The sequence below is a fragment of the Neodiprion pinetum genome, chromosome 1, assembly GCF_021155775.2.
Source record: "Neodiprion pinetum isolate iyNeoPine1 chromosome 1, iyNeoPine1.2, whole genome shotgun sequence".
Taxonomy (NCBI): domain Eukaryota; kingdom Metazoa; phylum Arthropoda; class Insecta; order Hymenoptera; family Diprionidae; genus Neodiprion; species Neodiprion pinetum.
This window is the reverse complement of record NC_060232.1, coordinates 12,084,528-12,228,706: the sequence shown is the minus strand read 5'-3', so window position 1 is coordinate 12,228,706 and position 144,179 is coordinate 12,084,528. Positions and strand designations below refer to the sequence as shown.

The following is a 144,179-nucleotide window of genomic DNA, read 5'->3' as shown; positions in this document are numbered from 1 at the left end:
CTCACCAGAGCGCAAAATAAACTCACCAGAGCGCAAAATAAACTCACCAGCGCGCAAAATAAACTCACCAGCGCGCAAAATAAACTCACCAGCGCGCAAAATGTTACCACCGGTATGCACAATACTTTGTGCACTGGTGTCATTGCGAGTATACAGAGTTGTAGAGGTTAGATCAGCCGTTGCGAATAAGTTACGAGTGAGTTCGACAGATCTCGGATTGTGCATTACATTCATAAAGATAAATCGAATGTTCTCTCTTGTATCTTCCACTGACGTAAGTGAGGTTTTCTCTGTTATTTTGTGAAGCCCGAAGTCATTTGCTTTGCGTCCTACCTATATCGTTCACCTATTTTCTCTCTTATCTTTTCTCGTGGCTTGCGCTGCATGGGCTGCATGGGCTGCATGGGCTGCATGGGCTGCATGGGCTGCATGGGCTACACGGGCTCGTGCTTTATCATATCTCTCATCTAATACCGCAAATAACTTCGCGGCTAGTTAAGCTTACTCACTTGATTTGCAGTGACTATTGCTTCCTTATTCAATTTCGCTTTGCTCATCCAATATCGCTGAATTGCAGCTTTTTGCTATCGCCTGGCTTCTGATTCCATAGAAATTATCCAATTACCAGTTTTATTTGAATAGCTGACTATTGTTCTTTGTGGTGACTGGAAAATTAATTAGCTTGTATATGTATTGTGGCGTGGTATTTCGTACCCTGTTACATGATATAATTATTGCACTCCCCTACGTACGAATATCGCTAAAAATAACGAAATCACGTCTGAGGCCAATACTCCAAAACGAACGACTGGTTATCTTCAAGTGAAACTCTCTTTATTAAGCTAATTCTATTCTATTTTCTAATTTTGTAACGCTCTACGAGAACCATCTACGTGACTTCCGTTTCAAGATACCAGGACACTGCCTGACAGGGGTCACGTACCAGCTCAACACCGATCAACACCGACTACAGACGAACGAATACCGCTGAAACCACTCCCGATGGATGCCTATCTAAGTTGTGAACAGGGCCGTGCGTGATGCACAAACAGTACCTCCAACTATTTAAGACTTATCGGCCAGGAGCCGAACGACGAATCAATGCTTCTACCGCTCGGATGCATCGCCAGACGGCGTACAGGGCTGTGCGTCAAAAACACAACAAAGCCTCCCGTCAACGATACTTATCAGCCTGGAGCTGAACCGACCACGACATCTACTAAGTCGTTGTCTATCAAATAGAGGACGGTTTTCTCTTAATGAACCGTCCTATCGAAGGGCTGTGGCGTGGAATAGGCTAGACTATGCTAACCACGTGGATCTGGTGGATATAGTATGTGGATCTGGTGGATATAGTATGTGGATCTGGTGGATATAGTATGTGGATCTGGTGGATATAGTATGTGGATCTGGTGGATATAGTATGTGGATCTGGTGGATATAGTATGTGGATCTGGTGGATATAGTATGTGGATCTGGTGGATATAGTATGTGGATCTGGTGGATATAGTATGTGGATCTGGTGGATATAGTATGTGGATCTGGTGGATATAGTATGTGGATCTGGTGGATATAGTATGTGGATCTGGTGGATATAGTATGTGGATCTGGTGGATATAGTATGGGGATCTGGTGGATATAGTATGGGGATCCGGGTCGAGGGCCGTCACCACCAGATCGTTCCGGCATGAGGGCTCCGATGAGCGAGGGCCGGGATGCAGCGCCAACGAAATAGCCCCAACGGGGAGTACCAGTAAAGCAAGGAGTGAAGTACGATCGGTAGCAAGTCCAAGGGATCGGTGACGCAATATTATCGCACACCTCAGTATCGCAACACATGAGCGGTACGACCTCGCCTCTCACCAACGATGCAGCACAGCTGAGGGTGAACATCTCCGACCACCTTCCGACGTCCAGATACCTCGATAACTGTCGTCGAGGAAGAAGAAAAACAAGCGGCGAGGGATTATCGCCGCCTACCTGTAGACCAGACCTACACGACCTGCTGGCCCAATTAGAATAACGCAAATTTAAGGAAGAATCACGTGACAGCAGCACGACGAATCTCAAGATCATCGCTCGTCTCGACACTCTACGTTCAGTTTTCCATTAATCAAGACGTGCTTTCGTAGTATCCAGAATTATTATCGCTATCCATAGATTCAGTTCTCGCTGTATTACCGTCCCTCCCCCCCTCACTCTCTCCCTCCCCCCTCCCTCTCTCACCCTCTCACCCTCTCACCCTCTCACCCTCTCACCCTCTCACCCGCTCGCCCCCTCACCCGCTCGCCCCCTCACCCCCTCGGCCCATCACCCCCTCGGCCCATCACCCCCTCGGCCCATCACCCCCTCGGCCCATCACCCCCTCGGCCCATCACCCCCTCGGCCCATCACCCCCTCGGCCACTCACCCCCTCGGCCACTCACCCCCTCGGCCCTTCGCCCCCTCACCCCCTCACTCCCTCACCCCCACCCTCACCCTCTCACCCTCTCACCCTCTCACCCTCTCACCCTCTCACCCTCTTCCAGTTGGTCTGCGTGAGCCACCTGGGCTCGTACCTTATCCTCTACTATTCCTTATCTTATCACTTTCTGTTTCTTATTGCAAGTAACTTCGTGACTGGTTGACTCTTACTTACGCATTGTTAGTGACTTGTGCTTTATTTTACTATCTCTCTCTTCTAAAATACCTAAATATCTGATATCGCTGTATAGCAGCGTGTTCTGGTAATTGTCAATTCTTATCTTAGCTATTGAGCATTACTATTTCGTTACACTTTCTCTGATTAATTCATAACTGTTTCTTTACCTATTATCTTTGATTAATTTATCTTAGTGAGTGTAGCGCGTGAGCGATCTTACATCGCCGCGCAGTCTCACTCATCGTTCTTATGACTTTGGAGTATTGCGCCGTATCGAATAACATCTTTTTCATTATTTTCTTCGCTAATACCGCTGATCGTAGTTGTCCGTAGTCTCTTTGGTTTGCCGTATGTTGCGCATTAATTCTCTTGAGTATTATTTGTCTTAATCCCGAAATTATCCTTTACCGTACCGAATATTATCTCTCTTTCTTCTCGCACTTACCGCAAACTAGAGACTACGTATTATTTGTAAGTTTCTATATTTTATAATAATTCTCTACTAGACCTGTTTCCTTGAATTTACCTTGTTAACTAATAATTCCCTGCCTCTGTTATATCTCTGATAATTCTGGTAATGTGATAACTACTACAATTTTTGTATTTCGCATGATTCTTATAATCGCTTCTCATATTTTATGGCTTGCTTGATCAATGCTTAATTTAAGTACCGTATATCTTTTTCTGTTCGGCCTATTCACTATAAAACCGTGTTAATTATTACCTCGAATCATAGTATCGCGAGCCTACGCATATCTCTCGTTTATTCTGAAAACGTTCTGTTATTTGTTAAATCTCTCGCTTAACTTTTCTCTGGCTGTAAATTAACAATCTCACCTATCGTAATTGTATCTCAATCTCTTCAGCTGCTTGCTTGTTATTAAGATTTATCGCTTCTTAGCCAATATATTCGATACTATTTCTGATTCACCTGTTTCTTATTTCATCTATTGGATTCAACCCCTCCCCTCTACCATTATCTTGTCTATACTGAGCAAACTGTGCAAAACCGTTGTAGAACCTGATTTTGTCTTCATCTATATCTTTTTCTCTAATTATCTATTTTCTGACGCATGTGTGTCTGGCGCCCAACAATCATATCTTTCTCTTTTATTATCTCTCGATATCTAATTATTCAGGTTAGTAACTGCGCCGTAGGGTAACCAATCTCACCTCACTAATTCTTTAACCCTTACACACAAAAATAAGATTGGTCAATGACGAAATCACGACGAGCACATTACGTCACATCTAGCGGTAATCTTCGAAAACGCATGACCACGCCGTAACCAATATTCGCCACAGGGGGATGGCCTATTTGCGGTGGGGGTCAACCAACCAATCATAGGGCAAAGAATCACCTCACGACAACCGCGAGATCGGCGAGCCGAACTCCGACCTCTTTCTATTCTACGCTTGACCTGCTGGGTGACAGCATCGAATTCCTTCATCCTCCCGATTGAAGCTATCAATATTTCGCCTTTTACCGCTACCGTTTCTCTATCGTTTCTATCGTTGATCATGCCGCTACCGTTTTATCACTACTATCGTTCGTTCTATCGTTAGACTTCTCCTGTAAATCCGTTTCATCCTTCCTTTCTTCCGTTCCGTTTTGCGAATTCTAAGTTATAATTAAAAATAAATTCAGTGTTGTGTGCCTGAAGTCACCGACTAAGGTAAGGTAAGGCTTCTGCCTCTGTATTGTATCGTTACGAAGTTGCTCATAATTTTTATTCTTTCTTATGGTATTTATCGACTTTGTGTCAATCATGGTCCACGGCTTAGAGTTGCAGTAAGCCGCCGTGTGTCTGCGTGATTTCGGTCATTAATATTGTATTCATCGTTTCTTGGTTGCATCGTGCGATGCCAGTTTTGTGTGAATCATGGTCCACAAATTAGAGTTGCAGTAAGCCGCCATGCGACTGCATGATTTCAGTAATTAATTATTTTCGTGTCTGAGCGACCTCGTAACTGCCGAAAAATCCTTTTCTTTTGTATTTATGACTTTTCTGATTATTTATGACTTTTCTGATTATTTATGACTTTTCTGATTATTTATGACTTTTCTGATTATTTATGACTTTTCTGATTATTTATGACTTTTCTGATTATTTATGACTTTTCTGATTATTTATGACTTTTCTGATTATTTATGACTTTTCTGATTATTTATGACTTTTCTGATTATTTATGACTTTTCTGATTATTTATGACTTTTCTGATTATTTATGACTTTTCTGATTATTTATGACTTTTCTGATTATTTATGACTTTTCTGATTATTTATGACTTTTCTGATTATTTATGACTTTTCTGATTATTTATGACTTTTCTGATTATTTATGACTTTTCTGATTATTTGTGAATTTCTATTAGCCTGCTTCTGTATTTTCTATCGTATTTTGAGCCCTATTGGCTTTACGTTTCATTGCATACTTTTTTGTAATAGTAGTGTGCCTTATATTTTATTTCTGTTATTGCTTATTATATTTTCATTTATTTTCGTGCCTATTGTATCGTATATCGAGTTCCTTGGAGTACAACCGAGCGTAGAATCAGCCTCTAAATATTACTGCACCTTTTTTTGTATTGCTATTGGCAATTTTACATTATTTTTGCCTGTTATTCTTTTCTCTGTATCTTGTGAAGTTAAGTTCTGCGAATTATCCTTGATTCTTTTGTACTGCGGTGTATTTAGTGTATTTCTTTATTTTGTGAACTCTCCGAAATTCTCACTTTCTCATAATAATGTATTTCGTATTCTCTCAAAAGTTATGTTCAGGAATTCATTGTTTAATTCTTTAGGTCCGTAATCATTATAAATTATTGATTCTATCGTATATGAATAATTCTACCAAAAGTTATCTAGTCGATCGTTTACGCTACCGATTTTGTAAATTGTTAATGAATATCAATCTCTCGTACTGGTTATAGTCTATGGTAAATTCGTCGTATTATCTACCGAGCTATCGTTACCTTGTTTTCTACCGATTGCAGTAAAGTTCTCTCGTTTCTAATTGACAGAATAATAATTTTCGTAGCGTCATTTGCACGTGGGGTAAGATCACGTCGCCCAGTGACGTGTAGTTTCAAGTCAATTCTTGCATTATACCGCAACTCCCGACCTACGTTCATTTTTTTTTCTGTTAACTGCCATCTCTCGTTTCAAAGCTACCGTTTAATTCTATTCTACCGAAATTATTGTGAACAACGATTGCTATTTTATTAACTACCGCTGTCGATACCATTTCATTCGCCTGTCTCAACCATGTAACCTTCTCGACAATATATGATCGATTGTCCTATTCATTTTCCTTCTGACTTGAGATTACGCTTTATTTCGTTATTTTCTATAATTCTGTAATTATTGTTAGCTGCCTTGAATACCGCCACTCTACCAGTTCGTACATGGAAGTACCTGAGCCTAGCCAGCCATACAACGGGTTCTCTATTTATTTTTCGCACGGTTTCGTGTTATTTTTAATTATTCGTATTATTGTTTGAAAATCGACGCTAACGCGTCTGGCGCCCAACATGATTTATTTTGTTATAGTTTAATATTTTGAACAAGTGGAGAATCGCGCCAAGGTGTCAACGGTAAGTCCTCCGAGGGTAACAGAATTTAGCCCTACGACATATATACGAAACCTAATTTACTTTGCATTTATTTAGTCGCTTGTATTATTGTGTAAGTCACGCGATGGGAATGCTACACGGTGACTATTTACTCTTTTTTTCAAGTACCGACAGGGCCGGTAACCGTCCCGCGTATACGATCCGCTGGACCGATTGTAATCACGTGGCTAGGTAAATTTTACGGCGGGAATCTCTTCGACGGTTACTGACGATCATCATATATTCCGTGAAATCAATACTCATTCCACCATGTGTATCGTAGTTTTGTAAATGCGCTCCAACCCCGTACACAATACCGATATTAACCGCGTGCCAACCTGCAGAATGACCTTCTGCAACTTCCGGGCTGGTGCAATGGAATATATACCTGACCGGCGTCGCTGGAGTTGCGAGAGACGCGCGCCCCTAGCGGGCGCGTGCGGTACTTGGAGAGTACTCGAGACGCGGCGCGCGGCGACAAGATAGCGGCAGCCGATTTCTGACCCTAAGACGTGAAGTGTTTCGGAGTGAGTTCCGAGTCGCTTCGACCATTCTCTCGATAGTTCCGGTATAATCAAACGCAGCTCAGGCCGCAGAAACATATTTCAATTATTATTTCAAACACCTACTTCGAATTTTCGGCTCTCAGACGTGAGATGCTGCCGTGTCGGTGTGAGATGCTGGTGTTACGGAGTGAGTTCCGAGTCGCTCTGACCTTTCTCTCGATAATTTCGATCTAATTGAACACAGTTTCGGTCAGAAATATATGTGAATATTCATTTCAAATACCTACTTCGAATTTTCAGCTCTCAGACGTGAGATGCTTACGTTTCGGAGTGAGTTTTGGGTTGCTTCGACCTTTCTCTTGATATTCCCGATCAATTTGCTCATAGTTGTGGTCAGAGACATTTTCAAATAATCAATCGATACAGTTACCCCAAATAAACGGCTCGCAGAATCGAGTTGTTGACGTTCCGGAGTGAGCTGGCGGCGCGGCGTACATATCGAAGTCCCGAGATTCACAGATACTTGACATGATAGTTCGGTTTATTCGGAAATGATTTCGGACCTGGTATTCAATCGGACGACATTAGCGAAGTGAAAACTAATATTATTTTTTTAATCCTTTGACCTGCAGTACTATTGATACAATGCCCTCTGGCCGTAGAACTCTCCATGTATGGGGCATTCCATGTCAACTCAACCTACCATCGAAATTGACATTTTTAATTTGGTCCTAATTTTTTATCTTTTTGTACTCTATGAAAAAGAGTTCCACGATTGAAAGTCTTAATACTTTCTTATAAATATATGTACTAATTGTACTTTAAAAAATATTTAAGATCTAATTTTTCAGTTAATTTATGAGATACAAGTTTACTATCCGCTAAGTTTTTAATAAAATGCCAGTTACGAGGGCTTAGATGCATAAATAAAGTTGAAAGTAGTTAGTTACATACATCATTTTTATTTTAAATACCCAAAACAAACATTTTTTTGGGCTCAAATATTAGTAGCTTAAAGAGTGAGATTAATTATGAACGGATTTTTAAAAATTTGTTCATCATTATATTACTTCTTATGATGAATATTATCTGCATAAATTTTATTATTGCAACAATATCTTATATCACCGTTCTCATATATTTAAATAAATATTTTGATGAAAAAATTTAATCAAGATTTTTTAAATGTTTCTTCAAAATTGTTGTTTGAATGTCGATTATTCGTCAGTCTGAATTAAATGGTCATAAAATGAATGATAATCCTTGTGGATTAATGATTTTAACGACTGAAGATCTTTAAATTTTTGAGATGTGATAGGTATCGAACCTTGGTACAAAGGTTTTACTCGAACGTCGTTGTATTTATTAGTTAATCTTTGAGGTAGATCCTTCCATTTATCATCAAATGATCTGTAAAACAGTTGGAAATCTATATTTGTTACCTGGTTTGATAGATCTGCAAGTTTTTACTTCTGAATAATTATAAAAAAAACGTATGGTCAACATACTTCACTTTATAAGAATTTTTCAATCCTGCTTCTTGAATAATTTGCACGAAATTAGCGGGCACATGCGACTCGCGATTTTTTTACGTGCTGCTATTGTTGAATGTACGGAGTCGCACGCCATTTGCGTGTGTCCTTTGACTAGATACTTTTGATATATTGTTATATTATTTTCATTTGCAAATTGGTATAAAGCATTTGCTAAAGTTATGTTGCGGTTTTGCGCGTTACAACCATCGCCACTAAGACTGATTTCATTTTTCAAAAAATTAATTATGCATAATGCGAAAACATTACCATCCAAACCGCCCTCACCTTCGTGCTAAATATAGCAAACAGTATCACCATTGGCAATATTATATACAGTAAATTGATGGCATTTCAACTTCTGTTTAAAATACAATGAACCAGCTGGCAAATGTGGAATCATTTGAACCGCTTGCACATCTACTGTAAAAGCTTTATTGTTCCAACAATGACACTTAGGTTATCATTTTCTTTTTCTTTTCGGCCTCGATTTTTTTCCGCTAAATGGTGAGAATACACATCTTCAGAAATGTTTTTATTTTCAAAAGAAAAACATGTGTCGGAAAAATCTTTCCGGGGTAAATAAATATCAATGTTTATCGATTCCATTTTCTTGCGTAAGAATTCATAACTTGCCACCTCATTTTCAGAAACTTTTAGATCCTTCATGTACTTCGCGAAATCTCGATAAACATCCTGAGTTGATTATTAAATATTTTCCAAGTACAGTTTTGAACTATCATTTCTACAATAATGCGATTCAGGTTTTGATAAATCAGTCAAATATTTCTGTACGTGTTTTTTTTAATTGATCTATTTTAAAATTTTTCCACGTACTTGTATGTTTTGACTTTTTTTATAACCCCAGTATCGTTACTCTTCTTTACCCAATTTAATACTTGCCACTCACCAATGCCAATAGTACTGAAAAACATTTTTTTGCATGCCGGTAACCTTCGATTATCTATTAATAAATCATATTTCAAACTAAAGCTTCGCCGAGATTCATAATTACCATCAAATCGAGAAATTGTTTCCCTATTCACTATTGAAACAACACACTATCGCCTTGATCCCAGGTCAGATCATTCCAAACAGAATTGAATATTCTTCACCTCGTATTTTCTACCGAGAGAATATCTTAAAAGTTCGCACTCGGTCACCGCCGATTCGACACTACTCAAGTTTTTCATCTTTTTCTCGCAGGCTGGCCATTCCATCTTTAATTTTAAACTGTCAAAGGCCGTAACATGATAGCATCGACGACGATGACGATTATGTTTTCATTTCACTTATGGGGCATTCCCTGTCAAAGCTTAAACATAAAGACCGTCAGAAAATCTATATACCTACTAGTATAATTAACCGATTAAACGAACTTACCCGAAGTGAAGTTCGATCGAAATTACATAAAGGTCTCGTCCGAAACGATTACACAACGTGAACATTCAGGGAATAGAATAAATGAAACGTTATTTTATTATTTTCCAGATAATCATACAGTGTAATACTACAGTCGGGTCGCATTTTCTATCATATCTGTACTTTACTGAGCGACTCTTATCATGCATCAAACATCTCTAAAAAATCTATTCAATAATAAGCTTGACGAGAAATTATTGTTGGCGATAAGTGATACAGCTGCTCTCGTTGAATTCAACGAACCATAAGAGGCTCCCGCTTCGAACTTCTCGGCCAGAAATTGTAATAAGTCGGTTTCCACAAAGATATACCGATCTTTGTTTTTCGATGCACGGGATTGTACCGGAATATTGTTTAATTGCTGCTTCAAATAACGAGGCCACCGTCACGTCGGTTGTAGGGAGCGAAAGGTTCTCGAAGCGAAGGCTGACCTGATAATCTACCAACAATTAGTGACAGCTTGTCGGCTAAGGGATGAAGGAGTTGTATTGCCTAGCATTTATTGAAGTTAATTTGCAGTACTATTTTTATTTGTCTGTCATGAAAATTATGAATATTTTTCTGTCTTATTTTCATTCTCTCGTTTATACCAGTAGCTAACAGCATGTCAAATATACATTCATCCCTGCGTTCATTCATTCACTCATTCTATACGTAAATTATTAACAACAGGTGTACATGGGATTAAAATTGTAAACTTAAATCGTATTTTCCCATCAGCGTCATTATACAGGGTGAGTTTTCTCCGGCTCCGAATGAGGGAGGGGCTTATCACTGCCGATGACACGCCTCTTGTTTCATCACACTGTTATGGATATCTAGCTCTTACGTTAAACCGTCGATACGTAGCCTAGTCGAGTGAGGTATTGTTGGAATCAACATGTTGTCATCATCTGAATAACCCTACTCTCGTAGCCCGAACCGAATCATTCGCGCTCTAGGTACGCCCCGAAACGTCAACATATCAGTCGTTAAATTTTGAGAATGATAACATTGTATCAATTTTGGTTCTCATTCTCACTCATATTCTTAATGGCTGAGTCAATGTAGATGAGTATGTTGACATGCTGCTCATTTACGGCGAATGTCGCTCAAATGCAACGGCAGCCGTGCAGCGTTATGCAATTAGATGTCCCGATAGGTCGGTTTCACTCGAATTGACAGTCATTATTATTGCTGAAAAAAAAACATATTACTTTAGAAGCCCGCTAATACTCACTCTGCGATTTCGATGTTTTTATTATAATAATTTAGAACAGAAAACAATATTCTTCAGATACGATAATAATCGATGTAAAACCAACCATTTCACTTCAACTCATCCGTGGTTATTCTTTGTTTAATTACGAATTGAGCTTTGTTTCAGAGTAATTTCCGCGAATCAGGTTTTCAAACAATGCGAAAGAATCGTAGGTAATGCCCCGTTACGTGCAGCGTTAACGAAGAAGTTGTTTCGGCTGCGGCAATCGCTAATTCTCAAATCAGTACCAGAGAAATCAGTGCCAGTATCGTTCCGATGAGTCCAACTTCGGTTATGAAAATATTGAACGAAAATAAACTTCATCTGTACCACATGCAACTGGTGCAAGAATTACATGACAACGATGCTATGCAAAGATTAATCTTTTGTCACTGGATGTGGGGAAAAATTCAGGAAGATATTAACTTTTTATCTTACTTCATGTTTTCGGACGAATCACGTTTTACCAATACGGGTATAGTAGTATTAGACAAAATTTTGATCAGTTTTTGAACAGTCCAGATTATTCCAACAACGCCCACCCGTCGATAAAAACAGGTGTTTCCGTGTATGAAAATTCAGAAAAGCTGTCGCGAAGGTAATTTGAAAGAAAGTAAGACTCGTTTAACAGTAAAGATGTTACTCTATTCGTGTTCGCTGTCATTGGTTTAGCACACTGCCGGAAATTTATAAAAGAATTTCATCTCCTCTCCTAAATTTTGATGCAGACGGTACACCACCCGTAACCTTTCGAATACTTTTGGTAATCTATAATTTCAGCAGGAACAGGTTTCTCAGTTGCAAGATAAAGATAGAACTGAAATTTATTTATCAAATCGTTGTATTTCTTCTGGATTTCTCAGAAATAGAACCGGTGAACCGCCGCAGTCGTAATCGGTAAACCTGTATTCGGTATGTTCCTCAATATTTATTTTCATAAACCCCCCTCTACGACTCATCTCCCATTACGCTGAAAAGTCGTTTAAAGTAACCGTAGCACCTTTTAACGAAAATCATGGGTAGATAAAAAGTTTCTTTTGGCACAAGATCGATGTTTTACGTTGCCTAAGTCCAGTCATCCTTACTGCTGCTGGATACTTTTACTTAAGTTTGTCTTCGCCTGGAAAATACAGTCCTCATAAAGATCCACCAAGGACATCTACAGTCTTGATCCAACAAGTCCCATCCAACATCTGGTATAAAAAATTATACCTTCAATATACAGTGAAAGATAATTCGTTGCAGAGATAATTCATCGGCTTGGTGATGAACAAATACACATGCGAAGCACGAAGAGTGAGGAGGAGTGGATTTGATCGAAGAAGACTTTAAGAAAGCGCTTCGTTGTTCTTCGTGTTAGGACTTAGAATTGTGTCTCAAATGTAATAAATTTGACGGAACACGAAAGACGTGGCTTGTAGATGTTAAGAGTATAGCAGAATAGGCACGAAGCCGAATGCTTGTCGGAAAACAGAAAGGAGAGCGTTAGATCATTGTAAGGTATACGAAATGTTGATGGTGACTACGATAAAGTTGCAGGCTATAAATGAAGTTGGGGAAAGATTTGACGTTTGAGATGTTGGGCAATCAACTGATATCTAAGAGACGTCCTACAATCCGGAAAGACTTCTTTCAGTTCTCTCTGAGAGACGCTTAATGACGAGATATGCCGAGAAGATGTTGAAAAGATGGCGCATGTATCACTTTCCAACGTCATTCAACTGTCAAAGGAACAGACATTCTGAAAACATACTCAATTCCCTGGACGGCTTATCGACGTCTCAAAGATGTCATTTGGTCAGTAATTTCTTGGCCCAGATGGATACAATGTGATACCATGGCTCAATTTCGTTCAATGCCAGGTCAAATGTTGTGTGCAATAGCATTTATCCGTGTCGCTCGGAGCTAGAAAATCGACATATTAAGAAATTAGATTACTCACAATTCATATGATTATCCGAAATCACGTAAATTGATAGAGGCTAGATATGCAGTAGTGGATTACGACTCTGCTCAACAAAACTTCTCAATCAGACTTGCTTATTTCCTCTTTGAATGATTCGTGGATCAACTCGTGATATCTCTATATTGTACAGGTGTGTGTGTGTCGTGTGGAGACACACGAAACACCCAGATTCAAGTACAGTATAACCTCGACTTTCAAAGATATTCTGGACCCCCTCTAGCTCGGGTAGTAAAAAAATTCGGATGGTATAAATTGCAGAAGTGAACGCACACTTTTGAGTCATCGAGAATGCTGGTTACATGTTCTTCCGTGAAGAACTCGGGTGCCAGTGGGAATTCATTGTGAATCAGATAAAACAGCATTACGTAATTGCAAAACGAGCGTCAAATGCGAATTCTAATGAACCAGACTTGGAAGATGGATGCTTCACTCGACTCCAGACATAAGTTGGGACGCGTGCGGTGATGTAAACTTCAGGCTAGTTGGGACGATTCGATCACGCTAAAAAAAAATGCCGCATCATTAGTAAGTCTGTTGAAGCACTCTCCTTGTTTTTCTTATTCGATGAATAAAATGCTTAAATCAAATGAGACTAAATTTAGATTTCTTTTTTCCAATACCAAGTTGTTACTGGCCAAGGATTATTCAAATATCAGAATCAAGGTGTTGGGAATTTCCGAAATATTTACTTGATTCATGTTTCGTGGGGCGTGTCCTGTTTAATAAAAACGAGGCAGCGTATTTTTTAATTTGGTCACGATTTCCAACTCTAGAAAACAAGGATCTACGGGATAGGAATAAATGAAATAAACACACATTTTGAGACATCAGTTCTACGTATTATTATAACTCAGGGAGGAAAATCTTTGAGGTATAAACCTCGGAGAAAAAAACCCCTCGCAAATGTTGAATTTACAATGTGTATAGGATATTTATCATATCAAATATATTTCGCACAATGAATTATTTCGGAGGTGAAATCTACGATTAGGAGACATTGTATATATGTGGTTGTATTGATTGCTGGTTTCGTTTGAAACATCCGCGCTCTCTTTTTTTTTATAAGCTCTGAATATTCGTGTGACACTAACGTGAAGTAGACGGTACTACGATGTAATCTCGAAAACGAGACTCGTAATATAATTGCGCTTGGCGTCTTGACTGTCTCGTACGGTGTAATCGTGGTAAATAAAGTCGCTCGCGACTTCGTATAAGCATTCCGCTTGTGCTCAGGTATCACCGCTTGATTCGGTGTACCTGAAGGATTACCTTGTGTGAATCCAAGTATGTACAAGTAAATCACAAGGCTCTTACATATACATATACAATGAGTTGGATATGTACACGTAATTTTTTATTTAAATTTGTCAACTTTATTATATTGCATTCTTTTGACGTAGTGAATCTAGCCTCCATAACCACACGCACGGAAATTGGCGCGTGATCCTCTTTAGCTTCTCCGCTAAACAAAGCTCCGGTAAGCGGGAGCTTTGTTCGATCTCGACGAGGATCGAGATCATTCGGAGCCATTTTTCAAAAATTTTCATTATTCACTGTGCTCATCATTGATATCATTTTGGCGATAATTTTCTGAGGAGAATATCATTTCCTACCATGGTACATCTCTAACAAAAAAAATCACCATGTTTCGTATTCACCGTACTAATTTTCCATATTATTTCATTGAAGTCTGGTATGTCGGTATCAAACTTCGATATAAAGATACGGACAATCTATTTTTTCACCCCATTTTTCGTACCATCTCACAAAACATACTAAATTTTGATACACTTTTACCATTTATTAGCACAAAAGGTTTCTGAGTGTGGAAAAAAATTATGATCCCAAGCGTGAACCTGTGCTCATTGGAATATCATGGGATTTTGGCATATTCTAGTCTGTAATAATTGTTTTTCAATTTCCAGAGACATTAAAAAAATCTGACAATCATCACAATCTAATCTATATTAGTGACAGGGGTGAGAAAAATTTTGCTTGGCTCCTCGTGAGATATTTTATATGATTCGAAACGCATGCGTAAAACTGAAAAAAAATCGGCCAAAAACAGGATATGTCTGAATTAGGGGGGTGGGGTTATTATACAGGTGAAGGTTTCCACCGATTCGATGTTATTCTCCTCAACTCCTTCACTATTTGAGTATTTCTGAAGTTGCGCGGGCTGCGAAGAGAAGGCGGGGCTTGCGAGCGGAGCGGGCAGAGAATTTGAAATTGATGATGTTAATTAGAATTTAATAATAATGATTTATATTCAAATAATTATTACACAGTACATGATCAACTTTCGGTAAAATAAATAAATCACTTCAACTAAACTAAAACTAAACGATTATGCTAGAACAGATGAAATTCCAGAAGAAAGAAATAAACAACTCATTAGACAATATTGCTTAATTGATTAAACGAACAAACATACATGGATGTATTACATGCAATAACGTGGAGCTCGTTCATACATCTGCTCTATCTGAGATATAAGGTCATTACGAAGTTCCAGAATTAATCTTTACATACATTGACTTGATTATATGATGACTGGACTTGTTTCTCTCTGTCTTATCTGAGATCCCGAATTACAAACTACACTCAGAGAAAATTATGGTTGTCTTTACCATAAAAAATAGTGTGCTCAGGGGACAATACGAATTTATAGTTAATAGAACTTATTGCATTATGTTGTTCCGAACTATGAATTTATGGTTACATCTGACAAGAGTTTTATGGTTAGCGGTACAATAATGAAGACGTGACCATGTTTAAACATTAGTGCGATAAACGTGATAAACTTATCGTTACTCTATTTATAATTTGGAAATTCAATACAGAAATTGTAGATTGCAGTTTGTTAACTTTTACCATACGAGTTGAGTAGCTTCATCGTAAATGTATAGTAAAACTGGAATGAAAAAAAATAGATGAGGAACTCGTAGATAACTCATCTCAATGATTTCTCGTGAGCGCAGACACCGTTTTGACAACTTATCAGTCACTACAACCGTTGAAAACGCATTTCGGAATCGATTAAAACCTAGCGCATTATCCTTTTCCTAACCGGGGCTCGGACCCCTTTCGCTCGCAATGTTCGGATTATAAGTCGGGCACCCTACCTACTACGCCAAACTACTTTATGAGAATCTACGACTTTATTTAATTGATAATACAATGTACGGTCCATACGGACGTGACGGGTACAGTCACTGAAAACGGATCGATAAGATTATTCCATTTATCAAGTGAATTCAGCAAAATTTTTAGTAAATTCCAAGTACCGTAAATGAAATTTCCAAATATACTTGATACATTTACTGCACAATGAAGTAAATTCAAAAACCCTTTTGCGTATTTCCAACCAAGTTAAGCAAAATGACAAAATTATAATGCACATTTATTGAGAATGCTTAGTAATTCACTTTATAACACGAAATTTGTAATTCAACTACACTTTTGTGTTGTAATTTTTAGATCCCCGTCCGAATATTTGTCATTATGATCGATGAAGAATTTCCAACGATCGCTCTTTACCAATTTTTGATACCATTTAATTACGGTACGTTGAAACAAAGCGTAGAGTCCCTAACGTTCGAGTGACCAACCCATGTTGTCGGCGCTAAAATTCGGTAGAAGATACCTGTCTTTTTTTTCTTACCGCTGGGGATTTTTTTGGGTAAAAATAATTCAACAACTTGAGTGTCCGATTTTTGCAGCTGGATAAACAAAAATTCTTAGGAATGTCTGAACGTGAGTCTCTTGTCAAAATATCTATCAACTTTTCAGATTCTTGCAGAATTTTTTTGTACAAGTTGAGCAACGTATCGAAAAAGTAACCGCTCTCCTAATAAACCTATCTTTCTACACCAAGCACTACAAACTACGAAGTGTAAGAAGTTTATTTAGGTTGACAGATTGTCATCGTAATTTGAACAAACTTTTTCAACATCTCGATCTGAAGTATTCCAGAAGCTGTTTTGTAGGTATTTTCTCATTCTTAACAAGACTCATCCAAATCATTTTCCCTGGACTTCGGTTGCTGTCGTATTTTCATTCGCAATCTGTATAGTTTCGTTTTTTCACACCACTTTCTCTCGTTAATCTTCAGTCTTTAATCTTCAATCTTCATCGATGGATTTGCAGATGTAGTTCTGGCAGTTCAGACATCTATTTGGCTCTGTTCCGTGAGCTGTTTAGATGGGCACGTATCTATTGAAAAAGAAACGAATCATCACATGTATCACACCCGTGAAGCATTCCGATAATGACTAGCGATAAAACTTGAAACATAGAAAGGAAGAATGCCAAATTATGAATAATGATATGAGTGCGTGATTTATAACGTTCGATACATCTGTGATTCGATTATAGTGAAATCAAATTGAGAACAAATCAATCTATCGTGACGATTTTTTATACATACCCGCATTCTATGTGTTCTACAACATTCACATTATAGAACACCCACTTCTTTGAGACCAGTCGCTTCACTAGAATTTTTCTAGTTACATTTGCGGTTTGTACAACGAGAGATCCAGACTGACGATCAATTGGAAAGCACCGTTTGACAAAGATCGACGATGGCATAAACCTTGCCGGCGGTGACAGTTTAATCAGCGTATCGCGTGGCTGTAGAAGATCGTACTCCATCATTTTCTTATATTTTAATCTAGCGGCCTTCTTTTCTTCTTGACTCTCTAGAAATTGTGAAAGATAGCCATTTAAAGTAATGGGATCAAAGACAGAACATGCTGTATTATTTTTTACAGATTAGAAAACAAAAGACATGTTATTGATAAGTATAATATGTCCGGTTGGAAGCTAATGGTGTATTTGACATTAATACTGCATGAGGGAAAGAGTCAGGGGAGAGGGTAACATCACTGTAGAAAAATAAAAGAAATTATGACTCTAGTTTCAAGTCAAGAAGACTATTAACAAACGTTTCTATTGGCTGAATGTCGCAGAGAGCCTAGTATGTGCCAAACCGTGCCACACATTTACGTACCATATCAATAAATCGTCTTCTTTACGATATGTTTTGCTAAATTGACTTGTCTGCGATGAACAGTGTTTTGTATGTATTTATCAAAGGGTTCTGGGTACTTACCGATCGGAGTAAATGAACTAGCGTTCTGTGTAGCATTCAAAATCTCGCATTGGTCGATGCAACCCGGCATGACTAAAACGGTCGTTAGTAAACAAAGACCCAAGAGGAACTGCATGGCTCTAGTTTTGAATTGGAATTATCAATTAACATTCACCGGTAAGCGATGTGACCAGACCAATCACGAGTTACAAACTGATGTTTCTCCGTCGATAAGTATATTTATATACCCGGCGGTTTCCTCGTAGAAGGAAAATCTCGCACGAAATTATTAACGACAACCCGGTTTTAGTCAATTGAACATATAATATTTGCGCAATAATTTCGCGACGTGTAAGCGCTAGTGTAGTTGTACGCAAACGAGTGAACTATTCCCTCGGGTCTGAAACTGTCCTCCGTTGAAATAAATGATTCATTAAGCGATAGTGGAACAGCAGACAGTGGTTCACACAACCAGAAAGTTTTATGCGGGACCTGTTGCGTTTTCAAGTTTTCATTTCACCGGATATTGTCTTCATTCACAGTGGAAATGCAGTCTAATTGAGGAACCCGAAGTTTTCCAGGAAATGGTTTGGTGACGGTGCTTTGTAAGACAGATAATTGGTTTGTTCCGTTGTTAAGCTGAAGACACACGCGTCACGCACAGTGGTGTTCCAAGTTCTGTCAGAGGTTCAAGCGGCAGGCTCAGTGTGGAGTCTGAAGTTCTGCGTCCTGATGGATGTCGTAAAGTCATGTGAGTCCCAAGAATAAAAACTTGGGTACAGAAAAAGCAGGATAAATCTACGAGTACAGTCGAAATGCGCGGACTCATCCGACGACCCGTGCTTACGATCAGCCAAATTTGCGGTACAAAGCTAGAGGTGGAACGCCTGACACTCACTTACAGGCCATTCGTTTGCTCACATCCGTGTTTCCACCGATTGCATGTATGCTTGAGTTAACGGCAGCATCTTGTAGGTGCATTCATTTCCAACACAAGTCGTTTCTCCTGTGCCAGGCATAAGAAACCTTGCTACATGGGCACTGATCTCTACAGGATCGATTATAATGTATTTAACTCTGCGCTGGTCATGATTTTGTTTGTTTTCTATTTTTTCCCCGAGACTACACCACCGGCCACGTATCACGACATCGTTCTTGGCCATTTTAACCCACTTGGAGTGTCAAAAATTGGAAAATAATTCAGGGCATTAGTTTGACATTTCCGCCTGCGGATCCGATAGTTTGCATGGCAACGTTTTTAGTTGTTAAACAGCTGGAAGTTTACAAATCTTGGAAAACTCCCGAGGGATTGAGAAACCCGAAAGTCAGACGTAACGAAGTCGTTACGGTTGGCCGGCGCAGGGTTAACAATGGCCATGGGCGATATGTTGTTACCAAGTTTCATCGTGGAATAGACTGTGAGCCAGTGCCAGGATTGGTCGACGTATCGAGATGTTATCGGCACAAAAGACATTAATTCAAATGTGGAATTCCCCGGCCACGCAACCGTCGCGTCTCGTTACTGTAGAGAATAAATCAGCCCAAAGACTTGAATTATTGCACGAATCATCGTACTGCGTTATAATACAAAATGATTGACACGTGTTCTTTTATTTCGATATGGTATGCAAAATTTCAGATTTATGAATTTTTGAAATTTTAAAGTCGGAAGAATCAAACTTTGTTTAAATGCTTCGTAAATAATTTCGCAGGAAAAAACGAAATTTGCATAGAAAGTCCAGAATTGCTCAAACCTTGCAGGCAGCAATAAATGAAAAAATTGCTTCGTTTATTTATGCATTGAATCTGCGATTCTTTAAAATAAATAGTATTTACAAAAAAATGGACCTCTCTAAGCTTGTTTTTTCCAGGGTTAAAATACTCATAACAGTCCGCAAAATATCTCGTCAATATTTCAGAGCGAAGCGTCGAATACTATTCACGATACGATTAATTATAATACGGCTCGAATACGTTTCTACGGATATTTCCGTGTTTTTCGATTCTCCTCACCTAATATTTAGCCATCAGCTCAGTGTGAGTCGTTCAGTGATTTCCATCGTTTTCAAAAATGTCGTTATCAGTCAAATTCAAGGATCGTTGTTGCAGCCGTTTCAACGAAAAATCACAGCGTTCAAAAGTGCATGAAATAAATTTACGTCGTATGCCGATTTCGATTTGCAAGAAATTCAAATCCCTAAAACAAATCGATTCTTGAGTGCTATTTGTGAAAACCAAGGCAAGACTCAACAAAAGAAAATGCAGGTATTAACGATTTTAGGAACAAAATGGAGTGGCAATATGACAGCAAAAATGATGAACACTTTGCGTTACTTGATTCTGAAAGTCTCAGAATTTTTTTTCGTAAATCATTGACATCATTGTGACATCGTAGGTAGAGCCGTTGCTGCGGAAGCAGAAATCAAGATCAAAGAGTTTTACGAAAATAACGACGTCAGTTCTCTTATGTACGTACAGCGATATTTCGAAAATAGATTAGATTCGTAGATTAATAGAGAATCAATAGACCAAAAAGAATTAGGATTGAGATTTCATAATTAGCTGGCAGATAAATACATAAATATAAAATCACATTCAATGTAAAAGTAAATGGAGGATTTAATTATATCGTCTTTTGTTTCACAAATTATGCATAAATATTTAAATTATTTGAATATTGAATATCCCATAATTCTGTAATTACATCTGCGTTACTTTGATTAAATAACCGGGGATTATATAGAAACTCCAAACTCCATTAAAATTATTTCTGGCATTTCATGTTGATGAATAATAAATTTGAATTAGGCCAAAAAACTAATTCTAAACCGCCTGACATTTTTCTCTACTTTTCGATTGAAATATACATTGCTTTTCGCGATTGGTGCCTAACCATAAAGGAAAAATAACCAAAAATACCGAAGAGTCAAAAAATTGACTTTTCAAATGTCAGATTTGCGTCTTTTTCGCAAAATTCACGAATCCGAATTAATCAATAACGACTGACCAAAGATTGAAATACCGAAACCCTCTAAGATGGAATGGTCAGAATGCGGAAAGTCTGCCAATACGTCAGAAACACATTTATTCTTTCCAACGTCATAAATTGCAGCTAATAGATCGCGTAACGCATGTGAGGTGCATTAATAATAAGGCGCGTACGTGAATATGGAACTCGATTTATATCCTGAATAAATCGAACGTACGGGAAAGAAAGTTTCGTCGTTTGAATGTTATTAGAAACATGTTTCCCGTTCCTTTGCGCTTTTCTTTTTTTTTTTTCATTGATGACACAGACGATTGTCTAATACAATGAGATAATATTTATAAATCTAGCATCGAGTTGACGAATTTCACATTTCGGTATTTCGTCCTTTGAAGATTCTGGTCCTTCTGCATTTTACCGATCGAAATTTTGCTCCTTCTAAACTCTAATTTTCGGCACATAACTTTTTTCGGTACACTGATCACTCACTGTTTTAAAAATTGTATCCCGGAAATTTCAGTTTTCCGACCACTCGACTTTTTAATCTTTCCGAATTTTGATCCCCAACCTTAAAATAGAAGCTAACTCATAAATTCGATTATTCCATCATCGACAAAAATACCACGCAAAACAATACTGTGCAATCGTGCCTTATGCGAAAAGGAAATGAGCTTTTTCGTTAAAACTAGCTTGCTTGAAGTAAGAGTTATTATCACTCAAATAAATTTTATTTCATACAAGAAAAATCGTATTAATATATGAACCTAATAGACTATCGCAACGTTATTTATTTATTTGAATCCTACTATCGACGGTAAATAATTGTTTATTAGCAGGAAATCGTAATATCAATTAAATATCTTATTCACGGTGAATGAATTTTTTTTAATGAACATAATATTGTATTCAAATCGCTTAAATGTAACGTTGAGTAGTTCTGATCAAAAATAAAATTGAGAACTTCAGCATAATTGTTGCGGTAATTTGAATTTGTTTGATATTTGTCTTACCTGCTTGTTGACACGTGAACTACTTATTATTGATCGAAAACTGGTAAAAACACAATTTTAGTTCATTGAAAAATACCTGCCTGATTACGATTTTTTCTCGTTTATTTCGCGAGTCGTAATTATCTCAATGATAAGAAGCCAGTGCATGAAGATGTTGACAGTTTTTGTAAAAAAATGCACGTATGTTGATATATTATCAGAATTACAACTATATGAAAGCAGTAAAATGAAATAGTTCAATCAACAAAGGTTCACTTCCAGTTAAAAAAAATGCTATCCATTTTTTTAATTTGTTTCCAAAATTCAGTGCATGAGTTTCCAACTAGAATGTTCGATTTATCCATTTTGTGCGTTCATATATCCATCACGAATTGATATTTGTTTGAAACACGTATTTGCGACTAATTCATTTGAATGTTATAAATACTCCTAGTTGTCAGGAATAAATATTTATTCCCTGCGTCAAAATATGTTATTTCAATCAAACAAACGTGTCTGAAACGAGTGTCTTCCGTCAAAAGTGGTGAATCATTATTTGAATGTAATGAATAAATTAACAAGTTCAAGGAGCATCCGCGAATGAAACTTCAACATATTAGTACGTAATTCTCACCACAAATTTTGTAATATAAACCCCAATAAAATTCCATCTTTATAATTACTGCTGCGTACGTAAATTCGATAGGTTTTTTCCGTGTATGATTCACTCGGAATCTCTGATTCACCACAATCACGTTCTTCGTGGCAACCCGCTGAAGTTTCCGATGACTTAGATCCATCGCATCATTTTATAACGTTCTTCGTTATTGCATCAAGCGTGGAAGAATTAGAGTAGGGTATTTTGATGGAGGAGAAATGTATGCGTTTCCCAACTTCCCGATGTAATACGAAAAAGCGTTTGGTGAAAGATTTGTCAAACGAAAGATTCAGAAACCAATCGGCAACATTCAGAGTAATTTATTGAATAATATCTCCATCAAGATTCGCGATAGCGATCATTTGGACCATCATCGAATGTTTTGTTCCACGTTCATGTTCTCGTACCTTCTTTTTCGCAAAATTATTTACTAAGGTGAGTGCGCCAGTAAATGAACGGTGCAATGAAAATAGAATGTTCGTATTGTCTTTCTTTTCGCAATTTGTTATAGCGGAATATATGTTTCGCCGTGTGACATGACACAGACTAAGAATAGTAAGCATGGCTGCTTCCCCCTTTGATGTTTAGTATATATACTAAATAAATAAAACATGTTGACCATCTTAACGCCGCTATTTTTTATTTGGAACCAAAATAAATTTTTTTTTTTTGCTTGCACGTCCCCCTTCGAATCCGACAAGTTTCATTATATTCAATACTCGATCGGAGTCGTACTTTCCGAGATGAATGAGGTGTAAGATTAAAATGGCACACCCGGTATGCTGCTTAGTGTGTATTGTAATGTGCTGCTGCCTTCGTTTTGTACAATTTTTGGGATACATAACCTCGGAATACGCCCAAAGTGACAGTGTTCGCATACTGATTCTGGCAATTACCATATTTCCAATGAATGAACGACGTGGAACGGTGGCGTTCATTCGAGGATTCCCGAATTTAAGTTATTGACCGAGGCTAAATTTGATTGAGAGATCTTGTTATTTGAATATACGTGAATCTGATGTTATAAATATCTATTAAAATTTAACTGTTTTTGGTTCTAAGTATTCGAGATATCTAGCAAATATTTTATCATTTTTTATCACAAAGTAGGTACAAAGTGCGAAGGCATAAAGTATGGGTGCCAATATTTATTTGGCATAATTTTGCTGTATCAATTATAAAAATTCATTCGTATATTCATTCATTTATTCATTAATTCATTCATCCCTGTCTTATTGTACTTAGTTCTCAAAAATCTGTGTGGTCTCATGGATTCGTAGACATAAACAAATTCGTAATTCTTCGTTAAAATGATCCTTCATACTTTTCGAATTAAGAACTATGCGTAGTATAAAATTCCATACTATTCGTATATAATTATAGAAAACTGGTCTTCCCTGTTCACTAAATCAATAATTATAGTTCCTAATTGATCTTGTCACTTTTTTACACGTACAATCATTTTACATGTAAAATTTTGTCAAATAAATGTCTATTTTGTATTATTCATCCACTGGATCTTGATGTTCATTTGCTAATTAGACCTGTTCAATTACTGGGGAAGAGTCTATTCTCTATAATAATATTATTACTTCAACTAATAATCCGATTTGAAAATTATAACTGCGAAAAATGTCGGTTTCTCGCAGGTTTAGTTGACGGTATTTTTTATTTTTCTATTCGGCGCCTTTTTTTCATCCCGCTTTCTGTCTGTAGACAATTTTTTAACCGAATTTCGCGCGGAGAAGCCCGTTTATTATCGGCGTGCTCGATGAATGAAGAACTCGTTTTTTCAAGTTCACAAGTTGTTCAATCCGTTTCCTTGTGACGCTGTAAGACGTGACATTTGATATTGAAAAACGGCAAATGAGATTCAAAATGGTGAGGGTCATGGCCAGGCTGGATTCGGCTGGAATATCTTATATATGCAAGTACTTGATGGTTGACCGCTACTTTCTGAACCGGACGGCGCCGTGATACGATTTAAGTGTAGACAGTGATGAAAAAATTTACGAGTACATTAGGTAATCAGTCGGCTCACTCTTTATGTAACCGTGAAATTTGTTTTCGGCGTCGTTGATTCGGTACATTAACAATTTCAAGTACAAAATCAAACTAATCTTAATCTCAAACACTTTTGACTCGGGTCAAATTCCCGAAAGACCAAACAGTCGACTGGTCGAAAAGCCGAAATTTTCGAGATACGAATCTTAAAATAACGAATGATCAGTGTACAGAAATTAGGATTTTTGATGAATCACCCAGTAGAATAACTTTTTTCCCGAAAGTTCATCGTCCGAACGTTATTTCAGCAAAAAAAGCATGCCGAATGACCAGAGCACAAAATGAGGAGGTACAGAAAAATGAAAGTTTCGAAATTAAAAATTGAGTGCGGCTAATACTTTGAACAGCCGAAAAACCGAAAAAAATTGACTGTCGAAATGAAAGTTCGGGGTCAAAATTTCGATGCGCAAAATGCAGAATCCTGAAAGGACGAGATATCGAATCTTCTGAAAATTCGGTATTTGTGAAATTCGTCAACTTGATGCTAGTTTTAACCAGATTATCTCTTTGTATTGCAGTGAAACTTTCCAATAGCAGACACCTTCGAAACTGAAAATAATAATCGTTATGGAGGAGTGTCCGTTATTCGGAACAACATTAACATGTAAATTGTGCTGCTGAAGGTTTTTAGACTGTCCGTTGTCAACAGAATCCGTTATTGGAAGGTGTTCGTCAAGAGAAGTTTCACTTATTCGAGTCATTTCACAAGCGTAATGCTATCTATTAGACATTGGAAAGAATAAATGTGTTTCTAACGGCTTGGCAGACTTTTCTGTATTTTGTCCATTCCGTTTTACTGTTAAGAGGTTTCGGAATTTTGACCGTCCAAGCCTTTGGTCAGTTGATGTTGATGAATTTAGATTCGTGAATTTTCGAAAAAGACAAGAATCAGGCATTTGAAAAATCGAATTTTCGAATGTTCGGTCTTTTCGAAATTCAATATTTTGCCCTTCGTAATCCAGCCCATTCTCTACAAACAATTTCGGTATGAATTTATTTACATACGTTTGTGTTCTCAATTCTTATTTTTCTACAAGACAGCTTTTTGTATTTATAATCTTTCTACGTTTTCGATTGTTGGTAATTTCACTTTTGGGATTTTACCCAGGGGAATTCTTGGTCTTTTGCATTTTTGTACTCTACGTATTTCAAAATATCACTCGTAGATACAAGACAGAATCTTTGCTTGAATATAATATTCAAATGTGATGGAGATTTTAGCCGATACCTGTATTTTTCAAGGTAAAAATGATCAGATTCATGCCCTAATCTTCGTTTTATGCAAGTTTGTAGATGTTGGATCGTAAAACCGGTATTCCTAAATTTTTGATTTCGATAAGTTAGCACTTCGCATACTCGTTGTACAGGTATTTGAGTTAGCTTTGTCAAATGCTCTTGATAACACCGATAAATCGTGAAATATATGTTTCCTAAACATACTGTACGAAAGAAATTATTGTCGTATCTTTTATACACCGCCTTAGAGCTTCCATTATCATAAGAAAACTCCGTGCTCTCAGACTCGTCACGGGCTCAGGTTTAAGGGCTCAAGAAATAAAATAGTTTAGTACAAAGTCAAATATCCGATAAAAATATTGCCCTCCGACGGCCAAGAGAACTTGTTACTGGTTAACTTTTAGTTTAAGAGACTTTTAGTATGAGACATTTTTTACTTTGAATAGTTTTAAAGGGTTTCATTTATGATAATACAGTCCGATCTCTCGATAAGAACGCAACTCTCTCTCTCTCTCTCTCTCTCTCTTCCGCGCATACTGCAGAACTAATCATCGCAGGCGCTCCCTGTCTTACCGCCGACTCTGCTCCCGCTGTAGTCAAGGAGGTTGTGTCTACTATTGGACTTGACTTGGCGGACGATGACATTGTTTCTGCTCGTTTTCTGATTCCCCGAGCACGAGCCCGTATGGATCGTCCAATTCCTCTGCTCGTAGCTCTGCGATCCAATGACATACGCTCTCGGATAATCGGAGCGAAGAAGACTCGTGGGCGACTCTCGACTGCTGATTTGAGTGTACCCCCCCCCCTGGGCCTCTGACTAACATCTACATTAACGAGGCTCTCCCTCCGGATCTATACAAGCTTCTCATTGAGGTCAAATCTTTTGCGAGGTATGCTGGTGTGAAGTATGTCTGGCACAAGGATGGTGTCATCTTTCTGAGAAAACAGGATGGTGCCGGGATACAGCGTATCCGAACAATCGATGATCTCAACGCCTTCAAATCGCCCTGACGTTCTGCCTTAGCATCTAGTTCTCAGACTTCGCCGCAGTCTTCTCGTCTCACTTGCCCCCTGACCTCTCGACTGTCTTTCCTGGACATGTGCCACTTTAATGCCAACTCGCTGTGCGGGCACATTCATTATGTTCGCTTCTATTTCGCTGCATATTCTTACCAGATCATTGCTGTGACTGACACGTGGCTCCATTCGACTATATCTGACTCGTCTGTTGCTCTCCCGGGCCTCTCGCTTTTTCGCAATGATCGTGCTGGAAAAATTGGAGGTGGTGTTGCTATCTATGTGCGTGATACCTTTCGAGTTAACATCCTCGGTACCTCACCCTCGCAGTACTCTGCGAGTCCAGAATATCTAATTGCTGAGATCAAGCCTCCACGATCCCCAGTGTTTCTTTTGTCAGTTGTAGTTTGTCAGTACCGTCGACCAAAGACGGCCAACTTTTGGCATCCTTCGAGATTGATTTTAACCGCTTCAGTAGCAATTTCAGTCTTTCCTTGGTCCTTGGTGACTTCAATGCCAACCAGCTTGGGAACACGTATGATACAAGTAACGTTTGCTCGTTCTGTGTCTCGCACGGCTTGTTTTTGCTTCCCTTTGCGGCCACTTATCACACACACAACTCGGACACTCTACTGGATCTGTGTCTAACTAGCGACAGGGATGCTGTTATCAGCTTCGGGCAGACTGATGTACTCTTCATTGCGGGGCATGACTTAATCTATGCTTGCATCAATTTGGACTCTCCAATGGATACCGGAAAGAGGATTACTGCTCGCTCCTACAAAGGTTTCTCGCTTGACACCTTTTTACGACACCTTGAAAGTGGTAATTGGCATACTTTCCATCAGTTCGCCACTCCAACTCCAGACGAATTGCTTCGCAGTCTGCAATCTAATCTCGACTGTGCTTTGGATGCGACTGCTCCCTACAGAACTTTTACTGTGAAACGGGGACTGGACCCGTGGATTTCGCCTGACCTTCGCTCTCCGGTTCATCGTAGGGATGCCCTCTACAGATCTCACAAGCGATCCCGTTGCTTCTCTGCTCTTTTGCGCTATCGTGAGGATAGGGATAATCTTCATAAGCGCATATCTGATGCCCACTCTGCCTTTTTTGCGAACCGCCTGGGTAATTGTCATGATTCACGTGCCCTTTGGAATCAACTGTGAATTCTCGGACTTGCGCCCTCTCGCCCCAATGATTGTGGTGGTCTTGCTCCTGATAAGCTGAATGCTCATTTCGCGGCTATTTCCCAGCAACCAGAGTCTGACCAAGCTGTTAGAGCCTTCTTCTCTGGTCTTCCTTCACCGGCATATAACGACGACTTGTTTTACTTCCAGGACATTTCTCCCACCACACTTGCTAGTGCTATTTCTAAATTCTCGTCGCAATCGCGAGGCATTGATGATCTCGTGTCACGTAATATCAAAGACGCTCTGCCAATTATTTTGCCCTTCCTGCTGGCTTTTCTTAACCAGTTCCTCAGTTCAGCAATATTTCCAGCTGAGTGGAAGAAAGCGCGGGTTGTTCCGTTACCCAAAGTCAAACCTCCATCTTCGCCGCAGCAGTTTCGACCAATTGCCAACCTGTGTTTCGTCTCCAAAGTGCTGGAACGCATTGTTCTAGCACAGCTTACCGCCTATCTGGAGGATCATGCCCTCCTCGATCCGCGTTAATCCGGTTTTCGAGCTGGCCATAACACTCAAACAGCTTTGCTCAAGCTCACAGAAGACGTTCGTCGAGGTGTTGATCAGCGTAAAGTTACCGTATTGGTACTGTTCGACTTCACCAAAGCGTTTGATTCCATTCCGCATGCGAGATTACTTGCTAAGCTGCTCTCCATTGGGCTCTCCCATCATGTTTTAATGTGGATCTCTAGCTACCTAATCGGTAGATCTCAGGCTGCGGTTGCCCCCTCTGGGGAGTTATCCTCGTGGTTAGGGCTAGATCTAGGTGTGCTTCAGGGCTCTGTTCTAGGCCCTCTTGTCTTTTCTCTCTTTGTGAATGACCTCTCCGGAGCTCTTAAGCACACTGAGCACCTGATCTACGCGGATGGCCTTCAGGTCTATATTCAATGTCCCTGGGAAGAGTTAGATTTGGCGGTGGAAAAACTGAACCTGGACATTGCTGCGGTTTTTGCCTGGGCCATCACCTCTTCATCTCAATGCCTCGAAGACCCACGCCATGATCCTTGGTAGTGCTCCCTTTGTCAATCATTTGATCTCTTTGGACCTCCCGAGAAGACTGTTAGATGGGGCCTCTTTGCCGTTGTCTACAGTCGTCCGTAACCTAGGACTTCTCCTGGACAACAAGCTTGTGTGGGTAAATCAGGTAGATGCTATCTCTAGTCGCGTCCATTGCATTCTCAGGCAGCTCTCCATCTCTCGCCGTATGCTCTCCGCCCCTTTGCGCATGCTGCTCGTCACGTCATTGGTCTTTCCCATCTTCGACTATGTGTGCATAGTTTACGACCTCTCGGTCGTGTTGAACATCAGGCTGCAACGCCTACTCAACACCTGTGTGCGCTTCGTCTGCGGTGTTGCCAGGGACGAAAGGATCACCCGCCATCGTCAAGAGTTGGGATGGTTGGCGGTTAGGGACCGCAGGCAATATTTCATCGGGCGTCGGCTCTTTACCGTCTTCCTTTCTGGAACCCCCTCCTACCTCAGCGATCTTTTCCTCAAACATGACCCTGCCGCTTCAGGCTCCGATAGGTTGATGAGGGGGGATTATCTCATTGCTCGTTTTGTGACGGAGACCTACAAGAAATCCTTTTCGGTGGCCGGATTGTATTTTTGACACACGTTTCCTTCCAGCTTGAAAGTGATCTCCGCTTATCCGAGCTTTAAAGCTGCCTTGCGCTTGCACCTTCTTGAGACGAAGCTGGATCGTGGTCGACTTGCTGCACTATAGGCTAGGTCTTTCACCTACCTTAACTTACTCTGCGTTTTCTCGTTTTGCTCCTGTTCGGTCGTTCTCTAATCTCTCTCCTATCTTACGTTGAGCACCTTCTTCTTTGTCTTTGTCCTCTCCTTTAGTTTTTTCCTTTCTCTGTTAGTTAGTGTATAAGTAGCCTTAAGTATACTCTGTAACTCTCTTGTATTTGTCCAACATTGTCATGGACATAATAAATTACTATTCTATTCTATTCTATTCTCCCTTCCTCCTTCCCTCCCTCCCTCCCTCTCTGCCTCTCTCCCTCTCTCCCTCTCTTGTTATATTATCATACATCAATGTTATTGTGTTTTATTTTTATTTTGTATTGATTGATTAATTTTTTTTTTTTCGTATTTATTAATTTTTGTGTTTTCGTTCTTGATTATCCATATGCCGCCTGAGGGGACTTGTCCCAGGGCGAATAAATAAACGCTTCTCTCTCTCTCTCCTTCTCTCTCTCTCTCTTTCCCTCTCTCTCTCTCTCTCTCTCTCTCTCTCTCTCTCTCTCTCTCTCCCTCTCCCTCTCCCTCTCCCTCTCCCTCTCCCTCTCCCTCTCCCTCTCCCTCTCCCTCTCCCTCTCCCTCTCCCTCTCCCTCTCCCTCTCCCTCTCCCTCTCCCTCTCCCTCTCCCTCTCCCTCTCCCTCTCCCTCTCCCTCTCCCTCTCCCTCTCCCTCTCCCTCTCCCTCTCCCTCTCCCTCTCCCTCTCCCTCTCCCTCTCCCTCTCCCTCTCCCTCTCCCTCTCCCTCTCCCTCTCCCTCTCCCTCTCCCTCTCCCTCTCCCTCTCCCTCTCCCTCTCCCTCTCCCTCTCCCTCTCCCTCTCCCTCTCCCTCTCCCTCTCCCTCTCCCTCTCCCTCTCCCTCTCCCTCTCCCTCTCCCTCTCCCTCTCCCTCTCCCTCTCCCTCTCCCTCTCCCTCTCCCTCTCCCTCTCCCTCTCCCTCTCTCTCTCTCTCTCTCTCTCTCTCTCTCTCTCTCTCTCTCTCCTCTCTCTGAAGAGAGTAGTATCGATCGAAAATTGGACATAATTTTGGACGGCGTAAGGGAAATAGGGGAAAATGGTTAGCTAAAAGTACAAATAAAATCGGTAGTAACAGAGATAGTTCATAAAGAGATGACGAGAATGGAAGAGCAGATAAGTAAGAACTTAAACGAGGAGCTTATGGAAATTCAAAAAACTATGCATGAATTAAAAGAAATTATTATAAAAAATAGTAATTCGGTAAACAAAAATGGAAATACGGAGAACATCGAGAATGGAAGAGACAAAGGGGAAAGATTATCGTATGCAGCGACGGTGAGAAATAATAGAGAGGAGAAAGATGAGGTTGTCATTGTACAACCAATTCGAGAGCAAAGTAGCGAGACGGCAAGACGTACTTTTAAGGGGAAGGTTGATATAGTAAAAGCAGCAATTGAAGTAAATCGAATAGCAATGGGACAGAAAGGCAAGCTTATAATAGGATGTAAGCAAAAAGAAGATCGGGATGAACTAAAAGAACTGATGACAAACGAACTAGGTAATGACTATAAAATAAATGCGCCGAAGAGCAGAAAACCGAAGGCGAAAATAACCGGCATTGATATCGACGAAAGTAACTTGACTGATGACGAACTTATTGGCAAAATCTGTGCCCGAAATTGTATAGACCAAGATGAAGAAACATACGTTAAGATGATAAAAAAATGGACATACGAGAAATACCAAAATATGACAATTATACTGGAGCTGGACATGAAAACGTGGGAGAGGCTTATCGCGAAAAATAAAATAAAAGTTGGATGGAAAATGTGTAGGATAGTTGAATATGTGAATGTGGCACAATGTTTTAACTGCTGGGGCTACTACCGCATGGCAAAGGTGTGTAAAAGAGAGACTCGATGTGGAAAATGCACGGGAAACCACCGCACGAGAGAATGTGATGCAGTGGAGAGAAAGTGCGCCAGCTGTTCAACGAATAAGCAAAGACTAAATCTAACAGAGACGCAAGTTGAACACGTTAATTTTACAGTATTTTTAAAAGAACTGATGGATGAGTTATACTCGGATAAAAATTGTGTATGTGTAGGTGATTTTAATATAGATGTTAACAGATAAACATTTTATTCTGAATAGCTCATAAATGTATTCCTATAAGGAGGAATAAAACTATGTAAAAAATAAAACGAGAGTGGAACAAGGTACTCAGACAATAATTGATTTAGTTTTTAGCTACATAAAGAAAGATGCAGTTGTACATGAAACGCCTAAAATAACAGATCATGCAATATTAGAGATACAGCTGAAAGGAAACGTTAAAGAAGTGAACAATGTACAGAGAATACGAAGAGACTTTAAGAACTTCAATGAAATAGGATTTTTAAGCGAATTATTAAACAAAAATAGAGGCAAAAGTAATGATAATTTGAACCAAATGAATAAATTAGACTATAACATAAACGTAAATAAAGTAATAGGAGATATACTGGAGGCACTTGACAAAGTGACGCCGTTTGTAGCATTCAAGGAAAGAAGCGGGATAGAGATAAAGATGTAGTTTAATGACGCGATAAAAAAGTTAATGAAGGAGCGGGATAGGTTGTATAAGGTAGCAAAGCACAGTCAAAATGAAGGAAACTGGGAAAATTATCGGCGGAAGAGAACTAAGAGCGTTGCAAAGCTGAGGCAAGCAAGAAAAGACCACTATAATGAAAAAATTGATGGAAATAAGAAAAACAGTGCGAAGATGTGGAAAACGATCAAGGAACTAATAAAGGGAAAGCAACAAGGAATAGATTTTAAGAGTGGTGTCAAATTTAATAATGTAATAATTGAAGATGAAAGGGAAATTGCAAATAAATTTGATAAATATTATGTTGATCAAAACTTCCAAACAAAAAGGGAACAACTGAGGGCTTATCAACCAGTGTGTTAAAAATAGCATTTGAAGCTTTGAATAGTGAACTGACCAGGATAATAAACGACTCCTTAAAATATGGGTATTTTCGTGAGAAGTGGAAGCAGTCAGAAATTATACCGATTCCGAAAGTAGCTAAAACAAGAAATGCGGATGAATTTCGCCTTATAAATATGCTGCCACGGCACGAAAAAATTCTTGAAATCACAGTGAAAAATCAATTGCTAGCATGTCTCGAAAAAAACAAAATACTAACGGAAAAACAATATGGTTTTAGAGAAGGGAAGTCATGCGAAAAAGCAATACAAGAGGCATTAACAAAATGGGAAAAAAGAAATCAGCGATGGCAAAATAATTGGAGCGATATTTATAGATTTGAAGCAGGCGCTCGAAACAATCGATCGAGATATATTGAAGATTAAGCTGCTAAGATATAGAGTGAGTGGAAATGTACTAAAACGGATAGAATCGTACTTGGAAAACAGATCCCAAATACTCATCATAGGAAATACAACGTCAGAAGCAATAAGCACTAAATATGGAGTCCCACAAGGGTCAGTGCTAGGACCGCTATTATTTATAGTTTATATAAATGACATAACAGAAGAATTTTCGAATGATTTCAACATTGTCTTATTCGCTGATGACATGATTATTTATACGGTAGGGGGCAGTTCTGCTGAGATCGAAAGGAAACTAAATGAAAAACGATGTAACAGGATAATCGTATCCAACTCAACGTCAGAGTCGAAATCCCTAATTATAAGGTTATCTATGATTAATAAATAGCTAACCGAATCACTTGAAATCATTTAAATATTACGCGCCGTTACGCCGTATTAACTCGAGACGAATAGGGTACAGACATTCAAATTCAGGCTAGCGCGCAGGCGTCAAATTGTCGAGCGAATTATCGACCCAAGTCACGTACGGCAGGAGCCGGCACAACCACTCTTGTGTCAACCCTCGTACGTAGTACATAGTTTTGTAGTTTGCCTCTTGTGTCAACCCCCGTACGTAGTACATAATTTTGTAGTTTGCCTCTTGTGTCAACCCGCGTACGTAGTACGTAGTTTTGTAGTTTGCCTCTTGTGTCAACCCCCGTACGTAGTACATAATTTTGTAGTTTGCCTCTTGTGTCAACCCGCGTACGTAGTACGTAGTTTTGTAGTTTGCCTCTTGTGTCAACCCTCGTACGTAGTACGTAGTTTTGTAGTTTGACTCTTGTGTCAACCCTCGTACGTAGTACGTAGTTTTGTAGTTTGCCTCTTGTGTCAACCCGCGTACGTAGTACGTAGTTTTGTAGTTTGCCTCTTGTGTCAACCCCCGTACGTAGTACATAATTTTGTAGTTTGCCTCTTGTGTCAACCCGCGTACGTAGTACGTAGTTTTGTAGTTTGCCTCTTGTGTCAACCCTCGTACGTAGTACGTAGTTTTGTAGTTTGACTCTTGTGTCAACCCTCGTACGTAGTACGTAGTTTTGTAGTTTGCCTCTTGTGTCAACCCTCGTACGTAGTACATAGTTTTGTAGTTTGCCTCTTGTGTCAACCCTCGTACGTAGTACATAGTTTTGTAGTTTGCCTCTTGTGTCAACCCTCGTACGTAGTACATAGTTTTGTAGTTTGCCTCTTGTGTCAACCCTCTTACGTAGTACATAGTTTTGTAGTTTGCCTCTTGTGTCAACCCTCGTATAAACAAATAAACTTGTTTATTCTATCCAATTCTTTATTTCTATACTCTTGGAAATTTAGATTCTACCTTCCTTGGGTCCCCAAATGAACTCCCTTGCGAGTAGAGTCTATAAATGAAATATGGCTGTGTAAAAAAAAGTTAAAAATGAACGCGAAGAAGACCAAATTTATGATAATAAACTGACCAAAACAAACCAAAGGTGACAGCGTACATGTAATAAGTCGAGAGGGGGAAGAAATCGAAAACGTGACAAAAATAAACTATCTGGGTGTAATGATTGATTCGAGATTGAATTTTAAAGCGCACAAAGAATTTATTGTAAAAAAAGTTAGAAAAAAGATAAGTTTTTTAAATAGGTTAGGCGAATTCCTATCCCCTATGGCGAGATGTACGGTATATAAAACGATAGTAGCCCCCCATTTAGAATATTGTAGTACGTTAATGATAAATATGAACAAGACTGATATGGATGCGATACAACGAATGCAAAACAGAGGAATGAGAGTTATATTACAGTGCAATAAGGAAACAAGAATAGATGACATGCTGAAAGCATTATCTTTTACGAATGTGAGAGAAAAATTACATTGCAATGTGTTGTTATTTATTTATGAACTGTGAAAGGAGGATAATGAGAAGGATGTACGTGATAGAAAATTTATGAGTGTAGGAGATGTAACGGAAGGAGAACGCGCCAATCAAATAATATAAGAATTGAATTTCGGAGAAGAGAGATCGGGCAAAAAGATATGTATTACCGCGGATTTGCAGTTGTACAATGAAATGCGAATGGAGATTAGACAATGTGGAACGTTGAAAGAGTTTAAGAAAAAAACAGTGGAATGGGTAAAGCTGGAGAGAAGGTGGTGAAAGTGAAATGTGAAAACAAAGAAGAGAGCATTATAGAGGCTTAGTCAAATAGGAATAAGAATAGTAAATAAGAAATGAGGAGAGCGTAAGATAGAGGTATAGTGAATAATGTACGTTAAGTTAAGAACGTCATATTAAATAAGATAAGCGGAAATGTATGCCGTTGTACGTATTTGTAAAATGAATATTGTTGTTAGGAAATCAATGTATGCGCGGAGCGTAACTTGAAAATAGCGGTGAACGCTAAATAATAAAGATATTCATTCGTTCTCTCTCTCCTATCTTATAATAGGCTGGGCGTTCTTATTCAGAGGTTTGCACGCGAATAATTGGAGCTTTGAAGTTGAGTCAGAGTGGGGGAAGTGCGCGAGCGAGAAACTGAGGAATCATTCTCATTGCGGAGATGGTTTTATTGAGTGGGAGAATCGTCCAATACGACCTCAATTCGTATTCAAAAGGATGTGCCAGTCAAATCTACGTAACGTGCAGAAAAAAGTTTTGTAATCACTAGCAAAAATAGGTTAGGCTGACAAAATTCTTTTATAACTATTCAAACGACTGAATTTATCTTTGTTATACGTGCCAAATAATTTTGTCCAATTCAACCTGGAGCCTGCATCACGGCTATCCGCACGATACTTGTTCCTTACAAAGCTTGCATCTGCAGCGGAGGTCACGTACAGACCTGAATATAACATTGCTGTTTCTAAAGCAGACATTCCTAACCGACTTGATTTTGTCTGCTCTTTTTTTAAGACCGAAAGTCTGTTTCCGAAATCTATAGGTATAAAGTCGAATCCTCTTGTACGTTCGTTTAGTTGATAAGTGTAAATAAGTTTGCTGTATGCACAAGATGCAAAATTGTATTTGACGTATCATACTGAAATGTTCTATCACGGACATCATATGGTACATGAGGCGCAGCATTTTTTAGTCTACAGTTACTGCGTAAAGAATTGGAATTATCGTAAGTTTTATCGTCAAGTTTCGCGCCGTAGTGTCGCCAACCCAATTTTAAACAAAATAAATGTATGTTTGAGATAGCGTCTTTTTTGTCGCAATTTCAGATGGCGTCTCTTTCACTAGCATTTTAAGATAGTATAATTTTATGCTACTGATACGGCAAGTTATTTTAAGTCTTAGCTGAACTCTTGAGGCGCATCGAGGCTCGTCGGTTTTACTCCCTCAGCCCTTTTAATATCCCAGTTCTCCAGTATAATGTGTCTGAAAATAATTAATCTAAAAGAATAAATGAGTAGTTTAGGCAGCTCCTCTTTCCCCTTGAAACTAAAGTGGACAAAAGCGGCAAATATGTTGGTGATATTTTCAATTTAATAAACACAAATCCTGGAGTAATCGATGAATTAAGCCAAAAGGCCAGGACCTAATTCTGGGAAAAGGTAAGTCCGGATTTCGTTTGTTTTTCTTCGTCATTAAAAGATGGTATTGGAGAAACAAATTGAACTCAAGGAGCAGTTTATCATTGCTATTACAAATGATGGAAGCAAAGAATACCGTGTCAAATATGCTAATCTAAAACAGCACTGAAAAGAATTTAAAAAATTAGGAATCAACTCGTATGTTGAAAAATACCACATTTTTCATCAATTGAGAGAAGCATACGTGGCTAGCGCACGCGCTTTTTCAAACAGTAAGTCGAAATATAATAATAATAATGCTAATGAGGCATGCGCAAGTGTCACCGATAAAAATAATGTCAAACATTGCCTTAGCGTGTCGTTGGACATTACCATGGCATCGTGTAGTGAGAAGAAGAGAGATAGAGGTTCTCTGGCCTCCTGTTTTGATCCAACTGTAACGATAATTCTAAAAACAAACCTCGACGTCATTTCCATAACAGAAAATGTATAAACGAGGAGGACGATACCAACTTTCAGTAACAGTTACCACCTCTATATGACCCACAGTGCCCTAGCGTGGGGGGAGGGGGCAAAATTTCACAGCAGATAATAATAATATCTTGTAATCTCTGATGCAGCAACAATTTCTGTAAATTTTGTAGCCCTTATGATTTAAATGCCGGAATAAGGGAGGGGCGAATTTGGCCTTCGCCCCGGGCAGCTGAAACCCACGGCCACTACTTCAGAATCAACCTCACGCAGGTCTTTTATGTTGCGGACACCACATTTGCACATGTACAAAATCAAGTTTATAGGATATTTTTCGAATGTCTTGCGATGAAATATTTCCTCGTCCCAGCACCGATGTGGGTGAAACAGCGGCAACGAATCAAGGCGCAACGTAATCTCAGCGAGGCATTATTTAAAATTTATTATAGGGGACGAGCGAGTCAAAATTTGTCCCAACTTCAAATAAGGACCATGTACTGGGGATACGCCAGGAAAAAAAAATAATAATAATAGAAAGCGTCATTACTCTACCTCAAAATGGTGTGGAAATGAGTTTTTCACCAAGGCAAGTGATGCGGTTAAATTTACGGCGCTTTTTTTTTAGAACGCGAAAACTCCTTGTTTGACAATAAAGTAAATCATACACAAATTGTTACCAATTTTATGGGGAACACTTTTGAACGAAAGTGTTTTTGTCGAAAAATCAACTCGTGAGGAGATATTAGGGAAAGATAGTTGTTCGACCCATTTTTCAAAAAATGGTACCATTTCCCATGCCAATTTAAGGTGGCAAAGTACAAATTCGGAAAAAGCGCCTTAAAATTTATAAGGTTAACAATGTTCACAACTTCCGCTAAACTTTCCTAGACCTCTTCTAGAGCACCAAATGACTGGACTTTTCATGCGAATTTTTACAAGGCATTGCTGAAAACATTGCAAATTTGCAACTGGATCAAGACCAACATGCTTAAACGGATTTCTATTGACGATTATCTGAGAATTACTTTTGGCAAAAGAATTACTTAACGACTACGAAATATCTAAATTATCTACAAAACGATTGAATCAGGACGTGCTTGAAAATTTATTCACCGTCATCAGACAGCAACACGTCAGTAACGTTGATCCCTTACCCAAAAGATTCCAAGCTGGTATGAAGCATGTATACATCACACGTTTAAAAGATGTAAAAAATTTCTGATTGTGAACCCGATGGAAATCAGACTTTTACTAAACTGAGTAAAATAAATTTGACATCACCTCCAGAATGATTCTGGAATATGACCGCCCAAAAATCGATTGCTGACTAACTAGATGAAATTGTACTATGTGACACGAAAGACTTTAATGAAAAGAACAGGATTCATTATGCATATCGGTATCTGTATAAAAAGTATCTCTCGCATTATTCAAGTGAAAAGTGTCTATTATAGGGTGCACGCTAGCTGCACGCTAGAGAGGACGTTTTAAAAACACTGAGGAATTGATAAACTCAATTCAAACTAGTCATCAATTTCGTTATCCACGTTCGAAACGTCACCATCGTCTTATCAACCGTTATCAAACGGATGTGCCCTGTAAACGACCTTTGCTCCGCAGAAGCAACAGTTTCTTTTTTGAACTCATTTTTGCGAATAAGATGCCATTGGCATAGTGGATTTGCCATAGGAGACACACAAGACGCGGCAAAGAACACACCAAAAATTCTAAACCTAAAAGATATCCTGGAATATCGACCGTAGAAGCCTAAATTGTCATGGCTGTTGTGGCGGACACCCGCCACCAGCAAGCCGGCGAGGATCCCTTGAAATGTTTCCTTTTCTCCATGTCTATCTTCTTCTATAGTTCTTTACGACTAGCGTTCGAGCGTCCAGGCCTCGCCTTGACCGCGCCGGAAATTTCCCTACATGTGGCATTTATGGCGCGACGCGACCCTTAGCCTCGACTCGGGGGCAAGCCTGCACTTTTTTCTCATCTGTAATCAGTCTTCGCCACGCTCTTGGCACATAAGTACCTGTCAACTCGTTTCGCTTTTTTCCCCTGCCTTCCGCATTTTCTACCACGCCATCTGAACTGTGTAACCCGATTTTTATGGCAATAAAAAACTTGTAAACCATATTTTCTGGCGTCATACAGTAACTAACCTCCCGACAGCACCACAGCTGTTATAACTTGCACAGAAAAAAATTTGTATCTAGAATGAAAAACTCTGATGATGCATACGTAGGCTATGTATCACTCACAGATTACACCATGTGAAAGCGGAGAAATCCTTATGATTAATCACAATATAAAAAATTATTCTATTACCATCAATCGTTGTTTAATTCGTCATTCATTCAGTCAACGCTCTTTTCTGACTTGTGACTTTCCGTATTCTAAACGCTGGATTTGAAACTGGCACCAACAGCCGCAAAACGCAGGCTTTGAAATCGGCGCTGAAAGACTCAAAACGACGAGCGGGGGTCGTTAGCTTGAGCTTTCACGCGACAGAGGAGCTCAGCGCTGTGTACGCGAATGGCTATTTTCGTACCGAGGGTGTAAAGTATTGCGCCTATGATGTGAACAATATTTTTCGTCCTCCGTAGACATAAAAGGAATTTATCGGTTTGCTTCGCGGGCGTAAAATCCCACTTTACGCCTACCAGGACGAAAAATACATTACGCCCCATGCACAGCAGTGCTCTCTCTTTATCTATCGCGGCGTCTCTGAGTCGCATGTCCGATAATTGTGAGAAGGGTAATAATAGTCGACTCAACAGTACGTATAGGCAAATAGAAACATCACTATTTGACCAAGATAAGGAACAAAATTATAACCGCAGTAAAAAATAAGCGGCAAAGACAAAGGTCAGTGGCGAAGCGTGATGAAAATAAAAAAACAGGTCAGGGGGTCGGTCTCGTCGGCGACAACATACACGTTGTCAAAAATGACCAACCAACAATAAATTATCAAGAGACTCGTTGTCAATAGAGTATCGCGCCAAGTAGGTACATTGAAAAGAAAAAATAAATAGAAAATTTACTTGTGAGTCGATTCATTCGCCTCAACGCGAAGGATCACGTGTTTCTCCCCTTTCATGATTGATTACGACATTTGACAATTTTATTCTCAATTTTACAAATGTTGTAACAAGTAACAGGCCTTCTTGTACACTGATGCTTCCACATTTGAGGTGATCAGACCTAAGTTGTGAGAATAATCGTGGTTATCAAACGTGCGTGCGAAAAGTGTTATCAGATCCAACCTGCATCCGAGAAAATTTGCTTACTTGATAGGTTTCAAAGCTTTGTTTCTCCAGTAAGTTGAGCCGCTTGGGATGTATTTTCATTTGTCAATCACTGTTTATTATGCAATGAGACGTGATGGGACGTGAAATTGAAAGTAGCAAAATATGAATTGTTCACCTTTCAATGCGCGCATAGAGACAGTAGAGACCCCAGGTCTTTTATTTTGTTCCTAGTTGTTAAAAAAAAAGAAAAAAAAAAAAAAAATTCCGGCGCTGCGATTATCATTTTGCAGTACCTCTCAGGAACCTTCGAATTGAACTATTGCCTCTGGTGACGCGCTATTTCCGCCACTCATTTCGCAGTCATGAGTCATTAAACTTCGTTGGTTTCTCCACGAGCCCGGGAACAAGTATCATCCGTGGTATACAGAACTGAACACAAGATCATTTCTTTGTTTATGTAAACTGAAAGTATATCGAAAGTTGAAGGTGATATCAATGATACGAAGCTGGGAATTTGCAAGTATTTACATAGATCGATTCGGATCATAGAACTACAGTGAGAGCGTATGAATCTCTCTTAAGATAATTGCACGTCAGTAAGTTATGGCGCAGAGAGAATACCACCGTGATTATCGTCCGAGTCGCAATACACCATTTGAGTACAAACATGGCAAAACCAATCGAATCGATATTCCACCTCACCACCAGACCTCACGTTCGTTAAACTCCGTCTTCCCACTCCATAGTTACTTTACACCTTGCATTCTCTTCTCATAATCGCCTCGCTGCCTCGGTTCTTATACCAGTTCAACAGACTCCTTCCTCTACTGCTAAGGTGCAAACGGCACCTACCAAACTGCAACTAATCATTGCATGGATGAAAGGATGAAGGAGATCCTTACTCACATATATTCTCAATTTCAAGTCAGCTTTTACTTGGCCAACATCCAAGTTCGCTTTTCGTTCCGAAACCGAACCGAACTCTTGCCTCTTTCCCCTTTCCTCCGACAAACTATTTCTCCTTATCGTAATCTTCGACCCTTTCACAATAAATCAATTATCTCACTCACACGGAACAAGTTTCTTTCATCTCCCCTCATCCTGCGTACAAGCGGATAGTTGACCTCTTAAAAACTCGAATTAATTAGCTGTGATATCGTGACATGCTGGGTGCGGATTTGGTCACAGACAGCAGCTCGTCGTCATCACAGTCACTACCACGAAACAGCGTTATCTGTTACATGTACACGAGGAGTTAGTTATTACGCAGAAATTCAGATTGCGACATGGCGCAAGTCGCGTTTTGATTATCTTCTTTACTGCCAAAACATAGAGATCTAATACAGGGTGTTATACAGGGTGATGACTGATTTTAATAAAATATGTGATTCACGTTCAATCAGTTTTTCTGACTCATACCGTTACGTGATTCGCTACCTACTTTGACAGAAATCTTAATCGTTATAATAAATAATATCAAGACACTTCCTAGGCTGTCTAAAAGAACATAGACTACAAAGCGGCGAGACAAGTCAGACAATTATATTTGATGGAAAAATAATATGCATTTGTTCAGGAAGTAAACAGGATAGTCGGATCTACGTGTAATTGTAAGAGTTATGGTGTTGGGTGTCAGTGACGTACCTAGCATACAAAAATTTCATCTCTTTTTCAAACGAATTGATTGAGGTACCTACGTTCAATCAAATTTTTATTCATTTCAATCGCACATTTTGCTGACACAAAATTTACATTATTGCAAGAAACCTTACACCCTGTTATCTCAAATAAATTGATAGTCAGCACGATTCATTCGAAGGCTTGATTCAATTCTGTATTAAGCTGTATTTCCTTCGTGCAGTGGTGAGCTTTCGCGAACGAGCGAGAGGGAATATTTGCTGCGACGACGACATATTGTAATTATATGTTTCAATAGATGCATTAAATATGTCCTGAGGATGACTCCAATCAGAGTCGAAACGTTGACGGCAAAAACTTGGGGTTAAATAATGACCTACATTTCCAAGATCCACAACAACACTCTATTCGTGAGGTACTGTTTCGCATACATCACAAGAAGAAATCGTATATTTAAATATGAAATTATTCAATGAAACTAAAATATAGCTATCTAGCAAAATATGATATATTGTGATTATTAAGAACTTTTAATCTCTTATATCTTATTCTAATCTTTAGTGCGATCTGCGTTAGAGTGAAATTTCAGTCAGTCATCTTTCTTCCGGCAGTTCTTTCTCGATATCTCTGAATTCTACCGTAGTATTCGACACACTCTTGTCGATCGTTGTCGATTTTTCCGCCATAAATTCAGCGGTTACGACGGCTTTGTACGTTTTGGTGACGAGAATAATGACTAGCATTCAATAAATGTCTTCGAAATCCGTGATGTATGGAAGTAACATATGTGTAGATTTTATCTCACACGGTGTCATCATCATGTGCAAAAAAGGTCATCGTTTCACTTGAGCAATCTTCTGTTTCCGTTGGCAGTTGAGATCCCTGGAGTATTTTCAGTTGCCGGTACTTGAATATCGTACATTTGCGACGTGAATTTCGTGTACAGAACAGCCGATGGCACGAATGTATGGCAAGAAATATTTCTTGCGTGAAAGTACGTTAGTATCATCAAGATCGCGTCGAGCGTCTTGAAGTTCATCTTATTTCGAGACTTCGATCTCGTGGCATTCATCACGGAAAATACTCCACCTATTACCGCATTATCCAGTGGCAGCGATAAAATTTTCAATACGAACGCCGCCAGTTTCTCGAATGTCCGAGAACCAACGGCATTTTTAACGTGGTAGAACTTTTTATAATTTCGTCTGAAAAATGTAGCGACCAATCGATGAAGGGAAGTTTTCGCAATTGATTCTCTTATCGGTAAGATCAGTCTTAATGTCGAGCAGAGCTATTGGCCAGTCACCGATGGACACTTTTCTTACTGTGCTCCAAACTGATTTCGGGCATAGTTTCGTCGGTGTTTTTAATATCGACAACTCGTCAGGTTTAAAATCATCCGCCGTGGCTGCATTCTTAAACTCGACGCCGAAATCGGCATAAGCTAACTCGTCATCGGAATGGAATTGAATTTTGCCACGGTCTCATTCGCACTTGCCACGAAGAGGGGTTTAATAACGCGAGTAGCTACCGACATTAAGAACGCCGACAAGGTTTCGTACACCTTTTTTTGTTACCTCTTGCTGCGTACTTTGCAATAAAACATTTGCTTCGTTAACCTCAAGCTAAATCGATTTCAAGAATGTTAAACACAAGTGATTTGCTGGGTCTTTGGACATACTGCACAAAGTTCTCGCGGTATAGCATTTCTCTTTTTCTGTGTGTTTCGAATCATTTCCTTCAGACGTGTGAATAGAGAGTGATTTTTTCCACACAAGCTACTGGCACCATCGGTCCCTATACCAATTAAATATTTTACGAGTAAGTTGACTTTCTTTGGTCCTTTTACCGCAATACTTATATGTACTAATAGTTAAGGAGCTGGCTGCCAAAATTTCTATATGATTTGTTTGTCTGGCAGACATTATTGATATCAAATTTTGTACCGTAAGAAACATTAAGGACCGCGTCTGCCACCATGACAGGCCTGCCAATTGACATCGCTTAAAAGATTAAAAAAAAAAAGGTGTGCTAAATCATTTGTTCGTGTCTGCCTCTTGGACTGATGCTCAGAATCGTCCTCAAAACGTTGAAAATCCAGAGGCAGACATCCAGACCCTTGATTTTCCAAAGGTAGACCATTTGAATATAATTTTTTTTTTTTAACTCTACGCTCGCGCCAGGCCACAAGTAAAAAATTCTGCGCCTACAAAATGTTAATGAAAATAATTAATGTTACATACAAGCAATCGATAGGAACAATTTTAAAAACATATTTCAAATGTTCGGGTTCTAAATCTGTTACCTGCCGTCCCGCAGGTATAAAATGAACTGCATAGTTTGTCTTTCTTTCTTACAATTAGAGAGAAGAAAGTGAGAACGTTATAACTCCGTATAGAGTTGGCGCATACCTATACATAGATATATATGTAGGTATATACCTATACATGTATAATAAATTGTCAAATAATTATTTGTTTAAACAATTTGTTAATAACTCTTGGCCAATATTATTATTGATGATTGTTGTTCATAGCATGCGGAATGTTGTTGAATTTTTTCAGGTTTTTATCAAGTAACAAAGTACGAACAGTCTGATCGTATACAATTTTTGGCTGGGACGATCCATGACATACGTACATCCTTAAATTTGTTTGCGTCTTCCGACATTGTAATAAACTGTTTTTTCTCTTTTTTTTATTGGATACAATAAAAAACACTAAACAATATAATAATACTAAAACTATTAATACAAACAATAAATAGCCGTAATACCCACTTTCCCTTGATTCTGCGTAAACTTCAAAAAATGGTACACCTCAAAATCAGTGACCAAAATGTCTGCCAACTTTTTTTTGTATTCGGGTAGTCCTATTGAATCGAATGGACGCGACTAGAACGACGAACAAATGATTTAGTAGAGCTTTTTTTTTTACATTTTTACAACTACGTCCCGTGATAATGCAGGGCCCTGCATGTCTGCCTCTGGATTTTCAACGTTTTGAGGACGATTCCGAGCATCAGTCCAAGAGGCAGACACGAACACATGATTTAGTACCCTTTTTTTACATTTTTGAAGCGCTGTAACTCAAAAACGCAGGGACGTAGGACCTTAATTAATTGGACCAAATCGATTTGTATTGATCTGAACTTTCATCCCTATCGATATGAAAGACGAACAAATCATTTACCAAAATGGCAGCCAGGTCCTTAACTATAAGATGTCGAATTGCTTGTGAGACGACAACGAAGGAAGCTCGGCGCTGCCAGCCATGGTCCGGCATAGACAGTATAGCGCTGTTTTCCCCGTGCTCTGAATTGCGTGTCCTATGGCGGAACATGTTGTTTCAGTATTGGGATTGTCACTTTGCAATGCGTCATGTGGTGGCAAAAAACTAACTAATTCAACCAGGCTGACAGCTGATCGTTGACCGTCTTTTTTCGCGTGTGGATACTAGAACAGGTATATGACTGATTACGTTTCATCAATTTATGTTACATGAGCAATTTGAAACCCCAAGAACTACGATTTTACCCTATAACAAACAAAAACTTAGATGATGTGGTGATTGAATGGCGTCGACAATAAGGGTGTGACGTCACGAGAACATTTTCCAATAATTGAAGAGCTGACGTGAATATTTTCACGTAGTGACAGCTGACTTGAATTTGTTTTATTCGTCCATCTTCTGGTGATAATGTTAATTTGTCGGAATTGCAGGGCATCGCTGGTGAACTTTCGTGTAATTTATTGTATCAGCTGCGGTATAATACCGTTGCGGATTGTAACGGTAAGATGCTGCTTCTACAGGGTATCTCATTTTTATCAATCCAGTCAAATGTCTCGAAAAGCAAAAGTGTGAGTGAAAAATGCTTTAGACAAAAGTTGTAAGACTTGAAGGTGCAAACAGATGAAAGTGTCAGATTTTCCGTATGTAGACCCGCCAAGGTCAGATGAAGGTCGACTTGTTTTTTTTAAACGGAACACTATATTTTTCTCATCGGCATCTGAGTATCAAATTCTTCACCGAAAATTACATACTTACCACTTAAACTCGACTGACGATGAGGTACGAGTCGCTCAAGTCTGACAGGGGCCGGGACATAAAGGCATCCGCTGTGCCCCAATTTACCTTATTTTCTAAATATTTACAATTTTAAAAAAAATCCCTATCTTTATTTTTCACTCACGCTTTTGGTTTTCGAGATATTTGACTGGATTAATTGAAATCATACACTCTGTGTAACGAAATTACATTTTTACATTTCAGCATCATGTAATAATAACTTTACACCTGAATGTTGCTGTCATTTGAAAAAATATTCCGTTGTTCATAAAACACAGCATATTTATGTTGCTAATGCAGCGTTAAATAAAGAGCGGCAAGAACATCTGTGGTACAGCAATATTAGTCGCTGGCCGAGGTCCAAATATGCTTTATTGTTGAAGGTCCAGTTTTTTCCGAGTAAGAAGTCTGATGTCACGCTTAAAATCAGCCGCCAAACTCATCTCAAGCATCAATTCTCCTCACGGTTTTCATTTTCTGTTGCTCTTTCGGCTGATTGTGAGCGCAGGGTACTAAATCAGCCGGGATCATTGCGAAATCAAAACAAGTGACACAATCTGACAGTCATATCTATCCATTTACAAAACTTTCAAGCAAATGACTAATCAAACATAACGCAATGATAAAATATCGTCATTCTGATTTCCACACAGGACCGAATGGAAAAACTACTCTCGACAGACTCGGGTCGAATAATAAACGAAGTTTTGAAAAGTAGGTAACACTGAAAAAATAAAGCTGGTATTATGTGTTTTGTAAAGATGCTGAATTTGATAGAAAATACGAGGATATTGAACGGTATAAAGAGATACTCAATTTTGAAGATAACGGTTATGTTGCGTAATTTGTGCATTATTCAAAAGTATCAGGCAATTCAATAATTTTAGAATGAGTTTCATGAGAGAAATCATCCAATTGACGAGCACTAATGGAGCGCTAACTACGGAAGAGGCGCTACATACAATTAAGATCGAACTTCACTTGCAGGTAAGTTCGTTTGATCCTATAATTTTATGCCCCTAGAAAACTTATCTTCGCCAAATCGAAGAACTCGCAAGAACTGACCCGAGGTTCCAGGAAACGGATATGGCGTCCGATACATTTAAAACAAGTGACGTCAGAACACATGTCTTAAAAAAACGTTAGTGCCACAAGAATATGAGCGACGAATAAATAAAATAATCAATACTTCGAGCGACGTGATGAAACACTTGGAGGACAAACGTGTGCTCACTGAAAATGCATCTGATATATAATTATGGGTACCGTCAAACATAAATTAATATTATCTGGCTCATAAAAATCAAATCGACATCATTGACCGAGGGGTTTATCACTCCTCTAACTAGGTATACGCTTTTATGCGAATCTTGTGAAACCGTGGGAATCATTTCAGACCTTCTAAAATATATTTCAATTTTACGAATCCTTGAATTCTTTGCAATTTTGTGAAATCATACAATCAGGTGTATGCCCAAATTCATAAACGATTAGGAGGAAGTCCCGCAAAGCAGGACGGCACCTAGTACCGGACACACATACTATATCTCAAAGTCAAAACAGTACCTACTACAGTTTTCTTGCACGATTCGAAGGTGCAGTACAATGGACGTAGCGATCGGAGTATACAGCAAGCAGCAATGAGCATTCGTGCGTTATCGAGAGTCTGTATAAATTTGCGTAGCACCTAATTTTCACATGCATATATTTTGCAAAATATTTTTTTTTTCGTCTGGGATGTCTGTTGCCTGTTGGTACGTATTCTTTCAAACAGTGTTCAACGAAATTTAATATATTGCGAACGAGGACGTATTTTATCATTCACGGGTTTCCGATACCGGGCACTTCATTTCTCCCCCAGTACCGGACATCTATTAAAAATTTTTTTTTTTTTTTCATATTTTTGGTATTTATACAAACCTTGCTCCTATTTATTTTAGTCAATTTGTACCATAACTACTCAATCGAAAATACTCGAGAAAGAAAAATGGTCCGAAGATAACTTCGAGAAGCCGCGCTGAAGTATACAGTACCAAAAAGTACCGTCCAGTGCTGAAATTTCAAAGAACTGGTGCACGAGGTGTGCACAGATATTCCTGAGTTCTCTGACCAATATATGTGTGTGACCATTGCAAGATTTATTAATCATTTCTTTCCAATCGTTTTTTTTATTCAAGTAACGTATTGAATCTTAAGTGAGAGAGATTATTCAGTATTTTTTTTTATTCATATTTTTACAACATTTTACATTTTTATGTGATCCTACCTAATGAATTTTCCTAAGTTTTTTATATATTTACATTATTTTATTGTTTTTTTTTTTTTATTTTTACGTTTTTTGTTGTTTCATGTGCGCATATTTATTTTTAAGATTATTAATTATATATATCCCGCGCCTCTTCCGCACCGCTGCAATGCCTGGCTAGCATAGAAAAGGCGCTGCCGCACCGTGTCGTGGCTGATCTGTGACTTTTTGAATTCCTAATATCTTTCGAATGGAATATACGATTTGAAAAATTCAAAAAGTAATCTACAGGTATCGAAACAATTTTGAATAAAAAATAAGTTATTTGGATAAGGATTAATAAAAAGGTACGAATAACATGCACAACGCGACAGTGTTTATTTTTTATATTTCTACGACTTATTAAATTCGTAATAACAATTCAAATAGTAATCTGTACGAATTGAAACAGTCTTGAAAACAATATGATTCATTTGGATAAGGATTTAAACAGAAATATGAATGGTGCGGTCTAATTTTGGTCGGTATTTCTATCAACTTTTAAAATGTAAAAAGTGGTTATTGTGACACAACGATAATAGTTGGACATATGGTATCGCGAAGTTTTTCGTACATATTGATATGTTCTTTAAAATTGTAGAACCTACTTTTGTTCTATCATCAATAGTTTCCGCAGCGCGTGCGACGAAAGACGTTTTAGGGCACTTTTTTCACACCTCGGGTTACGTTACTTAAGTTTTAGTAAGGATCCCTAATCTTTTCTAGCAATAAACATAGCCCGTGTCACTCAGGGTGAACGTAGCTTTCCAACGGTGAAAGAATTTTTGAAATCGGCAGAGTAGTTTTTCAGTTTATTCATTACAAACATACACACACGCAAAAATACAAAAATACACGTCTTTCCTCTTCGTAATATCAGCATAGGTAACCTCATGCGTCCGGCACTTGGTGACGCTATCGCTATCCTTGTCGCCCTACTCGGCAGCACCCCCACCACTCCAATTCCCGGTCCATTCCGTTTGGTCCAGGGATACGCCGAGTCTCGTAACGCGTAGCGATAATGTTGGGAGGGGCCGCGGACGCCGGCTTCCTGGTTTGCGAGTGACATTCCCACCCATGAATTATGGTTCATAGACGGTGAATTTACGCTCGCCACTCCACCAGTCGCGATACAACTGGTGGGGGTCGTTGGATGCTTGACATATTAGGACGCCGCTCTAGGCACCGGAATTCAGTCGCTGCTGTACCTTTGGTTCGGTTGAACGTCGCCGGAGGAAACGGAAGTTTAAGTCACGCGATAAATAAATCATGAAGTTCTTATTGATATTTTCTGCATTTTTCACGGTATTACATGCGCAGAATTATACTTGCGGACGGGAAAAAATCAATGTTACAGATGGGTATATCTCTGAAAATAACTTGAGTGAGTACATTTGAAACACTTTTTTTTACTATCGCAAAATGCATTTATTATTATGCCGAAATTTTGACGTACAAATAATCAGAATAGTGTAAAATTTTTAGAACAAAAGTCATATAATATACACTAGATCGCACGTATTAAGTTTTTTAAACTGTGTACCTGTACGTGTAGAATTTATGATCCTCCAATTCTCATCCGGCAATTAGAAATTCGTTCTTTAGCTTTCCGTTTTCCTCTTTCCTCACAACAAAGGTTGAATTTTTACTAGATCTTCCCGTTTTGTAGCGTAGAAAAACACCTCCAATCATTCTCAGATGGACGCATGTGTGTGTGTATGAATGCATATGTATTTATTATGTATGCGTTTACTTATCTATGCGATTAATTTATTTTTCCGACGATATTGCGAGAACGAGTTACCGGATTTTTGTGATTTTGGTATCCATCGACGCGGATTTTTCAAATTTATAACTGATGAGATTTTGGCTTCGATCGATTTAATATTTTTCAAATTATTTGAATAACACAAATCTGATATAAAATGAAAATGTGCAGATATCTTGAGAATGGATAAACAGTAGGGTGATTCAAAAAAGAAAATAAAAATTTTTTTTTCTTCCAAACAGGCTCAAAAGTTTTGTTTGGATGTAAAAAAAATTACTGTGAAAAAATGAGCCCTTAATATTAATATTAAGATAGTCCTCATCGCATTTATTTAATTCCCATAAGAATAACATGGGAAAAATTATTTTCGCTTCTTCTGATTTTTATACCTTTTAAAAACGACCAATCGACTAAAAAAGCGCTATTCTGATCTTTGTAGAGAATTGAACGTTCTACAGAAAAGGTCTGAAATATTTTTTGTTAAGTCCAATCGTTCAAAAGTGATTCAAGATTATAGTTGAAATTTTCAAAAATTTTATCGATTTTTGTATGTTACACCAAAACTCTTGGTTTTATTGTCGAAATGAGGATCAAATTTTTTGTCAAACATGAATTGGACTTCTGATAAATGTTGACCAACGATTTTTTTTTTTTTGTTAATTCAAATAAATATAATGCTTTTAAAGAATTTCTTCGCAGAATTTGGCTTAAAAAATTTATATTACCATTAAAAAATCATATCGATTCTAATTTAAAGACACAGCTGTTCTTAATTTTAGTCTTAAACTTTTTCTTGTTCTGGGCAAAATATAAAGCAAAAAATAAAAAATTTTATTGTAATAATCTGATCACTTTGATTGATAAGTTTTGTCGACAAAATTGCTCATCTGTTTACATCAAATATTTATTAACGAAGAGATTTTTTGTAACAATTGGGAAAACGTTTTCGATGGCTGCGAACAACCTGTAATAAATACTGCAACTGTTGTAACTAAAGAGTTAGGCAGCAGTTATATACTTCATGTGCATTCCTTGTGCATTATGTCATGTTTTCAACGACGATATCGTTTCTGCGGTATATGATTATTAATAATAAGTGATGGAAGTGTTAATTGTTTCTATTTTCATTACAGGATACACTTAAAATAGTACTTAACTTGTGCCTTCTTTTTTTGACACCTGATATACAGGTCTGTGATTCTAGTGCGAATGCTAATTCATATCTACAATAATTTTATTGCAAACTACTTATAAAAAAAAAAAAATAGATAATTTTTTTATAGACTACTGGTGCAGAGACATTCTATTGGATCTCACTCTTACTGTGGATTTTCAATGGTAAATTGTTTAGCTGTTATGACAATAATGTACAAATAATGTATTCGCGTTCAGCAACGTCCTTGGTAACTTTCAAATTTTTGAAAAAGTGAACTTTGATCTTGAATCACTTTTCATCGAGTGGACTGATCAAAAAATGTTTTCAGACGTTTTTTGTAGAACGTTCAATTCTCTGCAATGATCAGAATAGCGCTTTTTTAGTCGATTGGTCGTTTAAAAGGTATAAAAATCAGAAGAAGCTAAAATAATTTTTTCCATGTTATTCTTATGGGAATTAAAAAAATGCGATGAGGACTATCTTAATATTAATATTAAGGGCTCATTTTTTCACAGTAATTTTTTTTACACCCAAACAAAACTTTTGAGCCTGTTTGGAAGAAAAAAAAAATTTTTTTTTTTTCGAAACACCCTAATAAACAGATTCGAATAAAAGTTGGTATCACGTAATCTTTAGGTTCACTGATCACGGATATAAAGTCAAAGTTGGGAATTCATTATTAGTATGAATAATTTTACAATTAGTATGATTTCGGCGCGAAACGAGTTTGAAAACGGGTAGTATAAAGGATGATTCGTGCTCCGCTGAAACTCGCTTCTTCTATCATTAAGACATTCCGTTTAACCAAGATCGGCAGTCATTGACGCCTCCAAGTTCTTAAAAAAAAAAACAATCCGTATTACCTGACTCGCAGTGAACTCCAACTGGTTCCTGAGCTCGTTACGTAAAAATATTTATTCACCATTTTTAATGACTCGAAAGTGCGCGTTAACTTCTGTAGACTTCACAATTCTAATTATTTGACTATTCGAGCTAAAGAGGGTCCATGATATAGTGAATAGTCGAGGTTAGACTGTATTTGAATCGTAGTTTTGTGTGTTTCTACAAGGCACATAGGTATTATACGTATATGATAGCACGCCGCAGCACCTGATGAATAATAGAAAAAAAAAGTAGACTCCTTTCAGATTCCACTTGAAAAATTTACTAGTAATACAGAATTTAATAAGCAACCCGAAACTATTTTTTTTATAATTCAAAAACTTGTCATTAATGAGGTAAAAATCGTCGAACATTTGAATTGTTTATAAAAATTGGGATTTTCAATAATTTTCAACATTGCATTTTTTTTATGAAAGCTTATTCGTTCATCTTCCGAATGCACTGTAAATGATGTCTTTACGTGGAATAGAACCGGATATATGCGCGCTCCTTTTGCATCAAAATTGAACGATTGTCTTGTAACTTTCGAAAACAAACATAATTCGGACGAACACCAAAATGCGTGTCGATTCTTTTTACCTTTATTTCATGTGAAAAAAAGTATGAATCGATTGAAAAAATACGAGTTCATTTTTTGATTGACGTGACGTAGTATTCCTCATACGTATGTTGATATAGATATACATTCTTAATATTTCAACGAAATTTATATTCACCGGCGTCCGTATTTCTACGCAATGGGATCACGTGACTGGTAATAGTCTAATAGCCGGTATTCATAGTCAGGTTCGATTTGCAGGACTGTCTTGAGTTAGGTCAAAGCATAGCTTGATTGGCTGAGAGCTGTTCCTGATACAGTCTCGAAAATAATACGTAACTATTTACGAATACCGGCCAGACGTCGTCACAGGTAATTTTAAATTGAAAATTGCAACGAATAGCTGTTAGCAAATTCATGATATAGCAACGAAAATATCATCAATCTCCCAGGTCTCACCACGTGGAGGTCGCTATCAAACAGAGACCCACCTAACCCGTCCGTACCTCGCAACCATGATCGGGTTTGCACCAAACAAATTCAAAATGATAAAAAATAATATAAAATGGTGAAAGTAAAATTAAACTCGTTTAAACTTGATAAACATAATCACAAAATCTGTATGAAAAGGATCTCGTATCATCATATCATATCAATCAGATATATAATTATAACAATATGACTAGCAAATTTTTGGCATAGTAATACACATAACTAACTAAACATAAATCACAGAAATATTGCACGTAAGCTACATACAAAGCTATTATCTTTGGGTTCGCGGATTGAGAGTTGTCGGGCGCGTCTAGAATCTACGATCTCGGGTAACAAACAAAAGTGAAAGAAATCTGCTGATTTATTCTCCATTTTTTCGGTCCAGAATTTATCGTCACGTTTCATTTTATCAAAAATCAATCCCTTTGGCGTCCAAACTATAAAATAGCACCACTCCCTATTCGTAATGTGTAGAAGACCTTGGACCTGATACATGTAATTATGAGAAAGCTCTAACTTGGCTTGTTTTGCCGAATTTCGAAAAAAAATTCACTGTCCGCCGTGTCTCACTTCAAAGATAACGTACTTTCAAGTACGTTTTTCACAAATCTGGAAGCGAAATCGAAAATTCGGCAAAACGAGCGACACAGATCTATTCTTTATCTTCAAAATGACCCCCTAAGAACCTGATTATCTTTAAAAATGAGGAAATGAGAAGGAAAATCGTGAGTCTCTGTTCGCGCGCACTCTTCGAGGCATAGGCAACGCCCTTAATATTATCTTGACAAGCAAGAATTAAGATCTTTGAAACATTGTTATGAATGTTGTGCATTTCGTTACTCACTATTGTACTTCTCACGACTGTACCGCGATTGTCCCTAAAGTGCTATATTTTATTGTACTTTTTGGTGGGCGGAAAAGCAAATGGTGCAATAAAATTTCTTTCAGTGTAGCTGTTACCAGAAAGTCTAGTATCCGTTACTATTCTTTCTCATTACGATCGCTGTTACTATATTTTCATGTAACTGTTGCGAAAATTTAAAGCTTGTGCAACAATAAATTGACGTTAAAGCCTTATTTAACTAAAAAAGTGCAGCAAGCCGAACAAACTGATTTTGCGTTGCAATTACCTGTTTACCGAATTTTTCTAGTTACTATAACAAATGAAATTTTTTCTTTCTCTTTTAATTTACGTGATTTCAGATATTTTTACGTATTGAGAGTTGACTCATTTCTCGTTACATCGACTTTATAGCTCTGATATCACGTTGCGTCGATCTGTGTTAAGCACTTGCTGATTGAATGACACCTTGGAGGCGTTGATAAGCTGTCCAGTAAACTAAGGACGTCTTCAAAATGTCTTTTCCTTGAGAGCTGAAAGACGTTGGAAAATGTTGCATTCGCCACGTTTTCGACATATTTTAGGTAGAACCGACGAAGCGTTTCGTTAAAATCTTCTTCGATCAAATCGACTCCCTCTCGCTCTTCGTATTTATTTCGCTATTGTATGTTTTCATCATCAAACCGATGAATCGTCCCTGCAATTAGTCACCTTTCATCGTATCATGTGGGTGTAATTTTTAATTCCTAATGCTGGATGGGAATTGGTGGATCAAGATTGTAAATATTTTTGTGGGATCTTTACGAAGACGATATTTTCCAGGCCAACACGATCTTATTATAAATAATAGAGGGCAAATGAAATTGGCCTACCCTCAGCCACGTGAAAGGCTCATAGATCTTGTGCCATTATCAAAGTTTGACCCACCCGTGATTTCCGTCAAAAGGTGCTACGGGTACTGTCCGTCACGTCTCAACTATAAACCGTCAAAAATCACCAAGAAGCAAATTATCGTTAAACATCGATACAGGGATGCGAAAAATGAGACACACTCGGAGTACATCTCAATAGATGTCGAGGAACATGTCGAATGCAGGTATGAATGAATTTCCGGAATCGAATAATCTCTGATTTTGTCCATCGATTATGTGTGTATCAAGCGTACAGTCCTAACGCGAAAATATGAAAACAAGAAAGAAATAGACAAATTTTCATTTGAAAATTTGGAAGTTGAAACTCACGACAAGAAAATTTAACGTCAGATAGTGTTAGACCGACAAAATATTATACTGCCGTGCTTAGGAAAAAGGCAGTAAAATACAAAAAGTGAAATTGGAGAAAAATGGAATTTAAATTTCAGATATTTTAAAACTAAATTAATGATATTATTCTTCTATAATTACAATTAAATTACTAATAATATACTACATGAATCTATAAAAAGTTAATTAAGTATACATACAGGAAATATGTAATCAAGGTGCCCAAAATAAGTGACGTACTGCCTTTAATTGCTGTAAACGAAAAGGCAGTAATGTAGAATAAAAATTCGCAATGCTTACAAACACAACATGTCATAATGATAAAATGAATAATAATTGTTAAGACTGTGAAAAAACACAATTTTTTTCAAAAACGCACTTAACTTCAATAGTTGTTAATCAGAACAACGTCAAGGAAATGCACGCTGCTATAACACTGTCTTAGTCTGAAATGTCACGAATCCGACAGAAGAAGGCAGTAAAATGACTATTATTGTTTTTTTCCACAGTAAATACAGATGAAAAAATATAACCATAACGCGTATTAACCCTTCGTACCCGGTGTCTTTCGTATGACAGTCGTGATCCTTGTGATGAGAGAAAATCTCACGCTATCGCGCAAGCGCTAAGAGCGAAATTTTGAATTTGATTTTGATAAAAAGCGAAAACAACTTAATAAATCATGTTTTTATAGTCCTATAATTGCAGTATTTAATATTTTTTGTACAATAAAATATTTAAAAATTCTTATTATTCATAAAAAATCATAAACATATCTTTGTAGGTTACATATAGTAACATGTTTACAAAATAATTCATTTAGATGAAAAAATAAATTTAAAAATTTACTTACTTATTTGATACTTAAAGAAGATATTGTCACTCAAAATCAATTTATAACAATACTTAGTTATCACATTTTTTTAATTTTAAAATAATAAAACAATAACTACAACAGCATAGAAAACACGGAGTGACATGGAATATTTATATATCTATATATAATTTCAAATATAGCGACTAGAAACTACGGAAATAACCGGAGTATTACGAAGCCATCCGAATTGAGGTTTTTCTTATCAACGACTTGACTGAAGTGATGAGAGAAATTCTCACAGCTGTCAATAAATATTTTTTTTTGCTTCATACTTTTGAGTTTTTCGAAAAGTTTTATTGACTATCATGTAAAGCATAAAATTCAGTGAAGGTGAAAAAATTTTCAAATGGTCATTCCATTTGAAATTATAAAGAAAAAAAAGTTTGAAAATGAGCGTGAGAGATTCTCTCTACGCTACGGGTACGAAGAGTTAAAAGAATAAAAAGGCAATACTTATATATCTCTTTCAAATGATAAAAGCAGTACAATTTGAATATTACTGCTTTCTTACTTTGAGAAATAGACTTACTGCTTTTATACTTGGGAAATGTAATTGATTCAAAATATTTGTCCCACTTAAAAAAATTACTATCATATTGAAATAACGTTTTTAATGGAATATTTTATCACTCATACATAGGAAATCGTTAAAAAAACAGATTAGCACTGGAATTTAAAAAAGGTAGTAGGTGAACTTTACTGCCTTTTTGCTAAGTACGGCAGTATAGCCTATAGAAATCTATATCGCAATTTTCTTAAAGTGTAAAGAAAAACCGTTCAAGGTTCTATTCAGTAAAATTTTTATTATTGATGAGCATATGAACATTTTTTTAAATTCAATTAGGATGAAAATAAGTCTTGTATATGGAAATAGGACGAACGATCGTACGGTATTAGTATTTTAGAATGGAAAATCGACATTGTGACATTTTTAAAGTTGTTTTACAAAATCATTATCCGCATAACAAAATCAATCATCGAGCATGTCAATATTGATAAGTATTAACATAAAGAACAAGAATATAAATATTCAACGTCGTGTTTACAACAAGGTAGTTATAGCATTCCGGCTTATGGTATGTAAGGATTATTAAAAATCAGGATTAAATAAATCAAGCAGGACAGAGATGGTAATGGTAAATGTCGTAACAATTATCCCGACGTTCACAGTTCGGCCTTTCCTGATAAAAGTCCGTCTCGGACGATATAGAAATTCCTCTTTTCCATAACACACGGATACATAATTTTTTTTTTTTTTTGTTTGTACAATAGTATTCGTCAGCATACAGAAGTATTTTACAGCTTTTACAATTCGGGTGTAATTTTTACGGAAATCTTTTGATAATACAACGTCGCCTGCTAAAAAATTTGTTACATTAGTTCCTTTGAAATTTTCTATTTCTTTTTCTTCCTTTAACGTTACAAATTCGTCTACGTTAGGGCGTAGCAGGTCGAGCGGCGTTCGCATTTCGCGATTGAACAATAATTTCGCTGGCGATTCTCCGGCAGTGGTAGGTATGCTTTGAGCTACGGTACACGAATAGGAATTTTTCAATTGCAGCTTGAATATTTACATAATCCTGATTTACCATGGCTTTAATTTTTCATTTGAAAGTTTTTACAAAGTTTTCGGCGGCGCCGTTGGTTGCTGGATGGTAAAAAAAACTAAAAAAAATACACGATTTTTTGCATAAAATTGTTAATAAAAACGTTACAAATAATAAAGTCGAGTGAAAAACATCTCATTATATCATATGGAACTATCTTACAAACAATGGCGCAGCTGGTTTTCTTCTAACACTTTTTACATGAAAAAATCTCTGTAGCTTGGCCTGAATACCTATGTATCGTAACTGCTTTGCTCGAATTGTCTACGATATACTGCACGCTTGTTATAGATTCGGGCAAATCAGTTATGATGCATAGGTATTTGAGCGAGTCGGCAAGCTCGACGTAATTAAATATGGCCCCTCGCTGGAAAAATGCTACATGCAGCTGGTGCGTCAAACCTGATGGAGGTATTAAAAAGAACTCTCCTCATTCCGATATACGTGTCTGCGAAAATTACTGTATCGACCGCGTATGCCAGTAGTAACACCTCTGGCACGTGATAAATTTAGTCTCCTCTTATATTCTTTCCCATCGGGAACCTTCCAGGATCTGCCATCATACAGATCGGACAGTAGCGGCGAGAGCATTTTCCCTTGCAAGAGACTGCATTTGACTGAATATCAAATGCCTAATGTCAAGATTCGAATGTAAAGAGCTGGATGGCTAAGAGGCAGATCGATCTGCCAAGGTGAAGCTTGTACTTTGAAGCAAACAGCACGTTCAGCCGAAATAGAAAATCAATCTGGTCGAGGATTGGTCCTCGGATTGATACTGTTGTAATGTCAGTGCCCTTCATTGTCGATTCATTGTCGACAATTTGCGATCAACTACAAATAAGTTGAGCGTACCATTTTCTGAATAATCACTCCGCACTGGCTGTTTCTATGTGCGGATCGAGTCACTCAATTTAGTAAAAATTCTAGCAATATTTACGGGAATATTCGATGAGAAAAAAATAAAAATAAAAAAACGTTGACGACGGCGAACATCGTTCAATTTAGAGTAAAAATTTCCTAAAAAGTGTTGCTTCTCATGGTTCTGAATGTAATATTTGGTTGCCAGCAGAGCAGGAATCTCATATTCAGTGGCAAATTTCGTTAAAAAAAAAGGCTTTCGTTGAATTGCGCTTTGATTACGTAATACGGAATTATCGATTACGTTGTCGTACGAATGTAAGGATTGGATGAAAGAATTCCGGTCGGGTCTCTATCTTGAACCAGAGAAACCTGCTATTCTTTCGAGAATGTACGGGTGGCGTAACATCTGCATGAAAATTTAAAAGACGAGAAGCAACCGTTTGAGAAATCTCCGGCAATGTTCCAAGCCGACAATACTGATCACGAATGAAGCCTTATTGCCAAACGGGTCTAATTTTATTGCTAAACGGGACCCCAGGGCGTACATATTAATGTTTTTCGGTATCGTAAGTCAGAGAACTTTGAAAACTCGTTTACGTTTCGACACTTTGAGGGGGGCCCTCCTCAGAAGCTAGGCATACATGAAACTTGAATCGAAGAAATACAGCCTTAGAACCAAATGATGTCCTGGAAGAATATTCATCGTCATTGATGAATTGGTCTCCTAATAGTAACTAACAGAACCTATTACTCTTACTATCTCGACTATGAAATTTGTGTGCAGTATATAGGCATTGTAAAATTAGGAAGTGGTATCAAAAAGTACGATTCGTTGCCAGGCATGACGCAGTTCGTGGTTGGATCGTCGTAACATTAAGCACAAGATTTTTATTTTCTTTCAAAGCGTAACAGGTCGGATTTATGCCAATTCAACAATTCAAGTTAAGTTAAAAAATGGCTCCGCAAATCTTGACCTCGGATCTGAAAGTACTTAATTTTTTCAATAACATGTCTCATGTCGTGATGCAAATCCGCGGTTTTACTTGCGATACAAATTTAAAGGACTGGGAAAGTTCCAAGTACTTTATTTGAAACTTGAATGGGATACCTTTGCCAGCGACCACGGTTTCGCTGACTTTGACTCTGATACTTATCACTACACTACGCTCTTTCTCTTCGTCAAATATAATCGCATATTGATATAAGAACGATGTATATAATCACAGCTTCTTTCTATCCACAGCCGTTGTATATGCCTGATACCGGAAGACGACTGCGTGAAAGACAATAAACGCTTGAATTCTTCTATATGTGCCTGTGTGTAACAGAAATTTTGGATGGAGCGGTAAATGAAGCAAGTGGGTACCAGGTTTTTGGAGTCATTCGTTCATTTCACACTTGTCAGCTATGAATGAAAATTATATACTTAGCGAGTTAGTACCGACAATGAATTTTTTGATGACTGAAATTTTTCCTTTTCTTTTCAGTATACGTTATGTTCCGGAAGTCACAGATCAAAAAAGTCGACGGTTGGCAGCCATTTGGTGAGGTGAACTTGATTTTGGGAACATTCCACGTATTGTCGAGCCACGATTGAAAAAAAATTGCCCAACCAACTTGACGTTGATATTTGAAATGGTTAAAAAGGTACTAACAATAGGATAACTACTACGAAGGTTAGGGATTAGGTTTCAAAAGGGCGCAACCAGCGATTTTTCGACTAAAGACAATCCTGCTAACGTGTCTCAATAGTTTTAACATTCGGGTGGCATACTATAAAAATGCAAAAGTATTCTGACCGAAAGTGAAACATTTTTGGCGTAAAATGTGAAAATTTGTAAACACTTCTTGCCAGAAGGCACCCAGCGAAAAAAATTAAAATAGTAGGTGATCTCGCAGAGAATCAGTGCAGTTCAATTTCAGATCTGTTTCCTACCCTAGCCTACGATTCTTCCTTTTTCTGAAAACTTTTATTCCCTACACACAACATGTACTATGATGAACAGTTAATTTGAGGACGTAATATTTATTACAAGGAATTACCAATTTTTTACTGTTAACCTAAGATATTAAGTATTACTAACCAAGCTATTACAATAAAAACATTATTACTGCGATTCAATTCCCACTTGTAAAATCACGTATAATATAATTGAGCAAGTTATTAAAGTACTGCTTACACAAGTAGGTATATTATCCAGTAACTTTTGTCCAAATAAAATGTAGGTCATATTTTTTGTTCCGTAAGTGTTGAAATCGATAAATTCACTTTTTTTTTACGCATGAAGCTTATTCGTGTTATATAAGACATGTTTCAGCACTTGCGACAAATGTCTCTTGATGAATGTACATTTTTGCTCAATTAAAACCAGTTACGCGTTCTTATTACATTGCATCAGCGTGCAGCTCAAGTGTTTGGTTCAACAGCGAATACTGCGACGTATTTTGCTCCACAGATGCGTATTTGTATTGCATCAAAACTATTGTTCCTTTACATCGTACCAGGTTTAAGTTGAGTACCAGTTTAATTACACAGCAATAATTATCATAGAATTTTATTCTCGAATAATATGTTATGAGTTTTTCGGAGCCCCCTAAGCCAGAGAACTGAGTTGATGTTAGTTTCCCATGTCAATATTTCGACTACGTTTCAGACTCACAAAAATATATTTTCTCTACCCAATTCTTCTAAGAAATCCAATGTTCAAACAATCCGTACCTACTTCAACCCCTAAGATTTGTACTTCTTCACCCCTTGTTCTTAAGCTTGCCCAATGGTAATATTTTTAAGAAACCACAACAACAATTAAATATTATATTAATTATATTGATTAAATAATAACATGGCATAATAATTATTATTGTTAACAATTTTTTACCACTACTCAAAATCCCTTCACAATCTCATCGTCACCAATAACCAAAACTCTCAGCAATTTTTAATACAGTCGTGCAAATAAGCATCATCTCAATTTTTTAATTTAAACATTTAATCTTACCCAAGTACTTTTCGTAACATCAAGATTTTGAAAATTAAAAATACTAATTTTTTGCATCTATTTCAATACATCCATCCGCCAACAATACTATCGTTAATCCGTAAAAATGTTATTCAATATTTAATAATTTCTTAATATATTTACTACTCTGGCACTATCGTGAACCGTCGATACTTCAGAACTTCCGCCCAACTTGGTTAACGATGGAGTGGATGACGTAATGATCTGCACCAGGAGTCCAGGGCTGTTACTCAAATACTCAGCCAATCGTATTCACGATCAATCCACCATTGAGTTACCCAGAGATACCATTGTGTTTTTTGTAGGCTCAAAAGGTAAACAGAGTCGAGTTATCGTTGGAAATTTTCAGCTGTAAAATGCTGTGTTCATTCGAAAACGAATACGTCACTGGTATGTTTGGTCGATAATGGTAGATCCGCTGTCTCTTTTTAACCTATGAACTCGAGGAGAGCAGAATATCGATAGTCGGTATGTTTGTCAGCTCTGCCATTAAAATAGATCGCGTACTGATCTGTTATTGATAATTGGCCTGACTCAGTAGGTAATGATAATGCCGATACCAGTAAGGCCAGCCGGTCAGTATGGATTCTGCAGTGCAGATATGGAATATTTTAGTCTTCTCTTATCTCGTGCAACTCGTGCTTATGATGGATAAAATAGTAAATTTGGATTTACCTCGGACTAAAACCTTGCTATATCTCCTTTAATCAACCGTCACTGCCGAGACCTAATCTCATGCAGCGAACCCCTCACCCACTCTCCAAGTTGCCTGGCTTGTACAAAATATTACTTCAAGCTAGTGTTGATGTTCGAACTATAAACGCATTCGTGTATATTTCACTCACTGAAATGAAGAGAATGGATGCCACATAGCGAGTTATGTTTTAACCAGTTCATGACATATATACCAGTCCAAGACACCAAATTCATTGAATGTCGATAGAATTTAATACATATTAATATTTTGTATCCTGCTTGAAGTGGGATGTATGTAACAGCAATCGTCTAAACCGATTCCAAAACGTTTTGTTCGTATCACTTTTACTTGCTTTAGTCAACGAAAATCAATGGTTATCTAAAAGAATATCTCAACACGTATGAACACGTGTAACTGTTAATAATAAAAAATACTCAAACAAGTTTTGGTCAATCTCCCTATTTTTCCGATCCACTAACAGCAATTACACAGGTCTGCGTTTCTTTTTATATTCTGAAAATTCTTTGACTGGAATGTTAATATTCGTGAAACTAGTTCTGAACCTAATATGAAAACGATATTCATATGATATACATCAGGTAACATTCAACAGATTTAGATGTAACTGTCTTTAAACGGAAAATGGGTGCAAACTTACACGTTGAATGAAATAAAACTACTTAGAACTAAAGTTTTGATAACATCGGTCAACAGTGGTTTTTTTTTGCCCTTGATATTTGAATAGTTTTAGTAAGATTTGATGACAACGACTGTTTGGTGACTGACGTTTGGATATCGCGCCATAGTAGTTTCTCAAGATCGCCGCGTTCTATCGGCTCATGGCAGCACTGACGCCTGATTTTCGCGGACAAGTGCGCAGGCGCGCGAGCGAATTTGTAGCAGTCGTCAGACCGACGCGTTTCGGAAAACACGTTCTCGACAAGGCCTAAGGCCGATACACATCCAACGTAACGAGCTTGACGAAAACAGTTCTTGTCATAGAGATCGAGAGAACGGCGACGGCTCGAGATTCTCCGATGCTTTGAGAATGAACTTCTGACCGAGGGGACGAAAAGAGCTTGAAATCCCCCGGTACAGATACACGAAAATAAAGCGAAAAACAACGTATCATATACGCGAGATTGCGATGGTGTGAGTCAGACGAGCGATGTACGTTTACATCAGGTCGATTTGATATCCGTTCGCGCGGTTGGCGAGAGAGGGTTTGAATCTGCAGGGTTGGAGGAAAAGCGCGGGGTGGTAGATAACTAATTCCACCTTCGGTATTTTCGTAAAAGGAATAACACTTTTGTTCGCAAAGACTGATCTCTATCACAACGTGTGTTGAGTCCGCAAGCGATACGCGTATCGTCGCATAGCCAGACGAATCGTAGCTATCCGGTGTGTGAACGAGGCGAACCGTACGCACAGAGAGTCGAAACCGAACTCTTCTATCGAATGGGTGATCGGTTAATCACCCATGAGTAGACTAGTGTAAGTGTGCGACGTTGCAAAATATCGGCGCACGGCCCGAACAATATCATGTAATGATAGGATGTACACGTAACGATAATATGTTTAAATAAGATCATTAGCACGTCATGGGTTTTTATGCCTCAGGCTTTTCCCATATGAACGAATAAATGAGTTCTCATTCACAATAGACCTAGAACTCCCATCCTTGATCATTGAAACCAATACGAAAATCCGAAGTAACTTTAAATTGAAGAAGCTTCCACCATACAACGACCCTAATACAAGAGTAAGCGTAGTTTTTTGAAATCGGCTTTGGTTATTTTTTTCATCGAAATTTTCATACATGATTTAAGAAAGCAATATTAAATGAAAAATTCCTTTTTTTTATTACCTAAGATTTATCAAAACAATACTACATGGCTCAGCAAAATTTTTGTTTTTCTCGTTGCCCGGAATTTTTTCTCGAATATTGGTATTTGAGAACGTAGAATTTCGGAATATCATCAGGATCATATTAGAAACTATCCCCCCCCCCCCTTCAATACAACGATTATATGAAAACTAGCGCCAATCTAATGTAAAGTGAACTTTCAGACTTATAATACAGCCCAAGTTTTTATAGTTGCTCAACATTTCTTGGACAATATGTTTATAATTATGATCTTTTACGTTGCCTAACGATTTAGAAACAACAGTTTCGAACGAATTCCAGGCATCCTTTTCAGAGTTAGCTATGACATTCTCAAAGTCTGAATCTTCATATCAACGAAGTAGACATGGATTTACTATATATTAATCCTTTGAACGTGACAAAAATATTTATTTTAATAGAGTTATTCTGAGAAGCGTATCTCTCCGTGTATACATATATGAATAACAAAAAATCATGATGTGATACGTGAGAACGGAATTGACATTCTGAAACAGCGGACCAAAATCTATATATACATGCGATTTACAAGTATTCAGAAAACCTAGTCATCGCTGATCTGTGTTACAGTTGTAGTGTTCTAGCCAAATTTTAAGAGAAACGAAAAATTGTTGATGTACTTCGTAGGCAACAACTTTTACTAGTAAAAAAAACTATAATTTTTCTTCACCGCAGATAACATAACTGAACCTAAATGTTCAAGGCTGCTATTATCGCATTGACCATTACATTAAAACTCTGTTATTGTTAAGAAGAGTGACTACCCGTAAGGAATAAATATAACTTGAATTGATCGATAGAAGTTAAATACATTCAAATATTTGAAATTCGTGCTATGTCTTTCAATGCTACAGCGAGACTGTTTCCACGATGTTACTGGTTGACGCAGCAAACGAACAATTTATTCGTTAATCGTAGACATTCCCTTCAAAAAACTACTAAACACCATCTCAAGTATGTAGAATAAGGGGGAACCATAGTTACAGTACTATAAATCAACATGGCAGTAAAATAGTAACCCTAAAATATCAAACATTTCGTATTCTCGTGAATAGATCACTCTACAATCCCGTAAATCAGACGATCATTTAACTGATATTTCTTCATCTTTGTATTTTAGCAGCCGCATAGTTTACGGGGAAATGTATAAACGCATGTCGGACCATCGGATAAATTCAATCGCTCCGTAGAAGTGTACCTATATATGTCGAAGCTAGCATAAATTTAAGAATTTTTCAATATTGCACAGGTCCGTACAAGCCTATTGAGCGAATATTCTCCAACGAAAATTCCGTATATACTTAGGAAAAGTAAATTTATTTTTATTTATCACCGTAAAAGTAGTTACAGATACTTTCTAATAGAACGCTGGTTGTATAATGTATCGAATGAAAGGGCGAAAAGACGAATGCACAAAGATTTTAAAATATGAACAGCTTTTTCAATTAAGGCTGTGATAGCTGATAAGTAATGAAAAATGCACAACCGTTTTTCTAGAAAGAATATAAGCGACTCAAAAGCGAGTGGACGGCGCAAACTTTTTTTTTTCTACATTTTACTTACCGTGAAAGCTTGCAGGGGTGAATTTCAAATTGATTCAGAGATTTAACCTGAAGTGACGAAAGTGGAACAATTTTAATGGGAAATCGGTAAGAACAGTGAAGGTTAATTGGGGAAAGTACGCAATGCGTTGTTGATTCGTGCCTAACGTTAGAGATGCGATGAAAAATACTGTCTTCCACAGGATATTTATTTATACCTATAATTTTTTTGTTTTTTTTACATAAGCTCCGTCTATTAATTTATCTACAATACCAAAACTGGTATCACAATAATTAAAACGATCAATGAATCTGAATACATACGATAAGATAAGAGTAAGTGGATAGTTCGGATAATTTATTTTATTCGCCACATTAGTTCTAATTGAAATCAGATGTTCACAAATTCGTTAAGGGAGATATTCTGTAATATTTTCAAGATCGAGCAGCCAGACGATCGTAATCCTCGAAAGCATTTGAATAATATCATGAAATCAATATCGATTGATAACAGTAAAAAATGATTTTCAATTTTGCATCTATTGAGGTTTTAACATGATGTAATCACTAAAATTGATCTCAAATAAAATAACCTGGAACAAAAACGCAATATATTTTATCATACAACTGCTAATCTTTCAAATATACTTGATAATATTGATAATTTTATATAAATTAAACTTTGAGCTCGAATAACTTTTGAACCAGTAGACTTCGAAAAAAATCGTAAGAGACCTTTTTTATAGAGCGTCGAATTTTCAACAAAAATATCTACTTCTTGTTATTGCAGCTAAAGTGCGTGCAGCAAATGTCTTATACAGCCTCTCTTCTACTATATATACTTATATAATGTTATACGTAGCAATGTCTTTGATGCCAGTGCTAACATTTACGATATACGAAGCGTATAACTTGCTGGCACTCCAGGGTTCAAATATTGCCTCCTGATATAGTGGACAAGCACATGTGAAGTGGGAAAAATACTTTTTTCTGTTTCGTATGAAAACCATCAAGGTTGATAAAAATTGTCATCTTACCTTTCTACCTGCCGAGACTCACCCTTCTGTTGCACATTGTTTGATCTTTGATCTCTTATTGTGTACACACTTGAATTCAAAGACTGAATAGTTGTGAAGAGACACGAAAACTTTCGCAAATTCTATGTGTGAGCAATTTCCATAAAGCCGGATGGATCTTGAAGTTTCTGGACCTGATATTTTTTTTAATCAAATCTAAATACCGAAAATCAAAGAAACAAATCTTTCGCATTCGTAAAACTGTTTTTACTCGTCATATTCGCGACTGTTTATTTCATTTGTGACGTCCGACCGTTAATCAAAGTAGCTTGAAAAGTTGAGTTTTTTCGTATCGAATGTATCATAACGTTTTGAAAGTGTGATTGTGTTCCATTTTTGCAATTAAAATATACATGTAAAATTAAAATATAATCGAAAAAATGCTCAAGTGTGTGGAACTCCCTGATTGACATTGGGAAAGTGAAGTTGAACGTATGATTTTATTTCGTAAAATGTTTACAGTTCCAAGAGGAGCATTTGATGGTGATACTACAAATTTCTTTTCAATTTATATGCAAACTTGAAATTTGCAATATCTTAAAATATGATTTTGTTTCAAAATTTCGTTTGTTGAGAAGATCGCTTTAACTCTGCCAATAGGCTTTAAAATACCTGACGCAACAAACTTTAGAATTTTTTCAGTAACGAATCTCAACCTTATTACCGCATAAGCCTCAATCAAATCCATAGAATCTATTTGATAGTGATTTCACGTGTCCAACAACTGAATAATAATTTATATTATGATTCAAATCACTGCTCACAAATCAAATCTGCTCTAATTAACCTGCAATAATTTTGGGAGATTTGTACACCGCTTTTGACGCAATTACGTAACGCAATCTCCCGTAATTTTGCGAATGGATCAGTATTGAGACACTAGCAAGATCCTATTATAAATGCGTTCTCGATAGCCTTCGGCGATCCAAGTCAGGGCTGGTACATCAAATCTGCGCATTGGTGTCTGATGGATACAACTGTTACCCAGGCAAACACAGGATGTACCTCGAAATTAGAACCCCTCAAAGGGAAATCAATTACATTATGGCGTATTTGATTGCGGATGTAAATTGTGTAATAATACGATGTGCAAAATGCATATGTGCTGAAATTGCTTGCCACAATTAGAACATATATATATAAAAAAAAAAAAGAAAAATCAAATCTACTGGTGTCCATGTGTTTAGTCACACGATAAATAGCAGAGAAATATTTTGCGATTCAACGTTTTTAATCGGCTATAAAAGTACGAAGTCCTGAGGCCAAAGGAAATTTTAAATATTTACACCGCTGCCTGACTCACATGTATGTGAATTTCGTATTTGTGGAATATTAATAATCCACGCTCTTTAATGTCGTCCCTAATTTTTCACGCTCGTTTTATTTGTCCAAGTTTAAAATCCCGTGAAGACGCCAACGACTTGAAGCCACGCAACTGATTCGAAAGTAAATACGTGTACCGTATCGAACCATCGTGCACTCAGGCTACGTAAGGCATAAGATAAGGATCAGAGAACGTGAAAATGGCTAACATCGCCGACGACGAAGACCAGTGTCAGTGAACAGGGCGATTCGGCTAAGTTAGAGAGCAGCGCATAATTGGACGATCCTTTGAAATCAGTGGACTCAGTCGGAGCAGCGAGTTGGCACAAACGAGGTAACTGCGAGTGGGAAACTTACCTATTTGCGTCCAAACTAGACGAGACTGGTACGCATAAGGACAGAGGCCAGAGGGGTAAAGCCCTGTAGCGTATTCTGAAAGATATGTGTTTGAATTAACCCGGGATCTATGAACGTAGGTACTCTGGTATTTTTTTTTTTTGTCCTTATTATCCAGTTGGTGTAATTTCACGCTTTCAAGCAACGTTGGTCTCAATTGATAGACAATGTTTCTGTTCCACTTAATGAATTAATTAAAGCTTTACACATCTGTTTCAAGGCCGCTATTTTGAAATTTAACGACGTTAATTATGCTCAAACTTTTGGTCTACCTATGGTCTCACCGCTCTCTCCAATCTTGTCTGATTTGGTCATGGATGATTCAGAACAACATTGTTTGAACAGACTTGAGTTTGCGCTTTCATTCTATTTCAGATATGTCGATGAAATAATCACTGCTGTAACTTCACTTTATCGGTAAAACTCTGAGACCATTAACCAGCGAGTTTCGACTACATAGAGATAAACCCGCCAATATGACAATTTCCAAAAAAATTGAGGCCTGCCATCCTTATTCACATGGTGAAAAATGTGTCCAGATACATCCATGTATCATGCGACACTCTTCACAGGTGAAAACATAAAAACGGAACAATCCTTTTCTCTGCAAACATTCGATATTATACGAACAATACCGATGCAACTACGAACTGCGCACATCAAGATAGGGAACTGATGCACCAATTTCAATGCTGCCTTTAACGATACCTGAACACTCTAAAGGTGACGGTTTAAGCTTGTCTCAAACCCGAGCAATCTAATTTCTAAACTGACCAACAAAATTTGGTTGTTGACTCAAATAGCTCCAAGAATATGCCTCAAATAATTGTCAGGGCTGTACTATCGAATCGAAATTTTTATTGCTGATTTATCCAACTGGCTTTCAAATCTTCGTGGTATAATGTTTTAGGTACTTGACATGTTAATTTTATTGAAATGAATTCTTTCACGAAGGAACAACCAGTTTGGACTTGGGCGTAAGTCCTTCTTCTCCATTTCGTAATATAAAAAATGTTAATCGCCAATTTGATTTACAAAATACTGCGTTCAGAGATCAGAATTGAAAATTCCAATATAAATTTCAGAACTATAAAATTCGGGAGTTACATTCGCGAGACGAAATTCTGTTCAAGAATTGGATAAAAAAAGTTTGTTCTTCACTTCTCTCTAAGATTTTGGCCATGTAACAAATAATGATATTAAGCTCATCTCTGATATATTCCACTTCGTATAAAGATTACGTCATCACGAGCCATGGGGCTTGAAAAATGAGTTGTAAAGTGAATTGTGGAGTGAAATTTGATTATACGCACATCTATCACGCGAGGCGCTAAGCGAAAAATAGAGCTAGATCTACATGTATTGTACGTCGCTCTCTTTCGGATTAACTTCCCCTGTTATAACCGGAAAGCAACAAGAGAGTGAAATGAAATTCCGGATAACGTTTCCTTCTCACTCAGTGATAAGAGTCATATGATTTCGACGTAGCTTCATCGTATGAAAATGTGAGCAATCAAGCCGGTTTCAATATCGGTTGTGGTAACGCGTTTTATTCGTCGCTAATGTTCCTCTGTTTCAGAGTGCGGAACGAAGTGCGATAAGCTTCTTCCTGTAATACGCAAATATTCCTCATAATTTATCAGGAAGACATCGCAGTCTAGCCTTGGGACTGGATATTAAGTTTACCTCCGATTTAAGTATAGGAACATTATACCCGACGGAGTAATCGATCCAGCAGTTTTTAGAATTGGAACCCCGAGCAGTTTCACTCGAATTCCGCGTATGTGCAACAACGACGTGGGATTGATTGACTCGGAAGGCAACACCATCTTTCATTACGTTCTTGTAATGTTCTTAGAATTTTGACGAGCAAACTCAATGTATCCAATCGTCATTCATTGGATCGTATGAATTACGGATGGAAGACTTGCGCATAGTATGCTAGAAAATTGAATGCGCGCACAAAGTTCTTCAACATCTCAAAGCTCTCGGTGTAAGCGTCAGTTTCGACGGATTTAACTTTATCAGACATGAACCATATGACCATATACGTTGTGATACACATTCGAGTGTTATTCGGATTTCACGGAGAATTAGGCAGCCATGGAGATGCATCAAGTATTCCGCTCACGATCAGTATCAACATCGTTTCTCTGGATCCACCTCCCTACTATGGGTCCAATTTGTGAATCCAGCCAACAAAATTCAACTGCGTTATCGCGAGAGCCGGAAATACTTTAGTCTTCGGAGGATAGTAGTGTTGGTGTGGAATATCTGCTGGATTACATGCATTGATTGGATATTATTTATTACAATCATTCACCCGAAAATTTTACTGTGTTATGGAGTGAACAAGGACTGATATATTTCAAATTTGACTATGAGGCGGTGGTGAAATCCGAATGAATGATAAGTGAACTCGAAACTACGGGACGAGAGATAGATGAACTTCGAAAGATGTTGAAACCGAGAGAAATGCGGATAATGGCTTCGGTCTCCAGCAACAGCTTAATGCAAGCTTCCATGAATTTTCTTTCAATTTACCAATAATTTGTAATAATATTTTGAATACCGATCCTCATGGGTATATTTGTTTTCTTGTGAAATCTTCGATGAAGATGTTTCGATCCGTTTATGCATGCTTTCCGGATAATAATGCGATTGCTTACGTTGAATTGAATCGCTCAAAAAGTTGCGTCAATGTATCTCAACCGGAAATGCATGCGTTCTGCAACGCAACTACGAGTGCAATGTTGCAACTCCACAAAGTTCTTCCATATGTTTCCATCCCGTTGGAAATGGTTGTTAGAAAACATTATCGTACCCGAAATTTCTTATTATCACCCGTACCGATAAGTATACATGGTATACCGCAGGATCCAGCCTATTTTCAACCCCATCTCCAACATTCCGGGACCACCGTTACAAGGATGATTGGTGGAGCACTTCAAACGGAAAAACTTTTCCGTATTTGTTGGGCGAACCTTCTGCCTCTCTTCGTGGTAATATGTATGGTAAGTATTCGAATTCCCACCAAATATATTGGCCTCGTGGAGGCACAGTTGGAAAATGTTTTACGCGGCCTCAAGAGTCCCATTTTCGAGCATTTGAGGAACGACATATATAAGTCCAATGCTATGTGTTGTAATCTTTCTCACGTGGGAAAAAATAAATGTAGAAATTTTATGCGATGCTTATAATTTTCATACGCTTTATATATGTATAGTGTATATTAGAGTGTTTCAAAAAAATCGCCTATTTTTTTTTTTTCGAAGAAGATTGAAAAATCTTCCGAGTGTCCCTCAAAAATGACCTCGGTAAAATATGAGCTCTTAATATTGATATTTAGAGGTGGCGATTCTCAATTTTCTATTTCCCATTTAAATGACATGGGAAAATTATTTTAAAAAATTTAGAACTTTATTGCTCGAAAACGAATCAGTGTGATGATATAAACAAAACATATTCTTGTAGGAAATTTTACGCTCTACAAAAAAGATATGAATAAAGATTTGCGTAAGGTAAGTCGTTTCGGAGTTATCAGGCCTCAAACATCGAACCGTTTGAAATAATGATGTTATTAATTTATAAATGCTACAAAACTGACTCATGACACGTAATGTACCAGATATATTTTCGTACACATTCAACAATCAGATACAAAATTAACAATACTTTGCAGATAAAGCAGATATTCGTGATTTCACGCTCGTTCAATCCATATTTCAAGCATAAATACACGTAGCATGTTTTGCTCATTATCACGATAAGCGTCGTATAAATTGTGCAAAAATTATATGTGTGGGTTGCTTTCATCTAAAATAGATTTTCAAATTCATGTCTGCTTTATACGGTTAATCAAGTTGATACCATAATTCATTACCAACATCTTATACGTCCCAATTAAACGTTGCTGTTGGTAGGCAATGCGGTGGGTAGTCAATAGAGATATTCGCCATTTTTAAGTTGAATTCAAATTATTTTTAATGATTGAGGAAGATTCGCAAGCAACCAACAATCATATGATAAAAAAGATGCATTTTGTTTTCACGAGTTGCAATTTGAAAGATGATCGGCAGTTATTTGACGACTTGATTTTCGGAATACGTTTTTCAACACTTTTTGCAAGACAGCTTCGAAACCGTTCTTGAGATTTAAATGAAATATTATATACGCTCTATTCTGGTACGTAAGTTTCGTATTACTCAGTTGACTTATTATTTGATTTCACTTGAAGGATAAGTTCATTTTACCCAATATGCATACATAAGTGATGCAATAAGATATTTTAGGAAATGTCCGGAGGGTTATTCAATTGATTCGCGATCGTAATTCTAGCCGTGAAAAAATGTTGTAAACTTGGAAATGTTGCTACATGTACAGGACTCTTCAAGTTCTTAGATTTACGAATACCAAAACACTGAAAAGAGATCAAAAAGATCGTAGGACAAACAGTAAACGAATTAAGAAAGAAATTTTTCGTTTTCCGGCTGTAATTCGTGATACGTTGCTCGCTTCTATTAGGACTGCATCCAATCATTTCTTCTCCCAAAATTACGTTGATATTGTGTATCAATTAATTATTTAAACAATTTTTGAAAATCGTACAAATTTAGATCGAAAAAATCCAAAACGGTTAGCCGTGCATTTTTGCGATTTTCATAGCTTTGTACCTGGCGGTTTTCTAGTTAAGTTTTCATTAATCAGTTTAGGTAACAGTTACAATATAATAATCATTCTATATTCATGATCGATAAAATCTGTTTCTAACCAAACACCATTGCAATTTATTGATATATCACCCACTGCTATGTTTTTAAGATCGAGTTCCGGACGTAAAAGTGGGTCCAAATTGATTGCAGAATTTTAACAGGGAGAAAAAATAGTTGCCAAAGTCAATTGCACGAAAGACATTTATCTCTCGAACCATAACTTTAGTTCCCACATACATGATTTCGACCACGTACAATATAACTGTAATCTTTCAATTACAATTTAGCTTCAATGCCGTCAACTTCTTTCACGGTGCTTTTGTTCGCGCTATGGTAACTGTGGATTCGTCAATCAATTTTTAATCAATCATTATAATGATTGAATGCCGTTGTCATTAACGGGGGCTGCTTCTGCGAGACGTTCGGTGAAAGGCTGTAGAGAATTCGTGTAATCAAATATGTTGCAAGCAAAAGCTCTTCGTGACCTATACTCATCCGCAAGTGGGCTTGCAGACAATAGCGTAGATAATACATTTACTCTCCTCTTAATAAGTATAAAGCACGCCAACAAATATACAATACAAATGAGGGTAAATTTATTCGAAATTCCGCGGTTAGTTTTTCGGGCCGGAACATGATATCCTTCATATGTTGTTGGTCAAAGCTTAAGTTGAACCAGATCAAATAGGAGGCGTCAGGATCGTATGACGTCATCGTCATGAACATGTATTTGAAAAAGAGTGCATTGTAATGAAGAGAAAAAAAATTGACACTTTTATGTACAGATGCAGCTAACTTTCTTAGCATTTTTAACGCGCAGTTATAATACCAGACACTCCGCATGTTTGAATTTTCCACCCTTGTGATATATCATCGAACCACTCGACGCACCTTAGGCGAGTGTATGTGGAATGTGTTGTTTATTTTACTAGCACATTGTTCAGAGAATATCAATATTTCTACATTTTCATCGATAGTAATTAAAGTAAACGGAGTTTTAGTTGATACAAGTTTTTTTCGTAAATACAATATAAACACCAGTGACATCTTCACTAACCTTATAGTTCGCATGCAAACAAAAACTGTGACTGAAAGTTGTGCAATTGTAATTCAGATCCTCAAGACTGTAGATAAAGTTATCAAAATACGTATGACGATATCTTTTATCGTTATTTTGGCATCAACTTTGGTTCTGAAAAAACTCGAATTATTTTTGTTACGAGGTTTACCGCGATTGAGTTGAGTTGCGCCTACAATTTTTTTTTTTTTTTTTCAAACGATGTTTTTGTAAACTGTATACGATCTCAAACTGTTTCGTTTCCTGTAAGAAAATTAAAATCTCTATTCACGGTGCTCGTGGAGATTATTTAATTTCAGATTATTTCTTGTTATTAAACCTTCGTATATGGGATATTCCACGCCACATCGACCAGGGTCTGACCGTTTGATTTGGTCCGCAGTTTTTTGTATTGAAAAGCACCGCAATTTTTTTCCAAATATTTTTGAGTATATTACTTATGATTTTTGAAAACCATCAAATCTTTGGATTTACTTTAAAAATCTGAATATAATTTCAAATATTTTGTTTCAGATGTGAAAATTTTTAAGCTCAGACCCAGAGACCGGTCTTCGCTTCTACTCTTTTTACAACTTTTTAAAGAAAAAAATTGGGAAAAATTCTAATCGACAGTCTTTTGTGAGTTTCTGCTTAAACTTTTTATACGTCAAATATGGCAAATAATTATTATACTTTACTTTTGTGTTCACAATTTTTTGTCGACTTACCTCTTTTCACATATATATGAAATTCTAGCCACGATGTGCTGATATTAATTGTTGGCAGAAATTTTGTTCCGAAATAATACCGTTCAATTCATCCATTATCGCAAATCAGTGGTATAGAAACATTTCGAGCAGATATGCAAATCGACGTATTCAACAGTGAATGCATAAACTTAATATTGTACTTATGGGAGTATTTCAAAATATAATCAGGGGATCAATAGTATAAATTACTTAAACATTTATTGAGCGAGATTCATAAATACATATCATGTCAACGTAAACAAAGAAGCAAGACTTCGCATATCGTTCATACATCAATTTTTACTTCTCTTAAGACGTACTGCCTAGTATTTTATTTAATTTTTTTCGAAAGTGAATCACAAGCGACGTCCGTTAAGAATAACTTAAATAGTAGTTGAGCATATTTTTCTTGAATCGAAATTCTCGTATTTAAAAATTTTCCATTCCACAAGCAATACTTACAAATCGTCCCGCATAGTCTTCACGAGAACCGTCTTTCGAACGAATTAAACAAGATTTTCCTAGTTTGTAGATCAAGTAGTGCTACTTAAAGTTACCACAGTCGACTCAGGTCGATTTGTTGTTAAAAATTTGACGGTAATTTTCTGACCTTTGTGAGCTCGTAGAACTGAAACAGCAGTTCATAGAATCGATTCGTAACAATAGTGAGCGACTCTTCGCCAGTACGACATGATCTACAAATTCGAAAAATTTGCGAAAATTTAACCGAAAGCCACGATCCGTGAGGATTGTGCGAGGCCCTCGACAGGATCGATTATCACACATTTTAGGTATATTCTTGGCGTCTGATTGTTTGGAGCAATGGTTTGTTCACACTGCAATTCAACGTAGCATGACAAATATGTATAATGCATGCTACATTGAACAGTGTTTACAACGTCGTATCTTCTGGATTAAAATGTTTATGAAGCATGATCGTGACCTATGATTAGAGTCCGGTAAGAAAGTGGCACCAATAACGTAACCACGTAGGTACGTATTTTATTTCTCGCACGTTTCTGTTATCGTATTGTTTATGCATTTCATGGGATTTGAAGGGAATAACACAAACTCCACAGTCTGAAATCATGACAAAACGACTATTTGCATACGGTTATTCCGAATGAGATGGCCATCTCATACCTATCCTTCTCCATTCAGAAGAGAAGCAAACCTAGAAATGATGTTGATACCGTGCCTCAAGGTCAAATCTAAGGACGCCATTGAATTCCTTGTTGAAAATTGAATCTTGGTAATTTTTTTGACATCACTCTTACCTAACTATTTAAGTGTTTCCATACTTTTTCGTCATCCTGTATATTTGTGCTCGGGAATATTTTGACAAGTCGGTGAATCAAATTTTCTCCTCACATTTTGCGTGAACCAAGTTTTTTGCGAGTATTCGTATACGCTATATATTTACAGGTCCAATTTTTGTTACTTTTGGATATCTATGAAAATAATCAGCCATCTTGATAGTGAAAATTCACTCGTCATATTATTTTAACGCACTATCGAAGAGAGAAATTATCAGAAATGGTAAATGAAATTTTTACGTCGGATGGCAATCAATGCTAAGGAACTACTTAGCTACTAGCTTATTTAATTTGAACACTTTATCAACACCGCAATGCAGCTCTTCGTTAACCCTCCTCGGTAAGCAATCCCATTGCTATGTGCGTACAAAATGCCTCCATTACACTTCAATAAAGTTGCTTACTGTAATTTTACTTTCAACATTTCATAAACTTCATCAAAGAATCAGCAATATTGAAAACGACAATTTTTCTGTACGTTCTCATTTCATCAATTACATATACAATTTAGGTAAATAATCTTACAAATAACAATGCCATCAATATTCTTCTGTTTGAGATATAATTAGCTTTACTGTATTTTGAGTCAGTTATCTTTATAGCAAAATTAGTATAACCATTTCTGAGGGATTTGCAAAAATATTTAATCAAAATCTTTCTATCCAATAATTTCATTTTCGCAAGTGATAAAAAGTTTGAGGAACGGCTGCTCAGGCATGTTAGTTTTCTTCTGCCTGTTTTGTAATCCAAGCTTTGGTTCAATGTCTAAATTTTTTGAGAGCTATTTGTTTTTTTTTTTCATTACTAAATTGAAAAAAAAAATCGAGTTTCACTAAAGTCTTCCCTTGATGTACATACATTGAATTATGTGCCTCGTGTTATTTCTAGACTCAAACTAGTTTCTAAACAAACAAATTTCTAGTTTCAAACCCACGTTTAGCACTGGTGATCGTGTCCACCTACAAAAATATTTAGGAATGCTTCTCGAATGACTTTTTTAATCAAATTTGATTAGAGGGAGAGTTTGGTGAATTTTCGTTGAAAATTACCAAAAATTGATTTTAATACCAAAAAGAGTTGAATTAAGAAATCTATCCACAGCAATGCAGACCATACGTGTGGATACCTAGGGGGAAAAAAATGTTCAATCAAAAAAAAGTTTAAGTCATCTGAGTGCGGCGGTTACGGATGGTGAAATAAATGTTAATCTGTGAGTTACGTGAATTGAATAAAAAACAGTTCTCTCAAACGAATGACTTGTTAATTTTGAACATAAGAACACTTAGACAAGAAAACATACAGTTCATTGAAATGGTACAACGTAGCTGATTAAAAGATCATTTCATTCATCTTATTTTTTGTTCCATCAAATGTTTTATTGATAAGAAATAATATTCAGTCGGTTTCAAAAACGTCTCGATTATATCGGATATATTCATTCTAATGACGAAAGGCTTGTGCAAGGTAACATAAAAAGATTCTGTGAAAAAATGCAAGCATTTCAACAGTATTCTAACAGTCTGAAAGCAGTGAAAGAATAGACGAAATAATTCAGTTGACGAATGAAATGCTTCCAATCAACGTAATATTTATTCGATATAAATGTTTAGCTTATGTTATCGGGAGTTATATTACACAATGAAAACTTGGATCTGATTATTTTTGTATTTTTCCAGCTGCTTCATACGTTGGACCTTTGTTATATTTGTTTTCGACCAACAAAGGATTCAAATATAACTGAATTTATTAGCATATTCGTTATCATAGGTATAGATACATTGGACCATTTTAAATGGTACCAATTTTCGTTGCTGTTTTATTGATATACGCATTTTAATCATTGAAAATATTTTAAATAATATAAAGTTTAATTCCATTTTCCACACACGTACGTACGTATCAGAACTATAAAAGTGATAAGTAATTAACTTTTCTTTCAAGAAACTACCTTAAGAATAAAGTACCTAATTTTGTTTAAGCTACCCATTACAAAAGCAATTTGCATTTGAATTTTTTATAATCTCACGTTATAAAACAACTTCGCAATCACAATATTTTTTTATTACAATTTTCACAATACTGCAGAGGACACACGGGTTCAAAACATCAGCAATGATGCCATAATCGAAATTACAACAATTATATTGTTGCGATGTATTTTTTGAAGTTGACAAAAAATACGCAAGAAATTGATTTACTTGCTCTACCCTGATGTTAAGCTCCATAAGAATTTTCGACCCTGCCCCCATCAAAACCTTACGTAATTTACAGAAATATACTTCAACCCGCAGCAATTCCGTTACTCAAACAGAAATTAAAATAACGCGGGTAGAAAAGGTGTTTTCTTCAAAATCACAGTTTGCAGGCGAGTGCCTCTTTAATCCACTGTTACTGCCGTGAGTTGGTCAACTATTACAGATTCATTGTAAGTGTCGAATGGATCGTTGATCGAGTAGCAAGATAAAACTTGAAATATACATCAGGTCTCAAACAGTCACTCTTATAGTGAAAGTCTCCTGAAAATGGGATCAGATGCAAGTTTCATCCGGTGGTACGTAGACCTCAGTAGTGTGGCACTTTGGTTTTCCATTGCTGGCCTGGCTGATGATTGATGTCTTTTTGGAATCAAGTAATGGCTCAGTGTTTGAATTTTGCATATGGTCCTCGTTCTGAGAAGCATTCAAATTCACACCGTTACCATTATCGTCTTTATTACACCTCGTGTGACTCGGAGAACGTAAAATATCTTTTGCATGGTCCAGGGTACATCTGCAACAGTTATTTCCAAAAATACAATTGTTTGAATTAATCGTTGCTTTTGATAAGAATCAATCTCTGATAGTTATTTTATTGATATAACGACGAGTCGTCGGAATACTGAAACACGCATGTAATAAATAGGTACTGAGAAACAGCTTCCTGCTGAAAATGAATCACTAGTGAGATTTTCTTGTCTGCTCTCCTCTCCTCTTTTCTACATTCCTTGTGCAGACAGTTACAGAATTCACAACATCGATAACCTGCGCAAACGTATATTTCAGAAGATAATCTGTGTCTTTAGTCAACGCTGAAACTTCGCGACAGAACGAATATCGAAAAAACCGATGTCTACATATCCAGTTGGAAGTTTGCATGAAACTTTTCTACAAAGAAGCATAAAAATTCTGTGGCAGAAGACAGTTACGTTATTTCATGAGCTTTAAGGTAATTGGAAAATATTTTTCAATCGACAAAAAAACTCTAATACTACTTCTAGTCACAAGCAAAATATCGTATCATTTTTTTGTCAAACGGCTCGCGAAACGGACTGCAAAATAACGTTTTGAAGTTTAACGATAGATTTCTACGATTAAATACGTAAAAGTACTCAACTCTTCTGATATATCGGAGCTGATCTCGTATAGGTATGCCCCCAATCAATAATAGTGTGTAATGAAAAATTGAGAGGAAGCGCAAAATTAAAATGTCATAAGCATCATCAGTCATGCTTCTTCTAAGCCCGCCCCAACCAAGACACTTGATCTTAAAAAAAAATCAAGAAGAGTCTGAGTCTGAGTCGTCATAACAATGACGCTGCATATGCGAAGCACATCTTATCAGGGAGAAACGGTAAATATTTCAACAGGTTTGCTGATGATGAAAAAAATTATCTGTGGGGACGCGTTTCGGGAGATATCCCGAGATCAGCCGTATCCGGCAATACACTTGAAAAATGGATCAAGTACGACGGGAAAGCCGAGGTGGACATTTTGTTGGCCGTTAGTTCAAGCGAACTAATAGCATTAGACGGCCTAGTCTCTTCCAATGAGATCTAATACGAATTAAAGTCCCTGTATCAATCAAGTGGCCCTGCGAAAAAAGTAACCCTTCTGAAAAAGTTGGCGTTAACACGGACGCAAGAGAACGATATCAAGAAACACCTCACGGAATATTTCGAAATGGATGAAAAGCTCGTTGAACTTGGGTCGGTGTTTCCAGATGAGCTCTTGGCGATTCTTCTGATTCGTTTGGCATGTTTCGCACAGCGATGGAATATCGCGATGCTCTGCCACGAATAGACGTCTCGAAGGTCAAGATATTAGAAGAATACGAGAGCAGGAGGTTTCGAGACCAAGGCGCAGAGCAGGGGGATTTGTACGTGAGAAATAAAAGATATACCGGTTCGCAGACAAAGGTGGAAGAGAGAAGTCGAGATAGTGATGAGACGAAAAACAAAAACATGATTGAATGCTTGCGGTGCCACCGTTTCGGACACATAACTAGAACTGTCGGTCAAGGTACGTGCCGAATAATAGACATAGTGCGCGATGGTTGGAAGAAAAAGGTAGCGAAGCAGAGCAAGCATCGAAAGATAAGAGCAAGGTCTCGATGTTCCTGACCAATAGGGAAGAAGTTATGTATGGGAGCCAAAACAATACTCATCGTCAGTGGCGTATGGACAATGGGTGCACAAGTGACATGTGTGAAGAAAGAGACATAGTTCAATAGTTTACACGAGTGAAGAGTGAACTAAATTTGGCTAATAGTGAGAGTACTTGATAAATGACACTTTGTAATTTTCATAGACGATAAATTGCGATGGTGCGAGGTCTATTTTCTGAAAAACAAAAATGAGGCTCTCAGTATGTTCAAAGAGTACAAAGCTGAATTAGAGAATTTCGCGGAAAAGAAAATAAAAATGCTGCAATGCGATAATGAATTCGACGCGTTCTGAAAACGAAATGGGATCAAGAGACGTTTAAATGTGACGTACATCCCCCAACAGAACGGGGTGGTGGAGAGAAAAAATAGAACGTTAATAGAAATAGCGCTATGCATGATACGTCAAGCCGGTGCTCCGCCAGTGTTTTGGGCAGAAGCTGTGAATAACGCATTATATGTGCGTAATCGGTGTTCAACAATAACTCTGAAAGAGCAGATACCCTTCGCGACGTGAAAGGGGAAGCCCGTACAGTGCTGTTCATGTATGCAACCGTTCCGGGAAAAAGTGTTCGTGAAAACAAAAGATGATAAAAAGGCAAACAAGAATCACCTTCTATAGAAGTTACCTTCGTGGGGTATAACGTGATATCCAAAACATATCGCGTGCACATTTCAGCGACGAGAAAAACAGAAGTAAGCCGAAGCGTGAAGTTCATGAGTAAATCAGCTGTTCATTAGAAATAAACAGAAATACACGATGAAGAGGAAGACAGTGGTCACAATGAAATTGTTGTCGGTTCAAACCTACCTGGTACTAGCAGTGGAAGTAAAACATGATGCTGAAAAACAGCATCCGATAGTGCCTCCTGCTACTACAATCTCATGGGAAGAGGTGGTACCATCCCCAAAAAGAGGAAGAGGTCGTCGGAGGCTAGTTCATACCAGATTGCGTGGAAGACGACGTAAACAGTTGCTTGGTGCCAGTAGAAATTAACGATGATGTTAGAAACGACGAAGATGTAATCGAACTGTTGGAAGATGACGATTTCTCCACATGGCAAGAGGAACTGGAGGATACAAAAGCCTGGCAGATTGCCATGAAAGACGAATATTTGGCGCAAATAAAAAATTGCACGTGGGCAATCGTTTAAGATGAAGAAGACCAAAAGATGTAAAAGTGATCGAAAACCGTTTCGTGTTTCGTTGCGAAAAACACAGGTAGAAAAGAGAAGAAGAAAGTGAGGCCAGCTGCAAAAGGATGCTCCCAACGACCAGGGGAGCATTTCTACGAGACATATTCACCAGTTGTGAGATCAATGTCGATCCGACTACTGGCAGCGATATTAGCAAAGCTCCGCCTCGAGATACATCAGATTAATGTCGTTACGGCGTACTTAAACGGCGTATTAGAAAATAATGTATATATGAAAGAACCAGACCAGTTACGTGAAGTGCTGTGTAAATTAAATTCAGCTGAGAAGGTTGGTTCAAAAGCTAATATGTACGAGTATAGTGAAAGAGTGGCGTGTGAGACAGCAAAGCGCTGGTATAAAGGTTTAAATACAGAGAGAGACAGTGTGTGTGTTGGTGACGCATACCAATACATAGACAGAAAACAACAGCTCAAACTAGTGCTTTATGACCTATAATTTTGTAATCGGCCGTTGCCACAGACCATTATTGCCCCATGTGATTATTAAGTTATGATCCCATGTTTAACGCGATCTCAACCTGAGAATGTGTAAAAAATTAAGAAGTGTATTCAATAACACTACAGTTTGGACGAGCATCACTTGAGACCATATGTAATAACAGAAAGGTATGGTAAGGCGAGGGGGTGAACGACCGCTATAGATCAGCTAGAGATTAGTAAAAGGACAGAATGTATTATAATACCACGATGTGTGTGTGAATGAATCCAAGTACGCGATCTCACGCACAATACAGCGAGTGGTCAACAGGACAATACAGTCCAAAATTCAGAAGATCCCCGCTAGAGCGAGCGAGACGAGAATATGGAGAAGAATCCAAAACCAGATCAGTATTAGTCGAAACTCGGAAGAGATAACACGTGAGTCTTGTTGACAGTAGCTCGTTACGTGTGCGAGAGTGATACAGTGAACTGTGCGAACATGGGGCTATCAACTCGGCAAATCGAGGCTCATAATAATCGATTTGATTATTAAACGACGTTGGATCGTGTTTCCAACGTACTTGTGATCGAGTAATTAGATACAAGAGCAGAACTGGGTAGAGCCAGTTGGGGATTCTCACGCTGGCCTTGCCGGGGCCTCATGATTGAGGTTTTGACCCGGGGTGGTTGACACGTTGGGAAACCAACGTTGGTATTACAGTACGCGGATCAGAAATACGTGAAAATAAATAATAAATCACACAAAATTGGTGTAGCCGCGTGGGCTGGCCTTGGCGGGGTGCTAAGCTAAGCTACCCCGGGGTGGTTTCCGTGTCGGGAAACCGGCGCGGCTTGCAGCCCCCGGTGAAAACAGTACAGGTACTGACCAATGATTTAGGGTGAGATGGTACCTGTACACGTCATCCTCGGGCCTACTTTGATTCTGCTCGTGACGATACCCGTGTTGAACGAATACCTAACCGTTAGAAAGTTACCCAAGTTGACACAAGCGTTGAATAATTACTATGTAAAGCCTGTTCAATAAACTCTGAAGTACAGTTTCATATCTGGTGGCCATATTATTAATCGTTAAATCGACCCTGAACGCACCATTATCGTTTTGAGTCTATCGAGAATGGTGACTGTAAGACCTATAGCTAGTACTCTAGGAAATTTGGGTACTTGTAGTACCCGGCTGTGAGGTCTGTCACTGACAATGTGCTTATTAAAGAAGTCACCGTCGATATAAAGTAATCAGGTGTACAATGGCACAAGAAATTGATTGAAAAGTTGAACGAGTAAGGTTTAAAATCGTTAACACAAGACCAATGTTTGTTCATGTCGCAGCCACACGATAAAATTATGCTATTCGCAACATACGCAGACGACATAATAATTGCTACGAATGATAATGAATGGATGGATGAAATTAAAAAAGAAACTGTCAAACTCATTCGAAATGAAAGAATTAGTCAACATACTGTGATGCTGATTTTTACTGCACCTCGGCCACCCGGAGAAGTGACCGAGAACTTACACCGCGCAAAATACTTTGGCGGCCCGCGATGTAAGCTGGAAAAATTTAGATCTTAAAAAAGATATCGCGAGATTCTGTTGGGCGTCTGGCGTGGTCAACATGCCTCGAAATCTTTATCTTCGCTAAACGTCGGATAATATTCTTGGTAGCTTAGTACCGCGGAGAGGGGAGGGATAAGTTTGAAGAGAGTGAGAGTGAAACACTCGATAGCAGCACGTTAGGTACCTAACAAAAATGAAATAAAAGAATATATTCTGCAATAGCGGTGATAGAAAAACAAAAAAAAAGTCAATAATCCGGAGTTCGCTGTTCGCGATATCGAAAATAACAACAAAAAAAGTAAAACAGAATCAAGAACAATCATCTATCCAGGAAACCTTAATCCTACTTGCGCTAGTCGCACTCTTAATAGTAAAAAAAAGGGCAAAAACCAAAAACAAAAGATTACTCGACACGCTAGAGGCGACAAGACCGCGTGCAGCAGAATTTGGCCGCACGCAATTTGAAAACGAAATGACTCAACTCAAAACCGCGACTACTCTAGATTTTCCATAAACAAAATTGACTCTACGCGTTGTCGCGAAAACTCGAGCTACGGTCATCAAGCAAAGGAATTGGCAAACGAATTTCGAGCACATGTTCGGCAACGCAGATCCAAAATGGCTACCCGTTACTCGGCCAAGCCTTTGCACTATCAACTTCGAAATTTGATCACGAGAATATTGGCACCGATTACCGTTCCGCATCGAGAACACAAGCTCGCCAAGCCCCACGGAATCTCTTGGGTAGACCAGACCATTCTTCGCAAATCGTTAGTCCACAACAAAAAGAAATCGCAAACTTGCTATCGAAAATTCTATGTGACACGACTATGACCCCATGACACTGAAATCTAGGGTGCATGAATTATAGGAAGTATTTTTTCCGATAGAATCAATAATTGTTATTTTTTCGTTTATTCAGCATTCATAATGAGGAATCAGAAATTTTCACATCAAGTCGAACAAACAAATGTTCTTTAATTCTAATATGCTAATTACATTGAACTTTTCAATTTATGCAACGAAGACAAAAATTATATACATTACGGAATTGGGATGATATTTACACAAAACCCTGCATTGGCCTTACAGAATGGTCAAAAACTTTCACGTAAAATCGAACTCACTATGAAGGTTAAGCAGATGAGAAAATGATTGAAACAATTATTGAATCTATTGGAAAAAAATACTACGTATAATTCATGCACTATAAATTCCAGTGCCGTATCATCGAAAAATTTGGCCTCGATCGAGATGTTACGTTCTTCTAAATTTGAGACGTCATGTTCTTCCATACTGCCGTCGATTACTGTTGACAGGGTGAAGGAGGCGAGGCTGCGACGCGTCGGCCGTCAGCGGAAATCGCGTCCGTCTTGGGTACCTGCGATGCAGGGTTCTTCGTTGGCTTCCCTCCGCAGCCTCGACATCCTTCCTTCGAAATCGTCGGTATTCCGCCACTCCGCAAATTCGTCGAATTCGTTGCTGGCTTCCTGCTTGATGCCGTTGAAACTCGAAGAACAAAAGAAACAAAAAGCCTGAAATATTCGCTATTCGCTACAGTGTCCCCTCTCGGAATTTCGGATGCGTGACTCCAGTTCTAGCGCTCTCTTGCAAATATTTTGTTATTCGATACCGGAAATCTCGTACTTTTGTTAACGCCCAGGGTTCAGGGAGTCGTTTGTAACGGGCATCAAAAATGCCACGTTGAAATACATAGATGCTTGGGAATTGAGTTCTCACGCGATAAGCATCAACGCGTATACTTGAGTCATAAAATGTATGTAGGATCGGTGAAATTATCGAGTGTTCCGACGAAAGGGACGAGAGTTGTTTGACAACAATTCCTGCTATGATTCTTGTCAGAATTATCATGATTATTTTCGACGAAAGTATGTGGTGTCGTGTGAATCGAGAGACGACTCTGATTGGCTGAGATAGTCGAAAGGAGCGAGAGTCGTGCGAGCAAAGGCCCAAGAGAGTCAGTCGAAATCGGGAAGCGGTCGAAGCACGTGTCACATATTTTCTTTTTTTTTCAATTTATATTTCATTTCATTCTTTTCTCACCTGCGTATTGTTGACAAATGCATTTAATAATAACTCCTGACTTACACCTCAATCCCCACATCGTATATTCGACAAATTGGAGGCTCGTCCGGGATTGAGGAAAAAGTTAGTCAAGGCGTTTGGGTTGAAAGAAGAGTATATCGTTAGAAGTACGACGGAGATTTCGAATTCCAAAGACGTAAAGCAGAGTTGAAGACGACACAAGAGACGTAGAAATGGAAGACGCTAAGCTCGTGAAAGTTGACGAACTGCGTCAAAGGCTGGAAGAACTCAACCTACCGATTTTCGGCGCAAAAGCCGTGCTGCAACAAAGGCTAATCGAAGCCTTGGCGAAAGCCAAAGGAAAGACGAGAGATGATGGTGTTGCGAGCGCCTATGTCCGAAGGCATAAAAATGCAAAAGACGACGATGACTACGATATCAGTTCCGAAAACGATGGCTTGGAAAACAGCGATGCCTCCGATGAAGGAGACGATCATTTCGATAAGGAATCGACGGCCAAGGAACTGGAAAAGCTCAAACGACGAAAGCGGAAATACCGACGAGAAAGCCGAGCTCGGGCGATGAGAAGCGTGATGGAAGAAGATATTGGAGGCGAAGATAGCCGCCCGAATAGAGACGAAAGACGAAGAACCACGACAAGAGTAACCCGTGCAAACGAAGATGCACGTCAAAATGGAGGCGAGAGACGAAGAAGCACGGCGGGAGTAGACCGTGAGGACGAAGATGGACGCCAAGATGGCGACGAAAGATGAAGGCGTTCCACAAGTGATTCGAAACACCCGGTAATGACCTTCGAAGACGTAGAAAATGCGCTCGAGTTTTTCACTGGCGAGGGGAATGAGAACGTTGCCCACTGCATCCACAGTTTCGAAGAAGTCGCAGACATGTGCGAGTGGACCGACGTACAAATGGTGATGTATGGTCGTAGGTTGTTGCGAGGCACCGCGAAGCTGTTCGTCAATTTTGAGAGTGCTGCGAAAACGTGGTCGTCTATGAAGAGGGCGCTGCAAAAAGAATTTTCGAAAACGACGTATTGTAAAGCGATTCATCGAAGGTTGTGCGTGACGAAGAAGGAGAACGACGAATCATATATCGAGTACACGTATCGCATGTTAGAAATCGCGAGTCACGCACCCATCGACGTCACGTCCCAAATCCAGTATATTATTGACGGAATACAAGATGATGAAGCCAATAAGGCGATGCTATACGGCGCGAGTTCGATCAAAGGACTAAGAAAAAGGCTGTTACAGTACGAAGCATCGCGAAACGCCGCGACGAGAAACGCAAAAATAAACAAGACGACGAATCACGAAAAGACGAAAAGAGGACAAACGAAGAGTGAAACACCGACGAGACGTTGTTCCAACTGTGGAAGCAGAGACCATCTGAGCGATGGCTGCCCGGACAAATCGAAGGGCACAAAGTATTTCAAGTGCGGTAAATTCGGTCACGTCGCGTCAAAGTGTAGCGACAATGCTCAAGGACAGACGACGAGAACGACGCGATGCGACATCGCGACGGCCAGTGACAAAAAGACATATAAAACGGTGAAGATCCTTAAAAATGACGTCGTTGCCGTGCTTGATTCCGGGAGTGATCTGCACCTCATTCGCGCGACGTTATACGTGACATTGGATGCGACCACACTCGAAGACGTACAAGTACCGCTTGACGGTATTCCTTCGAAAGGTGCGAAGACTCTTGGCAGGTTCGCGACTGCTGTGATGATGGACGGAATTTCTTGCGAACTCGTCTTCGATGTGATCCCCGAAGAATACACCGGACACGATTTGCTGATTGGTGGTGAACTATCAGATTTTGCCGAAGTGAAGTTTAAGCAGAGGCAGGCGACGCTAACCAGATTGACAGAAATAGCCGAAGACAGACTAGATCCAGGTTGGCGCGCAGTGCTGTACATAAACGTCAACAATGGGGAGTCAAAGAAAGAGAATGCCGCTATCTCGTTGCATCGTGTGAAGGATCCCGAGATAAAACATGAAATCCGACAAACGATCGAAGAATACCAGCCGAATAAGACGAAGAGCACCGGTGTCAAAATGAGAATTATTCTCAGCGACGAAGTCCCAGTGTTCCAGAGCCCACGGCGACTTTCGTTCGAACAGCGTGCTGTGGTAAACGGAATAATCGAAAAGTGGCTGAAAGAAGGTATAATAAGACCAAGCATATCGACGTACGCGAGTCCAATAGTTGTGGTGCAAAAGAAAAATGGTGAGCCAAGACTCTGTGTGGACTATCGACGGATAAACAAAAAATTGGTGCGCGATCGTTATCCTTTGCCGGTGAGCGAAGACGAAATTGACAAATTATCGAGCGCGGACGTTTTCGGTTGTTTAGATTTGAAGGACGGGTTTTTTCACGTGCCGGTTGAAGACGACAGTATCGGTTATACCTCGCTTATCGTGCCCGATGGGCAATACGAGTTTTTGCGTGTACCCTTTGGACTGAGACATTCGCCCACGTGTTTTCAACAATTAATACGCGCAGTGTTTCGTGACTCCCTTGCCGACGGAACGGTTTTGGCGTACCTCGACCATATAATCGTTCTCGACGAAGACGAACGCGACGGTTTCGAAAAACTGATGCGAGTGCTGAAAAAAGCGAGTGAATACGGTTTAAACATAAATTGGCGATAATGTCAAATCCTAGTGAATCGAGTTGAATACCTCGGCCACGTGATCGAGAACGGTGCGGTGAAACCCAGTGGACATAAGACGACAGCTGTGATGAATTTCCCCAAACCCACAACGCTGAAACAGATACGATTCTTTCTCGGGCTCACGGGATATTTCAGAAAATTTATTCCGAATTTTGCGTTGATCGCGAGACCATTGTCTAAGTTGTTGAAAGCCGACGAAAAATTCGAACTTGGGCGCGAACAAGAGATAGCGTTTGCGACGTTGAAAAAATCCCTCGCCGAAGAACCCGTGTTGAGACTATATCGAGTGGGAGCTCCTACAGAGCTTTTTCAGAAAGATATCGACGATAATCAACTCCACCCAGTGTATTACGCGAGTTGGAAAACGACGCCAACAGAAGAACGTTACACGAGTTACAAACTCGAAATTTTGGCGGTCATTAAATCTTTGAAGAAATTCAGAGCTTATCTACACGGTGTTCGAGTGAAAATAATAACAGACTGCCGAGCTTTTGCCTTGACGATGGCGAAAAAAGACGTTTGTTTACGAGTTGCGCGTTGGGCGTTAGCAATAGAGGAGCTCGACTATACAATCGAACACAGACCAGGCACGTCGATGAAACACGTCGACGCGCTCAGCCAAAACCCCGTCGATGTTATGACAATACAGTTGAGCATTGATTCCGTAAGTGCGAAAATTCTAAAAGCTCAAGAATACGATTCGGAGATCGCGAAAATAATGGACAAAGTAAAAACCGGAGACGAGCAAAAATTCGAGGTAAAAAACGGAATTTTGTACAGAGTGCGAGATGGTGCGACGCTGTCAGTAGTGCCAAAAGTGATGCGAAACGAAGTGATGGGCAAAGCTCACGACAGAGGACATTTCAGTTGGAAAAAGACAGAATATTTGTTGTCACGTGAATTTTGGTTCCCGCAAATGCGCGAAAAAATTTAACGGGTGATTAGCAGCTGTGTGAGCTGCATACTCGCTGAGAGAAAGGGAGGAAAAAGTGAAGGGTTCTTAAACCCTATGGACAAGGGAGATTCGCCCTTGGACACGTTGCACATCGACCATCTAGGCCCTTTACCTTCAACGAATCAAAATTACAAACATTTGCTGGTGGTGGTAGACGCGTTCACCAAGTTTGTTTGGCTTTATCCCACCAAAACAACGACGTCAATCGAAGTAGTTACGAGATTGGGAAAACAAGCGACGATTTTGGGAAATCCGAGGCGAATAATATCGGATCGAGGAACGGCCTTCACGGCCAATGTTTTCAAACAATATTGCCGAGACGAAAACATCGAACATGTGTTTCCATCCAATTCCATCAAAAATTTCTCGGACCGTATAAGGTGACGTCAGTACTGCGTAACACAGATACAAAGTCGAGCCAATACCTGTACCAAAGTTTAATCGGCGCATTGATGTGTCTAGCTGTATCCACGAGACCAGATATTGCTAATACTGTATACTACCCGAGCCAATTCAATACTAATTACGATGTAGAGCATTGGAAAGCCGCTAATAGAGTGTTGAAATATTAAAAGGCACGAATGATTATGGATTGATGTACAAGAGAACAGAAATGCATTTGTATTGGCGGGTGCTTCAATATGTTGGGAGGCACGCAAACAGGGGACTGTCGCATTGTCCAGCACCGAAACGAAATATACGGCTACATCAAAAGCCACTAAAGAAGCTTTCTGCCTACGCAATATATTGAATGTTGTTGGTATGGACAATAAATGCGTGACATTATTCAATGACATCCAGGATGCGATTAGACTTGTAGAAAACAGTTGCTACCACTCCAAAACGAATCAGATAGACGTTTGACATCATTTTGTTCGCAATACTTATAGACAATAGGGATTATTGATGTTGAGTATTTAGCTATCGAAAGGATGCCAGCTGACGTGCTAAACAAAGGTCTGAAAGGCGTGAAACATCGCGGATGTTTAAACAATCTTTGTATAACAAATGTAAAAGAGGGGAGGTGTTAAGAGTAGCGAAGTAAATGAGCCTGAAGCGACACCTAACGTTTAATACATTGAACGTGATCGATTTATATATGTCAGGCTTAACGGCCGTCATGTTTAAGCAAGAGGTGTATTATTATATTGAGTAACAAGTAAGTTTGTACGAATATTATAAACTGACGTGTTTTACCCTCTATAATTCTAACACATAATCTAGACCAAAATTTTGAGGAAAAATAAACTATACACAATGAAAATCTTACCTTACAGTCCGAGTGTAACGGAGACTGCGAATTCTGATAAGCTGCATCGAAGTAGCACTGTCGCATCCGCAGATTGTGGTATCCCTCATACTGCTAAGTTCGTCCCTGGTGAAGGTCGGACTTCCTGTCACACAGCACAGCGTCTCTTTGAAAGCACCTCGGTATTTTGCACTCATCACGTTGTAGAGAATTGGATTCACCGTGGTGCTGAAGTAATAAAGACAGCCTCCCAGTGCGTAGAGCCATTCGTTTATTTCTACGTAGTAAGCGGAATTCCTCGCATACACGTAGAGCAAGCGTTGCGCGTGAAAAGGGACCCAACAAATGAAAAACATCACGACGACAGCACCTTTTGAGCAGAAAGTTATTTTATACATTTAGCGCGAACATGTTTTACGCGTTTTTCGTGCATGTTTTCCGTACACAAAGTCTCCGTTTCTATGACGGTAGAGTGCAACCGCGAATGCGCATGCGTAGTGGGCTTTTCTGCCCTGCGCGCATGCGCAGTCACAAACAAATCTGACATTACGCGACTTTAACCTCAATTTCGCGATTCGCGAAAGAACGCGTAACGTACCCACTCTTGTTATGTAAAGAATCGTGTGTAAGAATGACGCAACGGTCTTTTCGCCTCACGTATTTTGCAATATTCGTCTTCGGCGGAACTACGACTCATATTGCAAGGTTACGCTTAGCTCGAAAATACCGAGTTTGCCTACTTGTTGGACAATATACTATTTTCGTTTCTTTTAGAATTTTTCATGTCGTCGCACGGTTAATAATTAAAGGGCCCAGAAGAAAGACCGCTTTAGTACGTAGTAATCTGTTTACCTTCCCAACCAGCAGAGATACCATCTTTTTCAATGAATTTCATGAAAACAAATTGATCAAAAAAAAAAAATATCTGAATTGTCATTATACAGATTTTTCTCTTTCAAATCAATTTTCGGTAACTAAAACGTGATTCCAAAATTTTTACTTTACTTTAACCAAAAGTTGGATTCAAAAAGAATGTAATGATCACGGTTGTTTTTTAATAAGTCTTTCCAGTTCCGAGATATCGTTGATTGAAAATACTCGAATTTTAAGAATTGTCAAACTTTGGCTGCGAAAAACTGTGGAACGGGAATTCAAAAAGTTTTTAGAAAATCAGGGAAGGTTCTCTTATTTGTCGCAACCAAATTCCACAAGGGATAAAAAATCATAGGTGTTGAGGTCTGGAGGGTGGTGGAGTTACTGCGATTTTTTTTCAGTCATGGAAGATCGATTGAGAATATCTTTGGCGAAATGAAAATCATCTTATCATACGCTAAGATATCATATTTCCGATTCATCGTGTAACAGGCAATAGACTACACATAATGAAATTCAAACTTCACGCTATGTAGTCCAAAATTGTGTAACACTTGTTTCTTGGGTGCGAATGAGAAGCAGACAGGTGAAAGAATTGCTGATCTTCACAGCCTCTGGTCAACTAATACGAAAATCGATTGATCTATCATTCGATCCTCGCCGAAGTCTGCTAAATTTATTGTTCTTTCCATAAATTAAATATTGGGCATCAAGAAGAAAAATTTAAGCTCATAGTCTGTGATGGTACTAAAATTGTTAAACAAAAATTTACGAACCCCTTTGGGATTTAAAATAATTAACATTCAACGGAAAGTAGAAAGATAGATTGAGCTGGGTGACACGATGACGAACAGAACCAGTAATAATTGACATACATACTTATAAAAGTTAATTATAAGTTTCAACTATCAAATTCACACTTATATACATGTTTAACCAATAATTTTTACGCCCTAATTTTATTTATACATATTTACATCTTGATTTTAATTTTATTGCTGAATGAATGATGACGGATGAATGTGAGTGTAATTGAAACAATTTAAGAAATGTGCCTGAAATAAAAAAAAAAGAACCTTGGTTGCAAAGAATCTTAGTTGCAAATTATTTAACGGATTTTATTCGTTAACTTTTCCACATCACAATAAAGTATCAGTTTTTAAGAACAGAATCCGTTATAACGAGATTGAAACCGTCATGACAAAATTCCATACACCACGAGCCAAGTAAGAGACGTTGAAATATTGAATCTGGTATTAATTTGAGCTCTGCATGTGTAGGTGTAAAGAGGTCATCCATAAATTATGTACGGTTAATTTCCGACCCCACCCCTCAAAAAAGAAAACAAAGCCACGCAAATTGTTGGTGACCCCTAACAGTGAATATGTGTGAGGAATCCGTGAAAAAATTAGGTACGAGAGAATTGAAAATTAATCAATCAGCTTCACAGTTGACCGAATATAGCAAGTTTATTACAGGTCTCTGTATTCAATTGAATTTCTAATCTTCTCCAACCGACAACTGTGCCATTTTTTTCTGTTCAAATTCATCGAGACCATTTTACTCATTGATTCCATTCTTATGGATCCGACAATCCAAATATAAATGTAGAATATAATTTTCAAATATTCAATGTGGAAAGTATGTTTAGTTAGTTAACAGTGAATTCGATAATTTGTACGAAAAAGGGGCTAATCACATAAATTTAGCCCCACAGTCTCACCCAAAAAGTACGGCCAATGTTTGAATTTTTTTGCTGCTCCATTTGTTTCCAGAAGAGAATTGAATTAAATCTCATATTTCTCATTAACGCACATCGCTTCCCAAACAAATTTCAAACAGAGAAGTGAATTACGTTTCATATTTCTCATCAACCCATATCGTTATTCCCAAACAAACATGACCTACCGAAAATCGATATTCCGCGTTTCAATCACAACTGTTAATATACCTTTTAGCACTTAAAGCTGTGAGCTTCAAAATTACGGATGGATGCTTTCAAGTCAATTGCGAGTACTTTGATTTCGAGTACTTTTCTGTAGGCAAAGGTGGAAATGCCTAGCCAGTAAACACCCAACAATCAAAGCTAAAGCTGACAATGCTTGCGAAACTCCCAGCGAGTATTTAAAGCCTCACTTTATGATGCTTCAGACGATGAATTCTAGTGAAAAGCTTCACTTTACAATTATTTATCAATTTTACGGGGCTGCTTAATTCAGACAAGGAAAAATTTCTGGAGCTTATATTAATGAGATGAGCGATTTGGTTCTTTATTGGCTTATCAAGTTTAACGGTCAGGGCACCGTGAAGGCGTTATATATTTCCTGTTGAAACTTACTGAGCATCCTGATGATCGCTTTTCTGGACTGCACTTGCCTCGTTTCACCGTGAACAGATCCCTCGATACTTCGACCGAGCGACGTGTTTCGTATTTTCAGACCCATCCTGACGTATAATACCAAAATTAGAAGCATGGGTATGAGAAAGAATATAACGCAGCTCAATTCGTAGAGTGGAAAAGGTGGCATGTTGTGCTGAAGCATGGCGCAGATCGCCGAATCCTCGACGTGACGTTTGGATCCTGTAAAACGGTTAGCACTCATGAATGTGAGTAATTGTGAGCTTCTTGTCTTTTCTCAGTGACTGGGAAAATTGATCACGAAAAATCCCGAGTTGAGTAGATACTCCCTTCTCGGGGAAAAATGGATGATTTATCGTAGGCTTAAAATAATAAGAAGAAAGAAAATTTTCGTTTGCAAATAAAACCTCCTCACTCGCACGATTGCGATGTACGCTGGTAATTTTTCGATAATGTGACCAATGCAAGAGTAACAGTTTTTCAATTTTATAAGGGCCACAGCTATGCTGTATTTATGTGACAAAATCGGTACGGGCAGGGATTAAACTATGGAAAACATAAAAATAGAAGGGCCGTGATATCGAGTTTTTAAGAAAGCAAAATTTGATTTGTGGAATTGTAAAACGGAGAAAAGTCGAAGTACGAAGAGGTAAAAAAATAGAAAGATCAGAATATAGAATGACAAAATGTAGAATCGTCAGAACTTGTTTCGATAATACAGAATCTATATGCAGATTCTAGATTTTGCCGTACTATGATCTGACACTTTTATATTTGCAATTTTCTGTACTTGAAATTTGTAAATTTTGATTAGATTTTCGTGTCTTTGAAAATTCGATATTTTTTTACTTCTTTTAATCGACCATTCTAGTTTTCGGTACCTCATCATTTCCAATTCAGTAAATGTTTGTCACAGGATAAAGTACAGCTTGTAGGGATAAGTAGCGAATTTCAACGATGCGAATGACTGAACATTTGCCGTCACATTAACTCGAATAATCTGATTTACCGAATACGTCCCCGACACACATCGTCGAATCCATACGAATAACGAAAATTGATCGAGTACGCGAGTCGTGTAAAATCAGCTAAAGCCAGGCGGATATTGGAGTTGGAAAATTAACTTGTTGCAGCCCTCACGCGCTGTGGAATAATCCCTGTGTGTTAGGAAGAGTCTAAATAATGGCATTAAATTAACATTTAATCTTGAATTTAAATTTATTATTCGGTAATGATTAGTCACTTCGCTTATTTTCAGCTGTACGAATGATGCTTTGCAACTTTGCCAGCAAATTAAATGAGGTTAAACTTGTTGAAAACTAAAATCTCCACGGATATTAGAAAATATCGATACTTGCATGCCAAAAGAGAAGGTACGAAGAATGTTTTTCTCCAACACATCTAATAACAATAATAATAATAATAATATCGATGCTAATAATTAAATTGAATCAATAAAATAATATCTATGACATTCACGCATTTTCCGATGATTTTTTCACTTTGAAAATTACATCGTTCAATTTTATACAAATCCGGAAACGGCTATTTGGCACTTTTTAGTTTCAGATCTCAACATTACCTTACATAATACAAAGGCCAATAAAATGATTAAAAACATGAAATGTGGACAATTACATGTAATTTTCAAGCTATACGTAGCACACTGTTTATACGTTTTAACGTGCATAATAGAGACTTGTAATTTGACCAATTGTTCTTTCCAAATGTTTCATTTAATGCATGTGTGACATGAATAAGGAAAATGCATTTTTCACGAAGAATGTTTATTATATTCCTGCACCTCTGGTGAAATACTTGAAATTTTTAGCCAACAAAAAGCCGGAATAATTTTTGCTAAACCGTGTATAGGTCTGTTTCAAGCTTACGAAGATCATTACGTGGATCAAACTAAACTGACCCGGTTAAGGACTAGTCATTAACTAACGAGCAAATATGAAGGTTATAATTTGCAGTTAGTAATTTGTGTTCTGCTGGAGAATCTTGACTGAACTTTAAATAAATTTAGGACTCTTTCAGCATGAATGCAAAATGCGTTCAGAGAAAATGATGGATCCGACTGTAATTTTATAAATATTATGTGTCTACGAATATTTATTTCATTGTTTCGTGTACTTAATTGGCCATTGATGCTGAGTTTATTCGAGTGAATCCCAAAAATGTAAGTAAAATTGATGGAATTTCGTATCAAAACAATTAAGAATGGTGAAAGTGATGTTTTCATATTCTTATACTGACGCAAGCTACACGATTCATGCACAGCAATATCACCAGTATGTCCTGAATACTTAATTGCTCAATCTAGGCAAACGTTTCAACGGTATTTTCAAAGTCCGTGAGGGTAAAAGTATTGCAATAAATATATCATTGACACCCATGCTTAATATACTGAAATTTATTAATTGATACAAAATTCCGAAAATTGTCATTCCAAAATGTATTTCCACGCTATCTGTATTTTTTACGACAAAAGAACGAAAATTCGATGACTGAGCCAATGCTAATCCGAGAGTAAATCGTACAGATTTAAATTTAAAGCAGAATAAAAATGATGCGTTCATTTCGAACTGTGATACTAAAACCTCAACGATCGATATGACTGTATTGAATTCGTTAGTAGATTTCTAGAACATTCTACAACTTTTCTATTGTATCACCTGTTGTAGACTGGAAAGTCCCGAAATCTCCTCACTGATAACGGATCTTCAAACTTTTGCAATTTCAATGATCAATAAAGTTTCGTAAAACGATAACTTCCAAAAATGTTTGGATTGATTGTATAGTATATAAGCGTAAAACAAAAGTTTCTATTCAATTTACAATCTGATGATTAAATATCAAATTAAGCCACTTGCTTGCGATTAACAATATTCATATCAATTTTAAATTGTGCCAGTTAGATATAACATTCTCAAATGTTTATTGTATTTTTTTCCCAAAATTATCAGCATAATTCGAAAGCTTTGTTGCTCTATGCCAGGACCCTTTCAATAAACACCAATTTAAAAAAATACTTGATACAACATCCACGGTCATGTCGGAAACAATCGATCCAAACTGCTTGTTTTGTGAACCCAGATTGATAATTGAAATTCCATGTCGAACCTGAAAGTTTGGAGTTCTGATATTGTTACCCATTGAAGGGCAGTAGAAACTTAAAAGTTCTTGATCCGTTCGCGTGTAATACTTAAGACTTGAATAACCACGTCATTCGAGATCAAAGTCATGCCAATTACACTTAAGCGAAGAGAATTACTCTTCGAGCAGAGTTTGATCTATAATCAAGTGTCAATATAAGATTACGGGAATAAATACCTAGAGGAAATTCGACGTAGTAAACCGTCGTGTAGACCGCAAAGGGCAGAGCGCAGACGAGAGCAACCACCCAGGCAGCCAAGATGAATCGAATAGGCCTCTTCAGTCCACTCATGGCGTACAGATGAAGGGGATGACATATCGCCAGGTATCTTTCCATCGAAAAAGCCACGATTGTCAATACCGAGACATAGGAGGACCTTAAATTTGTTAATTTATCATTTCTAGTAAATTCGTTCGATCGGATTCACTGTTACATCCACCTATTTTCGATAAACATATCACAGGTAAAAAAAGAAAAAAAAAATTTCTAGAGTTTTGATTTAAATGAGTAGATATTGGTTTGAATAAAATCTTCATTTACTAATTGTAAGGTTTGCTTTTGTCTCTTTTACGTTGATAAACAAGTCTTGAAGTTTTTGGTTGATAGCTGATATGGGTTCCTATTCGGAAGAACAGGAACAAGGAAAACGTTTTCACCAAGATGTGGTGGAGTTTGAACGACGTTATCAGAGGCAGTATAGTAACAGCATCGTGGGAGATTACGTTTGGGGTTTGATACAAGAAGGTTCGTACAAACGTAGAAGTACAAAAACTATTTATTTTTCAACTTTTTTTATCAATAACTTTACATTTGTAGTTTAGTGCTGATTATTATTTTTGAATAAAAGAGATTTAAATCAGATGTGAAACTCAAGTTTGTTCGGTTGTTATTTGCAATAAATGTTTGAAAAAATAGGTAACTTTTCCTAAAATCCGAAATATCGCTCTGGCTTCTACAAAAGCAAACTTTATCTGATGAAAGTATTTTTTCTTTATTAGTTACGTGGAAGAAATCAAAATTAGAAACCAGACTCAAAACTCGTGTTTATCGGTGTAATAATTGCTTGTTGAATTATTCATTTTCCATCTAAATAAATTCGACGTAATGAGTTGTTATTTTTATTTTCACTTTCTTTGCAGTGTGTTATTATTCGATTTTGAGAAACCGTGAGAAAATTGGCTGTAAAAAAAAAAAATTCACCTCTAACTGTGTCAACATGCTTGAAATGAAAAATTAAAATTCCTCTGTCAATGATGAAAAAACCTAGAATCTTATTTCCGAGATGTCAAAACCATTATTTTATGTCATAGAATTCGGATAAATTTTCTTAAAAATTACATGATGAATATTTTTGAGATAGCTTAATTAATTTTCAACACCGATGGTTGAATTTTTTGCTTTCTTGTTTTAGCATGTCTCGGCATTAGGACTACCATGTAAAAAAAATTTAATATGTTTAAGGCCATGGACCGAATAATTTGACATGTAATACATTCCATAATAAGTATAATTTTGTTACATGTAACGTTCTCCATCCTCCAAGTTCTATCTCAGTTCGAGTGACATCGGAAATTCAGCTTTTTATCGTGATATTGGAAACGTATTTCATGCAAGAGACACGTAGGACGTAAAATGTAGCAAAGTAGCGAGATGACAGTTTTCCATGAGAAGGGATATCGCAGCCACCGTTCTTATAAGATATATTCTCCGTGGAGGGGGAAGCTTTTATTGCTTTTGAATTTCCAACAAGTTTGCAGGGTGTCAAATTGAAAGGAGGGTCATCGAGACCCGTATCTGCATGTCGACTGGTGTAAAAACCTTTAAATATACTTTGAGCGTCGATTTTGGATTATCACTATCAAGTTTAAGAAATTGATCGAATTGGATTATAGGTAAGCTCAGATTCTCCACTTTACAAGTACTTAGCAATCGTGTTCCACACTTGGTTAAAGTTTTATTTTCACTAACAATAAGCAGTCTGGTCAACTTGTTTGGTATGACATAAAATAAACATTCGTCCTAAGCATAGTCATTGACAGGCAGTACAGTTGACTGACCACTTTAGCGAAGCTGCTCAGCAACATTTATGACTTTACTTTCAATGTGCGTAATAAAATAACGTTACGACTTACATCTCCGACACAAAAGCTCTGATCTTGCACAAGCCCAATCCGAACGGCCAAGGATACTGTTGCCAAAAAACGCTCAATTCGTTTGGCAATCCTAGAACATAAATAATAATACAAAATAGTTGTGATATTGCGATCGCCTTTTTGTCGATGCTTCACTATAAATCACAGACGAATTGTAGATTATGATAATTGCGGTAAAAAGATAATCATTCTGTTTTCAAATACGAAAAACCACAGAAGAGTATTTGAAAAACGGGACGGAGTTGAAGTTCTGAATTTGAAAAGTTCCGAAAGCGCCTAATTCCGAATTATTTCGTGGTGAAACTTGAAGTAGAGAAATTAAACTTTTACGAAACAACGAGATTTCGAGTGGTGGGAAACCCAACGGCTCAAAGTTCTAAAATGCAAGACCCCGAAAATTCAAGTTATGATAGAGCAAAGTTACGAAAAGTAAAGTTCCGATAGAGAAAACTCCCAAAAAATAAAGTTTCGATTGAATAAAATTCCGAAAATTAAAATCTACTCATACAGTGTAGTTTACTCAGCGAGTGGGTGTAAACAATGAAAAAAATCGAAAATCAGAATGACCAGGATTCCAAACGAAAAAATATTGAAAAGCTAAAACAAAGAAAGATCAGAGTGGTGAATTTCACCAAGCCAGAAATTCCACAGATCTGAAAATCTTCGATCATTCGGAATTTCGATGTTTCAGATTGAAAAATTTTCTCATTTTCGCACTTTCGGAATTTTGATGTTCCGTCAAAGTTTCATTTTCTTCACTTTAAGTTTCGCCAAAAATTAATTCGAAATTCGGCGCTTTCGGAACTTTTCGAAATTGGCATTTCAACTCCACGGTCGAAAAACCTGTAGTTTGAGATATTGAGATATCATTTTGAAAGAGATATCCTGTATGGAACACCATATCTCCATGGCATTTCTACTACCAAAGGCATTGATCCTCCAAGTAGATATACTGTAGCCTGACACGAAAGCACCAAAGTGCACCCTAACACGTTTATTTCACGTACATCCATGATATATATCGCCACCCATTCTTAAGGGAGGACCACTACTGGACGGCAGAAAGAATTACGTGGATGAAATACAAATATGAAAGCCTCGAAGTATCAGAACGTTATACTTGCGGCGATTTACCGCGTTGACGTGCGTAAAAGTTTGGACATTCGAAAAACGTTTCGTATACCTTAGCATCGTTGTTTGACTTCACGACAATAGGAGTTCAATGGCAGTAAAAAGATTTGAAAATCACAACACGTGACTTCAAGTGCCTTTTTTTGATTTTTCTTCACGGATTACGACTATTGCTGATTTTGCGTGTAGGAAAAGCTTATTCGTTGGTTTACAGTTCGTAAATTAGTTTCAAGTTGATTTAGAGTGATTTGTAAATGATTGATTGATAGAAAATAAGTTGAAGTTTGATAAACAAACCTTTTTTCACGGGCTACTTGGAAAAAGGAGAAGGGTGGAAATGGAGACGTTTTATGAATAGCAAATAAAGTTATGTACGAATTTCATATCGCTGGTATCATCAATTGCACTGGACTAGTTTTTATTTGAATTCATTATTCAATTTAAGTCGTTCTACCTCTGTTGTAAAAGTTCATCAGAGAGATTCTGGCAACTTTAGTTTATCTAACTGGAAAAGTCTTCCAAAGACCTAAGGACAAGGATTTAAACACCAGCTAAAGATTTCAAAATTTACGAAACTTAAACAGAAACTTCTTCAACAAATCACCAATTTATCTCGAGATAAATTGATGAAACTTCTCGTAACGAACCAAATAATTAAACTCAAAGGCATCATCCTTCGATTTATTCACAGGTATTATTAATTCAGCTGTTAATTTCACGATTACATTATCATATCGTTTTAACCGCCTACAATCCAAAGCTTTCTTCTCTTTTTTCCGTTTTGCTTCCATCATTTCATTTATTATTATCATCTCATGAGTCTTTTCACTTGTCATTGATACTAATAATTATATCCTGAAAAGACAGTTCACCTAATTTAAAAAACAAAAATACTATACAATATAATAAGAGAACGTATAAGCTCTCTCGCTTATTTGTAACACACTGGTAAATTATTTCAAAGCAAGATACGGAACGTATAGGTGGACACAGGGTAATTAACAACTTGATGTGATTGTTACTTATTGTACGCCATCAAACGGTGATTTTTACTCATATTCGACAACATTTCTGAAATATGTACCTACGTCTGGTTATGAAATTGCGCGTACCTGCAGAGTTTAGTTCTAGACCACAGTTAAAAAGTATAAATTTATATTCGTTCCCTCGTGTCCAGTGTCTGGATGGTAGAAACGTATTTTTTTGGCGTAAAGAGAGAATCTGAACGGGATTAAAGGGAATGGATCGTTCAACATTCGTCTGAGGATCTAACAAGAGAGACTGAGGTGAAGTGGAAGAAGTCAAAGATTTGACGGAAAAAAATGTTTACTTTTTTAAAGGAGCAGATTTGCCGCAGAAAATTAACAAATCCAAATTGATATTACATTTTTTTTTTTTCACAGTCCAAAAGTGGAATATTTCCGTTTACTATAATAGAAGGGAAGAGAAAAAAATGTAATTGCACTTCTTCTCTACCTGCGTTAGCAAATGAGTATAAGTGATTGAATTGCGATTCTGATTTTAATTGACGGTAAATAAATCTCTTGAATAAGTCAATAGAAATTCATTTGAATTAAAACAAAAAAAAATGTCCTAGACCGTAGGTATTTTTTGAAATTAAAACCACAACTTGGACAAATTGAAGAAATTAAGAATTAACACTTACTCGAATAGTCGGCCGGACTCCGTTCGATTTAAATAAAATACCTCGAATAAATTCAAGGGTGGCGCAGAATTTCTCGCTAGAAAATTCAGGTTATATGCGTAACTGCAAATATTCCCTCAAAGACTTTGGATATTTAGTTTAAGGAGTAATATAAGAACGATCAAAGTTCACAACTGAATTCCGTCCTACAATTTTCGTATTTTCTCGACCTAAAAGTTTTCAGGCATAATTCAATCAATTTGATCGCAGATGCCGAGAACTTATGACGGGAAGATACAGAGAAGGATAACCAAAGGGTTGGGATATTGTTGACCGACAGTAAAAAATATCATACAGTATTTGTTACATCATATTATACATAGTTTCGCTCTGGACTATAAGCTAATTATTTTGCTTAAACTTAATTCGCAGTTTTGATAAATTCTGGTTGTGTCAAGGGGCGGTTTTTGGTATGTTTTTTTTTCAGTAGATAAAATTACATTTTTCATTTCTTATTATGAGAAACCGGTTCCGGTTGGATTCTTTAGAAAATATTATGTTCTTGTGGGCGAAACTGCTGAATCGTCGCTTGACATGTCTAGCTTTGGAGGGTGGTTTTACCCCCTTAAAGTGTTTAATGGCAGATGAAAAAAAAATACGTGTTGCTTAGTTTTCAGTCTACTATAACATATTAGAAAAAAAACAAAATTGGAGAGATCGATCTGGGATACCTTTGTGGTTAGTCTAAGTTGACTGATAATAGTTGCTTTTTCATCCTGATCCAAACTAATAATGAGCTGCACTGCTGTGAAGTATTTTACATGGCTGTGGACCACGTGCTTCCAATTTCAAGCCTCCTGCTTAGTATTCCGCAGCCTCTCGTCAAATATACGTATACTGCATGTCAGTTTTGCAGGTTGATATTCATTAATTTGGTCTCCTTACTTACCCAGAGCAAGAAAACTTGCCAATTCGTACAATGTGATGGATGGACATGAGTGAAACTGCTTCACAGACGTTAAGCAATCGTAGAGAAGATCGAATTTTTACTCGATTTAATGGATGGTCTGCTGCTCGGATGCTACAAATCTCGTAGTCGAGTATAGAATTGGAATTGAATCGGAAGTAATGGGGTGTCGGAACTTGTCACTACCTTTGTTCCCGTTCGTGACTACCGAATCCTTCCAAAATGTGAAATGAATGAATAACGAGATTCCTTCCATCCTATTTCCGTTTCATTCGCCTCTCGTCTGGTGCCTCATGTATACTAATTTTTTTTAGGGATTCCCCCATCAAAAGCAAACCCTGAGGAAAATTCTCTACAACTACGAGAGTGTTCCAAACGACGTAAGAAACGAGTAGATCTACTCCAAAAAACATAACAATTTTAACAAGTACGTACAAGTATCTAAAGGTGAAAAAATATCTACGAAAATAAAATTTATGTAACAAAAACTTGGTACAACGGCCTGAAAAAATTCGTCGACAAAAATCAGCTTACTTCGTCATCAATAAACTCCGGAACCTCCTTGAACAGTAAGAAAGAAAAATAAAAGCTGAATAAGAGAAAGAAGTAAAATATTGTTATTATATTAACAAGAGACTAATCACAGAAAAAATTGTCGAACTAAAGTTGAATATGGACACTTGTATATAATAAGGCGTATTTTAATCTTGTGAATGAACGCCCCTCAAAATAATTAATACGCACAATTTCATACATACAACTCTGTACACCTCTGACAATGAGTAATTTGCCGTCACGAATTCCCACTTATTTGTCTACTCAATATTTGGCATCAACCATTGTGGTCAGGAAATTGGCATTGGTGTGATTGCGATTGCACCTGCATACCATTGATGTTCGTAAGCGTAGCACAGCTGATACTGACGGGGACGATAACTAATCGATCTGAGCCATTAATGTTACTATATTACTAACTAACGACTGCATTTTTTCCAAAACTCTGTTAAGGTTGATGCAAGTTTCACAACGATATTATACATTGAATTGCGGAACGCGTTCGCAACTTATTGCCAACTGTAACGTCTAGTTCCCAAAGTCAGCAGGAGTTGACACCATCATTACTGCGGTGAACGGGGTTACATCCTTCCATCGGTAGTCATCCACGAGAGAAAATTAACTATAGTACTATCGTATCGAATAAATCCCGATAGAAGGATTGCACAGTCATATTGAATGGTACGAAATAAATCGTAAAAAACTAGGCAACCTTGACATAGAAAGGACAACTCATTTGCGAAGCAGAACGCAGGCAAAAAGAAACGTTGTAGAACATACGGTGGACCTTAACTATAAATTGAATTTTACAAATGCATACCTACACTATCGATAGATTGACCTTGTACTTGTACATCAAGCATTTTCACAAACAAATTCGTAAGAGAACTATCTTCGGACTATCTTGAACGGTAATTCTCTTTCCCAGAAGGTGATCAATCTGTTGGTAATATTAATACTTTTTATACTACTTTTGTAAAAGGTGTAAAAATTTCATTATAAATTACGACAATGTCAGCATTTGCTAAAGCTAGTATGATTAGGCCGTAATTTGATCAATCTTATCTCCAATAGCGTCTCCAGATATTTCTTGCACAATATTACCGTTCCAAAAAGATCCAACGGAATAAGGACAACTTCAAAACGCTCACTTTTAAAAACCGTGCAAATGAGAATACTGATAATACATAACAATAACGGTACTAATGTCAGTGTCAGTGCCAGTGCCAGTATCAGTACTACCGACAGTGGAAGTAACAATGCCAGTTCCAGTCACAAGTCCTGGACATTCATACGTTGAAATATCTACTATTTCAAAGTCGTAAAGAAAACTTTCGTCCAGTGACAAACTGTGTGTCTAGACTACGGCTAGCGGGTCCACATCTGGCGAACACTCGGACCCAATAGCCGAAAGAATCCGACAAGGCATTAAAAAAAACTTTCCCGGTTGTGCCACTTTCACTTTTTTTCAACCAATCAGCATGGCCAGCCAGTGAAAACAATGAAACATTTCACGTACAAAAAGTTTCCAAGCCTCCAGAGTCACCAGGGACCGACCAATCACGAAACGGATGGCAGATGGTGCCCAACTTTGCTGCAAGACGTACAGCGTTTTGCTGTTTTCAGTCCTCACCAGGTGTCCTGTACCCTAAAATGACTAGTAAAAAAATACCATATCGTCCTCTACTTCTGCGTCTCAATTTGCCCTAATCCTTGACCCGTGCTCATCTTCAGTTCTTTATCTCTTTCGCCCGTCTTATGGCGTATTCGCTCGCCACGTGTTCACCTTCCGGATCATCCAGAGTCCATGGTACCTGCTGCTACTTTCCACGCTTTATACAACACATCAGTTCGCCATGGACTTGCGCTTCAATTCCCTTAGGGAAACCCGTGATTCATCTCCCTCATCCCTCTGTCAGGATCACCGCTCTTATCACTCGTCTTCTCTAATTCCAGAAACAGTCCTGCCCGCACAAATCGCAAAGACTTGAGAGTACTGCACCCATCAACATGATAATCCACGATTTATAGGCAACCCAGAGCGCAACAAGTACGGTACACGATTCAACGTTAAGCTCAGAGTATTACTCAGAGTATTACTCTGAGTTAAATTTTAATTTTTGTTTCAATGAAATTTATTATCTTTGGTTGCTGAGTTATCGACAGAGTATACAATGATACGCTCCGTCATGTACCAACCGACTCACGAATTTACCGTACTAGTGCGAAAAATCCAACCTTCCCTTTTTATTGTAGTATCTTTCCCTATTAAACTGATCTCTGGCAGCCGCATATTTTAAAAATTTATCTGTGAATAAGAATTTGGAAAACCGTTTTTTACAGATGGATGTATATTTTTTACATATCTTTAATTCCTTCTGCATAGATTACAGTAAGTGAAGGTTTTGACGTAACTTTGTTAACGATAGAAATCGATAATACAATCTTTTAGCAAACCTTGAACCGGTTTTTCGTGTCGAATATATCAATGACTTTCGTAGTGTTGTAAAATTACTCGGCAAAACACTTCAATCCACCACGAACTGTTGTTTGAGTTTTGGAAGTTTATCAATGTAAAATGACTGTAGGTATAACGACCTCGACAATCCATTGGAAACTTAGAAACCAAGTATTTTTCGTTTGGAGAACTCTCGTTAAACTTTAAAACTAAATTTCGGGGCCGTCGATATAAGCCCTGAAATCTTGTAATGAGTCTAATCCTCGAATTATTATGCATGAAGCTAATTGCCTAAATACCATGCTAACTGATCATAGTTGCTTGCCAGGTGATAGCAGAAAAGTAATTTATCATAGATTACTAAACATTTTTTTCTTATTGATTCACTCGGTAAACAATTAAGTCATTCAACGCGATACGTGAATCATTCTTATACCGATCGTAAAGTATATTCCAATTATATCCGTGAATGAACATTTTGATCTAGTTTGGTTTTATTTTGTTGTCTTTTTGCGACGTACACGCGTGTAATGTGAACATATTTCCAAATGTGAAAGAAATCGGAAATATATTTTGGTTACTCATTCTAAAAAGTGTAGGTCAGTATATTTACAATTATGCCAACAAAAATCTTCTTTCTCAAATATAGCATACTTTCACTTTCGTGAATCGATATTCTCCCATCCACAAGCTACTGTATTCAAACCTCATGTGCTTGAACTTTTTATGAATTTGCCGAAAGAGACATTTTTCTTTCTCATGAACTTCATTTAAGAGCTGTTGACAGTTTAGATGTGTTTCCCATTTTCGAAGGTTTTGATAAAAAAACTGATTATAGAATTCAGTACTCTTGTAGGTAATAAAAAACGCTCCAATTAATCGCACTATTAAAGAAAGAATGGAAAAGAAAAGTAGTAGAAAAGGCAACATTACCTATAAATATGTACAAATATAACTTATCAGAATAGCGCAAAAAATCGTTGTATATGTAAAATGAAATAAATCTTTACAATGTCTTTCTTTGAATCTATTCCGTCTATTTTTCTACTATGTAAAACCAGAACAAATATATAAAACAATTGAAACACATGTTTTTAACTAAATGAAAACCTTTTGTATCATTTTGTATGTTCGAATGAAAAGCAATAAACCTTACAGCTACATTTTTCTTCCCTTTACACATTCCTTGTGAACTTTCTTGAAACGTTCCGGCAATTTTTTAGAATCTCCTGAGAACATCGAAATATCCAAGAACACTTTTTATGAATGATTCCAGGTTCGTAAAATGATCTTTTTATGAAGCCCACTGTTGGCGACGCATACCGATGCATAGACAAAAACAACAGTTAAAACTAGTCCTTCATAACCTATAATTTCGTAATCGGCCGTTGCCACAGACCATTATTGCCCCATGTGATTATTAAGTTATGATCCGATGTTTAACGCGATCTCAACCTGAGAATGTGTAAAAAATTAAGAAGTGTATTCAATAACACTACAGTTTGGACGAGCATCACTTGAGACCATATGTAATAACAGAAAGGTATGGTAAGGCGAGGGGGTGAACGACCGCTATAGATCAGCTGGAGATTAGTATAGGGACAGAATGTATTATAATACTACGATGTGCGTGTGAATGAATCCAAGTACGCTAATCTCACGCACACTACAGTGAGTGGTCAACAAGACAATACAGTCCAAAATTCATAAGATCCCCGCTAGAGCGAGCGAGACGAGAATATGGAGAAGAATCCAAAACCAGATCAGTATTAGTCGAAACTCGGGAGCAACAACACGTGAGTCTTGTTTACAGTAGCTCGTTACGTGTGCGAGAGTGATACAGTGAACTGTGTGAACATGGGGCTATCAACTCGACGAATCGAAGCTCATAATGATTGATTTGATTATTAAATGACGTTGGATCGTGTTTCTAATGTACATGTGATCGAGTAATTAGATGCGAGAACAGAACTGATTAGAGCCGGTTGGGGATTCTCGCGCTGGCCTTGCCGGGGCCTCATGGTTGAGTTTTTGACCCGGGGTGGTTGACACTTTGGGAAACTAACTAACAAATACGAGCATGAAGCTGGAAGCCCGAATCGAAGGTGAGTACTACAATTACACGAGCATTAGTGTAAACGCAATACTCGTCTTTAACTCACGTTGCAAACTTCATACTACTCGAAAATCGGTGACTTTCCGCACTTGTAACACAATATACTATTTTTCGTTCAGTACCAATATACCTTTGATTTGCTTCAAACTTTGAACAAATGTTCGTCATCCTAAACAAAGAACTGGCATTAAACTTTAGGTAGTGGTAGCTCGAGATATTCAAGATTGAAAAAATGGAACCAATGCAAAATTCAAAAATGACGGAAGCTTCCAAATAGCTCAAAAACATACGAACTTGTGCATTGGAAAGAGAAGATCTGATGACTGGACATTTCGTACCGTATGAAGGATTCAATTATTTTAGGGATTAATTATCCATCGATTAAATTTTTTTACTTCTAAACAATTGGGGATGTAGCTTCAGGAAATCAAATGAGTGTGTTATTCGCTTGAGACGACACTTTTCTACAGCTTTCGGTTAAAAAACGGTTCAAATGTCGTTGATTAAATGAAACATCTAATGACCGAAAACTGAAATTTTTGAATTTTACACTTTATTGATACAATTCATGGTTTTTGCATTCATGCAATTTTTCACTAACAATTGACTACCCGGAACGGTTCAATAGAAAAATATTTTCAAAATGATACAGTCTTTTTGAGTGGCATCATGATTTAAGATTTTTCAAACAATTCCTGTAAACATTTTGCGAGAAGTTAAGTCCACTTGACAGAGAATTTCCTACATGCTTAGATGATGTCATGAAGCATTCTATAGGAATTACATATCGTCACCGATTTCTGCGGCAGGATTAGTCACATAGAAGTTTTTTTCCTTAAGAAAATTTTTGAACTTTTATCAAATTTATATGCACAATTAGATATGATAAGCGAAGCGTTCAAAAAATTAATATCAACTTATACGTCATAAAATGTTTAACCTCAATACTGAAAATAACCAGAAGTCTCTTCTTTCCGCGAATAATTCACAATTCACAAGGAATCGTGATTTTAAAATGTTGGAAAATCTACGTTCCATGAAAGTATATCCACAAGCGTCGTGAAAGCAACCGCTGGCATTCGAACCAAACACTTGTCCGAATAGGCTTTTCCTTTGACCGAAGTATTACGGCCTTGGCTACATAGCAGCCTTGACGATATACGTTTGTATAGCTACTACGCCGGATAAATTGTTGTAGGGCGAGTAAATACGTATCTGTTCCTCGCCGACGGTCCTCGAATCTCAAAAAGGGATCCTATGGAAGGATTTGTGCTTCGCCGGCTCTCAGAGAAGTATCAGAATATACCAAGAATAACTCAGAGGCTTTCCCACGCTGTAATACGATCCTATTCCTAAGGTCTAATATAACAGCCTTTGAAGTAAATAATAAAATATGATAAGGTTTGGGCAAAAAACACCTCCGCAGAACATACGACAATTATTACCAGACTGGAAAGTATGAAAGATTGTCACGTGTCTACATGCCATGCGTTATTTATAGAAGTGAGATGAGCAATCGATGAAACACATATACTGTGACCTTTATCCAACGAAAGCTCACGCTTTTTGAAAGTTGTAGAGACACGTCTAACATCCGTCAGAATATATATATATATACATACATATAGATAGATGGATAGATAGAAAAAGAGAGAGAGTGAGAGAAGAAGGGATGGAGAGAAAGAGAAAAAGGAGGAGGAGGAAAAGTTGGTAGAGTAATGGAAATCCAAGATCTTTTGAATAATAGTTTACGACGTTGACTCTCGGCAGCACAAACCAATCTGGAACTGAGCTGTGTGAACGGCAAGAATGCACTCCTTGAAAGCTTTCACCGTGATGCTGTAAGTAGTCATGTAGTTTCCAACGAGCGAATAGTACTTTGTAATAAAACTTCTGACGCTTGTTAATCCGAATAAAACTTCAGCCAGAGAGGTTCGTTCTTTTTTCAAAGTTTCCACAATGGAACTTGGAAGGCTTTTCTGAAATTGCTTGAATATTCTTAAACACTTGACGGAGTACGCAACGAAGCTGTTGTTCTGGAAATCTGAGTACTTTAGTCTGGGACTGTACCTACTTTGCAATGAACGGTGTCGGAATTGTGAGAATGAAATAACATTTCACTGACAGTTGAATTTATCAGCTTTACACGCATTGGTAACTTATCCATAATCCTGTTGATATAATTTTCAGTTCTAAAATTATACTTTTGTTTAGGAGATAAACTTCTGTGTAGAATAAAAACGCTTTGCCTCCACCATTTATTTGATTGTAACGACACTCGAAAAATTCAATATCTCCTTTGTGAAAATTGATTTCATTATTCGTGTTGAAATATCCGAGGCCAAATAAAATTTGATACACTTGCACAACTCTATTTTTATTAAATCAAATTCTTGCAAGTACTTCATTTCTTGATAAATCAAAATCACTTTTTAAACAGATATAGGATGTAGCTCTGTGATAACTCATTCATACCGTATTTTTTGTCAAATTAGACATATTTACAAAACAATAAATATGTCGATCCTTTAATATTCTGCACTCACTATTTCACGGTTACAGTAATGACGTAAGATATTTCAATTTCAGTATAAACACGTGAATACAAATGTAATGTTCTGAAATTTCGAGGGCCAACATTAACACATGAAAACAATTTTTATCCTCTCCTTTTTTCTTGTCATCCCAAGTAATGCACTTTGGTCGGTGCACGTGCGTGTGCGAGTGAAAGCTCTTCTAGTGAACTCCTAAATCATATCAGGATTGCTTACTGCTAGACATTACCAACAAAATTCAGTACACAAATTGAACTTGACAGTGTATTATCGTACAGAACACCTTCGAACGTATCGTTCAGTGTCAATAAACAGGCACTGCGTATGGATTTGTACAAGAAAAAGGATTAGATCAAATCGAATGATTTATTGGAGCCTTAAGTCGTTCCATGAACTTCAATTTTACGGTGATCAAAATCTAGAACACCCTGGATTATTAGAGAGTGAACATTTTAAATGATTTCGGAATTCTGGTAGATGTTATGAACTTCATTCAAAACTTTTTTGAAGACTGCTATGATTAGCTGAATGAGGTTCAAATGTAAATATCAGGTCAAAACGGTCCGAAGGCAGTGTACCAAAGTTCAATGATATTAGTAAATTTTGATCTATTTTCGATATAATTGTTGAAAAACGAATTAGTAATAATATTCATTCTACTCCCAATCAATTTAATAGTGACTATACAAAGCTAGTATATTGTAGTCATTATTTAAAGCTAATATTAGTAGTTACTACAATTTTATCGTTGCTATTGTGTATCAACGCTAAATATTAGCATTCGACAGTATTCTTCTATAATATTCTGAGACCCGGTCCGATTGATAATAGCCAGTGTGTCCAAGAGCAGTCCTGTTCTGAACACAGTAAAATATATTTGTAAAAAAATGTATATCAGTCACGTCATGTCTGTACCAGGTCATATATTCCAGTTGGTTGATTATACATAAACTGTAAAATTGCTACATTTTTTCCGTTCACTCGTTTCCGAAGATTATAAGTCAGCTACGCAACAAATGATAAACGTTTCTTAATTTCACGTTCCTTTACTTGATCTATTTTACGCCACGACGAAGATGCGACGCGTCGAGATGCTCCTGACAATGCAATCTTGTAGTAAACTATTCGCATTTATTAAAAAAAAAAAGTAAGAAAATACGTGAAAAAGTAAAGCAACTACTGTTATAAAATTGCATTTCTACGTTCTCTCAATATTTCTATTATGCACGAAGTTAAATGCGATATTTGTAGATTCGCCGGGCATTCATATTGTGGTTTAATGGTTTCACATATTACAATCATTGTAGTCAACAGTGCGCCGTGATAATAGAGAAGATGCAGCTGATATGTGAAAGCATTTTTGGAACTCAAGCAAGTAGAGACCGAATCGATATCGTCTGTTTTCCCGCTTACGTGGCCCATTCAAGCGAGTGATCATAAAAAAGGAGGGAATGGAGGATACCTACAAAAAAAAAAAAAAAGTCAGTCCGCAGTAAAACCGACAATAAACTAACGGGGAAAAAGAAGCTTTGCTACTTTGCATCAGTGATGGCTAGGAATGCGCTTACGCACTTATGTTGTTGAGAATCTACGCTCTGTGGTTACCCAAAGAATGTGATGTCTCCATTCCAGTACTGTCAAAATCTGAGTCACCGGCTTTTCTTTAGTTGAAACTTGAATTACTGAATTCCAAGTTCCACATTTGGTTTTAACACTTCGTTAGGCGCGTGGGGATCGTGGAGACCGAAGCCTTCTATTTTTTTTCTCCGCTGCTACAAAAGAATGTTTCTGGCGCTATCATTATCGGTACCTCCCAGAAACCTTTCAATAAAGTCATTGCACGCTTACTGATCGTGATGTATTAATGAGAACTATACGTAGAGTCATTTCCTTTTTGTATCAACTGAAATTATATCGAAAGTTGAAGATCATATTAATGATATAACGTTGGAAATTGATAAATATTCATTTAGTTTGTTCATCTCATTACATGTACCTTTACGTCGATCGAAACATGTGCTTTTTCTAGGTCAATAAAAACGGTAGGTACTCATTTATTAAAAAAGTTTGCACCATGGATTATTTTGCTTGTTTATATCTTCGCTTAACAACTGTGTTAAAAAAGAATCATTTTTATGCGATATCGTCCTTAGTGGTGGAATTTTTCAAGTTCTTCGACTTCTGAGATAAGATATTGTTTATTTATGATGAGCAATAAATTTGAAATGTGCGACCTGTAAATCCTTATCGCCGGACGCATAGACCAACGCAATTCTCAGTATAAAACCCAAATATTTCTATTCCAGATGAAAATATTTAATCAACAAAATGGGGTCTCCGAAGACTCCAAGCGCTTACCGACGCTACGAAAATCGACGCGCTCAACGAAAAGTCAAGTACGATAAAAAAAATTGACAGTATTACGGTATTTAACACATTACGGACGTGCAGGTATACTTGTTATTTTCGTTTTTTCAGTTGACCCTTACGAATCTGGCGAATTACCGCAAAGCGTAAGATCTGATTTATTTGATCTGACATTAACTTCGGTAGTTTGGTTTATACGTTACGTGTTTTACGCCTCGATTGTGTTTCACTGGAGTAGCGTGACGGATGCGTTAATTTCATTGGTCCTACACGGGGCTTTCTCAGGACAGTATATCACTGTAACTTAAGGTTGTGTTATACTTCTACCCTTATTGACCTAGGAAACTCACCCTTTTTCTTCCTACAGCAAATAAACAAACTAACGGAAAAGGTTTAAATCAGTAAACTTACGTCCCAAAAAGCCTTGAAAAATTTACGGTTTTTTTTACGCGTGTTACTATTCCCACATTTCCCGCATTTCAAGGGCTAAAAAGTGCACAACTGAGATACTTTGCGCGATCCGGAAAGATTCAGAAGTAAAATGAGCCATCTTGAGACTGTTTTCATGAAATATTGAGGTCGCCAGACGAGAACTAAAAATGACTATAATTTCGTGAATGAAAGATGATCTCACAATCAGCTGGGCGCACGGCCGACCGTTCCTTGTTTGCTCGGTCGGTAAAGGTAGGAGTAGTACATGACCTTAAGATATGCCACAGTACAGGTATGACAAATTTTACATGACAATTTTTGATCATTATGTAAATCGAGGGTCCCGGAATACCAACAAGGCCGATAAACGAAACCGCCGCAGATCTACCAGATCCGCTAAATTGTTTACTCTTCGCTTCACGTACGAAGGACGTTTGCTTTTCCCATGATATCAGATAGGAAGAAAAAGAGACAAACCACGGTATATCTACGACTTGTGTTTCATCCTGAATACATATTGGATACGTTTCTCCTGACTACCAACCACGACAAATATTCTCCCTGCTAAACTCAGGGATGAGATTAGAGACTCAACTGGCTTGAAAGTTTCCTCAACTCATGTAAATAATCTCAAAATTCGTTGTGCCCACTAGTGCAGTTGTACAAGATCATTCGAAGATCGGATTACTTTTTCACCGAGTATTGAATTTGGCTGTACCTTTTCACATTTATGCTACAGCAACACAAGTATAGCCGTTTTCCTTACAAATATTTCTTGCCGCATGTATGGAGGGAGAACGCAAAAAATCAGATACGAAGTTAATGAGAATAACACTGTGTTCAAGATATCGCTAGAGATGGACACAGATAAGTTAGATCCTGTAGGCATGATGAGACCCCAAGGGAACCAATTACAGACGAAAACGGAACCCGAAAAAAGATGATTGAGTTAATTTAATTTCCCCGTTACGAAACTTGATCGTGTGATTGCACTTTTAAAGCAGTTTCCTGTAGAACTACATGTCAATTTTCTTGTTAAGGATAAACGAAACATTTCGCAAGACTTTCTTTTCATTAAGTTGTTATACCTATATTTGTGATTTTTTTTTTCGTCATTTCATATATTTAAAAAAAAAAAAAATATTCATTACAAAAGATAAACAGTCAGTGGTATGACAAGTTTCGATTTTTGGTCAACGTTCATGTTCGAGGCTGAACTGAAAATCCAGCAAAAACTCGACTATTTTCAATCTGTTTCTGATCAATCGTGAAAATATGGATGAATGAAACACTATCGCCAGCTCGTAGATTGTAGTATTTACTCCAAAATTCCGTTACCTGAAATGTCACGCATAAATCCTTGCAGCAAAGTTACTGCAAATGGTCAAAGTTTCCATCGATTCGAGCATAAGTCCTTCTACCAGATTACTAGGACATTGAATTACACTACGAAATTTTCTTTTAAGCGCATATTTTAAGTGATAAAAGCGAGTATTTAAAATCACAATATGCAAAAAATAAAGTTTTTAGTAATCAGTGAAATTAAACTGAAGCTAGAATAGATATGCTACTACAAATCGCGTTCGTATCTCTTTGAAAATTCACAAAATGCGTAACGCGTGAGTCAACTTCTAAACTAATCAAATATCTCGATGGTTAAATTCAGAACGAAAAATTGTCGGCGTTATCGACAAAGTTTCCAGCGTCGTTTACGACTCGGCAAAGTGCCCCGAATGGACATGAAATTTACTTTCCGATGCAATAAACCATTTATTCACCTTTGATATAAAAGAAAAGAACAAGTACGCGAAATGGGAAATGAGGTGGAATCGCCAACCCTTTTGAATGACATCACAGCCACTTTATCGTACGTCGTGCAATTACGATTGATGGACGTTGATCGATTGTAGATCTGCAGTTTGTTCTTTGAGAACTTCGCTGGGCAAGAAGTACTTTAGGTGAAAGAGTGAGAAATTGCTGCGTTTACAATTCGCCGCTCCGTCCATTTCTCGCCTCAAAGCAAACACAGTTATATAACCTTGACGTAAGATTTATCAAACGTCTTATAACGCGTTATGTATCTGGTTTGTGCCCAGCTATTTTCTCGTTAATTGTAATTTCTGGCTAAGTTCATGATAGAAGGTACGTAACATACATGTAAAAATGTTACATTTCCAAAATCTAATGCTACGATTCTCAGATTTAAATCTCAACTTGAATCCGAATCCATTGATAAGTATCCGAGTACAAACTGGAGCGAATATACCCAGAGATTTTGTATATGCACCAGACTTTGGTTCGTAGATTCTTTTCAATGGATTTAAGCGAAGCTTTCTATGTATATTTATAATACAGCACTTGAAGTTATCAGCCAGTATACGCAAGGGTGAAAATGAGGTTAGATAGAAACCACGGTATTTGGTCCAGGAAGTAAATGGTGATTTTTCTATACGCAAGAGGAATTGAATTTATCGATTTCACATGCGAATCGACAAAACGGTCATAATATGAAAATACGTGATACATCAAGTGCGTCCCACTTCATCGGATTCCATTAGCGACAACAAAGCGACTAGACATCAAAGCATTTTAATTAATCTTAATTAATTCCTGTTTTTCAAATAATGATACAATATTCACCTGTTTATACATTCCACTCTTATCATATTAGCATTTCATGCCAAAACGTTCAACCCGTGACCCTCGAATCGCCAATTTGAATCCTTTTTTTTTTAATTAACGACAGTCTTTGTCCCAAAAACTATAATTTTTTTTTTTTTTCAAATCGATTTCTTACAAACAGTTTTTGTTACAAGCTACCAGGATACATCGAGAAACATGGTGATATCATTTTGGAATAAACTGTATGTACAATTTCTATCATGGTAGCTAGTCGATGATTTTAAGGGGACCCGTAAGTGAAATTCTAGCTGCTGCTAAAGCTGCTAAGAGGCTGCAGAATTTTTTGGTCCGCGGTTCTGGTTAGGAAATGATGTCCCACGTCAAAAAATAATTCCGGCAAAATCTTTGCCATGTTCGAAAATGTTATTTTTTAATGAAAAAGAATTTCGCAAATATCCAAACTCGAAGTTGTTCGAAATGGTCAATAGAACATGTGAAAAAATCGGTGAATCTTGATATCAAGTATCGAAGGAGGGGACACGTTTTTAAGTAACTAAAAACCACTTATCTTGTTTGAAGTACCGAATTGTTTACATCAACGAACGTGCGATTTGAAGGAACAATGCATAAATTTCAAATGAAATGATATTTAGTCGATTCGATTTCGGAAACATATCAGAAGGTTCACTCGATCACGGCAAGAAACGCTTTTGTTGAATCAATGAATCTGCTTGACTAACATTATTGTGTCATTTTGACACACTGATTAAATCGAAACTGTTGAATCGAAGCAATATAATTGTCAAAAAATGAGGAATACTAGATTGAAGCGAATGGACTTGAACAAAAATTATTCTGCTGGTTCAAGAATTCCTTTCCATCCGTACGCCTTGTTCGAAATGCATAACAAGACTAATAATTGAGGTCTTAACGAAAACTTTATACCATTTTCGAGTTCTAATGTTGCAAATTGGTATAATTTTCGCAGCTTGAGGGTGGCAAATGGGCATGGGGATGGGTATTCACTGACATTAGCCTTGTACAGAACAGGCTGCTTGACAAAACGCTTGCTACGATTCGAATAATCCTCTTAATGCCGGTGTGATCCAAAGACTAAAGAGCAGACCACCAATTATCGTAAGTATAACGGCCGCAGCGCCACGCTTGTGTTAAATTCAATTCTATTCGAAATAATTCATGCTCACCAAAAGGTATACGTTAAGTAGATCAAGAAAAACCGCGTTTATTTCACTCTGTCAGGATTAGTACCTTCCTGAATAAAATTAAACTTGTAATGAGACTGGAATGAGCAATCTCGTAGGCGTGTGGTTGGTGTGAAGTAAAAAATATTGGCACCATCTAAAGCGATAAAGACTCGGTGTAATTAGACGAAAATGTTTTTGTATAAAATTGCAAGGTTACGCTTGTTTCATCTTTCGTTATTTGTATTCAAGTGCTAAATATATGCGTACCATTTGCAATCAGCCGTAACTTAAGTTATAAGCTCCATTTATGCAGGCAAATGAGCTGTATTTATTCAAATCCCATCAAATTGACTCAATTACTATTAGAATGTATAATCGACGATTGAGCTCCAACATTATGATAAAGTGCGGGAAAAACATTTGCAGGGACACGAATGGTGCTTGCCGGAAAAAAATTATCATACAAAGTGTAACGGCTTTGCTGCAAACTGGAATATTAATTAATTCTTTTACGCCTCACGATTTTTTAGAATCCTCTGTTCAGCTCATCTATTTTAGCTAATCATTATAGAAAATTCGTGCCTGTTCTGATATATTCTCAATTTTAATCCCCCCGATCTATCCGAGAATGTTTTCGTGGTTTTAAACTTATGCTTATGAAAAATCCTCTGTTTTTAATCAAAAAGTTCTCTGAGTGGATTCATCCAAGCTGACAAATTGTCCTTGTCGACTAATGGGATGTTAATACATTCCATTTACGCGTAAAATTAAGTAATTTGAAACAGTGATTCACCAACTTGGTTCTCCCTAAATTATTCGTTTTTCATGTTCGCAATTAGTATTCAGTACACCTTAAACTATATGTCCAATTTCACCAATTATCAGTAGAGAGTCTGACCATTACGAATAATGGTTTTTACCATAATTCGGATATGTTGGCGCGCATGTTGTCATCTTACTTTATTTTACTGACTTATTCACCAAACCGACCGCCGATATACGATAAAATAGTAAGGTCACCCAAAACTATAGTACACTTCCTTCCTACTTTTTCACTCTCTCTGTTTTTCAGAAACAGAATAGATAAATTTCAGCATGCCGACAAACAAGCTAATAAAAACTTTTAACGTGACAAGACTCAAGGACGAACTTTTAACGAACTAATATTCAGGAATGGATCTTGATAAGTTGTGCATTCTAAAAATTATCCAAACATTTTATGTTTTTTTTGCTGTTAGTAGCGAACAGCGCTATTTTGACTCGCATAAACATTTGTTACATAGATTGGAAAAAGAAATTTTCAAGCAATATCGACCGAAACTATTGTTCAGTAGTCTGAATAAACAATCGGCTATCGTATATTGTCAATTCATTTATCCATTATTTACAAAATCGCAATTGCTTTCTGAATGTCATTCTTGAAAGCTGTATACCAATTCTCACCGCGAAATCTAGCCATCAAGAATGTAATTCGTTGGCCATTCTCTCACCGTACACTATGTAATGAAAGACGGTGAATCGAGATCGGTATAATCGTAGTCTTCTGATCTTTGAATTTCAAATCAATCGGAAACAACGAAAAATGCTTGCTTTAAATGGGTAAAAATACAAAACTTTATTCTGTTATTTAACTTCCGCCATAGAGAAATCACAATTATTTTTCACCGCTCTTATTTTTCCTGTATTATAAGGCCGCTTAAGGCTTACTACACAACAAAGCAAACCCAGTAAAATTCTCATTACAACATCTTATGCGATTGAAAATAATTTACGGCTTCTCTTGCCTGCCTGATTAAGTTGTACCTATAAAATCCACGTATCTATAACGAGCTTCAGACGGTCGATCAGCTTACAACGCGGCTTTTTTGACTGCTCAACGCCTTTCACGAGCTGTTAATGAGCTTTCGACATTAATCAAACGAGCAACGTCAAGTAATTTCAATGACTGCCACCCACTTTGAAGAATTGGTATCAATCTTTCTTATATACTGAATTAACCAGTGCAATTTAACTTACACGGAGGGAAAGGATTATTTGAGTCAAGTGATATTCGTTTGATTTAACTAAATGCCATAATCGAATCCAGCGAACACGATACTTACTTAATTCTACAAGATACTTTTTTTCTATGAAATACTTATGCTTACCATGAATTTATGCAAAATAACACGGCGTGAGTTCCTTGCAATAATGTGAATTTTTTTTTATCAAGAAAACGTGCGACGGGAATGATTAAAAATTTGGTTGAACGTACCGCAATCATTTTGTTTAAAGAATATGAAATTTTTTTATAAGAATAAATTGAGCTTGTTTTAATACATTTGAAAAGCAAACAAGCTTCGGTCAAATCAACAAAGTATGACATTCGATCGATGTAAAATTTTTTTTTGGCTACGAAGTCTTCGTATTTGGAACAAATAAGGGATACTAGATTAAAGCGAATGGAGTCCAAGAAAATCTGTTTTGTTTGTTCAAGAATGCCTTTCCTTGTATATATTTTACAAGAAAACCTGATTCAGACGCGTCCTTTTTCCCGGATAAATTGGACTAGGCTTGAGTCTGAGTTTTGTCAGGCGTTTCTGAAATTTCTGTGAGAAAAACACGATCAATGAGACCTGAAAGTGAGAAAATGGGCGCCAAATTGACTGACAGCTTGCAATTGAATGATCTTATCACACCGAATATTGTACGAAATTTTGTACGCACGTATCCGAAGGTCACGTGAGTCGTTTTTCATATCTTCGTACACTTCATTGCCTTTAATGCCAACAGGAAATTAATCCCACCGATATCTATGCCCTAGACGCGAATCTAGTATATTGAAAATTGCAAGCATTCCCGACGCAACGTGCGTAATCGATTCTATCGGAATTTTACGGGCATCGAATTCATCTAGTAGACAGATTTTACTCTGCATGCTCGAAAATTGTTGACATCATGCGGAATACACAAATAGTAGGGTGAGACAAAAAAAACTAACCTGTCGAATCTATGGTCTTAAAAGGACCTATTTACTGAGAAAAAACTCTCTCGTTTGGAAAAATTTTTAACTCAATTTCAAAAGGTGTCGATGGCCATTTGAAATTTCCCATTTAAATAACACATGATAAAAAAAATTTTCATTAAAAATGCTGTAACTGTTGAACCGTTTGAATTGAAAAAAAATTTCAAGCGTATTCTTGCAGGGCATTAAATCCTCTGGAAATGAGACTCTGGACTTGATTTTTTTGACTCATAATTACGGGTGTGAAAGTCGAAGAAAAGCGAAAATATGCAGTATAGCGTTAATACAAAATTATAATCGAACTTTAACGAAAAATGAAAAACAAAAACAATTTATTTTTCAAGTAGTGCAATTACATCGCCAGCAATATCTTAATTGTAACAAACAAAGTTTTATCAACAATTAAAAAGAATATTAATGTTTAAAGGTGTAATAAAAAATAAATAAATGAGTTTAAACTCTACTCCTTTGACAAATATTGTTTATAAACAACATTTTCACACATCTTATCTCATTTTAGTTTAAGTTTTTTCATTTAGTATGGATATTTTCAATCTTAGAGCTCTAAAACTCCATATTTCTGCTTTTCTTCGACTTTCACGGCCCGTAAGTATGCGAATTTTTGAGTCTAGAAAATCAGCTCGGTTTTTTTTTTTGTACAATTTAATGCCCTACAAGAATATGCCTTGAAAATTTTTAGATCTCAACTGGTTCAAACGTTACAGCATTTTTAATGAAAAAAAACTTTTTTGCGTGCGATTTAAATGGGAAATTTCGAATGGCCAGCAACACCTTTAAAAATTAAGCTAAAGTCGTGTTATATTCTTCGACCTTGCAAAATAGGCATAAAATTTATTCGTGCATTAATGAAATTAAAATAAATCTATAATATTCTTATAATACGTATTTTGTCATTTTGAATACGTACGTATCCAAGCCATAGTGATGATGGATGATTTGAAAAAGTTGTCGGTATTCATTTTTATAAACTCTGTATAATAACCGTTAGCCAAATTAACACCAAATTTACAAACTCACTGTCTCCTTGTGAAAAAATTACTCAAACCAAACACGGTTGTCCGTCAACAGACAATTCGATTGCGATGCAATATGATACGCAACCGTAAATACTAATCAAGATAAACGATGGAATCGTCAAGGACTCGGCGAAATATGGTAGAAACAAATGAAATAAAAAGCAGTGACGTTATTTCTCAATTGTCAGCAATGGACAAGGGAGGAACGAAAATTGCCGTAATTTATTCTCAGTATTTTTTCATCCAGTGAGATGCGTCAATGGCATTACTCTCCTGTGGACCTAGGTTTCCAAGACTTTTTTATTCTCCGCCTGCTTACTTGCCCGGCAGAATAAGGGTGAAACGAATTTAGCTTGAGTGGTTGAATTTTTTTTTGATTGATTTTTACGAATCAACCACCAACATCGTGCACCGCATGCGGAAACTCAATGCATGTTTCAGTTGCTAGAGGAAACTAATATTCAATGGCTTTTGTTCCGCGTTTCCATTCATCAAGTTTACGCGCATAGAAATGCAAGAGATCCTATGTATCCTGACCTGAATCCCGACTACGTAGGTATTGATTCGTGAATGGAAGCGTTATTTCCATGAAGTTTTTCAATTCACTATTGAAAAACTGCGATCAGAAGTTTTGAATAATAACTGCATACTGCTGGAAAGATTGACATCTGGTGAAATACCGCAATATTGATTCTGAAATCGCAATAATCCTTCAACGCGAAAATTACCGTCATTTATTTCTAACAAATGGAAATCTTTAATCGTGAAATCCTTGCCCTCTACTCCACGTTTATATTTGAAATATTTGAGGAGGAAGTAATTTTTTCGAAGTTTTTTAAAACAAAGCGTTAAAATTTGTAGCCGAAGGAAGATTCTCCAATCTTCTGATCACGTATCAGTATATAAAGAAGCGTGAAATGAACACACGTTTTTGAAGTGTCTAGGTAATAGTCATCTGTTTCACATAGTTTAAATCATGAAAATATAATTTCAGGTGAAAACATACGAGCTGAACATATTTATTCATACATTGAACATCACAGAATTTACAAAGAACGATTCCTGAAAAGTGGTAGTTAAATTCAAATTAAATAAAATTGATATGGTAGAAATTCAGGCTACAGAATTGGCGCATAAATTTCCGGAATGCAATATCCGCATGTCCTAAATTCCCAGGTAACATCCGTCAATATCTGTCTTCAGATTTTCGAAAGGATTTTTAGATTAATCATTGGTGTACATTGAGTTGACTGTTTTACTTATGCTTAGAAAAACGAGAAGCTACGTGATACATTTTTGACTTGGTCGTTATTGTTTTAATTCTGTTAAATTATCTTCAAAGTGCATTTAAAGTATGATTAATAAATAAAATCATATAATTTTAAACAAAATACTTAAATTAAATCGAAACAACTTTACGTGATTTCAATCGAGGTCGAATGAATGAACATCGTTTTAATTTTCAAATAACTGTCAGAGCAGCTTGATAAACTTGTGAAAACGAATATTCAATCTTTCCACTCAGTGTAAGCCTAATTGTAAGTTGAATTCTGATTGTTGCCTCGCTGAAATGCCAAATGTACCAGTGATGATTTTCATCAAAGGGGGAAATGGTTATTTTACGTGATATTACTTTACAGCGTTCAATTTGCATAAATTATGAAGTGTGAAACTGTGATGAGTAATAAGCTATAATTTATCGATTACCTGACAGGTATAATTATGTATTATTTAATAGGGACCTCCAGAGACCCGCACCTACAACTTGAAAGCAATTTTTGATCTTTGTAAAAGTCTTTGACAGCTTCTAACAATCTACATTGCATGATTTGAAGGGAAAACAATTATTTTCACAATCTGCTGATATGGTTGCAATTAAATTACATGTTATTCATTTACGTCATTCGTTTACATGTTATTCATTTATTATCAATAGATTGTGGATTTTTTCCACGCAGATACACCAAAAATTTCAATAAATTCATTCATAGCAATTCCTTACATTATATATTTTTTCTCTATTCTTAGGCGGAAATGCCCTTTTCGTTTTTTTAAATTTTATATTGTACATTTTTTCCGAAATCATAGTTTATGGAAAATTTCAATTTGCATCAGAGTACAATGAGTATCACAGACAAAAATATATTGAGAAAATGTTTGATTAAACCGAAGAATGTTGTCTTGTGATGTTTCGCTTTCATTTGGTCATGTGAAAGAATATTGATTACCGGACAATGTAATTGATGGTTATTCAATTAATCGAAATTTATTTACGCGGACAAATGTTCTTAAAAATATGTAAGAAATGTAATTTTTCATCTGATGAATGTAAATCACGTTGTGCTGAATTCCGAATTTGGTCTTTAAGCTTTACATGCATCGGTAAATAGAAATGGATTATCATCTCAGTTTTTAGTTACTTCTTTTTTTTTCATTTCGTTACGAAAGACGACAGATAAAGAATTGTGTTTTCATTGCCATTCTTGTTGTTGCTGTTGTGTTTAGTTAATTAACATCATTTTTTTTCATTGGTCATTTTAATATTCTTCATGTTTTACATGAGGCCTTCATGTTTCAGCCACTGTCATAATTGTATTCTATTTTTGTTCGTTTTTTTTTATCATCGTCACTTTATTATCATTATCACACTTTTTTATATCACGTTTACTCTCTTATGACCACGTAATTCAATATTTTATCATAATACACTACCCGTGTTCAGAAATTCTGTGATGTTCTCTTCGACTGACATATATTGATTTGTTTTTATTTTTCATTCATATATGTTTCAAAGCAGCATATTTCTCGATTGTTTGTAGAATGTTTCTTCTTTCTAAGAACTGACGTTTGTTAAAAACTATTATAAATTATTTATCATCGTCGCAAGCTTTACGACTAAAATGTACGAGTTGATCAGTTTCTTATGCTGCAAGTTGTCCGAAAACTCGTCTGTGTTTATCGATATTCTTTTCTTTTTCTTTTCTTTTTCTTTTTTTTTTTTTTGTTTGCAGATCGAAGAAAATGACAACATTGCGTGTAATCCATCAGTGTCGAAAAGGCAAACTAAAAGCGCACCCCAATCACTCCTTGCCAGTTAATGCATACAACGATCTTGATATCACTAAAACCTTTGAGGGTTATCTTGTAAAAGTCGTACACGATTTATCCAATGAAAACGTAACGTAACAAGCGGCTTTGGGCTAGCCGTGAGCGAGTCTTTGATTTTTCCGTTCCAATTCGAATTTCGAACTGCAAATTCAGAATCGTGATTAATGATATAAAAACCCTTATGTACCATTTTGCGTGAAATCACTTCGATTTTTTTTTATTTTTAACCACTATAAATAGTTCCATTATTACAAATTTTCGAAGTCAGACCTTGGATTCGATATCGGTGACCCAAAAAACCTCTTCTTACTAATTTCTACACGAATCCGAATAATCTTTGGTTCTTATTATCCACCATATTGGAATCGATATTTTGTAATTGACAAATCTGACCTCAGGTTCGTGATCAACAACCCAACGAACCTTCGAATACTGATTTTTATTAAAGTCCAAATTTTTTAAGCTTTTATTTGAGTATATCGAATACACCAAATTTAAATTTTGCACATCTGACTTTAGATTCGTAATGAGCGACCCAAAAAAGCTGTCGATACCAATTTTCACTCAAATCCATTCATCCATTCTCAAGATATTTTAATTGAAGCCATACACTGAGAGAAATTTTTAGTTACGATTACCGCTCAGTCCTTAACTATTTTCATTTTTTACTACAATCGAAAAATATAGTTCCAGGTACAAAATGAAAATTAGTTTTGCAGCTATTACCAGAAAGTCTAGTATCTGTTACCGTTCTTTCTCATTATGATCATTGTTACTGTATTTGCTTGTAACTATTGCGAAAATTTAATGCTTGTGCAATAAATTGATGTTAAAGCCTTATTTGACTAAAAAAGTACAGTTGAAATTACCAAAAAAGGATCGACAATAATGCATAATGGTTACGCGTACCTCGTTTTTCGTAATTCCAAAAATATTCAAACTATTTTTTAACGATACGTGTTTTACTGAATTTTTCTAGTTACTGTAACAAATGAAATTTTTCTCAGTGTAAAAAGACATTTTTCTACGCTTTACTACATTTCACAAGATTCCTTATCCTTTTCTTTTCGATTTCTTGTAGAAGGGTTAAGATCACTCAATTTCAAGCGAAGTTACAGGCTGGCAGAGTTACGCAATGCGAATTCACACCTGCGTATAAACCTAGAGATATCAAGCGTCTGTGTAATTAAAGGACCAACTTCATTTGAATAACGTAACGTGTGCCTAAATCATACAGTAGGGATTACTTCGTTTTGATAATACCTCGCCTCAGTGCAACGCATGGAATTGCCAGATACTAATATGAATGAAGAATGTACGATCCAACATATTGTGCCGGAAGTTTTCAGAGAAATCGATAGAATTTATAGTTAGACACTACTTTATATACAGAAAAACTTATATTCTTGTTGATTTGAATTGGAGGAATTATTATTCCATTGTAAAACTGTAATCATAATACGAAAAATTATTGTTGGATTTATTGTCCGATAGTTTTTCATCGTACAGCATTTCGATACAAAATCGTACAGAATACAAAAAGGATTCGGAAAAAATGTAGTTTTTTTAAGAGAAGCTTACGCTAACCGATTTCAGAGGAGTAAAGAAATGTTTGACGACAAAGTTTTAAGATTTTGATATCGTTTCACGGTTGTTTAAAAAGAAATCAGAACCCTTCAGAATACTTCGGCATTAGCCAGAAAGAAATACAAAGCCATCCGGAAATACTAATGAAAAGATGGAGTTGGAAAAAAAATTAGCACAGAACATCAGAAAAATTTGTATGAATAAATCTATGGATCTCCGATAAATTCGTTTTAGATTATGGATGAAAAAAAATCTGTAGAGAATTGCGTAGGTAAGTTTTCACCGCAGCGCTATTTCAATCTTAAAAAACCATAGAATATAAAGTCGCAGTAATTACAGGCTGGCCACAAATTTTTGAGATAAAAATTCCATCACATTTCCACGTTTCCCAGGCCCGAAGACCTAATTTCCCCTGACATTTTCCCAGGTCTAGTAAGTTACTGAAACCTAAATCGTTCAGCTTTTCGACTCTGTATTTGGTTCAAATTTAACTCGAAATGAAAAAAAATATTGTGTAGAAAAAAGTCATTCCAAGCCATTTTTTTTTTTCTTGAGACAAAAAAGTTAATTTGTCACATCAAAAAATCATTTCTAATTCCCATGATAGAAAAGTGATATTTTCTAATTTTCCCATGGCCAAAATAAAAAATTCCTCGACAATTTCCGGTCTTCCATGACCCCTTTGAAATTTCTTCATGTTTTCAGATTTTAAAAATTTCTCAGGCCTGTGACAACCCTGATCTACAACCGTACACTTACCGAGCAATAAGAGGGTGAGGTCCGATACGGCAAGACTAAAGAGATAATAATTGGTGGCAGTTTTCATCACCGGATTCCTGATGATAACCAAACACGTAGCGACGTTCCCAAAGACTCCAGTGACGAAAATTAACACATAGACGAAGGTTACCGGAAGTACAATTCGTATTGACAGATGCTTGGGTCCGAGCATCTTCTCGAGGTACTCGGATTCGGTGCAATTGTCTTCGGAAAAATTTCCGAGCGGGCTCGGAAGAAGATTTACTGCTGCCATCACGGGGTGAAATTGGCACGCGGCTGCTAAACTTTAACAACGTGCGAAAAATCGGCACTCTAATATCACGTGTCCAATAAAATTTCCACTTATTGTTAATTATTTTTCCGTCCACTTTGTCCAACTACTCGCTCTCCCCTGCGGTAAACGTGTCGTTGAATCGCACGTCGAATTTCTCAGTCCCGTTTTTAAGTGAAGTTTCTCACCCCAGAAAAAATCTCTCCGAATTGATCCAATATACCCAATTTCAATCTGCACTGTCCGCAATACCGTTTCCATATTTTACTACCACTTCAGAAATAGTCGACACACCGCTCATTAATAATCGTTGAAATATTGCGCAAATCTCGTCTGCTTTCAGAATTGATTCAAAATACTGTCATATTAGTTCACCACCATTGCGAGTCCGATTATCGTGTCAACGGTTAACGATAATCCACTCACATTACAACGCGATGATCTTTTTTAAAAATGATTATTTCTCACCGCGAATTACTTCTTGATCTTCACACGAGTCTTTCGTGTTATTGGATCAAGATTTTGGCGCGGTTGGGTGAAACTACGCGTTCAACGGACCGCGAGCAAGTGAGAGTCGCATTGAAAGCATACTACGGGGTGCCAGGAGCACCGCGGCGGCGTAAAGCGACGCATCCGAATCAGCTCGATTTTACTCAGCCTGAAAATTTCTTCTTTCGTCATTAGTCTGAAATCGGTCGGTGCAGGCGCGACGTTTACTCGAGTGAAGTAAAAATTGTTTATACACGCGCATCGCTGTCTTTAAATTTATCAAGTTCAATGACTCGTCTTTAGTTTTGATCGAGTAAATTCTCACGGAATAACAATTTTTCGTTACATCCTGTTTTTCAAATTGTCGCCGTTTCGATCAGACTAAACACGGGTAGATTAATCGTATCCTTTTTCACGATTTCGAAGCAATGCAACAATTCGGTATCCTCGATCTAAAACCAAATTGTATATTCTCCTGAGAAATTTCTTTTTTGACCTGGTTATCTAATGTTTATAATCCAAACTCGTATTCCCTATCTGACAGCAAATGTATTTGCAAACTCTTCAATCAGTATTATCTTTTCCCTTGAGACCGTGAAAATTTCTTACAGGGTTGTCTAATCTCTTGTCGTCGCTAATATGTTCGCTTAAGGAGATTAAAGCTGACCGTCCTGTATTACATATAGACAGCTTGTGAGGTATATTTATAGGTAATGCAGCAATGATCAGAAATTATTTAATTTATTAGAGGAAGAGATTGCTCGGTAGGTGGATCATAAAAACGAAGTAACAAATTAATAAGATGTTTATTGTTTATGACGAAAGCATCATAATCGAGAGAATATTTTATATAGGTAAGATTCGTTGAACAAAAATATCGAAATAGAAATTTAGGTGGCAATTCTGATACAGTTGAAACTGCGTAAACAGGACACAAGCACAAGCAATGTATAAATAAAATTAAACAAGCGCATCTGGTAATAAACAAATTAGGCTATTATGTCGATATTTTAAACAGGCTGCTTTGAGAAATATGAATAATGTAGCTTACAGTCTCCAGTGTTGAGATTAATTAGATTCGGACCTGATTTCAGATGTACAATGACAGAAATACAATAAAATATAAGACGATCAAGGCGACTTACAATTCAACGAATAGCTTCATACAGCTTTCGACGACTAAGATGCGGAAAAATAAAAAGAGACCAAAAGATGCGGAAGCTTTCGTAGTTCAGCAAAGATCACCGTCAAGTCGGATGATTGTAGCATAGATGACATTCGATGCAATTGGATGATTCCAGACAATTGAATGTGACGGAATGGTACGAAAGAATGCTAATTAATTATGACGAAAAGAAGGCATAATGACTGTCGATAAAATGGTAAACTGCGGTATTTTGTCAAACAACTTACCGCATTCGGGCTCGGTAAGTTAAATAGTGCCAATAATGATGAGTGAGATGCGTGAACTTTCATCTTCTTACAACTAGTTGTAAGTACAGCCGTCATATGCACCAATGGAACGTTTCGTTTCCTACGATTCTATGCTCGTGCGACCCAGAAGGAGAAGCATGAATGATGACAGGTTTGAGCAGCAGTTGCTTCTCAAAGCGAATACCGCATACATGAAATGAAAAAAAAGAGATACAAACGAAAAAAAAATCGACCAAAGTAACCATTTACATTTAACCATTTTAATTACGCTTTTGAAAGCACTTACCATTTTTCATTTTAAACGGATCTATTCAAGCATTCCACCCTATATTATGTATGTATTTATATATACCTATCGATTCATGAATCAAGGTAGACTTTGATCCGTTACAAACTTTTTAAGTATCGGTAATCTACAAAGTGCGAATTTATGATGAAAGGAAGAGAATAAACTAGCACTATTCACCCAAAGTTGGCATTCCAACCTATCCTTCACTCGTACTCTCTGCGTATAAAACTACATAAAGCTTCGTGTGGAGCGATTCGCGCTCCAATTCACTCAAATTCTTTTCCTTCGATTGACTCATCCAATTTATATGTACCGATGATAGAACTTTACCGCTTCATATCAGAACATTATTCATGCTCATCCACTTCATACGTGGCTAAAGCATTTGAACTAAAGATTTTCGAATGATATTCCGGCACATTGAACCCCGATATGTGATTGGTTCCACCATATTCATATTTCGTTTACAGACCACCGTGGAGGGGCTGAAGTTCGGCTGTACCTACTGCTTTACATTCGGAATCTTTCGAAAATGATGTTCTCAACCGTGCACGTTAATAGAAGCAGGCTTTAAGGAATGAATTCACTCTTCGAATATTGGTGCCTTTGATTAACGCCACCCCTCATTATCGGAATCATTACCAATAATGGCTGACTGCTTTGGTTTCTTATTTGAAGGTCTCTAATTTCAGACATAGCCATAGCGTTTTCCGGTATAGGCCCTATAACTCATTCTTCTCTATTCGCCGCACGTTCCAAGCGAAACCATGACTCAAACCGCTTGGAACGAACAGTTAATCACCTTTTCTCTCTTCTAGCCCCGAATTATTAATGATTCTGAACCCCATTGAAACCGAAAATTCACTGTGAAGGATGGTATGGCTCAACGGCTGAAGACCAACGTTGCGAGACAACAGAATTCAGTTATCTTACGGTATGCCTCGTAGAATCGAAGAACTGTGGCAAGACTCAATGAGCCCAATCCCCGTGATTCTCTGCAACGGAGTTTCTGCGAAGATTCAACTGCTTTCGCATGTACGTTGTGATCCGTTGAGTCACTTTGAGCACGCAAATGCTTGGGCAGCGTTTGATTATGAATCACTCCAGTTCCATTATTGAAATCTGTTTAAAACAAATCGTTGCATTTTGGTGGTTTGTTAGTTTACAGAATGAGAATAGTATGTAACAAATGGTGATAATTGCAATATTTTTCCCATTTGCGGATACACATATGTGAAATCAAACATTGTCAAAGTTATTTGTAACAATCAGTGGTCTACTTTTAAACGAAACAAACATCGAACGAATTTGGTAGTTGCTTGTTCTGATACAAATTCTAAAAGTTCACCCACTTTTCAGCCATGCACTCTTATAATATGCTTCCTTGTATTCAGGCCATCATCTCATGTAGTCTCTTTTGAATTCACCGGCTTCAGAATTTGAGACTCATAATTTTACTAACTCTGAAATTCTTTAGATTTGAATTTTTCATTAGGATGTACTGTTACTGATGTTAAGTCGGTAGGGAAAGGATAATGAATAAGAGTGACGATAGGTCGCACGTTGCATATAAAAATCAATAATGACGAAGAGTAAGATACAAATTATATACCGAAACAATCTCTTGAAACTTTAAAATCAACTACGCATGCGCGAGTTTTATCGGCTGTTCGCGCAGGCTGGCCATCCCGAGTTTCAGCTGTCAAACTGTTTCTGCCGGCGATGTAGTTGATGCGAATTTTCGAGGTTAGAGCCTCAAATAATTGAGATAGTGACTCTGAAAAGTTTTGGAACCATTTGTTTTTGGGTCGGAGAGTTGATTCTTCAAAGAACGATCGGAATTTTATGCTTATGCTCTTTGAAAATTCAAACTTACACATTTTTGTGTAAGTTGGCCCGCCTGCATCGCAGACGAAAATATCGCTGCGGGAAGATTTCGCCGACCAACGAGATTTAATTATTCGGCGCATGCGCGGTTGATTTTCAAGTTTCAAGAGATTGTCCCGGTAGAACCAATTTTGGCACAACCATAGACCAAAGTTTTTTTATAATGCATGACTGCAACTCCTAAATGTCGAATTAAAAACTTGAAATTTGAATACGCAATCTTGCAAATTTCACGGTATCTCGTTTGATTCGTAGTTGAGAAATCTATAAATAATCATTCCGCGAGTATTGTACTTTGAGCAAAAATTATTAAAAGGCTATATGTATAGTGTATACCTACATTTATACGCAGCGCAACCTATATTGCTCGTTAATAAAATGACAACCAGGTGCAATATTTTCTTGTTATGAACCAATTAGCGCAGAAATCTGCAGCCTCTGAAGGGCGAGATAGTGCAATGATGCGATGTTAATAAGGTCTGAAGTTTCACTGAAAAAAAAAATCTGTTATGCCTAATAAATTTTTCGACACGGGCCGCTACGTGGAAAATTCATCAGCCCGTGTTGGTAAATTTAGTCGGTATAACCGATTTTTTTTCTCAGTATTGGCGAAGCAATTATAGCTCAAAATGTATGGAAATTTTTTTACTCTTTTATTGTGTTATTAACTGATCGATCGCATTGTTTATTTTGCAAAGAATAGCTTTTAATTTTTCAGATTTTTCGCATGACATCAAAAAGTTATTAGATAGTTTTGCTCAAGAGAATTGATGCATGACATCAAAAAGTTATTAGATAGTTTTGCTCAATAGAATTGATGCAGGCTGCGACATTTTTGCATCAGTGCTGTTCAAGCTTTGACAGTAAAAATAAATGATATTTTACGCTGTCGATAAAGACTGACAATTACATCCTTATAATTATCAGAATTGACATCGTGAATTTCGATAGACTACCCAACGAGCTAATAGTGTTAAATTATTCTGCTACGATAAAAATTAAATTACAAGAGTGGATCAGTGCAAATATCCGTCAGCATTACCACAAGGTCACATTGCCCCATGTTCGACCGCTTGAACCAGATGCACCCCTTTAAGTATTACGCCAATTAATTTGGCAAGAGGGTGGTGGTACAGTGATCAAGGTTGACATCGGTTACATTAAACCCATTTCAAGGAAACGTCCACCAACATACATAAATAGCAGCATCTCTCCTTCGAAAAAAATGTTACAAAAAGACGGCAAACTCCGAGGTCTATCAGGTTAACGATAATAACAACAATATTATGAAAGTTGACCAGGACATCGAAGAGTCTGACGAACGAAGGCGGAAGGACTTTATATAGAAACAGACGGTTCAGAGGGAAGGGATTTGCTGTTTGCAACGTTTTGTTGATTCGGTTTCAAAGAACTACCCAAGGCTTTGGATTCCCAATCGGAAATGGTGGTAGAATGTATAGAAATTGTGAAATTAGATGAAGTGGAAATCTAAAACTCTGGAAAAGTATAGTAAATGACGATGGTGAAATATCACAGTGGAATCTTATAAGTTATTGTAACAACTGGTATTATTCCCAAATTTGTAAAAATATGTTTGCAAAAAACCTGGCTGAAGAATTACCAAAAACCAACTCATCAAGACCTTAATCTCTGAACGCCGAGATCGGTGACTTTATTATCATTGTAGACAACTTTCTTATCTGTCTGTCTGTCTCGAAAAACTTCCGCGATGTTCTTGGAAACGACTTGGTGAAAGGATTTGAAGTTTACAAGACTTTCCATTCAAATAATAGACATGAAAAATAGCCATAGCTCTTTTTTTCAACGCGTGCTTCTATCGAAAAAAATTCAAAGCACTCTGACGCAGTTTACACGACGCGGCGATTTTTATACAAATTTTTAGACAGATTACTATGTCGCAAAAAAAAAAAAAAAAACAAATTATACAATAGAGAAGAATTCTTTTGCGAAGTCATAAAAGTATTAAAAAAAAATAATATTTTTACGGCTTATTTTCGTTCAACACACTACTCAAACTAGTCACTTCTGCATCTCAAAAACATGTTTGCTAAATATGTGACGCTTGTATGACCTGATTTATGTAACTTTCGAAGTACCTACCACAGATCACTTGAAATCTAGCTTATTCGATATGATAATATTCTGATCGTGAGTTCGTACCAGAGGACTAGACGAAAAAATACTCGGACGAATAAGTGTCGGGACAAAAAATTGTCTTAGACGCAGGAGTGTCTTTGAGACAAAAGCGTCCGGGCGAACAAACAGGAGGCTAAAAAGTAAGTAAGATACGAATAAGTGGCTTACGATCAAGTATCTGACAAACGCGTAAGTATCAGATTTTCCATATATTGCGCACAATCTCTAGGTGATTGAATTCAAACGATTATAATTTATTTCGTTTGGGAATAACTACATGTATAATATGTATTAAGCTTATAGAATCAATACAGAATATCAGATACTACAGTGGCGCATAGCGTATGGTGGACACCGGTACACCACAGATTGAAAAAATTCTGTTTTCAACTTAATCATAATACTAATCTTTTGGAAATATGGGAACCATTTAAAGCTTACTGAAAAAGGATATTTCCATTTCTGTGCGAAAGCGTTTAACAAAATCTCTCGCGGTATTGTTGAAGAGTGTCCCTATCGTTACTAACAATCATGAAAACAATTTACTATTATTTAACTTATATTATATAACTTATTCAAAATATAACCGCACTCTTGGGAAGAGTTTAAGTGGACATAACTAATCTCCTACCCTAGGCCCAGGTGGCAAAAGTGCAAATCCTAACCTCAATTTTGCGCGTCGTGAAAAGACGCGCAACATACGCTTGTTGTATAAAGAGTCATGTGCAACAAGGAGGCAACGGTCTTTTCGCCTCGCGTATCTGCAATATTCGCCACTTGTGACTCATATTGCAAACTCACGCTTGGCTCGAAAAGACCGAGTTTGTGTCTTTGTTACACAATACACTATTGCACTCATGAACCTTCCTCGTTGTACCAGATACCATAAAATTGAGAAGGACCAGTTGGAAAGCTTGTTAGAAATTGCAAAGTAAAGAACGGACTCTGAAAGAAGTTAGAATCGAAGTTAGGGCGTAAATAAAACGAACTCTAATTGCACAAGCCCACAAAAGAAACTGTGTTTTTCTGGAGTCGAGTCTCATCGTTTCCTATGTATTTCGACCTTCTGAACACGAATCTGGAGTTAAAGTTGGGGCTCAGTAACGTAATTTGGTCGCTAGCGTGAAAACACCAGTTAAAAACTTAGAAAATAAGGGGAACATAGGGAACTTTATTTCTTGTCATAGATGTCTATATCTATACACGTGTGTCGTATTCAAGTGTCACAATCACCCAAATGTCCAATATCTATTAAACTCCAAAGCCCGACACCCTAATAACCCGACAGCCCAATAACTCGATAATCCCAAACACTAGAAACCTTCATAAGGAGAAAAGCCAAACTATACTCCGATAGCCATCTGTGGACCTTCATCTGGCTACCAGTAGCAAGACAATTTCGAATGATTTATTATCGGGCCAAAGAAAAATTATTTTATCGTTGAGTGCAGAAGTCCCCATTTTGCCCGAACGTGCTGGTAAGATTGTGATCAGAGGAAAATGATCGAAACGGCTATTTATTTAAAGTGGGAATAAAACACTCTATTGCAGAAAAGAAAGTTACACACAAAGTTGAGTAAAAATTACAAAAGCGCTATTTATTATTGATTACAATAGTGACAAATATAGTCTGTGCTACCGTTGTCAATACTTTAACAATCTTGGAACCAGGGCTACTGGTTAGACTTGCTTTTGTAGGCATCTGAAATCAGTGAATAATTCATTTTTGCTCAATGATCTGACTTTGTTTGTTGACAGCATTGATAACGCAAAAACATACGTGGGCGGATATCACCCACTGACAATGAAACACATATAATAACTCTTGAAAGCTAGCCGTTTACCAGACCATGCAGCGAGCGTTCCAGTATTATACTTCAGTGATATCACCATTTTACCCTACACCAAAGCTCCTCATTCTTCCCGGTCGTGCAACTTTGTAAACAAATATGGCTTCACCACGCCACGGCGCGGCGAAGTGAACAAACGGGTCCAAGCTTTAATACGTAGCTTATAGTCTACACTATTAGAGAAATACATACGTTCAATGATACACTGCCTCTTCTTCACAATCCAGGTACTCACACTGCCCTGAATCCTTACACGGAAGGCCGACCCATATGTATTAAAATTTTTGCAACCACGATAATCGGTCCTAGCAAGTTGATTGGATTAAAAATTTAAGCGATACCAGATAATGTCGATCACTTTGTGATTTTTATGATATTCGAATTGACTGGAGTGATATTGGAATTGACACATTGCAATGCGTCATCTGGAAAAATCAAACTACCGCAACCAAGGTGACAGCTGACCGTTGACCGTGCTTTTCGTGTGGATAGTGGAACAGGTATATTATTGATTACGTTTTTTTAATGTATGTGACATGAGTGGTTTGATAGCCCAAGAATTACAATTCGCATCCATTAAAATTAAAAACGTAGGTTATGTGGTGATAAAGCGGTGCCAACAACCAGGCTCTGACGTCATGAGGACGTTTTCTAACAATAATTGAAACCTGTCACCCTCGGCGTTCTATTGAATGCAGCGCCTCTGTATTTTCATCCTTGACGGCTGAAAAAATTTAATATGCCGAGGAATTGATTGAACCATCTTGCCTCCGACAGCTTGTGAATATAACGACCATTTTCTGAGATCGAAACCTCCTCGCTGTAGTAGCTGCTAATTTTTTTTTTTTTTTTTTGTTCGAAAGCGCACCGTTTTTTGAATTGGTCAATACCGGCATGACTCGCGATTATCGTGACATTGACTCTAGGATTTCGCAATAGTGATCCAAGATATTCATGAGCATTTCAGTTCATACTTTTGACCAAATTATTTGCTCGAGTGAGACAGCTAAAATTTCATATTCCAACTAATTATATACGTGCTTTAAATCATGAATAGTTTGTTCAACCGATTTAACTCTGACTAATTATATTTTGTTGATTCAGCGAAACCTTTTTCTCATTACAGATAATCACATCGGTTTCTATTTCTTCACCTTCGATTTTCACAGAACACTACGTATAATTATGACAACATTGAAGGTAACTATTCATTTACTTCAAGTTTTTTTCTCACGCCAAAATGGTTTGAGCTTAGACGTCCAACCGCAGTTGGCTCGCGCAGAAACAACCTACTTCTGTATAAAACAACCTCTTAGAATCAAACTTCTTGAAGACCATTTTGACGACAAGTTAGTTTGTGGATCAAGTTTCGATATGGGCTCTTCAGACAGCTTTTCGCCATCAAACTGGCGATAAAAGCACGAAGTAGATGAGAGTAGCTTGTGTGGTGGACATCAGAAATCGGTAGTGTCATAGTATATAGGCTTGCGATGATGGGATTAGTTTCGAGCCAGTAGTCCGTTAAAATGTGGCGCTTCAAAGTCGTTACTCGTGCGTACTCGTGTAGAGATATAATAAGATAATACTAATCCGATAACTAATGAAGAGTGTGTATTTTAATACTAATCAAAAACGTATCATAACAGGTTGATACTCTCACCTAGCATTTGTCTCTGTGACAGTAGCAGGAAGTAGGATTTTACTCATTGTTTCATAAAAGTCATTCCGTCAATTAAAATTATTGTTGCATTTTATTTGAATATAATTCTTCGTAATTAACTTGATAATTATAAGAACATCATAGACAGCAGATACAGGTTCACTGTGAGAATGTTGACTGAAATTTTCGTATTCGACACAAGCTGCCCTGATTAGTAATAACGTAAGGCTTACGACGTCGTGTACATGTAACATCCTCGAGATAAGATCCCCTCATTACCGCTTCGTGTATATATTGTCGTAGCCTGGAAGTAAAATCGCTGTCTGCCTACAGCTAAATTGCCTAGCTGTAGAAATAAAGACTATTAGAAGAATCCGTAAGACGCCAAACTTGTTTTGCGCGTACTGACATTATTGCAAGAGATGATAATGGAATGGCAATGATAAAGGGTAATGAGATAAGCAAAAAATAAAGTCATCAATTAAAAAAAAAAAAAAAAAAAAAAAAAAACGTCAAAATTCAGTGCTGTTTTTTCCGAACGTAAAAAGAAATTACAATTTGTCGATTATCCAATTATTTGATGGATTTAAAGGCTGTTTCTCCGAACGTAAAAGGAAATTGTAGTTTGACGATTATCCAATTATTTGGTGGAATTATTACCTTTTACGAATGTCATATTTATTCGTTACAGTAACACCATTAAAATCGGATCTGATAAAGAATAAATCAATTGCATTATGCTTGACATATACGCCCAATTAATCCGGAAATACCCTAAACGTTGAAATGAAATTCGCTAACTGAATAATGCGCCACTGGAATATATCATGTGATTCCTGGCTAACTTGTAGATAAACAGTGGATAAGATCTGAACGTTAGAATACGGTTATCCGACTGATTCAACACGTCGGTTTTCTGGCAAATTCTAACCCTTTCGCTTATGCGTATCTTTTCCCGCGCGGAGGGATAGGATTATTTGCGTCAAGTGATATTCACTTGATTCAACTAAATGTTATAGTCAAATGCGGCAAACACAATACTCACTTAATTCAACTAAATAACTTTTGTCGGACGAAATACTTGCGACAACTTGATACAGAATTGAATCAAGCCTTTGAATGATGATGCTGATTATTAATTTATTCAAGATAACTAGGCGCGAGTTCCTTGCGATAATGTGAATTTCGTATCAGCAAAATATGTGATTGGAATGACTAAAAATTTGATGGAACGCATCTCAATCGTTTTGTATTAAAAATATGAAAATTTTGTTTCAAAACAAATTGAGCTTGATCTACTTTTTGTTTTGCTAAGTCAACAGTTCAATGGTTGAAACAGGTGAGGAAATTTATTATTACAATAATCTTTTGCATCTACTGAACATTACAGATACTCAAGCGCAAAAAACGTATTTTTCCAACGATATCATTTACTATAATTCTGTTGACTCGAAATTTTGTGGGATCTACTTCATATTTAATGGGATAAACCCGAAAACTTATTCTTTTATGAGTAGAAGTATAAATGGAACATGTGTCAATAATGGTTGTTTATTTGTAGTCAATATCAATTTCCATAACTCGAATTTTAGTTTTATGCTCTCTTCGTTTGTAATAGGTTTGATCACAAATTTATTTTACGTTATCCGTGTCTAACTTTCTAGCCGACTACCTGGTCGCACAACTATCTCTGATGATGCTACTTCCGTAGCGAGAAAGTTCACCGCCTAGTGGCCGTTTATAGTACTAGTACACTGATATTTACGATGAATATAATCTCTAATTGTTTCAAAGTATGTTGTGCTTCTTTTACCTCGTAAAGAAATGAATGCAACTGATTCAACCAGTTATGCAAAACAAGGTCCAGTTACATCAACGAGTATATCATTCGATCGATATAAAATTTTTGTTGGCTAGATTCGTGCGGTTATTTTTTTTTCTTTAAGTGCCCAATTGTTTCTGTCAAAAAACATGCAACTTCGAGGAACAATACATAAACTTCAAATAAAATGATATTAAAATGCCTCAATTTCGGAAACACATCAAAAGGTTCACTCGAATCAATACTTGACTTTAAGAATTGGAGTTTAAGAATTACTGTCCGTTCATGTAAGTTCACAGGAAACAAAAAATTATACAGCCGAGTCTTCCGTTAGTACCAGGCAGGGATGAAAGGGGAATTTTTTTTTCAGCCAATCGATGTTCCCCACCTTCGACCTCCGCGCTCACCGGCGGATTTTTTGTTCGCTTCGGTGATTAGTGCCGAGCGCTCGTGTGACACACATATTATACCGGGACAATCTCTTGACACTTGAAAATCAACCGCGCATGCGCCAAATAATTCAATCTCATTGGTCGGCGAAATCTTCCCGCAGCGATATTTTCGTCTGCGATGCAGGCGGGCCAACTTACACAAAAATGTGTGAGTTTGAATTTTCAAAGAGCATAAGCATTAAATTCCGATCGTTCTTTGAAGAATCAACTCTCCGACCCAATGACAAATGCTTCCCAAACCTTTCCGAGTCACTAGCTCAATTATTTGAGATTCTAACCTCGAAAATTCGCATCAACCACATCGCCGCCAGAAACAGTTTGGCAGCTGAAACTCGGGATGGCCAGCCTGCGCGAACAGCCGATAAAACTCGCGCATGCGCAGTTAATTTTCAAGTTTCAAGAGCTTGTCCCGGTGTATGGACGAAATGAAGTTTTAGCTGACGGCACTATAAGAGAACGGTATGAGAAATCATGGCCAGCAATAATTTTCTGGGAAGTGGAGGAAAGGGGTCACGCATAAAACTGGGTAAGCGATACTATTACGGGCGGCACTAATGAGAGACCCGACTGTACTGGCATTTTCCGCCGTGTTAACGTATATTCATAACAGAATCTTTCTCTGTATTAGGATAATGGATATATTTTACTCTTGGGTCACGAATCACTGGATTCAATTTGTTCAAGGTGAACTTGTTCTTTGAGTAGAAAATTACATAGCTTGCGTGTTAGATAATGGTAAAAATAACACGGGACTGTTATACAGGTTCTTGCCTCTTCGCTATGTCAACGGAGCTTCGATGACGTGGGAATGGAATTATCGTCAAGATTTGCCGAATACACATAACTTTCACAGGCGAGATGTTAATCAAAGATAGCACCGCATGGAACGAGGGTGATGGTACATTTTGCGGCCACTTATTTTTTCCACGGTTGAGCAGCACTCTTGCAGTAAACCAGCAAAAAAGTGCCGCTTTGATCGTGATCGAAAAATGGCAAGACCCCAAGCGGGATACTTTAGGTACCCAAGCCTTTACCCAAGTATTCAATTTGTGTTGGAATTGTAAATCTCAAATGTTTTGCTCCCGTCATTCTCGACCCATTTTATTACAACATGCCGTCCGAGTGAACGGTGTATTGCAAAATTACAAAATTTCACTCTCTTCGGCATTCTATGCCGTTTCCGCATTTAGACGGGCGAACGTAGGACGACAAAAACAAGATCTGATTGCGTGATGATTCGGAGACAGACAAAAAGTAGTTCGTATTAGTATTATGGCGGTCTGACATGCAACGACAAAGCAAACAGCGTATTTAGACGAGGCTGATAAACTACGGAGATACTGGAGCGAAAATAAGTGCCAAAAGAGTGCCTCGTGGTCTGGATTAATACGTTCGCGTGCTCTTATAAAAAAGTGGATGCAATTACGTTTCTAGTAAATCGAAAATAAACATCATCCTCTCAAGTTTATTGTACTTCATGGCAATTTTCTAACACTACGAACGTTAAATTTTACTTTCGAGCATATTTAACGTATAACAATCAAAGGAAATATTTTTATCGTAATTATTTTGTAATCATTGCAATCACGTCGTAATCATGAAAAAACCTCCAACCTAATAATCCATTTTTAATGTAATCATTTGCAAACATATCGTAGTCATTGTGATTACATTAATCATGAATTCTTCAAAACGTTGACCTTAACTATACGAAATTTGAAAATCACGCCAATATGATAGCCTCATTTGTTGTTCGTTAGATGGCAACAACAAAATCACCGATGATTACAGATGATTATGTATAGCTGCTTTTTTATGTAATCGCAGTAGTCGAGTAATTTTCCTCTATTCATACAGTCAAATTTTAAACAGGAAATCTTTTAAAATCATAAAAAAATTTGTGTAATCTCTGTAGTCTGCAATCAATGTGTCACTTTTTTATGAGTGGCCGACCCCTTGGAAATATGTTGAAATAAGTTTGGTAAAATGCAGTAGAAAGAATTGTTTATGAATATCATCACTTTACGAATTTTATGTTTCCTTGTGTGGGTGATACTTGAGATAGATATTTGCATTTCATGTTTCTCACAGCTCTCCAACAACTATTTTCATTTCATATTACTATAATGAGAAAATTTGTGCTATTCATAATATTATGACGCTAGTATTTCCAAGTATCAAATTACGATCTGCACCCTTTTTAAAAAAATCGAACCAACGTCTCTCGTATTTGGTTGGTTTCGTGACGTCTGAAATTTTTCATTCTGCTGGTAGTATTGACTTGTAGTATTTTTTTCGGGTTTAATTTGTCTAATACTGATTTTACATTTCTGCGTGCACCAATTCAGCTTCAAATTTACCCATAGTTGTTACTGGTCGTGTGATGTTCTGAATTTTCAATTTCGATAAGTTTAGAACCGGTTATCATACTACCGCGGCAGTTGACACAAAGACGGGTTTGTAAAATTAATTGCAAAGGGCCAAACAAGCCTCTTAAAGTGAAGTATACTTATGCGTTTTTTTGTAGTTCCAAATGCGCATGTGAAGGCAAAGGAGAGGATTGTCCTGTGCCCAAATGAAATTTTCGTATTCTGTGATTGAATTCACTTTTTCATTGGCAAATTATAGATAAATCTCGGTCCTCCCAAGCTTGCAGTGATCCCATTGGGCCAAGGAAAGTTTTCCTAATCTGCCTCGCCCAGATATACTTGACGCGAAAAGAGTCCCTCTTTATCACCTCCTTAAGTTTCATGATAGGTAGACTTTCAAGACTGTTCAAGGATTTCTAAAGCAACCCTTGGCCGACCGGTTTCAATTCTCATTGCGTAAAAGTGGGAGTTCCAAGGTGGGATTGAAAAAAAAAAAAAAAAAAGAAAGATCACTGAACCTTTCCACAGGGTCCATGTACCATATATCCCAGACTGGAGCCTCATATAACAAATTAAAGGAAATTGGAACATTGGAAAATTTGTTATACGTATCCCACGACTCAGGCTTTATTGCGTTGAAAATCGATATCTTAGTAAACGCCGCAAGATTTCCTTTGTGGATTTCCGTGATTGCTTTGCCGCTTTATATCGAATAAAAGCGATTGTGAGAAAATAATGCCTCGGTCCGTTTATTCTCTCTGAAAATCTGTTATTTGGAACAAGTCTGATAACGAGCTTTTCTAGACAATTAGCTAAACTGCCACGAATGGGGCCATTAAGGAAAGCCTCCGTTGTTTAAGCTCCGCTTTACAAAGCTTCACCATAGCCTTCATACATATTATATACATAGAATAAACAAACTCGTATATTCAGAATAAATCCATTTCAAATTACCAATTTCTCATTCTATTCAAAACAATCGTCATTCACTGCCAAAATGAAAACCTTTATACCTTTCGAACAACCCATATCATTGATTATTCAAGTGGGGTGATAAAAAGTTTTCAAGGTATGAGAAAAATCAGCATTTACTTGAGGTCATAGCTTAAGTAACTACGAATGATTTTCTTTCCACTACGTCAAGCATTAAGAAATTTTTTACAAGTACCTAGGGATCGTGATGCTCCAACTACAGTGAACAAGTAGCTATGATTTGTTGTCTTATAGTGCTTCATGTTGGCCGCCAATTGCTTTCAAGCTATAAAAATAAGTACAAAGTAGAATTTAATATTGCTAAGAGAAACGGAGAATCCCACGTCTCTGGGTGTTTTCTCTCCAATGACTCTACTCTCCAAGATCTGCTCTGACAAAATCAACCGGCTTACAGGCAGAGAGACCAGAGTCAATCCGGATGTGCGACCGGTGATTAAATTCGTAATATCGGAGGATCCGACAGGCGGAAAGACCGAGGTACGATCCGCGATGCGTTCACTTGCAACTTGAGCACACGATCGAGAAGCTAAACGAATATTGATGTTTGGACAAGCAGAACAATCATCCCGGTCTTTTAATAAAATGATTATTTATGGAACGCGTAGATTTCTGGGACGTTACAATATGGACGTTACATAATTGGACGTTGTATTATTATTTTATACCGTTTGACGTTGCGTAATATGCTTTATACAACGAAACGTGTCGTGTAAAAACTTTAGCACTATATTGAAATCGTTCGAACTGGAGAGATAAGAGTTTTTATTTCTTATCGAGACTCTCTGATTCGCTGAGACAGAGTGCGCTTCGAAACTCGGTAACGGTGTAGAGTTGAGTAAAGTCCAATATACTTCGACACTGATAGCAAATTGGAAGTTTTGAAAAGCGTCGTGTTCGGTCGGATTAAATTTTAAAAAAATTTTCAAAAATACTTTTTCTTCTAAGACAAGCTTATCAAAGAACAATGTTTATCATTGTTATTCTTCGGTGAGTAGTTGTTCAGGATTAACCCTTTAAGTCAGACATTATTTCGATGTGACTGTAGTTAATGCCAAATAATGATAATTATCATTTGACTGTTAAGCATAAAAAATTATAATACTAATATAAATAATAATTATAAATAATAATAACTTTACTTACTATTATTATTAGAAACGTTTAATTAACGAAAGGCCGAAGCGAACCCGTAGATAATGATGAAATCCCAGTAACTAATTTCTGAAAGACCACAAATTCTCTACATTTTAGGTTAAT

General features: G+C 37.3%; 1 protein-coding gene and 1 long non-coding RNA gene across 2 annotated transcripts; one reads left to right on the top strand and one right to left on the bottom strand.

The window, feature by feature from the left end:
• Nucleotides 1–49,638: 49,638 nt before the first annotated feature.
• Nucleotides 49,639–61,624, top strand: LOC124219989 (uncharacterized). The gene is made up of 4 exons (XR_006883498.2): nt 49,639–49,834; nt 54,974–55,247; nt 60,002–60,116; nt 60,246–61,624. It is a non-coding gene; the product is annotated as an uncharacterized lncRNA (long non-coding RNA).
• Nucleotides 61,625–75,466: 13,842 nt separating this feature from the next.
• Nucleotides 75,467–128,066, bottom strand: LOC124217869 (neuropeptides capa receptor-like). Its single transcript, XM_046624004.1, has 6 exons — nt 127,229–128,066; nt 99,660–99,750; nt 97,704–97,903; nt 94,347–94,589; nt 91,157–91,505; nt 75,467–79,320 (listed from the first exon to the last, which is right to left on the bottom strand). Exons 1-6 carry the CDS (start codon nt 127,500–127,502, stop codon nt 79,080–79,082), a joined length of 1,398 nt encoding a protein of 465 aa, XP_046479960.1. The 5' UTR covers nt 127,503–128,066; the 3' UTR covers nt 75,467–79,079.
• Between the last annotated feature and the right edge of the window lie 16,113 nt (nt 128,067–144,179).

Coding starts and splice junctions, on each gene's coding strand:
- LOC124217869 (XM_046624004.1), bottom strand. CDS start 127,502: ATGGCAGCAGTAAATCTTCTTCCGAGCCCGCTCGGAAATTTTTCCGAA. Junction 94,590..97,703: donor CTACGTCGAATTTCCTCTAG/GTATTTATTCCC, acceptor ACCGTTTTACAG/GATCCAAACGTCACGTCGAG. Junction 91,506..94,346: donor AGCGATCATCAGGATGCTCA/GTAAGTTTCAAC, acceptor TCTGCTCAAAAG/GTGCTGTCGTCGTGATGTTT.